General features: G+C 37.9%; 1 protein-coding gene, 1 long non-coding RNA gene and 5 other non-coding genes across 9 annotated transcripts; 6 read left to right on the top strand and 1 right to left on the bottom strand.

The window, feature by feature from the left end:
* Window positions 1–58,422: 58,422 nt before the first annotated feature.
* On the bottom strand, window positions 58,423–97,921 carry LOC127106356 (uncharacterized). Its single transcript, XR_007795343.1, has 2 exons — window positions 96,851–97,921; window positions 58,423–59,235 (listed from the first exon to the last, which is right to left on the bottom strand). It is a non-coding gene; the product is annotated as an uncharacterized LOC127106356 (long non-coding RNA).
* Window positions 97,922–104,364: 6,443 nt separating this feature from the next.
* Window positions 104,365–106,487, top strand: LOC127105151 (succinate dehydrogenase assembly factor 1, mitochondrial). Of its 3 annotated transcripts, none has more exons than XM_051042308.1 (2): window positions 104,365–104,557; window positions 106,074–106,487. In XM_051042308.1, the coding sequence occupies exon 2, from the start codon at window positions 106,089–106,091 to the stop codon at window positions 106,365–106,367; it is 279 nt and encodes a 92-aa protein (XP_050898265.1). In that variant the 5' UTR covers window positions 104,365–104,557; window positions 106,074–106,088; the 3' UTR covers window positions 106,368–106,487. The 3 variants fall into 3 exon arrangements, with proteins under 3 accessions (XP_050898265.1, XP_050898263.1, XP_050898264.1); XM_051042307.1 differs by having other exon boundaries at window positions 104,376–104,557; window positions 106,059–106,487; XM_051042306.1 differs by having other exon boundaries at window positions 104,366–106,487.
* On the top strand, window positions 104,618–104,714 carry LOC127109567 (small nucleolar RNA Z157/R69/R10). The gene has a single exon (XR_007796841.1). It is a non-coding gene; the product is annotated as a small nucleolar RNA Z157/R69/R10 (small nucleolar RNA).
* On the top strand, window positions 104,803–104,889 carry LOC127109576 (small nucleolar RNA R11/Z151). Its single transcript, XR_007796850.1, has one exon. It is a non-coding gene; the product is annotated as a small nucleolar RNA R11/Z151 (small nucleolar RNA).
* Window positions 104,983–105,080, top strand: LOC127109585 (small nucleolar RNA Z152/R70/R12). Its single transcript, XR_007796859.1, has one exon. It is a non-coding gene; the product is annotated as a small nucleolar RNA Z152/R70/R12 (small nucleolar RNA).
* On the top strand, window positions 105,129–105,253 carry LOC127109599 (small nucleolar RNA snoR80). The gene has a single exon (XR_007796872.1). It is a non-coding gene; the product is annotated as a small nucleolar RNA snoR80 (small nucleolar RNA).
* Window positions 106,488–106,651: 164 nt separating the features above from the next.
* Window positions 106,652–106,738, top strand: LOC127109582 (small nucleolar RNA R11/Z151). The gene has a single exon (XR_007796856.1). It is a non-coding gene; the product is annotated as a small nucleolar RNA R11/Z151 (small nucleolar RNA).
* The last annotated feature ends 37,441 nt before the right edge of the window (window positions 106,739–144,179 follow it).

Below are 144,179 nucleotides of genomic sequence, written 5' to 3'. Positions count from 1 at the left end.
TGTAAAACAGAACCAAATAATACAAAAACAGCAGGAATGGATTATGGCCTAGGAAGTGAAGTCTTATTAAAAAAAAAAAACAAAAACCAACAGCACTTGATTTTCAGGGGATGGCTCTCAGATCCTAAAAAACCCTGCTGTACATTTCAAAGGGCTGTCAAGGAGAACTCCCAAAAGGACAGAAAACCTGGCCATGCCTTGTACCACAGCATAGCAGTTTGTGCATTTTTATTTTCTGTCATGGGAAACACTACTGGCTACACATAACACAGAATCCACTCATGCTAAAATCCTGATTTTTTTTCTCATTTGGCATTGTGGGCAAAAATTGCAAAGGCTATCCAAAACAACAAGCAACAGATAACAGAAGAAAAAACATCATTTTCTGTCATAAAATGAACAAGGGCAGCAGCGGACCAGCAAGAAGAAACCCCTCTCACTTGCATTTTCCAAGACTCACCCTGAACCAAACCTAACCTGGCCTTGCTTGTGACTTCATCAAAACTCATTTTCTGTCAAAACATAACATAGCAGACCATCAAGACTTCATTTTTCTAAACATCATCTCATCTTGGCATTTGTCTAAAGTCTGTCCCAAAACCAAAAAAAAACTGAAGCATGGCATTTTGTTGTTTTCACATCTCTTCATCATGTTTAAACCAACAGCAGCCAACCTAACCAACAAGCACAAATCAACCTCATTCACTCAAAAAACTCATCTTGCTTTGCATTTCAAAACCTGTCAAAAGAAAACTCCAAAGTGGCAAGACATGGCCTAACCACAAAACAACATAACAGCAAATAGAAACACCATTTTCCTGTCATTAAACAAAAACCAGCTGAACATATCATTAGCAGACCCTAAACATATGATATTTAAGTCTCATTTTTCTGGTTTTACAACCCTAGTTTTTCACAGCCACACACCAAAAAAATACACTATTCTCTCATTTGCATTTTGGCTCGATTGAACTTTTCTGCCAAACCCTTCAAGACCCTCGAACAAGCCTTTGTTCCTCCATCATCCAAACATCATTTGGGGCCCTATTGCAGCATCACTTACCATCTGGAAGTTCCTTTTCAAGCTCTGTTTCTTCAAGGCATTTCCATGGCAGTTTGGATTTAGAGTGGAACCAAGCAAGTTTGAGCTGAAGTTTCTTCAAGTTTTCTTCATTCCAAAGCATAGTGGACTTCTATTTGAGCTTGCAGCCACCAAACCAACACTGCAGCTCGTTTTTCTTCCAAAACAAGTAAGTGCTCGACCCTCCCTTTTCATCAAACCATGCTATGCCATGTATAGTCCTTGCCATGATGAGTCTATTGCAACTTATATTATGCTAAATGGTTGATTCTGTTGAGAGAAAATTGAATTTCATTTTTTGGTGTTCATGGTAACTTTTGCTCGATTTGCCTTGCTGGAAGTGTTTTAATGAACTTTGATGATGCATTCTTGTTGTTTGATATGTGCTGATGCTATGGGCTTACTTGATTTGGATTTCTGCACATTTTGAAATTTCAAGTTACACATTGATGTTGAATCCTGCTATGGTTTAAACCTACTCTGCCCAGAAATCCATATGACTCATGTTCAGTTTGTTTGTATTATGTTGCTACATGAGCATTAAGGCCATGACATTGTGTGTTTGTGCTTGAAACTTGTTTGATGTTGATGAACCATAAACATGAAATTGATGCTGCTAATGCCCTGCTGTTATGCTTGAATCATGAATCTGTCCAGAATTTCTCCCATGATTATGCTTATGTTTGTTGTTGGTTAATGATGTTCTGATGTTGGTGTTTTTGAGTTAGTGCTCATTTTGACTGATAATGCTATGCTTTTGTTCTTGGTCGAATTTTGTTCTGATAACATGAACCTTGCTGCTGTTTTGAACCTCATGAATATGCCTATAAAAATCCATGTGAAATATGTGGTGTGCTGCTGTTTGGTTGTTGTTTGCACATTGAGGCCATGCCAATGCCTGCTGCTGTTTTAAATCATTTTAACCTGACCAGAAGTGCACTTGTTTAGTGATTGGTTTATTGTTGTGTGAATGGTGCACGAACATTGTTGTCCCATTACCTAGCTGTTCGCATAATGTTGCTTGAGATTGGTCTTTCCCTGATGACTGAATGTTGTTTGCCTAAACCCAGCTCTGTCCAGATTTCCCATGATCCATGTTTTGCTTTGTTTATTGGTTGGTGTTGCATGATGAAGTTCTTACCAGGCTGTTGTGATTGCTTGCTCGATTTTGTTTTATGATAATGATAACATGATGACAAATGAATCCTGCTGTTGTTAAACCCTGCCACGCCCAGAATTTCTATGATTTATGTTTGTTTGGTTGTTGGTTGATATTGCTTGAGATCCACTATGCCAATGCCATGTTAGTTGTATGTTGTTGGAATTTCGATTGCCATGACCTCAATGTTGATTACATGATGAACCATGCTGTTGAACCCAGAAACTTGCTTGGTCTTGCTGTTGTTGTCTGTTGAATGAACATTACCATTGCCATGTTAGTTGTTGGTTTGCTGGAATTTCAATTGATGATGATGTTGGTGAACCAAATGTTGAATACCATTGCTGCATTTGCCCTGCTGATTGAAAACTTTAAACTTGTTTATAAAATTCACATGCTGTTGTTTGCTGTATTTGGTCATGGATGCTGGTTTGTTGTTTGATCATTGCTACATGTTGCTGTTGGTTTTGATTGATTGATGAAGCTGAACATGATACCAATGCCATGCTGTTGTTTGTTTTGTTTCATGATGATGATAACATTGAGCAATGCCTTGGCCATGCTGTTAGAAACCCTAAGGGTTTATGTGAAAAACCAGAAATTTGAGCTGTTTAGCCGTGTGCACTGTTCCATTGGCTGAGAGCCAATAGGAACATTTCATTTCCTTCCCCAAAACTGTGTCGTTTGGATTAGTGAGGCGGGTAATTACACTTATGCCATCGGTTGACTTGGTTTGACCCCATTTGCCATGCATTTTGCCCATACTTCATCCAAATGTTCATCAACTTCCATAATTCATTTTAAATTCATTTTAACTCCAAAAATTATGAAATTTTTTGCATGATGATCACAAATGAGTCTAGTATTTTATTGTGAATTTTAATTAATTTTTCAGTGGCTGGATTTTAAATGATAATTGTTTTCCCAACATGTATGCCAAAATGACACCCTTTACCATTTCAATTGTGAAATACTCATGACATATCCATTGCCTTTGAAATTTTTTGTGATGAAACTAGACATGTTCACCTTCATTTTGATATAAAGTTTGTGGATTTCCCATTTGTGGTTTGCTGGATATGATTTTTTGAAGTTATGTGTCACATTTGGTGTCATACCATGATCATGCATTTTCCCTAATTTTGTTCACATGCTTCCTTGCATCCAATTGACCCCATTTTTTGCATGAATGATCCTTTGTATGTCTATTTCATGTATGAATTTTCTTGGAATTAATCTTGCTGTTTTCCATTTGATTGTGAATTTTCTTCCATGCTTGGTCATTTGTTGACTTTTTGTGCTATACATTGCCAAATCTTTTGGGAAATTCTCATAACATATCACATGATCATGCAATTTCATATGTGATAACTAGACATCTCAAGCTTTGCATTGGTGTTAATCTCATTCATTTCTCATCTGTTTTCAATTTGATATGATTTTTTGAAGTTGACACATGCTTGTTGACTTTCTTTGTACATGCTTGAACTTGGTTTGACTTCATGATTTTAGTTGACTGCCTTCCTCTCATCCAAATGCCATGAAATTTTACATGTCTACCATGTTAGATGTTAGGATTGAGTGTGATTTATTTGATGATTTTTGAGATTGTTTAGGTTGACTTTTGATGCAAGGCATTCTGTTGACTTTTGTATGCTTTCCTTTGCCTTACTTTGATTTCAAATGTTCATGAAATGATAATGATGCATGATATGATTGTGGGCCCAATTGTGATTGCTTTCTAATTGGTTGACTTTGACTTTGAGTTGACTTTTCCTTGCTGCCTTGACTTTTTCTTTCATCTTTGACCCTAGGCTAGCCCTAGTGGTCCTTTGGACTTATGTTGAGTTCATCTGTTTCAGGTTGAGCATAGTGCTTCCAAGATCATACCAATTTGATTGATGTTTGTTTGTCTATATTGTGCTAACCTTTTGTTTTGTAGGTGACTCATGTGTTTGAGTCTTACTTTGCACAGTTGACCTTCTGTGGTTGACTGTTTATCCATTCCTTTTGGTTTTAACTTTGAAACCGTTTAATGATTGGTTTGACTTTTTCAGGTACCTTAGTTGCTTAAGTTCTCTGAACTTGCTTTGCTTTGCTTTTTAGCAACTTGCTTGAGGTATAATCTCTTTTACTCCATGTAGTCTGGAAGACCTGGCCTGTTACTTGGCCAGGCAACTGTCTGAAGTCCTCCTTAAGAGGCAATGTTTGTGAATGTTTAACTTTGTCCTTGCATAGAGTCAAAGACCTCAATGAGGCAATTGGTGGAAGGTAGGGATATGCAATCTATCCCCCACTATTCAGTGTGTCATTTGCTTTGCTCACACCACTGTGTTGATGCATTGCAGATACAAACCCAAGATCTTGTGCAATTGTACAGTTGAGTCAGTTTTAAATGTGTAGAAGGGTTCCCACTTTCTGAACCCACACACTCTTGTCTTGAGCTCTCCCAGGCCAGGGATAAGAGCTGTGAGGTCTCATCCTCACTTCATCCTTTCATCTGCTTCACCTTAGCCCCTCAATGGCAAGGTTAAGAGCAACATTCACCCAGTTCCAGAGGTTTGTTTGTTGAGGTTGATATGACCCCTTGACTAAAACCTAACCCTTGTTTGAGCCACTTGTTTGTGTATAGCGTGTGCTATCTGTGCTTGTAGGATAGTTTGACTTGCTTCCTGTGCAAGTTAGGATAGTTTGACTTGCTTCCTGTGCAAGTTAGGATAGTTTGACTTGCTTCCTGTGCAAGTTAGGATAGTTTGACTTGCTTCCTGTGCAAGTTAGGATAGTTTGACTTGCTTCCTGTGCAAGTTAGGATTAGTTTAGACTTGCTTCCTGTGCAAGTTAGGTTTTGCTTGGCTTGCTTCCTGTGCAAGTTAAGTGTGTGTGTGGCTTGCTTCCTGTGTGAGCCATACTTAGGGTAGGTTGGCCCTTGTGCCATTTAGCTAGAAACCTTAACTTAGGGTTGGCTTTGCATGACAACATCTAGGCTCGAGTCGTAGTCTCCCTAGTGTTGTGTCTCCCTCTGTTATCTGGTTAGGCTAGGTCCTTTATCCCTGCGTAGGGGAACTACATCGCCCTGATCTTCACACCAGATGAAGTATGTAGGCAGGAGATTGAGCTGATCTCTCCGGGCGCCTTTTTCTCTTTTTTGTGTGTGTTGTTTGACAGTTGCTAGGCTCGAGTCTGTGACTCCTTAGCATTTGCTGTCTGTCTGTTTATGCGTGCTTGACAGTTATAGGCTGAGTCCCCGACTCCCTATCAACCTGTTATGTTGTTGTGTGCTTGGAAGCCGATGTAAGTCCATCGAGTGGCATTTGGGTTCCAGTGTGTGTGTGTTTTGGTTCGGATGCTGATGTAAGTCCAGCAATTGGCATTCAGGCTCCACGTTTGCCTCTTTGTGTGTTTTGGTTCGGATGCTGATGTAAGCCCAGCTATTGGCATTCAGGCTCCACGTTTGCCTCTTTGTGTGTTTTGGTTCGGATGCTGATATAAGTCCACTGATTGGCATTCAGGCTCCATGTTTGCCTTTGTCTAGTTTGTCTGTGTGCGTGTCAGCCGAGCTACGAATGCTCTGATTCTTCTCTCGTCCGAGAAGATACGTATGCATAGGATGCGACATCCTAGCGAGCATGTGTTGTTTCCCCAGTCCGAACTACTTTGACTCTGATGTCTATGCCTGATAGACTAAGTAGGCCCAGGATGCGACATCCTGCCGAGTCCAGTTTCAGTCAGTCTCTTTCGTTTCTTTCAGCCAGTGTGTGTGAATATTTGAGCAGTGTTTAGCAACCAATTTTCCTTTCTAGTGTGCGTGGATCCCGTAGAGTACTACGGATGCGTAGGGGTGCTAATACCTTCCCTCCGCATAACCGACTCCCGAACCCATACTCTTTGGTCGCGAGACCATGTTCTTTCCTAGGTTTACTCTGAGCGTTTCCTTTCCCTCTTTTGGGATAAATAACGCACGGTGGCGGCTCTGTTGTTCTTTCTTTTCCCGCCGGTTTTTCGCGTGATGCGACAAAACCCTCATACTCTGCCCAGAAATCCACATTGATTCATGTTCTGTTTGTTTGTGTTAGGATGCCACTTGAGTGTTAATGCCATGCTGTTGCTTGTTTTGTTTGGTTTGATGATGATGAACATTGAGTGATGAATGTTGCTGTTGTTGAAACCCCAGCTTACTTCCAGTTTTTGTTTTCCCAGAACTCATATGCATTTGGTTTGTTGTTGTTTTGCATGAACCGTATCAATGCCATGTTATTTGTGTGTTATGTTGGAAGCTTGATTGCCATGATTTTGCTTGAAAATGTTGAGAAACCATACTGCATAAACCCTAGGGTTCTTCTTAAACCCAGAAAATTCATCCATTGGCCGGGTTACTGTTTCATTGGCTGAGAGCCAATCAAAACATTTCATTTCGCAGGGCCAAAACGCATAGCTTCAATTAGTGAGGCGCAATATTACAAGTTTGCCATCGGTTGACCATTGTTTGACCATTGTTCCATGTTATTTGCTCATGTTGCTTCAATTATTTACTCAAGTTCACAAATTCATTTCTCTCTCAATTTTCATCCAAAAATCATGAAACTTTTTCCATCGTGTTCATGAATGTGTCTAGTATTTAATTATGATTTTTAATCATTTTTTGGTTGACTGGATTTTAATTGGCATGAACTTTCTTGACAAGTATGCATATTTGACACCCTTTGCCATTTCAATTGTGAAATACTCGTGTTGAATCCAATGAGCTTGAAACTTTTTGTGGTGAAACTAGACACATTGACCTTTGTTTCCATGTAGAGTTTATACATTTCTCATATGTGGTTTGTGAGTTACAAATTTTTGAAGTTATGTGTTACATTTGGTGCTACATGAATGACATGCAATTTCACAATTTTTGTTCACATGCTTCCTTACATCCAAATGACCTCAAATTTTGCATGAATCATCTATCACATGTCTAGTTTGTGTATGAATTTTCTGGGAATTAATTGTTCTGTTTCCAATTTATTTGAGAATTTTCTTCCATGCTTAGTCATTTGTTGACTTTTTGTGCTATACATTGCCATTTCCTTTGTGAAATCCTCATACTATATTGTATGACCATGAAATTTCATATGTGATAACTAGACATCTTGACCTTTGCATTGGTGTTAATCTCATTCATTTCTCATCTGTTTTCAATTTGATATGATTTTTTGAAGTTGACCCATGCTTGTTGACCTTCATTGTGCTTACTTGAAATTATGTTGACTTCATGATTTTAATTGACTGCCTTCCTCTCATCCAAATGCCATGAAATTTGACATGCTTGCCATGCTAGATGTTAGGATTGAATGTGATTTATTTGATAATTTTTGAGATTGTTTGGGTTGACTTTTGAATGAAGTCTTGCTGTTGACCTATTTGTATGCTTCCCTTGCCATGCATTGCCTTCCTATGTTCATGAAATGATAATAATGCATGATTTGAATGTGAATCCAATTGAGATAGCTTCTTAAATGTTTGAACATGAATTGGGTTGACCTTTCTTTGCTGTTTGACTTTTTTCTTTCATCTTTGACCCTAGGCTAGTCCTAGTGGTCTTTTGAGCTTACCATTGAGCTATTGTTTCAGGTTAAGCACCAATGCCTCAAAGATCATTCAAATTTGATTGAGTTGGATTATATATATTGTGCTAACCCTTGTTTTGTAGGTGTGACTCATATAAGTTTGGCTTTGTGCCTTGGCACCTCTGTTTATGGTTGACTGTTGTTTATCCATTTCTTTTGGTTTGAACTGTTGATTTGCTTACTAATAAGTTTGACTTTTTCAGGTACTTTAGTTGCTTTAGTTGCTTGCTTTGCTATTTAGCATTTTGCTTTGAGGTATAATTACTTCTTCTTCATGTAGTCTGGAGACCCGGTCTGTTATTTGACCGGGCAAACTGTCTGAAGTCCTCCTTAAGAGGCAATGCCTGTGCGTGTTTAAAATTGTCCCAAGCAGGAAAAGTCCTTCAAGTAAGGCAATTGGTGGAAGGTAGGGATAAGCAATCTATTCCCCACTATTCAGTGTGTCCTCTCTTTGCTCCCATTATATGGTTGAAGCATTGAGATAAAAACCCAAGATCTAATCGAGTCAATAAAGGGGAAAGAGTTCCATCTTTCTGAACTCCCCCACTTTCTATTATTTGATGCTCTCTCTGACCTGAGATAGAAGCAATGAGGCACACCCCTCATCTCCTATTCATCTGCTTCACCTTAGCCTCTCAATGGCAAGGTTAAGAGCGACCTTCACCTATTACAGTGGACTTTCAAAGTCAAACCCTCTTGTGTGAGCCCCCCATTGTTTGGCTATAGAGTGTGCTGTTTGTTATTCATTGATTAATTGATTGCTTCATATGCACTTGTTTGCCTGTATGCTATGCATTTATCATCATCAATTGCCATTAATGCATGATCATCTCATTTGCTTTTGTGATGCTATCATTGTTGTTTGCCCATTGAGGACAATTGTAAGTCCATCTCTTTTGGCCATTTGCTCCTATGATATGGAAGGATAGAGTGTAAGACCTCATTGGTCACTCATAGCTTCTGTTTTGTTTGTTTGATTGTGAGGAAGCAATTGTAAGTCCCTGCAAGTTGGCATTTGCTCTCCTGTGATCATGTTGCTTTGTTTGTTTGTATGTGAGGACACAACTGTAAGTCCCTGCAAGTTGGCATTTGTTTCCTAGGATCATACTGTGTATGTGAGAGTAAGCCCAGACAGATTGGCATCTAACATCCATGTTTTGCTTTTGTTTGTTTATGTGAGGATGCAATTGTAAGTCCCTGCAAGTTGGCATTTGCTTTCCTATGATCATATGTTGGATATTGGTATAAGTCCAGACAGATTGGCATCCGGTATCCAAGTTTCATTTTGTTTTAGGAGATTAGTATAAGTCCATTGAGTGGCCTCTGATATCCAGTTTTGTTTTAGGAGATTGGTGTAAATCCATCTAGTGGTATCCGGTATCCGCTTTTGTTTGTGAGATTGGAGTAAGACCATTGAATGGCATCCGGTATCATTTGTTTGCTTACATTATTATTATTCATTGCCTATTCCAAAGGACACACTTGAATCATCTTCTATATGATTTCAAGAGGTGAACCTTCTAAGAAGTTTTACGATCCATCTTCATCCATTCATCCCCATTATGTCCTAAACCTTTTCATACTTTGATTTCAAACTTAACATAGATATTGTGCAAACATCTTCATGTTTTCCAAACTAAAAACCTGGACCCAAGTCCTTGACCTTTTTCAAACTTCATTTCATAATACTCATTTGAATTAATCTTAATCATACTTTGACTCCATTTTCATAATCACAATCAATTAACTTCACCCATTCACTTGTTTTGGCTTTGTCCATTGTTAATCTTTTCACACATTAGCCATAGGTTTCAATTATCATTGTGGTTGATGTAAACCTTACCTTATCTTTAGTGAGTCGACTATAAGACTTCCGTACTGAAAACAGGGTTAACCCCTCTAGTGCGTCGAAGCTATCCTCACATGGTGGATGTTGGTCTTGGTCGAGTTTTCTCCCATTGATAATGAAAAGCCTCAGTGCTATTGTTTAAAATTGAATCCACCAACCTTTTGGAAATCTTTTAGCCGAACTACGGCGTTTTGATCCTTACCTTTGATGGAAGGTACGTAGGCAGCGGGTTCATTCGTTCAAACCCAATAACCCAATAATAAAATTGTATATTCTTTTCTCATCATCCCAATCATGTTTGCACAATACTTATGTCATAACAAATAACAATTTAGTACAACAAGTGTGAAAAGGGCTCCCTAGGAGTACCTAGGACGTAGTGGGTGCCTAACACCTTCCCATTGCGTAATTTACCCCTTACCCAGACTCTCTGATCCTTTTATTAGTTTTCTACGTGTAAAACTTCTTAGGCTTTTGTTCGCTTTTTAGCCAGTCCTTTGGATAAATAAAAGTGCGGTGGCGACTCGAAAATCATTGTATGCTTTGCTTATGGTTTAATCGATAAATCATATAGCGACGAATACACCGCTACAGGTACCATAATGCGCACAATGTATTCCAGAATCCTTGGTTTCTTGTCGAATAAGTAATGAAAACATAGTGAAAATGGTGGCCGATCACAATCCCAAACTTAACTCATTGCTTGTCCTCAAGTAATGTTCTAAACGACAGAGTGTGTCACTTCCTAAAACTGAAATTTTCTTACCACAATACTGTTGAGATCTTTCGCCACACGCCTTCACGCTCCCTTTCATAGTCCCTGCTTTTCCTCATTGATTTTTTGCCTCACTTCCGCATTGACGCACTGCTTCACCTGTAAGCTTATACCACACTCTCATTAATTCTCTCCGGGTTAAAGTGTTTACACTCACATTTCAGAATATGCAATATCGACTCATAAATTTGAATAGTTTCTCCTTTCGTATCAACTACATAAAACACACACTTTTTGAGGTTTTTCGGGTTGTAACGGGGCTCGTGTTACGGTGGGGTAAATACAAACAAAAGGGAAAATAAGTGGTTTGGGTTCAGAGCCAATGTCAATATTCATTTCACTGTGTTTGTTCTACATCTCATTTCTAATTCTTTTCTTTTTCAGTTTTTTGTTGTTCAGTTCTCTTTTTTCTTTGATTTTCTCTTCTCTTTTTTTTTCAACTGAGTGTTTCTCATTCGGTGAGTGCTTTCTTTTGTTTTCTTTTTTGTTTCGATCGTCATTTTTCTGCACTCACCTTACTTTCAACTACTTATGGGATTACCCCAAACTTAGAATTTAACACATCTTAAAGACATAACATTAACTCTGAACAGGGTAAGAAAGTATTCGGACCACGGGTTACATTCATGTGGTTATATAAACAAACAAAGGGTACAAGCTCAAACGGTGTTAACAAGGGATAATAGTAAAGGGATGGCTAGAAAGGCTCAGAGCTATTATTCAAACAATGTGCCTCAGTGTGTGTATATATGCAGTGATATTCCAAGAGAACTTACGCAAACTTAGAGTAATAAAGACATACCTGAATATCGCTCATGATGAAAAATATGTTTGGCTTTTTATGCACTCTCCATGTTAGGTAAAGCTTGACAGAATCCACAGTACTTCTAGTATGGTGCGACTTCTTACTCAGCTCGAAATGCACAAGGAACATACGTTAGTCGAGCTTTAGACAGTTGCGTCTGATCTTTTTCTTCGGCAGTATCAACTCTTTGGGAAGATCATTCACAACAAGCAACAATAAGTGGAGTGATCATTTCCTCCACTACAACTAATGGTCATACCTAATCCAACAATAACACTAAGAACCTGAAATACATGCAGCAAATGGTACCCAACAGTAAAAACAAACCAAATGTAAAATAGTAAACTAAATGGGAAATAATAAAATAAAAAAATAAAAATTATAATTAAACCTATCTCACACTTGAACTAAACATTGGCCTAAATGTTTTAGAACAAGATAGAATGAGGGTGACTTATAATGCCCTACTGAGGAGGTTGGGGCGGAAAGTGCCACATCATAATAAAGCTACAATTATCCTTGGGTTGCCTCCCAAGTTGCACTCTATTATCGTCATTAGCTTGACGCTTCATTCCCCTTGTTATGGGGGTTACTTTAACTTCCATACCTTGTTGCACTTCTTTTCCAAAACTAAGAAGCCATATTTTTCAGAGGTATAGATTCCTTTGTTCCACAAGTCCTTTCTAACCTCCATATCCTTACCTTGTTTTCGCTTTCTTTTCTTTCTCATGGATTTTGGAATGGAAATAGGAATTAGAGTTGCTAATAGAGGTGGTGATACTTAAGAAGGCCTTCTTGTATCTTTCTCTGATGTTGGTATGTTACTTTGCCTTCTCACCTCTTTTCTGATCAAGCCTACTTAATAGTGATATGCTTTTTCTACCTCTAGCTCCATGTTTCTAACAGTATTTAATGTTATTTCCTCATCATAAACTTTTAAAGTTAATGTTCCCTGGTCCATGTCGAGATTGCGTGGACTTGTCTGCATGAAAGATCGACCAAGAATGATGGGTGTCTCTTCATCTTCAGGTATGTCTAGGATCACAAAATCAATAGGAAAACTTAAGTTCTCTATTGTAACCGGTACATCTTATGTTATACCATAAACATCCTTTCTCGAGTGATCCGCAAACTTCAAATTTGTCTTTGTATCACTGACATTTTTAATGCCCAAGTTGTGATAGACTGATAATGGCATCAGACTTACACTATCTCTAGAATCAATTAGTACCTTTTTGAAAATTCTCTCTTTTATTGTGCATGATACTGTTACTGTTCCAGGATCCTTCTATTTGTTTGGAATTTTCTGATCCAGTGAATTTGCACTACACTTTTTGTTTAAGGCTACCGGTTCTTCTGCTGTTGGTTTCTTTTCGGCCATTATCTCTTCCATTAATTTTTTATACATGGGCATTCGCTCGAGTGCTTCAAAAAAAGACATAAGACTCTCTATCTTTTTGAACACTGTCATGAATTTCTCAAAGTCTGACTTTCTTGGATCCTTCTTTGTCACTCTCTAAGGGTATGGTAACTTAATCATCGGTTTAGTATCCTTTTTATTTTTCTCTTCAGTTGGCTTTCCAGGTGGTATAACTTTTTCATCTTTAGCGTCCCTCTTCCTTTTCATCGTGACAATATTAGCATTCTCATTATTTCTTGGATTTTGAATTGTTTCACTTGGTAAGGAACCTGGTGTTCGAGAACTTTCTATTTGTTGTGCTATCTGACCCAGCTGAACTTCAAGATTTTTTATAGAGGTGGTGGTGTTATTATGATTGTTTCTAGTCTCTTCTTGGAATTACATATTTTGAGCAGCCATATTTTTAATGGAAATCTCCTAGTCTACTTTCTTTGGAGCTTGTTGTTGTTGTTGTTGTTGATATTGAGCCTGATATTAACCTTGACCCTGTTGTGGAACATTCCCTCTCTGATCTTTCCAAGAGAAGTTTGGATGATTCTTCCAACCTGGATTGTAAGTGTTGGAGTAGGGGTTATTCTACTTCAAAAAATTTATCTCTTCAATTTGTTGAGGGGTGGTAAAGCAATACACAATATGGTGCGGTCCATTACAGATTTCACAAGTGATGGTCTGAGCAAGTTGAACTTGAGCTACCTGTTGGGTACCTATGTTCATAGCTTTCAAATTATTTTCCACTTCAGCAACTACTGTATCTTCCAACCGGATTTTATTAGTTTCCAACTTCAAATCAATAACTCCCTCAAGTTTGCTCGTACACCTATCATACAATTCCAGATGCTCATTGGCAATTATCGCTTTAATGATCTTTTTAATACCGGTGGCTGTTGAGAAATTTGTTGAGCCACCAGCTGTTGTATCAATCAACTATTTTGTCTTTATTTTCAGCCCATTAACAAACATCTGCATATATTCAGTCTAATCCATATTATGAGTTGGGCAAGCTACCAGGACCTTTTGAATCTTATGTAGGTATCTCCCAAAGACTCACCATCCTTCTATTTGAAGTTCAAGATTTCATATCTTTTTCTCATAAATACCGATACTGGAAAATACTCATTTAAGATCGCAGTTTCCATCTCTTCCCATGATGTAATACTGCCTGCTGGGAGAGAATATAACCATTCTTCTGCCTCTTTAGCTAAAGTGAATGGGAACATTCTTAACTTCTTTGCTTCGTCAGTATGAGCATCAATTTTCAAAGTAGTACTCATGGTCAGGAATCACTACAAATGCTTATTTGCATCCTCATTTACCCTTCCGGTGAAAGATTTTCTTTCAAGTTGATTGATTGTGCTAGGATACAGTTGAAAATTAGTCACATTCACCGGTTGGTTGACAATTGTTAACCTACCACCCGGTGCATTTGCGCCTCCATAATCACCAAGGAGTCTCTCTGGAGGTGGAGGTGGAATTGGAGGAACTTCAACCATAGTTTCTTTTTCTTTTTCTGAATCTGAGTGATCAGAGGGAACTTCTTCTTTGGAATTCAATCTAGCGTGTCTGAGTCTCCGGTGAAGGGTTCTCTCGATTTCTGCGTCAAAAAGAAATTCAGCTGAGGGCTTTCCTCGCATACACAAATTAGTGAATGAAATTATATAAATGACAGAAAAATAATTTTATTGTAGAGCAACAAATTTTTAATTGAACTAAAATTAAACTCTATATTTTGACAGTCACCGGCAACGGCGCCAAAAACTTGATTGGAAAAATAGCAAGTGTACTATTTTGCCTTTTGTAGTAATAAAGGGGAAATTCCCCGAATGTCGATCTCAAGGACTGCAAGTTAATATCGAGTTTAAATCATCATTCAATTAAACAAAAACTAGTGTTGGGTTTTTTGATTTCAAACTTGTAAGACCCCAATTTTGACCCTAAGATCCCTCATGGCATCATAACATTGCATTTGCATAGCCTCAAGGATCATGAGCATCTTGGTTCCCTTTGCCTTTGGGTGGGACTCCCTGTGATTGGTTTGAGATCACCAAGCATGCTTGAATTATACATCATTGTTTCTCTTACTTTTGTTTACCAAAAAAAAAAAAAAGAAGAAGAAAAACGAAAACAAATAAATAAATAAAATATACCAAAATTTTTTGGACTTGGGCCTCTCTCATTTGAGCCCACAGGTCCACAAAAACCAGGTTATAAATTCAGAGTTTCAGTGAAATAAAAAGAGATGCCATTCCTATTACCCTGGCAGGAAAAAGAAAGTGAGAGAAGAGCTGACAAGTTCAGAGCAACCTCCAGAGGCTGAAGGGAACTCATCGGCAAAGAACCAATTCCCTCTCATATAAACCCTCAGATTGCTCTGCAAACCCAACGGTGCAATTCAATTTCATTCGATCCCCCAATCAGGTATGCCCTATTTCCACTACTTTATACTTTCAACCTGAAATTTTTTGATACCCTTTTGATGCATGTGTTTGACAGGAGGTTTAGTCCTCCTACCCTTGGTTGCTTTTTGTGAGCTTTTTTTTTGTGAATTTTAATGGCATGATTCATGTGGTTACATTTTGATTTGGGGGCAACCCTTGATTACCCTATTTTTTTCTCTAACTTGTTTGTTGAGTTTTTTTGTGAGGGCTCACATGACTCTTGCAGAGATGGCCTGGTGTTCCACTTTATTTGTGGGGATACCCCCTGGAGGTTTATTCCGATTACCTGTGCTTAATGGCTTGAGATATTTGTGTGTGACTGCTTATTCCAAAGGATGGGAGCTACTTGGATCATCAATATGATCTCAAGAGGGGAACTCCTAATGTGGTTTTATTTTCTTTTCCCTTATCTCTTGTATGTTTAGGAATTTAACCCTTCTTTTTTTTCCCCATTCTAACCCAAGCCAAAACTTTTTGTGCAAACAATAACTTTTGTTTTCAACATTAGAAACCTAAGCCTTATGCTTTTGATTTTCAAACTTATTTTTCATAACACTTATTTTGAATTGAACCTTTTAATCCACTTTAACCATATTTTTGTAAATACTTTTAATTGGTAAATATAACCCATTCAAATACTTTTTGTGGTTTCAATGGCCACCTTCTTAATCAAACCTTTTTTTATATAACCATTAGCTATTAGGTTTGAGTTATCCTTGAGGTAGATATAATACTCACCTTTATCCTTAGTGATGGACAATGAGTCTTCCATGCTTATTATAGGGTTGACCCCTCACTAGCATGTTGAAGCTATCCTCACATGGTGGATTTGTGGTTTTAGGTTGAGTTTTCTCCCTTTGATAACAAAAGACCTTAAGGTTTTTGGACCAATCAATTCACCAACTTTTTTTTTAAAATTTTTTACCCCGAACTATGAGGTTTTGATCCTAATCTTTTTTTAAGATGGTACGTAGGCAATGGGTTCATCCATTCAAACACAAAATGTAAATAAATTTGTGTATTCTTTTCTCATCCCTTCAATCATGTTTGCACAAATAAATTTTCACAAAAAAAAAAACAACCTTACAACAAATGTGAAAAGGGCTCCCTAGGAGTACCTAGGATACTTTGGGTGCCTAACACCTTCCCATTGCATAACCAACCCCCTTACCCAGATCTCTGACATTTTTACTAGTTTTTTATTCGATAAAACTTTTAGGTTTTTGTTCGCCTTCTAACCATTCCTTTGGATAAATAGAAGTGCGGTGGCGACTCGACTTGTATGATTTACCTTGGATTTAGTCAATATCTCTAATGGTAACGAATACCCCGCTACAGAAAAATGGCGACTCTACTGGGGACAAATAATTTGCCTAGTGGGTTTTGCCTACTTTTCATATTTGTTGTATTGTATTGTATTTTTTTTGTGACATATTTTTGTGCAATTTGGGATTACTGTATTGTATGTAATGATTGAATTGTTTGAATATTAATTCCTTGTATGCTTGGTGATCTTCGTGAGATGAGTTCTATACCCGAACTCGAGTGCACTTAGGATAGGAGAATGGCATAGTCTTGTCGACTTGTGTGGAGTTATTCCTTAGCAAGTTGACTTGCAAGTCCATTCACTTGGTGGAGGTTATGTTGGGATCAATAATGTCACACAAGTAAGTTGTGGTTAGACATTACTTTTTCCAATATAGACCTTAGAAGCCAAGGACCTTAGTTTACCAAACCTATCTTGGCCTATTCTTAGGATGTAGTGCGAAAGTCGTTCAAGTGTAAGATTTGATACGATTGTTACGCGATACTACACTCATAAGAGTCTCTCTTGAGAATATTTTCGGAATACGAGTAGTCGTTTCTCCAATAATATCCGAAAGATGGGATGATGACTATGGGAACCTTTTGTAGAACATGTTTGGCAGGTTTAAACCTTAGTACACTCCCTTTTGGGTGGTTCTTAACCTAACTCCATGCTCGTGACTTACAACAAACCCTTGATTCATGGTTGATCCGTTCAGGTATCCTTAATATCAATGGAACTTAGGTGTTGATAAGGTGTAAACCATAATCCACCAAAATGGATGGTTGATATTAAGGATAACATGATCCATCCCATGACCTTTGTTTGGTGTGCTTTGCTTGATCCTTGAGTGTGATTGTTGCATTCATGCATTCATGCACACATTTGCATTCATATCATCAAAATAATAAGAAAATTTTCAAGGAACTTAAGGGGTTTATTTGCAAATTTTTCAGACATGGAAAGACAAAGAAGGAATACAAAGAAATACAGTTTCAGACAACCAGATTTGAAAGAGTTAAGGAATCTGACATCCTATGTATTAGATCCTTTGGGTTTCAAGGCTCGTTTTGGGAAGCTTCTTCTTCTTCTGACTACTCAGGTGGATGAAGGATTGATGAGTGTATTGGTGCAGTTTTATGATCCCTTGTACCGTTGCTTCACATTTTCGGATTTCCAGCTTTTGCCTACCCTTGAGGAGTATGCCTACCTTGTGGGTATACCTATTCTAGACCAGTTGTCGTGCAGTGGCTTGGAGAGTATTCCTACTTCACAAGAGATAGTTGACATGTTACACATAGATGAATCTCTGGTTGGTGCTCATATGACTACCAAAGGAGGAATTCAAGGTCTCCCTTCTGAGTTCCTCATTGCTCAAGCTACTATGTATGGGAAGGCCATGAGTGAGGACGCCTTTGAGGCCATATTTGTACTTCTCATCTATGGGCTAGTATTATTCCCCAACATCGACAAGTTTGTGGATGTGAACGCTATTAGGATTTTCTCTACTCTTAATCCCATTCCGACTCTGTTGGACGATACCTATTTCTCTTTGCATATGAGGAATGCAAAGGGTGGTGGCGCCATTGTGTGTTGTTTGCCTCTGTTGTATAAGTGGTTTATTTCTCACTTACCTCAGACGGTCGCTTTCAAGGAGAACAAGGAATGTCTACGGTGGTCCACGAGACTTATGTCTCTCACTAATGATGATATCTCTTGGTATAACCATGTGTATGATGGTGTTCAGATTATTGACTCTTGTGGCGAATTCTCTAATGTACCTCTTCTTGGTACATGTGGTGGGATTAACTACAATCCTGTTTTGGTACGTCGGCAGCTTGGGTTCCCCCTAAAGGATAAACCCAATAACATTCTGTTAGAGGGTGTATTCTTTCAGGATGGTAAAGATCCCCAAGGCTTGAAAGCTAGGATGGTCCGTGCTTGGCGCAAGATTCATAGGAAAGGAAGGAAAGAGTTGGGTCCTAAGAAATGCATCGCTTTAGAGCCTTACACTATTTGGGTTAGGAAGAGGGCGTCTGAGTATCTCATGCCTTACGAATATCCGAGACCTACACCTATGATTATGGTTGGGCCTTCAACCCTCCCTAATCAAGGAGCAGAGGAGTTGAGAGACGAAGACCGTTCACGTGCCTGGATCCGTGAACGTGAAGAGTTGCTTCGGCAGATTAAGGAGAAGGATGCGTTGATTGAGTTTCTTGAGCATCAGGTTATTGATGACCCTTATGATGTATGGACTTCTCTACTTCCTCAGTCTTCTAAGTTCTGGAAGAGGAAGTATGATCGACTCGCCAAAGAGAAGGCCGATATGAAGGCAGCCTACGAGAGGGAGGTGAAGAGGCTTCGCGCATCTTATCTTCATGTGTCCCGAGCTTTAGATGATTGTCTCTAGGGATCCATAAGATGATTATTTTCCTTTTCTCTTGTATAAGATTGACGATGATGCACTTCTTTTCCCTGATATTATTTGATGAGATATTTCCATATGTGATAAAATGCTTAATATTTCCAAAATTTGCAAATAAAACTCTAAAGTTCCTTTGAAATAAAAAAACAAATCATATGCACAAGCATTGCATGCATCATATGCATAAGCAGGTTCTGTTTCCGATCCTTTGCCCTGTGGTCTAACCCTGTGTCCTTCATTTATTTTGAAGACAAGTTGACTCACCGGTACTACACTAGAGCCAATATTTCAAGACCATGGATTCACGAAGCAGGCGCTGTGACATCCACCTTACACCAGAAATTGAAATTTGTGAAGAACAAGAAGCTGGTGGTGGTAGGGGGAGAAAAGGCTCTCCTGGTTAGCCATTTGTCTTCCTTCTCTTATATAGATGCAGAGGTTGAAATTGGAACTCCTTTCCAAGCTTTATCTATAGCTGAGCCTATTGAGAAGAGAACTCCTTCATTTGCTTCCTACAAAGATGCAAAGTTGGCCATTGAGCGTGGTGCAACCACTGGTTTAGGAAAAATGATTGAGTTAGAAGACAACGAATCCCGGGCTGGCATAGGTTTTTCTTCTGGTACTTTCAACAAGCAAGGTTTATTCAAGAGTGGAGGTTTTATCCACACTGGTCTAGATGAGGAGGATGCTGCCGTCTTAAAAGAAGATACAGAGGATTCTGGCAATTTCATCATCCCTGGAGGGGTCTGCAACAATTGGGTCGCTGTGGATATTCCAACAGTTGTCCATAAGTCAACGTAATGATCACTTTGTTTAAAAACCCTTCTCCCATGCCAAAAGGAGGAGTGATGACATTGTTGGCGCATAAACACAATGATATTTTCATTCAATAAATTCATGTTAAATGTTTGTTTTTCCAATTATTTTTCCTTTTTGCTTTTTGCATGAAATTGGTGATCACATAAAACCCTAAATAAGAATAAAATCAATCTTTTCATCTGCATAATGATTTGCCTTGTTTGAATTCTAAAGCTTTTCATATCCAAAAATCATTATGCAGGTTGATTTCTAGACCCATTGAACATAATGACCCAACACCATCTCCCAATTTTGAATTCCCTGTATTTGAGGCAGAGGAAGATGATGTTGAAGAGATTCCTGATGAGATCACCCGGCTACTTGAGCATGAAGAGAAGATCATTCAGCTGCATCTTGAGAATCTGGAAATAGTCAACTTGGGGTCTGAAGATTGTGTGCGAGAGGTAAAGATTGGGGCACTTCTGGAAGAATCTGTTAAGAAGGGGTTGATTAAGTTGCTACGAAAATATGTTGACATCTTTGCCTGGTCATATGAAGACATGCCTGGTCTAGATACTGATATTGTGCAACATTTCCTACCTCTAAAGCCTGAGTGCATGCATGTAAAGCAGAAGCTCAGAAGAACTCATCCTGATATGGCAGTGAAGATCAAAGAAGAAGTTCAGAAGCAAATTGATGTGGGGTTCCTGGTGACTTCTACATATCCTCAATGGGTGGCCAATATTGTGCCCGTGCCTAAGAAAGATGGAAAAGTCCGGATGTGTGTGGACTATAGAGACTTGAATAAAGCTAGTCCGAAAGATGATTTCCCTCTACCACACATTGATATGTTGGTAGACAATACATCTAAATTCAATGTCTTCTCGTTTATGGACGGATTTTCCGGATATAGTCAGATTAAGATGGCACCCGAGGATATGGAGAAGACAACATTCATCACACCTTGGGGAACATTCTGTTATCGAGTGATGCCCTTCGGTTTGAAGAACGCCGGAGCCACGTATCAACGAGCTATGACCACCTTGTTTCATGATATGATGCACAAGGAGATTGAGGTATATGTTGACGATATGATTGCTAAGTCAAGAACGGAAGTTGAACATGTAGAGCACCTGTTGAAGCTTTTTCAGCGTTTGAGGAAATATAAGCTTCGTCTGAACCCCAACAAGTGTACATTTGGAGTCCGTTCTGGCAAGTTATTGGGCTTTATCGTTAGTGAAAGAGGTATTGAGGTTGATCCTGCAAAGGTCAAAGCAACACAAGAGATGCCTGCGCCCAAAACTGAGAAGCAAGTCCGAGGTTTTCTTGGCCGCTTGAATTATATCTCCAGATTCATATCCCACATGACTGCCACATGTGCGCCTATATTCAAGCTCCTCCGGAAAGATCAGTCCCATGATTGGACCGAGGATTGCCAGAAAGCTTTCGACAGTATTAAAGAATATCTATCTGAGCCTTCGATTCTGTCTCCACCTGTAGAGGGAAGACCTTTGATCATGTATCTGACTGTTCTTGAAGACTCGATGGGTTGTGTCATTGGTCAGCAAGACGAATCAGGGAAGAAGGGGTATGATATTTACTACCTGAGTAAGAAGTTCACTGATTATGAGTCTCGATACTCAATGCTTGAAAAGACATGTTGTGCTTTGGCTTGGGCTCCTAAGCGCTTACGCCAGTATATGATAAATCATACGACTTGGTTGATATCCATAATGGATCCAATCAAGTACATCTTCGAGAAGCCTGCTTTAACAGGGAGAATTACCCGTTGGCAGATGTTGTTATCTGAGTATGATATTGAGTATCGAGCTCAGAAGGCTATTAAAGGTAGTATCTTGGCTGACCATTTGGCACATCATCCTATTGAAGATTATCAGTCAGTTCAGTATGACTTCCCGGATGAGGAGATTCTGTATTTGAAGATGAAAGATTGTGATGAGCCTACACTCGACGAAGGGCCAGAGCCTGGTTCCAGATGGAGTATGGTGTTTGATGGCGCTGTAAATTAGTATGGAAATGGTATTGGGGCCGTGATTATTACTCCTCAGGGCGCGCATATTCCTTTTACAGCAAGGTTAACTTTCAAATGCACGAATAATATGGTTGAGTATGAGGCTTGTATTATGGGATTGGAGGAATGTATTGATCTAAGGATCAAGCATCTTGATGTATATGGTGATTCGGCCCTCGTTGTTAATCAGATTAAGGGTGAATGGGAAACGAATCAGCCTGGCCTCATTCCATACAGAGATTATGCGAGGAGGATTTCAACGTTCTTTACTGAGGTTGACTTCCATCATATTTCTCGAGATGAGAATCGGATGGCAGATGCTCTTGCTACGCTAGCTTCAATGATTGTGGTTAAATATTGGAATGAAGTTCCCAATATCACCGTGATGCGCTTGGATAGACCAGCTCATGTATTTGCAGTAGAAGAAGTAAAAGATGATAAGCTGTGGTATTATGATATCAAATGTTTCCCTCAGAGCCAGATTTACCCGCCTGGGGCGTCTGTGAAAGATAGGAAGACTTTGAGGAGATTGTCAGGCAGTTTCTACCTCAATGGCGAAGTGCTTTACAAAAGAAATTTTGACATGGTTCTGCTCAGATGCGTGGATAGACACGAAGCAGACCTGTTGATGACTGGGGTACATGAGGGTTCATTTGGTACTCATTCCAATGGACATGCCATGGATAGAAAGATGTTGAGAGCAGGCTACTATTGGCTGACAATGGAGTCTGACTGCTGCAAATTTGTGAAGAAATGCCACAAGTGTCAGATTTATGCTGATAAGATTCATATTCCCCCAACACTTTTGAATGTGATCTCATCACCATGGCCTTTCTCCATGTGGGGAATTGACATGATTGGCATGATAGAGCCGAAAGCGTCCAATGGACACAGATTTATTCTCGTAGCAATTGATTACTTCACCAAGTGGGTTGAAGCGGCGTCGTATGCAAATGAGACCAGGCAGGTGGTCGTGAAGTTTATCAAGAATCAACTCATATGCCGATATGGTGTGCCAGATAAGATCATTACTGATAATGGATCTAACTTGAATAACAAGATGATGAAAGAGTTGTGTAGTGAATTCAAGATTGCACATTATAATTCTTCTCCGTACAGACCCAAGATGAATGGGGTTGTTGAAGCTGCTAACAAGAACATTAAGAAAATTATCCAGAAGATGGTTGTTACGTACAAAGATTGGAATGATGTTGCCATTCGCTTTAGATGGATATCGTACATCTGTCTGCACTTCAACAGGGGCAACCCCTTTCTCTCTTGTTTATGGCATGGAGGCGGTACTCCCAGTAGAGGTGGAGATCCCATCAATGAGAGTCTTGATGGAGGCCAAGTTGACTGATGCTGAATGGGTTCAGAGTCGTTATGACCAGCTGAACTTGATAGAAGAAAAGAGATTGACTGCCATGTGCCACGGTCAGTTATATCAGCAGAGGATGAAGAAAGCTTTTGATAAGAAGGTCAAGCCTCGTGTGTTACGAGAAGGTGACCTTGTGCTCAAGAAAGTCTTGTCTTTCGCGCCCGATTCCAGGGGCAAGTGGACTCCAAACTATGAAGGTCCATATGTTGTTAAGAGAGCCTTTTCAGGCGGTGCTTTGATACTTACAACTATGGATGGGGAGGATTTCACTCGTCCTGTGAATTCAGATGCAGTCAAGAAATACTTCGCCTAAAAAAATAAAAATTGAATAGCTCGCTAAGTTGAAAACCTGAAAGGGCGGCTTAGGCAAAAATGAGCGTCTCGGTGGGTTGAACACCCGAAAGGGTGATCCAGGCAAAAGTTAGAAATATATAATAATGATATATATATATATCCCGCTAGATTGAGTACCTCATCCTGGGGAAATCTAGGCAAAAATTAGGGATTTGGCAAGTAACTGCATCCTGACAAGACCTTGTTCTACAACTGTCGTTCGTCAGAGATCCTTGCTCATTATCAACCAAAGCTTCGAATACATCAGATTCAGAACTGGTGGAGAAATGGTCATGATGTTCAATGTAGCCCTTTTCCAATATATATCACCAATTTCAAATTTGAAAAGATCTATGGAGTCTTGCCATTCGCAGACTACCATTCTATCAAATAAATTTGAGCTTTTTATCCAATTATTGGCACTCTTATCTGTTTCTATTCAACAAATGTTTTGCATGTTTTGATTAAGATAATATCATTGTTTTAAACGATCAAATTTTTTATAATTTGTTTTTAAACAAAGTGAACATTCACAATGACGAAAGGATACTTAGGAGATCCTCGGTGCTCTCCCAAGGGTGGTACGATCCCCAACAGGGTAAGATTTGTGTCCATATTCCTGGCATGACTGTATCTCCTCCCTCCGGAACCCCTTGTAGTTTATCCGACCAAGTGGATTGCTTGTTGAGAGTCACCTCTCTTCCCTTCAGCAGAGTAACAATCTTTCTTCCTCAGCAGCTTGGATCTCTTTGGGCAAGAGCGGTATTTGGTGGTTGATCCCGATAAATCCTTTATTTCCTCGGATAGATTCCCTAGTAGAGTTGTTGGTATGGTGGACCTTGTCTGTGATAACTCTCGTCCCCAGCTGGAATGATTGATGATTCATCCCTTGTAGAGTTCTTTGCTTCCTGGTATCTCTGATCCCCAGCAGATTGGATACTCCCCGGTGAACTTGGCTTTCTCTCTTGAGATGTAGTATCGGGTGGTTAATTGAAGGAGAATTGCGGTCCAAAACGCAGCGGAAATTAAAATTTTCTCCTTTAGAGATCCTTACGAATGGTCATGATCAGTGATAGAATATTTACCTCTTGTGACGATTGAAACCTTTGGTGCAGATCTCTTGTGACGATCAAAACCTTTGATGCAGATCCACGAAGCGATCACGAACGTTGAACGATGACAACGTCTCTACTCAGTCCACACGAACGGGTTCCTTCAATCTCAGTGCTAGCTGGTATGAATGAAGGCTTTGAGTGAGAGAGAGGGAGAGAGAGAAAACGAAAATAATGCAACCGCAACGAATGCTTCTGCACAAGGGTTCTATTTATAGAACCACTTGTGTGGGCTTCAACCTAAAAGCCCACTTAAGTGTATTTTGGCCCATATCTTATAATATGCCCAAAATCACTTAAGCCCATGGTACCTTACCATATTTCGTATTCTACTCAAGTACACCGTACCTTACGATGTTCTATAATTCACTTAAGGGCACCGTACCTTACGGTATTCCTTAGTTACTCTATCTCTCATCAATCCGTCCTTTGTGTGTGACCCTGTAGGTTGTCGTGACGTTGGCAATTATATTAAATCACGCATTTAACATAATAAACAGTGAGCGGTATCTAGCAACACATCACTGCTACCCAAGACACGAAAATGTCAAGTGATCTGACAAAACCTTCTGTGATAATACTTATGTGTATAATTACCCTTTTGCCCTTATGTTTATATTGAACACAATGCATAAACCGTGTCATCCTTGTCCAGTTCAATATTGGGCCCATAGACATTTATCCTGTTATGCAGGATGGGAAAATTCCATCTAGGTCACTCATGTCCCTCAGCATGCTTCGTGGAGTACCCATCAACTGTCTTTATGGTTATCCAGTTACGGACAACGTTGGATCAGCAATAAAGCACTCGACTCTACATCTAGGATCCATAGTGGTTTCAGGTCGAAGAGTGGTATACACTATTATCACCATGAGAATAACTTATGACACTTTGCATAACTTTCTATATAGTATTCTCATAGCGGGTCAATCCGGTATAAATATTACTCCTAATATTCATACTTATGTTTAAGACTTGATAACTCTTTATCCATGATCCATGAGATGTGATCATCAGCCTACAAACATAATAGTCTTAATGCTTTAATGTTATCCCACTTCACACTAAAGCTCGACTACGGATACTTTAAGAATAGTGTCCTTATGTTTAATGTGTTCTCATGATTAAGTCACACTTAATACATTAAACGGACTATCTATTCCAGGGACTTTATTAATCAACCATAATAAAGAAAATGCCTTTTATTATTAATAAATAATTCGATACAAGTACCAAAAAGTATTGGCCTCTAGGGCTTACACCAATAATCTCCCACTAGCACTAGAGTCAATCAGGCATACCCCGTATGCCCATTGATCTAGTATGGCCATCATGCTTCTGCTGCGCAAGGGGCTTTGTCAGTGGGTCAGCTATATTGTCAAGTGTAGGTACTTTACATATTTTCACTTCTCCTCTATCTATTATCTCTCGAATGAGATGATAACGCCTAAGTATGTGTTTGGATCGACGGTAAGATCTAGGCTCCTTAGCTTATGCGATAGCACCATTGTTATCATAATAGAGACCAATGGGATCCACAATGCTAGGGACTATGCCAAGTTCACTAATGAACTTTTGATCCAAATAACTCTCTTTTCTGCATTTGAGGCAGCAATATACTCAGCCTCAGTTGTAGAATCAACAACCGTATCTTGCTTTGAACTTTTCAAGCTCACAGCGCCACCATTTCAGCAAAACATATAACCATTGGAATCATTCATATTAAAGCGTCTCAGCACCTTGTCTATGTACTCTGACTTAGACCAAGCATTTTATGATCTATCTCTATAGATTCTGATTCCTAATATATAGGCTGCTTCACCTAGGTCCTTCGTATAAAAGCATTTCCCCACCCAAGACTTTACTTGTTGCAGGGTAGGGATATCGTTTCCAATAAGTAATATGTCATCTACATATAATGCCAGGAATACGATCATGCTCCCACTAACCTTCTTGTAGACACAAGGCTCATATTCGTTCTTGATCCATGAGTGATACATCATCTTGATCAGTTATGAGATATCCTGCCTGACCTACGCTGGTCTTGTTCTACTTGAGCAGGTTACTCTTACACAACTACTTGTGTTTCCTGCTCTAATTCCTCCATAGGTGAATCAATGCTTTGTGATTCTTGAATTTCTTCAAGCTCTATTTTCCTCCCACTGGTTCCTTTGGAAATAAAAATCCTTTTCTAGGAAAACTCTAGTTCGAGCGACAAACACTTTGCCCTCAGAAGGATTGTAGAAGTAATACCCTCTTGTTTCTTTAGGATACCCCACCAATAAGCATTTGTCAGATTTGGGCTCAAGCTTAGTTGAAATTTGTCGTTTCACATAAACCTCGCAACCCCAAATCTTCATGTAAGACATTTGTGGTTTCTTACCACTCCATATCTCATATGGTGTCTTCTCAACCTTTTTGGATGGAACACGGTTAAGTGTGTAAGCTGTTGTCAATAGTGCATGTCCCCAAAAGGAGTTTGGAAGATCGGCGTGACTCATCATGGATCGGACCATGTCTAACAGGGTTCGATTTCTTCTCTCAGATACACCATTCCATTGGGGTGTTCCAGGAGGAGTAAGTTGGGATAGGATCCCACACTCTTTCAGATGGTCATAAAACTCTAGGCTTAAATACTCACCACCTCGATCTGATCGAAGAGTTTTAATATTCTTACCTAGTTGGTTTTAACTCGTTAGGTTTCACCCTTTTAGTATTAATGTTATTAATAGGCGTTTCGAGATCAAGGACATATAGTCCATTGCTCATTTGTGCAGTAGCATAGAATATATCATTCCAATAAATTGAGCAACAATTGTTCTTTATTATAAATGAAAAACCAAACTTGTCCAAACAAGAAATGGAAATAATATTCCTGCTGATTGCAGGTACATAATAACAGTTCTCTAACTGAATTATAAAACCACTAGGTAAAGTCAATACTTAAGATCCTACGGCTAAAGTAGCAACCTTTGCTCCATTGCCAACTCGTAGGTCAACTTCACCTTTTGCCAAATCTCTACTCCTTTTTAGCCCCTGCACATTTGTACAAATGTGAGAACCGCATCCAGTATCTAATACCCATGATGCAGAAGTAGATAAGTTAATAACAAAAATACCTGAAGTTGAAGTCTCTACTCCATTCTTCTTATCTTCCAGGTACTTTGGGCAGTTCCTCTTCTAGTGTCCGGTCTTACCGCAATGGAAGCAGGTGCCTTCTTTTGTTATGCCTCCACTAGGCTTTAAAGCAGCAACAGTGGGTCTGGGTTTGGCAACTTCCTTGCCTTTCCCATTATCACCCTGCTTGGTGGGCCTTTTGTTCTGTCTCTTTCCATTTCCGATCATCAGAATGGACTTCCCTTTTGTCTTCAGATTCTGCTCAGCTGTTCTTAACATGCCTAGCAGTTCAGGAAGAGATTTATCCATATCATTCATATTGAAATTTAGGATAAATTGACTGAATCTATCTGGCAACGATTGCAAGATCAAATCAGTCGCAAGTTCCTTTCCGAGGGGAAAACCCAACCTTTCAAGGTTTTCCACATACCCAATCATCTTGAGCACATGGGGACTTACAGGGGCTCCCTCAGCTAACTTGCTTTGAAAAATGGCTTTTGAAACTTCAAACCTCTCATGCCTTGCTTGCTCTTGATAGAGCATCTTCAAGTGTTCGATCATATCGAACGCCGCCATGTTCTCATGTTGCTTTTGCAATTCTGAGTTCATGGTAGCTAGCATGAGACAAGCAGTTTCATTGGCATCATCGACATGCTTCTTATAAGCATCTCTTTCTGCCTTAGGTGCAGAACTAGGAGGTTCCTCTTCAGGAACAGGTGTCTCCAAGACATACAGCTTTTTATCATGTTTGAGGACAATCCTCAGGTTTCGGTGCCAATCCAGAAAATTTGTCCCAGACAATTTTTCCTTGTCAAGGATTGATCGCAAGATGTTGTTAGAGGTGTTTGCTGTCATGGTTATCTACATAAGGATTAAGAAAATATAAGTATCATTGACATATTTAATTAGGCCTTTAATCAAATATGCTCCCACTATTTTACTCAAAACAAATGACCCTCATCATTTGATTCGGAAAATCCCGTTGGAAGATTTTCTAGTGGGTCGAGATCCATATTTCACTTCGTTCTAAGTCCGCGTAGGCGGATTACACAAAACTAGGTTATTTAGGTAGGAACTCCTTCCAGTTGTATCTCATACAACTCTCGAAAATTTCAGTTGGGTGAATAACTCCTTATTCCAATCCATCATATGGATTATTCCCAACTCTTGCTTCTAAACATATATAAGAAAATTATAACTAAGTTTGACTCATCGTTTTAGCAGTTGGATATTACAATTATCCCATCGCATCTTAACTAATACAAAACATGCACCTCGCGTAGGCGAAACCTACATTATTCGATACCAGTCTTGATGAGTGCTAAAACTTGGAAAGCAAACATATATAATGTTCTTATAATTTGTTTAGTTAAGTTTGACCCATTGTTTTAGCAGTTGGATATTACAATTATCCCATCGCACCTTACTAATATAGAACATGCACCTCGCGTAGGCGAAACCTACATTATCTGATACTAGTCTTGATGAGTGCTAAAAACTTGGAAAGCATAAACTTAATATTTAGTTTGAGGGAATTGCAATTGTTCTGATCTCACCGGCTTATTTATCATATAAATCGTCTCTCACATGCATCAACATACATTCACATGCATCAACATACATACACATGCATCAACATACATACACAATGAAACAGTTATGGCCCCTAGCGCAATTGTTCTCCCAAGCCAATGAGAGAACCTAAGCTAACCTAATAACGATCTAAGCTTCTCCAAGCAAGATCTTCAAGGTTGTCCTCCTTTAATATTGAATTCTTCTCTAAGCTTCTCCAAGCAAGATCTTCAAGGTTGTCCTCCTTTGATCTTCAAGGTTGTCCTCCTTTGATATTGAAATCTTCTCTTTCTTCATAACATTGTCTTCTTCTCTTTCTTCATAACATTACATTCCAGAAGAAACTCGTTTTACATACGAGGGTTTGAGATGAGAAAAGAAGTTACATTAAGAGATCAAAAGGAGAGGCACAACACGCAGGTCGTATTTAAAAACCCAAAACAAAATAAAGGACAACTAAGGCCATAACCGATCACCACAAGGCAATAATAACAAACACATTATTATTATTATTAATTTTAATTCCTTTAATTAATTAAAACCAAATTAAATTTTGGCGACCGATCACACTACGCAGAATTAATTCCTTTAATTCATTTGAAATGGACATTGTTTTGCATCAACACAACCCTTACGTAGTCACAAAACAGAAACCCCAAAATTCTGACCTTGTGAGTGTGACGACCGTCACAGGCATGTTACGACCGTCACAGGCCATGTGAGTGTGACGACCGTCACAAAACACGTTACGACCGTCACAGGCCATGTGAGTGTGACGACCGTCACAGGGCACGTTACGACCGTCACAGCCAGTTTGTTACGCTCGTCACAAGCTCGTGACGAACATCACACGGCCAAAATAACGGAACTTTGAAACAGTCTACAGACCTCTTCCAAAAGCCCTAAATTCACAACTCCTTGACGGCACAACCCTTGCGCCGTCACCAACCCTAATGCGCCAATTTCAGACCGTCAAACACACCTCGATTGTTGATTCAGTATGATTGATCAACAGGTCCTTGCTTCACCATACTAATGTCGGATTCCGAAGCAAATGACCATTGATCGCTCAAAGGAAAACAACCATTTAGTGTTTGAATGAACGAAACAGAAACAATATATCACATATACCGTACTTTGCATTAAGATTAATTATATCATATATAAGTTGATCGGTCTCAATTGCGTAACATATGGACGATTGATGTATCGTTGCTTCACCATACTAATGTCGGTACCAAAGCATAGTCAACATCAATCATCCAACTCGTACACTCATGATGCCAAATTTAATTACCCGTTTAATTAATTGATTCATTCTGTCTTTTAATCATATTAATACAGAAATTAAACACCTTTCCGATTCATGGTTTCGTAAGTGGCTCTGATACCACTGAAGGAGAATTGCGGTCCAAAACGCAGCGGAAATTAAAATTTTCTCCTTTAGAGATCCTTACGAATGGTCATGATCAGTGATAGAATATTTACCTCTTGTGACGATTGAAACCTTTGGTGCAGATCTCTTGTGACGATCAAAACCTTTGATGCAGATCCACGAAGCGATCACGAACGTTGAACGATGACAACGTCTCTACTCAGTCCACACGAACGGGTTCCTTCAATCTCAGTGTTAGCTGGTATGAATGAAGGCTTTGAGTGAGAGAGAGGGAGAGAGAGAAAACGAAAATAATGCAACCGCAATAAATGCTTCTGCACAAGGGTTCTATTTATAGAACCACTTGTGTGGGCTTCAAGCTAAAAGCCCACTTAAGTGTATTTTGGCCCATATCTTATAATATGCCCAAAATCACTTAAGCCCATGGTACCTTACCATATTTCGTATTCTACTCAAGTACACGGTACCTTACGATGTTCTATAATTCACTTAAGGGCACCGTACCTTACGGTATTCCTTAGTTATTCTATCTCTCATCAATCCGTCCTTTGTGTGTGACCCTGTAGGTTTTCGTGACGTTGGCAATTATATTAAATCACGCATTTAACATAATAAACAGTGAGCGGTATCTAGCAACACATCACTGCTACCCAAGACACGAAAATGTCAAGTGATCTGACAAAACCTTCTGTGATAATACTTATGTGTATAATTACCCTTTTGCCCTTATGTCTATATTGAACACAAGGCATAGACCGTGTCATCCTTGTCCAGTTCAATATTGGGCCCATAGACATTTATCCTGTTATGCAGGATGGGCAAATTCCATCTAGGTCACTCATGTCCCTCAGCATGCTTCGTGGAGTACCCATCAACTGTCTTTATGGTTATCCAGTTACGGACAACGTTGGATCAGCAATAAAGCACTCAACTCTACATCTAGGATCCATAGTGGTTTCAGGTCGAAGAGTGGTATACACTATTATCACCATGAGAATAACTTATGACACTTTGCATAACTTTCTATATAGTATTCTCATAGCGGGTCAATCCGGTATAAATATTACTCCTAATATTCATACCTATGTTTAAGACTTGATAACTCTTTATCCATGATCCATGAGATGTGATCATCAGTCTACAAACATAATAGTCTTAATGCTTTAATGTTATCCCACTTCACACTAAAGCTCGACTACGGATACTTTAAGAATAGTGTCCTTATGTTTAATGTGTTCTCATGATTAAGTCACACTTAATACATTAAACGGACTATCTATTCCAGGGACTTTATTAATCAACCATAATAAAGAAAATGCCTTTTATTATTAATAAATAATTTGATACAAGTATCAAAAAGTATTGGCCTCTAGGGCTTACACCAACATTAATTCCTGGACCTGGTTGTGTTAGATATGTCTGTCTGTCAGCATACATCATACATAAACCACGCATATTCATGCATAATTATAACATTCAGGTATTCATGTTGCATTCTTTGCCATATATCGTTGTTTGTTGTCTTCTGATATTTGGTGATATACTTCCCCAAGCAGACGTGTGTGTCTGATCTCTCCATATAGAGTCAGCTCCATAAGCAGAAAGTGTCTATCCTTTTTTCCATATTCCCCACAGGTTATATCCTCGTGGATGTTGATTGTTTTTGTTCCTTCCCAACACATATACTGGGATGGTTTTCCCCATTAAGTTATATCCTCACCGGGACAAGTCTTGATTTGGTGTGCCTATCTAGTTTATCCTAGATCGGTCTCTTGAGACTCTTTTCCTGTTTCCCCGTGGTAAATGAATAATCGCTCAATAATTAGTAATTATTATCCCGGCGGAGTCTGTGGTTCTCTACCCTCATACCGGTAGTTGTAAGTCATATTTATGTGGTCTACTACCCAGTAACCGGTAGTTGTAAACCCCATTTTGTCCCCGTGCAGAGTTAAACCTTGATTGTTGTTCATCCTAACCGATGACGGGTACTCTCTTTTATGGTTCTCTACCCTCATACCGGTAGATGTAATTCCCTCCTTGTTGGTTATCTTTATAAAAAATTAGATATTGACATTCCTTAATTTTTTAGTATACCACCCAGTAACCGGTGATATATCTCTTGGATAATTGCTCTAATTACGCAATTTATCCCCAGCGGGTCATCTCTCGTCTATCTTGTTGTTGTTAGTAACGATTGTTCCTCCCCTGAATTGGTAATCATTATATACCTAGTTTCGGTATCCCGATGCCTTTTCTTTTCGGTCGATTCATCCTTTATTAACCCAGTAACCGGTTGTGGATAATCGTCCATGCGAGTATATTATCTACGTTCTGACGGTAATAGATAGTATATCTCATGCACTCTTTGGTCGAAGCCTTTTGTTCTTCCCCAGTTGAGTAAGATTCGTACCCCCTTTTCGGAGTCGAATGTCCATCCCATGATCGAGTTTGCTTTTTGCCCTCTTTTTGGATGATGAGTGTTTTGGGAATATTCCCCAATTCACGCCTTGATTTGTCATCATTATATACCTAGTTTCGGTATCCCGATGCCTTTTCTTTTCGGTCGATTTATCCTTTATTAACCCAGTAACCGGTTGTGGATAATCGTCCATGCGAGTATATTATCTACGTTCTGACGGTAATAGATAGTATATCTCATGCACTCTTTGGTCGAAGCTTTTGTTCTTCCCCAGTCGAGTAAGATTCGTACCCCCTCTACAGAGTCGAATATCCATCCTATCATCGAGTTTGCTTTTAGCCCTCTTTTGGATGATGAGTGTTTTGGGAATATTCCCCAATTCACGCCTTAGTTGGTCACCTATTATATGCCTAGTAACCGGTATCCCTGGTGTTCCCTCCTCTTTGCTCCCTATTATGACTTTTTGTCCTCTGTGGAGTCAGATTTTCCTGAGTTGAGATATACCTTTTTAGATCTTCCTCAGATGATTTGGTTGATTGATATCTCTCACCCTTATACCGGTCTTAGATATTCATTCTTCCCGAGCATGTTGTATCTCACCCTCATACCGGCGATCAGATCACATGTCTCCTTGAGCTTATTACCCAGTAACCGGTAATACCTCGTCCTGCTGCTTCCCCAGGAGTGTCCTTTTGGGCATCCCCAGCGAAGTCCCTTAGTGGATTGTTTTCATCCGGATTTTTATCCGAAGTATCCGTTGTGGATAGTTTTTGCTGTATTGGCATATTCCCCAATACATGCACCTTTGAGTCAGCTCGGGTCTTTCCATTGGATATTTTCCCTTTGGAATTCTGTTCCCCAAGCGTTGAGTCGTGACCTGCTCACGCATTTTATTCCCTCTCATATTCCCATAAGAGTCCCCAGAGTCTCTGTCCCATTGAGTGTATTTCTCATATGGATTGTCAGTTTCTCCAGATGTCTTTTCTTCTGTGTGGACACATATCCCTACAGAGTTCGTACTATTTGCATACATACATCTGCATCATGAGGTCTCTTAGGGACCAAAATTTGTCTCTTTGTTATTATTTAAGCTCATTCTACCTCGTCGAACCGAAGATTTTAACCTTCAATTCTCTGGCTAGAATGACATTAAATAGGGGCATCTGTAAGACCCCAATTTTGACCCTAAGATCCCTCATGGCATCATAACATTGCATTTGCATAGCCTCAAGGATCATGAGCATCTTGGTTCCCTTTGCCTTTGGGTGGGACTCCCTGTGATTGGTTTGAGATCACCAAGCATGCTTGAATTATACATCATTGTTTCTCTTACTTTTGTTTACCAAAAAATATATATATATATATATATATATATAAAAATATAAAAATAAAAAAAATATATATATAAAAAAAACGAAAAATAAATAAATAAATAAAATATACCAAAAATTTTTGGACTTGGGCCTCTCTCATTTGAGCCCACAGGTCCACAAAAACCAGGTTATAAATTCAGAGTTTCAGTGAAACAAAAAGAGATGCCATTCCTATTACCCTGGCAGGAAAAATAAAGTGAGAGAAGAGCTGACAAGTTCAGAGCAACCTCCAGAGGCTGAAGGGAACTCATCGGCAAAGAACCAATTCCCTCTCATATAAACCCTCAGATTGCTCTGCAAACCCAACGGTGCAATTCAATTTCATTCGATCCCCCAATCAGGTATGCCCTATTTCCACTACTTTATACTTTCAACCTGAAATTTTTTGATACCCTTTTGATGCATGTATTTGACAGGAGGTTTAGGCCTCCTACCCTTGGTTGCTTTTTGTGAGCTTTTTTTTTGTGAATTTTAATGGCATGATTCATGTGGTTACATTTTGATTTGGGGGCAACCCTTGATTACCCTATTTTTTTCTCTAACCTGTTTGTTGAGTTTTTTTGTGAGGGCTCACATGACTCTTGCAGAGATGGCCTGGTGTTCCACTTTATTTGTGGGGATACCCCCTGGAGGTTTATTCCGATTACCTGTGCTTAATGGTTTGAGATATTTGTTTGTGACTTCTTATTCCAAAGGATGGGAGATACTTGGATCATCAATATGATCTCAAGAGGGGAACTCCTAATGTGGTTTTATTTTCTTTTCCCTTATCTCTTGTATGTTTAGGAATTTAACCCTTCTTTTTTTTCCCCATTCTAACCCAAGCCAAAACTTTTTGTGCAAACAATAACTTTTGTTTTCAACATTAGAAACCTAAGCCTTATGCTTTTGATTTTCAAACTTATTTTTCATAACACTTATTTTGAATTGAACCTTTTAATCCACTTTAACCATATTTTTGTAAATACTTTTAATTGGTAAATATAACCCATTCAAATACTTTTTGTGGTTTCAATGGCCACCTTCTTAATCAAACCTTTTTTTATATAACCATTAGCTATTAGGTTTGAGTTATCCTTGAGGTAGATATAATACTCACCTTTATCCTTAGTGATGGACAATGAGTCTTCCATGCTTATTATAGGGTTAACCCCTCACTAGCATGTTGAAGCTATCCTCACATGGTGGATTTGTGGTTTTAGGTTGAGTTTTCTCCCTTTGATAACAAAAGACCTTAAGGTTTTTGGACCAATCAATTCACCAACTTTTTTTTAAAAATTTTTTACCCCGAACTACGAGGTTTTGATCCTAATCTTTTTTTAAGATGGTACGTAGGCAATGGGTTCATCCATTCAAACACAAAATGTAAATAAATTTGTGTATTCTTTTCTCATCCCTTCAATCATGTTTGCACAAATAAATTTTCACAAAAAAAAAAAACAACCTTACAACAAATGTGAAAAGGGCTCCCTAGGAGTACCTAGGATACTTTGGGTGCCTAACACCTTCCCATTGCATAACCAACCCCCTTACCCAGATCTCTGACATTTTTACTAGTTTTTTATTCGATAAAACTTTTAGGTTTTTGTTCGCCTTCTAACCATTCCTTTGGATAAATAGAAGTGCGGTGGCGACTCGACTTGTATGATTTACCTTGGATTTAGTCAATATCTCTAATGATAATGAATACCCCGCTACAAAACTTATAAAAATAAAGGCAAATAAAATAATACTATAAAATAAGTGTCTGCAAGGGAAGAGGAACAATGCCATGGAAGGTGTGTAATTTGCCCATGTAATAACTCTGAGTCACTATTGCATCAACAAATATCAATTACTATCAGTTCTCAAGGGTGTTTTCTCCCAAATCCTTGGTGAGAAAATCTTTAATCATTCAACCCTAATTTTTATGTCCATAGGAAATTATCGGTGAAATTAAGCCTTATTATATCAACAATGCTCTGGTTCATACAAGGTATCCCTGGTCCTAGGTGATATCTACTGCAGAGTAATCTTATGAAAACCTTACGAATGGCGGTCCAGTCTAATTGATAACCATACAACAATCTCAATTGGTCCAAAAGAGAAATCATTAAACACATCAAAAGATTATCGTAATTATGAAAAATAATATTATCAATGCAAAAGTAAACTCATAGTCATTACAGATCTAAATCAAGGACACCCCCTAGCATTGGGGGGTTTAGCTACTCATATTATTCAAAATAGATTCAAGATAAAAAAAATACACATTACAAGTAATTGGATGACTTGGATCTTCAACGCTCTCTGAATTCCTTGATCTCTGAAATACTCGATCGTTTGACAATTCTATGTGTTCTTCTTATTCCAAGATGTCTTCTCCTCTCCTAGAAACTCTCCTAAAATAGTGAAAAATCCTTTGTCAAAGGTTGGAAATCCCCAAAAAGTCCTTGTAGCTCAAGCTCGGGTAAAAAGTCCAAAAATTGGAAAATTAGCGCTTAGGCTGACATGGTCGTGTCAGCTGACACGCGTGGCCGTCTCAGGCCCCTGCCTTGCCATTCTGTTCTCTTTTCACTCCCAGATGGGCTGACACGGCCCGTGTCAGCTGACACCGGTGGTCGTGTCAGGCCCCTGTCTTACCATCATCTCTTGTTTCCTCCCAGGTGGGCTGACACGGCTCGTGTCAGCAGATACGGGTGGTCGTGTCAGGCCCCTGTCTTAGCCATCTCTTGCAGTTTGTTTTGCCTTTATCCTGACACAGCCCATGTCGGGCCCCCTGTACTGAGAAATCTCCTTTCCTCAAATGCCAGAACCCTCGACTTTCTTGCGTTGAGTCTGTTGAATCTTCTACTTGGACCTGGAGGGAATAAAAATAGACAACCAAAGCATAAAATCCAAAAAATACGAAATAAAGCTAAAAATTAATAAAACGCTTAATTAACTTACAGAAATGAAAACTAACTTTAAAAGGTACCATAATTCACACAACATATTCAAGAATCCTTGGTTTCTTGTCAAATAAGTAATGAAAACACAGTGAATATTATGACCAATCAGAATCCATAGGTTGGCTTTTGGCTTCACATAGAGCATTGACTAGACTTTGTACTTTAGCTTCCAAAGCTTGGATACGGACCTCATATTCTTCTTTCACTTCTTTTTTAGTCTTGGTTGAATTCAGCCAGATATCCTTCCGTTCATCCCTTTGGATCCAGGCTCTATCTAATTCATTTTTATATCCTTTAAGGCTCGAGATAATAACCCTAAGGTCAACATAAGCTTGCTTGTTTTTATCCTCTTCCAATCTAGTAATTTCATCACCCCTCTTAAGTTGTTTTAGTGCTTGATTAAGGTCTTTGTTCAACTGATTTTTCTCACATGTAGTTCTGTAAAACTTATCTTCCAATTCCTCCTTTTGTCCCTTAGTTGAAGGATAGTGGTGTTGAGAGTGTTCCCCTCCTCCATAAAGACCGTGATTGGCACCAGAGCTCTTTGTTCAACTGGGCTATCTATAGCAAATGGTAACTTTATTTTACACACCCTTTCCCTCATCCATTGAGCATATGGTATGGTGGACTCCTCCCTGTGTATTTTTAGGATTCATTTTTCCCTTATTGAGTTACCCCAAGCATGAATAATCATTAGGATAATATGATTGTTTATAGTTGCCCCTTATAAAACAAAACCTTCCAACAATTTATCCTCAAGCTTATAAGCCAATGGATGTCCTAGTTTCCCTGTATCTAATATTGGATTGTAAGTTATGCATCCTCTCGATCTTATGAGGGGAATATTAGAAAAGTTCCCACAACTTAAGATTATGTCCTTGTGGTGAAGGATTTGTAGGAACCACTAAATGTCTTTATGGGAGAGTAAGACCAGGTATTGGGTCCATTTATGTCCACTCATTCTCTCAACAATAGTTATATCCCTTGCTAGATGAGAGATCAACCATTTGTAGAGTAAGAGAGCATAATGTAACATCATACCTCCCTTTTTTATATGTCTTTGATGGAGATTATGGTAGACGTCTGTAAGGAGAGCAAGTATAGGATCTTCATCCCCAACTTTTACAGCTAAAAACAGATTTATTGCTGCATAGTCCATAAAGTCTTCTTCAGTAGGAAATAGTATTAATCCAAAGATGAGATGGATCATGATATCATTAAAAGCATCCCACTTCAAGGAAGTTGCAAAGTTAGCAGCTTTTTCCTCTAGATAATCCCTTGGGAAGCCTTTGAAGTCCCCACGAACCCCTAGGTTGGCTTGCAAATCAGTGTCAAGGATGTTAAGGTGATAACTCATTTCTTCTACCGAAGGATTATACCCTATCATCTTGAAGAGACCTTTTATGGGTTTAAGAATCTCTAGGATCTTGTTAAACTCTTCAATAGTTGGAGCCAATTAGAAACCTTGAAATTCAAAGTACCTTAGTATAATGTCATAAAATTGTGCTAGATCAGTCAAGGCTTCTTGTTGTATAGGGACAATTAAGAGATCCAAGATTCTTCCATATTTGTAGTTTGGAGAGCTCCTCATATTTTTGCTTAACCCCATGGGATAGGTCCTCGAGTTTTCTGTTTTGGATTCTCTTACTTTAATTTGGAAGGTTTTCCTTTTACCGAACTCCATCTTACTCATAATGCTTGGCAATGGATGATTAAGATTCATGCGATGATTGAATGGAAAAAAATGATTTTAATGAGAATGGGGATATGAATATTTTAAGGTTTTAAGGATAGGAAAGGGTAATATGCAAGCATGACCTGGTCAAGGGAGTCTTCTTATGATAGGCTAGCTCTAGGTTTAGACTGCATAATCCCCTCTCTTGTAGGATCTAGAATTTAGGATAATAGCCCTAGAGTCATGGACCATACCCTTGTTTTACCATGAGAAAGAGCAAGTCTTCCTATGGTAATCCTTCTGGATAAGTCTCATCTAGGTAGGATCTTAGTAACAACCCTCGGGGGTTGATAACATAAGGTCACCATGAGTGGAATGGGTTCTAGGTAATGGTTCCCATAGTCATGGAACACATCCAAATCATCAACATAATGAGGGGCTAGCCCTATTATGAAGATACCTTTGGAAGGTCTATTCTGAGTGTAGCTTTCATGCCCCTTTAAGATGTGACACCCCACCAGTTAAAACTAGTTCTACTTCTTAACTTATATTTTTCCTCAAGCTTGGGTTTTAGCTTCACACATATGAAAATCCCAACCAATGACATGCAGGTATATATATAAAGTAAAACTAAAATAGGAAGAATAAAAATAGAATGGAAAAATAAAATAAATAAATAAATAAATAATAAAGAAACAAGAATAAATAAAAGCAAACAAACAAAGAAACACACAAAATCTTAGAGTTAGAGGTTAAGATTGACTCTCTTTAGGAAAAGTTGAGAACTCCTCAACATAGTCGCTAGTTGTCGCAATTGGAAAAATTATAGAGTCGCTATCATCCTTTATTCATTCATAAGGAACAAAGAAATAATGATAAAACCTAAAGTTAAGGTGAGACACTAGGGTTCGGGAGTCGGTTAAGAAAGAGGAAGGTGATAAGCATCCCTTACTTCCATTGTACTCAATGTGATCCTCCTCTAATTCTAGGGTAACTAGGTTTTCCTAAGGATGTTTTCTTATATACTTACTCTTGCATAGTTAGTTAATTATAGGGAACGATTTTTCTATTAAGAGAAAATGTTGAGTAAAAAAAACACATAAAATGTTTTTGGTTATTGTACTCGCTAGAGTGTTACAACTCTATACATACGTACCTTTAAGTTTTGAAGGATTAGAGCATCATAGTTCGTCTAAAAATGCTTGTTTGTTTGTTGGTTTTAGTTTAGAAAAATTCTCAACGCATTGGGGCAGAGAAAAAATTGATTTGAAAATGTCTCAGTGCACAAGGGCAGAGAACGTGATGTTTGGATATGTTGATATTGATTTTAAGTTGATTTGTTGATTGGTAAGAAGTAACTGTTATTGTAAGCCCTAGAGGCCAATACTTTTAGTACTTGTATCGAATTATTTATTAATAATAAAAGGCTTTTTCTTTATTATGTTTGTTTAATAAAGTCCCTAGAATAGCTAGTCCGTTTAATGTATCAAGTGTGACTTAATCATGAGATCACATTAAACATAAGGACACTATTCTTAAAGTATCCGTAGTCGAGCTTTATTGTGAAGTGGGATAACATTAAAGCATTAAGACTATTATATATATAGACTGGTGATCACATCTCATGGATCATGGATAAGGAGTTATCAAGTCTTAAACATATGTATGAATATTAAGAGTAATATTTATACTGGATTGACCCGCTATGAGAATACTATATAGAATGTTATGCAAAGTTTCATAAGTTATTCTCATGGTGATAATGGTATATACCACCCTTCGACCTGAAACCACTATGGACCCTAGATGTAGAGTCAGGTGCCTTATTGTTGATCAAACATTGTCCGTTACTGGATGACCATAAAGACAGTTGATGGGTACTCCACGAAGCATGCTAAGGGACATGAGTGACCTAGATGGAATTTGCCCATCCCGCGTAACAGGATAAATGTCTATGGGCCCAATATTGAACTGGACAAGGATGACACGGTCTATGCCTTGTGTTCAATATAGACATAAGGGCAAAAGGGTAATTGTACGCATAAGTATTATCACAAAAGGATTTGTCAGATCACATGACATTTTCGTGTCTTGGGTAGCAGTGATGTGTTGCTAGATACCGCTCACTGTTTATTATGTTAAATACGTGATTTAATATAATTGCCAATGCCGCAAAAACCTACAAGGTCACACACAAAAGGACGGATTGATGAGAGATAGAGTAACTAAGGAATACCGTAATGTACGGTGCCCTTAAGTGAATTGTAGAACATCGTAAGGTACGTTGTACTTAAGTAGAATACGAAATATGGTAAGGTACCACGCGCTTAAGTGATTTTGGCATATTATAAAATATGGGCCACATACACTTGAGTGAGCTTTTTAGCTTGCAGCCCACACAAGTGGTTCTATAAATAGAACCCTTGTGTAGAAGCATTTGAGCAGTTGCAATTTCGTTTCTCTCTCTCTCTCTCTCTCTCTCTCTCTCTCTCTCTCTCTCTCTCTCTCTCTCTCTCTCTCTCTCTCTCTCTCTCTCTCTCTCTCTCTCTCTCTCTCTCTCTCTCTCTCTCTCTCTCACTCACTCAAAGCCTTCATTCGTAGGAGCTAGCACTGAGATTGAAGGAATCCGTTCGTGTGGACTGAGTAGAGGCGTTGTCATCGTTCAACGTTCGTGATCGCTCTGTAGATCTGCATCAAAGGTTACAATCGCCACAAGAGGTAACGATTCTATCACTGATCATGCCCATTCGTAAGGATCACTAAAGGAGAAATTTTAAATTCCGCTGCATTTTGGACCGCTCTTCTCCTTCAGTGGTATCAGAGCCACTTATGAAACCATGCATCTGATAGCTGTTTATTTTCTGTATTTTCTGTATTAATACGATTAAAAGACAGAATGAATCAAAGAATAAACAAGTAATTAAATTTGGCATCATGTGTGTACGATTTGGATGATTGATGTTGACTATGCTTCGGAATCCGACATTAGTATGGTGAAGCAGCGATACATCGATCGTCCATAGGTTATGCAATTGAGATCGATCAAGTTATATATATGATATAAGTAATCCTTATGCAAAATACGGTATATATGATATACTATTTCTGTTTCGTTCATTCAAACACTTAATGGTTGTTTTCCTTTGAGTGATCAATGGTCGTTTGCTTCTTGATCCGACATTAGTATGGTGAAGCAATGACGTGTTGATCAATCATACTGAATCAACAATCGAGGTGTGTTTGACGGTCTAAAATTGGTGCATTAGGGTTAATGACGGTACAAGGGTTGTGTTGTCAAAGAGTTATGCGATTAGGGTTATGACTGCGCAAGAGTTGTGCTTTAAAGTATCAAGTGTTGATGCGAAAAACGACGTCGATTTCAAATGAATTGTTCATTAAAAATTTAGGCCAGGGGCGCTGCCCCCTTGACCCCCGTCCGCTGATCGGTCAGCAGAACCACCGTCCGCTGACCGGGCAACGAAACCACCCGTCCCGCTGACCGGGCAGCGGACCCCCGGCTAACTCTGCGTATTGTGATCGGTCGCCGAAATTTAATTTGGTTTTAATTAATTAAAAGAATTAAAATTAATAATAATAATAATAATAATAATGTGTTTATTATTATTGTCTTGTGGTGATCAGTTATGGCCTTAGTTTTCCTTTATTTTGTTTTGGGTTTTTAAAATACAACGTGCGTGTCGTGCCTCTCTTTTAATCTTTTAATGTAACTTCTTTTCTCATCTCACTCCCTCGTATGTAAAACGAGTTTCTTTTATGTAATGTAATGTTATGAAGAAAGAGAAGAATTCAATATCAAAGGAGGACAATCTTGAAGATCTTGCTTGGATAAGCTTAGATCGTTATTAGGTTAGCTTAGGTTCTCTCATTGGCTTGGGAGAACAATTGCGCTAGGGGCCATAATTGTTTCATTATGTATGTTTATGCATGTGAATGTATGTTGATGCATGTGAGAGACGATTTATATGATAAATAAGTCGGTGAGATCAGAATAATTGCAAATTCTCTCAAATTAAATATTAAGTTTATACTTTCCAAGTTTTAGCACTCATCAAGACTAGTATCGGATAATGTAGGTTTCGCATACGCGAGGTGCATGTTCTATATTAGTAAGGTGCGATGGGATAATTGTAATATCCAATTGCTAAACAATGGGTCAAACTTAACTAAACAAATTATAATAAGATTATAAATGTTTAGAAGCAAGAGTTGGAAATGATCCATGTGATGGATTGGAATAAGGAGTTATTCACCCAACTAAAATATTCGAGAGTTGTATTAGATACAATTGGAAGGAGTTCCTACCTAAATAATCTAGTTTTGTGTAATCCGCCTACGCCGACTTAAAACAAAGTGAAATGTGGATCTCGACCCACTGGAAAATCTTCCAACGGGATTTTCCGAATTAAATGGTGAGGGTAATTTTTTTTGAGTAAAATAGTGGAAGCATATATAATTAAAGGCCTAATTAAATATGTTATTGATACTTATATTTTCATTATTTTCATGTAGATTACCATGACAACAAACACCTCTAATAACATTTTACGATCAATCCTTGACAAAGAAAAATTGTCTGGGACAAATTTTTTGGATTGGCACCGAAATCTGAGGATTGTCCTCAAACATGATAAAAAGTTGTATGTCTTGGAGAAACCTGTTCCTGAAGAGGAACCTCCTAGTTTTGCACCTAAGGCAGAAATAGATGCTTATAAGAAGCATGTCGATGATGTCAATGAAACTGCTTGTCTCATGCTAGCTACCATGAACTCAGAGTTGCAAAAGCAACATGAGAACATGGCAGCGTTCGATATGATCGAACACCTGAAGATGCTCTATCAAGAGCAAGCAAGGCATGAAAGGTTTGAAGTTTCAAAAGCCCCTTTTCAAGGCAAGTTAGCTGAGGGAGCCCCTGTAGGTACCCATGTGCTCAAGATGATTGGGTATGTGGAAAACCTTGAGAGGTTGGGTTTTCCCCTCAGAAAGGAACTTGCGACTGATTTGATCTTGCAATCGTTGCCAGATAGATTCAGTCAATTTGTCCTAATTTTCAATATGAATGATATGGACAAATCTCTTCCTGAACTGCTAGCCATGTTAAGAACTACTGAGCAAAATCTGAAGTCAAAAGGGAAGTCCTTTTTGATGATCGGAAATGGAAAGAGACAGAACAAAAGACCCACCAAGCAGGGTGATAAAGGGAAAGGCAAGGAAGTTGCCAAACCCAAACCCACCATTGCTGCTTTGAAGCCTAGTGGAGGCATAGCAAAGGAAGGCACATGCTTCCATTACGGTAAGACCGGACACTGGAAGAGAAACTGCCCAAAGTACCTGGAAGATAAGAAGAATGGAGTAGAGACTTCAACTTCAGGTATTTTTGTTATTGAAATTAATTAATCTACTTCTGCATCATGGGTATTAGATACTGGATGCGGTTCTCACATTTGTACCAATGTGTAGGGGCTAAAAAGGAGTAGAGATTTGGCAAAAGGTGAAGTTGACCTACGAGTTGGGAATGGAGCAAAGGTTGTTGCTTTAGCCGTAGAAACTTATGTATTGACTTTACCTAGTGGTTTAATAATTCAGTTAGAGAACTGTTATTATGTACCTACAATTAGCAGGAATATTATTTCGGTTTCTTGTTTGGACAAGTTTGGTTTTTCATTTATAATAAAGAACAATTGTTGCTCAATTTATTTGAATGATATATTCTATGCTACTGCACAAATGAACAATGAACTATATGTCCTTGATCTTGAAATGCCTATTTATAACATTAATACTAAAAGGATGAAACCTAATGAGTTAAATCCAACTTACCTTTGGCATTGTCGATTAGGCCACATAAATGAGAAACGCATTTCTAAACTCCATAAAGATGGACTCTTTGACTCTTTTGATTATGAATCATATGAGACATGCAGATCTTGTTTAATTAGAAAGATGACAAAGTCTCCATTCACAGGAAAAGGTGAAAGAGCTAATGATCTTTTGGCCCTCATACATACTGATGTATGTGGACCACTGAACATATCGGCCAGAGGAGGTTTTCAGTACTTCATCACATTTACTGATGATTTCAGTAGATATGGTTATGTGTATTTAATGAAACATAAATCAGTCCTTTGAAAAGTTCAAGGAATTCAAGAATGAAGTACAAAACCAACTAGGTAAGAATATTAAAACTCTTCGATCAGATCGAGTTGGTGAGTATTTAAGCCTAGAGTTTGATGACCATCTGAAAAAGTGTGGGATCATATCCCAACTTACTCCTCCTGGAACACCCCAATAGAATGGTGTATCTGAGAGAAGAAATCGAACCTTGTTAGACATGGTCCGATCGATGATGAGTCACGTCGATCTTCCAAACTCCTTTTGGGGACATGCACTATTGACAGCAGCTTACACACTTAACTGTGTTCCATCCAAAAAGGTTGAGAAGACACCATATGAGATATGGAGTGGTAAGAAACCACATATGTCTTACATGAAGATTTGGGGTTGCGAAGTTTATGTGAAACGACAAATTTCAACTAAGCTTGAGCCCAAATCTGACAAATGCTTATTTGTGGGGTATCCTAAAGAAACAAGAGGGCATTACTTCTACAATCCTTCTGAGGGCAAAGTGTTTGTCGCTCGAATTGGAGTTTTCCTAGAAAAGGATTTTATTTCCAAAGGAATCAATGGGAGGAAAGTATAGCTTGAAGAAATTCAAGAATCACAAAGCATTGATACACCTATGGAGGAATTAAAGCAGGAAACACAAGTAGTTGTGGAAGAGCAACTTGCTCAAGTAGAACAAGACCAGCGTAGGTCAAGGAGGATACGTCACCTACCTGAGAGATATGGATATCTCATAACTGATCAAGGTGATGTATTACTCATGGATCAAGATGAGCCTGTGACCTACCAAGAGGCCATAATTGGTCCCAAGTCTGAGAAGTGGCTAGAAGCCATGAAATCTGAAATGGATTCCATGTACACAAACCAAGTTTGGACCTTGGTAGAGCCTCCTGTAGGAGTTAACCCTATAGGATGCAAGTGGGACTTCAAAAAGAAGACTGGCATGGATGGTAAGGTACATACCTATAAGGCAAGACTGGTTGCAAAAGGATATAAACAAATTCATGGGGTTGACTATGATGAAACCTTTTCACCAGTTGCAATGCTTAAATCTGTTCGGATTTTACTTGTTATCGCTGCATATCATGATTATGAAATATGGCAGATGGATGTCAAAACTGCTTTCCTTAATGGGAATCTTCTTGAGGATGTGTGCATGACACAGCCTGAAGGATTTGACATACCAGAAGAAGCCCAAAAGACATGTAAGTTACAAACATCAATCTATGGATTGAAGCAAGCTTCCAGAAGCTGGAATCTTCGTTTTGATGAAACAATAAAACAATATGGATTCATCAAGAACGAAGATGAGCCTTGTGTCTACAAGAAGGTTAGTGGGAGCATGATCGTTTTCCTGGTATTATATGTAGATGACATATTACTCATTGGAAACGATGTCCCTACCCTGCAACAAGTAAAGTCTTGGTTGGGGAAATGCTTTTTTATGAAGGACCTAGGTGAAGCAGCCTATATATTAGGAATCAGAATCTATAGAGATAGATCACAAAAACTGCTTGGCCTAAGTCAGAGTATGTACATAGATAAAGTGTTGAGACGCTTTAATATGCATGATTCCAAGAAAGGATTCATACATATGCAACATGACATGTGTCTATCAAAAACACAATCCCCTTCAACTAAGGAAGAAAGGGATCGCATGAATAAGATTCCATATGCCTCTGCAATAGGATCTATCATGTATGCCATGTTATGTACTCGACCAAATGTCTCGTATGCTTTAAGTGCAACGAGTAGGTACCAATCTGATCCTGGTGATGCTCATTGGGTAGCTGTCAAGAATATCCTTAAGTATTTGAGAAGGACTAAGGACTCATTCTTGATATATGGAGGTCAGAAAGAGTTGGCTGTAATTGGATACACCGATGCTAGCTTCTATAAAATAAGGATGACTTTAGATCGCAATCTGGTAATGTGATTTGCTTAAATGGTGGCGCTATGAGCTGGAAAAGTTCAAAGCAAGATACAGTTGTTGATTCTACAACCGAGGTCGAGTATATTGCTGCCTCAAGTTCAACAAAGGAAGCTGTTTAGATCAAAAAGTTCATTAGTGAACTTGGCATAATTCATAGCATTGTGGATCCCATTGGTCTCTATTGTGATAACAATGGTGCTATCGCACAAGCTAAGGAGCATAGATCTCACCAACGATCCAAACATATACTTAGGCGTTATCACCTCATTCAAGAGATAATAGATAGAGGAGATGTGAAAATATGCAGAGTACCTACACTTCACAATATTGTTGACCCACTGATAAAGCCTTTTGCACAGCAGAAGCATGATGGCCATACTAGATCTATGGGCATTAGGGGTATGCCTGATTGACTCTAGTGCTAGTGGGAGATTGTTGGTGTAAGCCCTAGAGGCCAATACTTTTTGTACTTGTATCGAATTATTTATTAATAATAAAAGGCTTTTTCTTTATTATGTTTGTTTAATAAAGTCCCTAGAATAGCTAGTCCATTTAATGTATCAAGTGTGACTTAATCATGAGATCACATTAAACATAAGGACACTATTCTTAAAGTATTCGTAGTCGAGCTTTATTGTGAAGTGGGATAACATTAAAGCATTAAGACTATTATGTATATAGACTGATGATCGCATCTCATGGATCATGGATAAGGAGTTATCAAGTCTTAAACATAGGTATGAATATTAAGAGTAATATTTATACTGGATTGACCCGCTATGAGAATACTATATAGAATATTATGCAAAGTTTCATAAGTTATTCTCATGGTGATAATGGTATATACCACCCTTCGACTTGAAACCACTATGGACCCTAGATGTAGAGTCAGGTGCCTTATTGTTGATCAAACATTGTCCGTAACTGGATGACCATAAAGACAGTTGATGGGTACTCCACGAAGCATGCTAAGGGACATGAGTGACCTAGATGGAATTTGCCCATCCTGCGTAACAGGATAAATGTCTATGGGCCCAATATTGAACTGGACAAGGATGACACGGTCTATGCCTTGTGTTCAATATAGACATAAGGGCAAAAGGGTAATTGTACGCATAAGTATTATCACAAAAGGATTTGTCAGATCACATGACATTTTCATGTCTTGGGTAGCTATGATGTGTTGCTAGATACCGCTCACTGTTTATTATGTTAAATACGTGATTTAATATTATTGTCAATGCCGCGAAAACCTACAGGGTCACACACAAAAGGACGGATTGAGGAGAGATAAAGTAACTAAGGAATACCATAATGTATAGTTCCCTTAAGTGAATTGTAGAACATCGTAATGTACGGTGTACTTAAGTAGAATACAAAATATGGTAAGGTACCACGCGCTTAAGTGATTTTGGCATATTATAAGATATGGGCCACATACACTTGAGTGGGCTTTTTAGCTTGCAGCCCACACAAGTGGTTCTATAAATAGAACCCTTGTGTAGAAGCATTTAAGCAGTTGCAATTTCGTTTCTCTCTCTCTCTCTCTCACTCAAAGCCTTCATTCGTAGCAGCTAACACTGAGATTGAAGGAATCCGTTCGTGTGGACTGAGTAGAGGCGTTGTCATCGTTCAACGTTCGTGATCGCTCCGTAGATCTGCATCAAAGGTTACAATCGCCACAAGAGGTAACGATTCTATCACTGATCATGCTCATTCGTAAGGATCGCTAAAGGAGAAATTTTAAATTTTGCTGCGTTTTGGATCGCTCTTCTCCTTCGGTAACACCAGCCAATCAACTTGATTTGCAAAAATGTTCTTAACTAGATTTCGAAAATAAGCAGGGATATAACCTTGGCGAAATATAAAATGTAAGGTTATCGATTATATTTTTGTTTAAGACTTATTTACTTATTAATCCTGACTAATTAATTCTTAATTATCCTAATAAAAATTACCCTACCACTATCCTAATTAATCAAAAAACATGAAATAATAATTATTTATTTATTTTTGGGATTTTTTTATATTAAATGTAAAAGAAATGTTTTTTTATTATAAACTATCCTAATTATGCTAATTAAGTTCACTTAATTTCTAATTATCCTAATTATTCTAATAAAGCATTAAAATTAACCTAAACCCAATCCTAAATAAAACAATTAAAAAGAAGTAAAATAAACAAAAAATATATAATAAACATGGGGTTGAAAATCTAGTTGTGATTGTAATGGGCTGGTAGAAAGGAGTGCAGAAAGTAAATGGCCCATGCCTATGAGCTCAGAACCCAAGGTGTTGGTCAGAGCCCACGTGAGGGAGAGTCAAAGGTTTACTTTCCCTTAGACATTAGATCAGCTGACTAGGCAATCAACTTGATCATATGAGGAGCATTGGATATGCCTACTAGTCAAAGTAATGGAAACAAATGACTTAGATCAAAAGTCAACATGGCGTGTACAGTGTGCGCGTGTGCAAGTGGAGGGTCAGGGTACACGGTTTCATTGGCTGAGAGAGACTCACATGTCTCTCATTAGGCAGCGACCGGGAGGAATATAAAATCCCATTCCTCCATTTTCCATTTCATTTTCTCCCATTTCTTCTCTCTCTACTCCCTTGCTCTCTCTCAAGCCCTCTCTTTTGACCTTGTCTCCGGACGCCCTCAAAACCCAAAGTTACCACCAAAACCACCCTGACCCCCAGGTTTCGGGTTGAACTTCAACTAGAACTTTTAACCCTAACCCATAAACATATGATCTTCATCGTCCCCCCTTATAACCCTAGGAACCCAGAAGAACCCTAACCTGCAATTTAAGAACCATAACCCTAATCTTAAGAACCCTAACCATAACACGAACCCAAGAAAAAACCCTAACCTATAGCCTTCATAACTTACCCAGATTCTTCATTATGTTCATCATGAACATGATGAATCTTCATCATCAACCTTTAACCCTAACCCTAATTTTTTCCCTATAAATCCCCAAAATCAAACTCAATCATGATACAAACAACAATGAACCACAAACTTTAACCTTTCAGCCCCCAATAAAACATCATAAACAATATATTTAAACAAAAATTCAAAAATCCTAAATTCAACAAACCCAAACCCTAGCATAAATCAAATACAAACAACAATATTAAACGCAAGCAGTCAACAAAATACAAGAGTAAAGGTCAAATCTACCAACCTTCAGAGATGAGAGTCTCTCTAGTAAGATAAAAATATCTTCAATTTTAAATTATTTTTTGTTTGTGCTTTCTCTGACTCCCTCTTCCTCTTCTTCGTTCTAATTTTTTTGTTCTTTGTCTTTTGTGCATGCGAGGTACGGTGGTGGCTAAGCTCAAATGATTTAAGGTTTCAATGTGAAAACCCTAAGCAGCAAAAATTTAGTGGAGCTTTATGTGAGGGTTTATGGATCGCAGCAACAACTTTAGGGTTCTTAATTTTTTACCCCCTACATTCTGATTTAGACTTAGGTATTTATAGATTAGAAATTAGGTTTATGTAATTAATTTGATTCATTGTTTTAGGAAGTTTTATAGTTGATTATTATTGTAATTTGATTCAATTGGATTGTAATATGATTTAGGGTTTTTAGGATTTGCTTATATCTGGTCCAATTTTGATTTGTAAATTCATATTTGTGTAATGTATTTAGGAAGTTTTGATTGCAATGATATTCACTATTTTTATCAAAATTTCTCTGCATATGCGCGCGTTTTTCTTTTGGACTCGGGTTTTAAAGTTTGACTTAATCTGGTCAACATTTTGACCAGACTTAAACAATAATCATTTTAATAATATTCATATAATATTTGAAAAGATAATCTTTTGACCTAGCACGACTAATTAACAATGAAATTACTAAAACCACTAATATAATAGTTTAAGAATTAATTTTGACTAATAATAAAATATTAACCTAATCATAATTATTAATAATCTAAATTAATCAATACCTAACTAATTTAATTGATAATATTAATCTATAATTAAATTCAATAATAAATACCCCTTAAACTATAATATTATTATTTTTTAACTAAATAAAATCTAACAAATTTCTACCTAAGCCAATGATAACTGAACACCATTTCCTACTAATAAAATAATTACACTTTTAATGACTAATCTTTAATCAAAGGTAATAGCCACTAAATAATGTAAATTAATAGTAATGACCTATAAATAATTTTCAATTATATTATCCTACAATGTTATATTATACCCTAGAAAGTCCTAAAATAACAGTTAACTATGATGAGATTATAGACTCCTAAAAAGTCAAATGGTCCCCCTTTGACTTTTAGGTCATTGGGATTGACCAGATAGCTTGTCCGGGCTCTGGGTATATTAGTGATCTAAATCCTAAGTTAGCGGAAAATGAAAATAAATGAGGTCAAAATTTGGGGTACGACAGTTTGTTTTTCATAGACTATGGGTGTAATAAAGAATGAAGGATGTTCGCGTGAGTAAAAGGCTATGAGCCTTAGCTTGGTGGCCTAAGAGTTTGACTCAGAAGGGAAAAGGAGAAACTCCCCATCACTCATAATTCATGCCTTTGGCATCCCAATATTTCCTCTCCCGCAATCAACCTCATTGGAAATCGCTCTACCGCGTCAGAAATTGCCTCTGACGACGGTGGAGCCTAGAACTTGGCCGAAATACCACCAACAAACTCGTCTCCCTCTCATCCACCTTCATCCAACCTCCATCTCCTATAATTATCAACAAAAACTCTTGTTGTTCCCAACTCCAAAAAAACCCTAAAACTCCAAACATAAATTAAATTTCATATGTCCAGGAAATCATAGTGCGGCCTTAGGGTTTTGGTTCAGGTTATATACTTCTAGAACATGGTAACAATTGAAGGAGAAGAGCGATCCAAAATGCAGCAGAATTTAAAAATTTTCTCCTTTAGTGATCCTTATGAATGGGCATGATCATTGATAGAATCATTACCTCTTGTGGCGATTGAAACCTTTGATGCAGATCTATGGAGCGATCACGAACGTTGAATGGTGACAACGCCTCTAACCAGTCCACACGAACGGATTCCTTCAATCTCAATGTTAGCTGCTACGAATGAAGGTTTTGAGTGAGAGGGAGAGAGAGAGAGAGAGAGAGAGAGAGAGAGAGAGAGAAACGAAATTATAACGGCACAAATGATTCTGCACAAGGGTTCTATTTATAGAACCACTTGTGTGGGTTGCAAGCTAAAAATCCCACTTAAGTGTATGTGGCCCATATCTTATGATATGCCAAAATCACTTAAGCGTGTGGTACCTTACCATATTTCGTATTCTACTTAAGTACACCTTACCTTACGATATTCTATAATTCACTTAAGTGCGTCGTACATTATAGTGTTCCTTAGTTACTCTATCTCTCATCAATCCGTCCTTTTATGTGTGACCCTGTAGGTTTTCATGACCTTAGCAATTATATTAAATCACATATTTAACATAATAAACAGTAAGCAGTATCTAGCAACACATCACTGCTACACAAGACACGAAAATGTCATGTGATCTGAAAAATCCTTTTGTGATAATACTTATGTGTATAATTACCCTTTTGCCCTTATGTCTATATTGAACACAAGGCATAAACTGTGTCATCCTTGTCCAGTTCAATATTAGGCTCGTAGACATTTATCCTATTACGCAAGATAGGCAAATTCCATCTAGGTCACTCATGTCCCTCGGCATGCTTCGTGGAGTACCCATCAACTATCTTTATGGTCATCTAGTTACGAACAATCTTTGATCACCAATAAGGCACTCGACTCTACATCTAAGGTACATAGTGGTTTCAGATCAAAGGGTGCTATACATCATTATCAGCATGAGAATAACTTATGACACTTAGCATAACATTTTATATAGTATTCTCGAAGCGGGTCAATCCAGTATAAATATTACTCTTAATATTCATACTTTTGTTTAAGACTTGATAACTCCTTATACAAGATCCATGAGACGTGATTATCAGTCTATATACATAATAGTCTTAATGCTTTAATGGTATCCCACTTCACAACAAAGCTCGACTATGAATACTTTAAGAATAGTGTCGTTATGTTTAATGGGATCTCATGATTAAGTCACACTTGATACATTAAATGGACTAGCTATTTTAGGGACTTTATTAAACAGACATAATAAATAAAAAGCCTTTTATTATTAATAAATAATTCGATACAAGTACCAAAAGTATTGACCTCTAGGGCTTACACCAACAATCTCCCACTAGCACTAGAGCCAATCAGGCATACCCCTAATGCCCATAGATCTAGTATGCCCATCATGCTTCCGCTGTGCAAGAGGCTTTATCAGTGGGTCAACAATATTGTCAAGTGTAGGTACTCTGCATATTTTCATATCTCCTCTATCTATTATCTCTCGAATGAGGTGATAACGCCTAAGTATGTGTTGTTAGACGGTATGGCTAGTGATCGAGAGGGGGGGTGAATAGATCACCTCTTTAAAATTTAACGGATTTAAAGTTTTATCATAGTTTTTAAAGTTGGCGGAAAATATCAGTCCCGAATCGACTTCCGTCTATTCTGAACCGCTACTAGAAAACCGGACACACGAGTTTAATGCTGGATTTGAATAAGAATGACAGAAACACTCAACACCAGAATTTTAGCTAATTGAATGCACTTATCATTAAAGTCTATTTCCAATGAATAAAATCTAGCTAACAATTTTGTCAAACAGTTGGTGTGTATGTGATCAATGATGAACAGCAGTAGAGTTTAATTAAAAAAGATTTCTTGCCCCTGCTGTCTTGCAAAAGGAACAATCATAACACACTAACTGAAATTGCGAAAACTGTTTTAAACGTAAAGAGGAGTAAGGTAAGAATACGATACGCAGAGATTTGGTAAGGAAGTTCCCCACGTCGTCCTCGCGTGTGGGTATGTCTCCCTCTCAATTTCAAATGAAATTGAGAACTTTGATTATCAATTATTGCCGAATTCGTTGATACAAGGTTATGATACAAAGACAGAATTCTAACTTCCAAGAACTTCTTCTTGTATGAACCTTCACTTGATCTGAGCACGATCAAGAATTTCCTGCACGAAATTGCAAACAATTCACCGGTTCCACGACCTGCTTGCGAAATCCCCCGATCTCCAAACGCAACGCTGTGGCTGAATCTGTTCTGCAAACGTGACTCACAAACCTTCAAGAACACTCCAGTTCTTGAAGGATAAACCAGTAGGTTTTTCCTCGAAACCCCCTTCAATCTTCAACTCAGCTAGATCCTCGATCGTTCCACTGAAAACCACAGCTAGATCCTTGATCGTACCACTGAACGTTATCTCGATAAATCTTTAATTCAGAGAACAAGAATGGTTATGTGTTGATGTTCTTGAAGAAAAGTGATTGAGAAGATGAAGAAGATGAAGTCTCTTTCAGGTTTCTATGTGCTCTCCAACAATTGCTACAACACTGCTTTTTGATCTTGTGTTCAATTGTTTTTCCCTCAAAGAATACGTATCTTTTCACTACTGTCACAACACCTCTTATATATGCTGAAAACAGAAACTGTTAGAACAAAAACCAACTTATGCATTGATACATGAGGGTATGCATCGATGCATACTGTAAGTTAAGTGAGTTTTTGGTGAAATGAATTAAGCATGTATCGATGCATAATTCGTATGTATTGATGCATATGACCTTTCCACTAACATGTATCGATGCCTAATACGTATGCATTGATACATAGGCTGTTTCAACTGATCATGCATCGATGCAAGGATCGTATGGATCGATCCATAGAGCCTTTTGCCTTTCATGTGTCGATACATGACTCGTGTGCATCGATGCATACTGAACAAAAAGGGTTTTGTGATATACCACATGCTGTATGGATCGATGCATAGGCTTATGTGTTGATGCATACTGATACAAAATGGATTTTATGTGTTATTTTAAGAGATGTATCAATGTAGGTCTTTACGTACGGTTATGCAACAATAGAATGGGATAAAAACACAATAAAAACACAAATGTATCATGTGATGTAATGCACAGCCAACATTTGGATGATGATCACACAATTTGCTATCATTCAAAATTAATTCAAAGTAAAGAATTTTCTCACATGTGTTTGGATCGTTCGTGAGATCTAGGCTCCTTAGCTTGTGCGATAGCACCATTGTTATCACAATAGAGATCAATGGGATCCACAATGCTAGGAACTATGCCAAGTTCACTAATGAACTTTTTGATCCAAACAACTTCCTTTGTTGCACTTGAGACAGCAATATACTAGGCCTCGGTTGTAGAATCAACAATTGTATCTTGCTTTGAACTTTTCCAGCTCACAGCGCCACCGTTTAAGCAAAACACATAACCAGATTGCGATCTAAAGTCATCCTTATCTGTCTGGAAGCTAGCATCGGTGTATCTAATTACATCAAGCTCTTCCTAACCTCCATATATCAAGAATGAGTCCTTAGTCCTTCTCAAATACTTAAGGATATTCTTGATAACTACCCAATGAGCATCATCAGGATCAGATTGGTACCTACTCGTTGCACTTAAATCATACGAGACATCTGGTCAAGTACATAACATGACATACATGAAGATCCTATTGCATGTGCATATGGAATCTTATTCATGCAATCCCTTTCTTCCTTAGTTGAAGGGGATTGTGTTTTTGATAGACACGTGCTATGTTGCATAGGTATGAATCCTTTCTTGGAACATGCATATTAAAGCGTCTCAACACTTTGTCTATGTATGTACTTTGACTTAGGCCAAGCAGTTTATGTGATCTATCTCTATAGATCCTGATTCCTAATATATAGGCTGCTTCACCTAGGTCTTTCATAGAAAAGCATTTCCCCAACCAAGACTTTACTTGTTGTAGGGTAGGGACATCACTTCCAATGAGTAATATATCATCTACATATAATACCAGGAAGATGATCATGCTCATCTTCATTCTTGATGAATCCATATTGTTTTACTGTTTCATCAAAAGAAAGATTCCAGCTTCTGGAAGCTTGCTTCAATCCATAGATTGATATTTGTAACTTACATATCTTTTGAGCTTCTTTTGGTATGTCAAATCCTTCAGGTTGTGTCATGTACACATCCTTAAGAAGATTCCCATTAAGGAAAGCAGTTTTGACATCCATATGCCATATTTCATAATCATGATATGCATCGATAGCAAGTAAAATCCGAATAGATTTAAGCATTGCAACTGGTGAAAAGGTTTCATCATAGTCAACCCCATGAATTTGTTTATATCCTTTTGTAATCAGTCTTGCCTTATAGGTATGTACCTTACCATCCATGTCAAACTTCTTTTTGAAGACCCACTTGCATCCTATAGGGTTAACTCCTACATGAGGCTCTACCAAGGTCCAAACCTGGTTTGTGTACATGGAATCCATTTCAGATTTCATGGCTTTTAGCCACTTCTCAGACTCGGGACCAGTTATGGCCTCTTGGTAGGTCACAGGCTCATCTTGATCCATGAGTAATACATCACCTTGATCAGTTATGAGATATCCATATCTCTCAAGTAGGTGACGTATCCTGCTTGACCTACGTCGGTCTTGTTCTACTTGAGCAGGTTGCTCTTCCACAACTACTTGTGTTTCCTGCTCTAATTCCTCCATAGGTGTATCAATTCTTTGTGATTCTTGAATTTCTTCAAGCTCTACTTTCCTCCCACTGATTCCTTTGGAAATAAAATCCTTTTCTAGGAAAACTCCAGTTCGAGCGGCAAACACTTTGCCCTCAGAAGGATTGTAGAAGTAATACCCTCTTGTTTCATTAGGATACCCCAGGTTTATATAAAATGAGTGAAGATTAAAATTGGGAGGGAAATTAAGTTAGAAATTGGTTAGGACTGATTGATCTTATCCCTTAGATTGTGATCTTAAGTTATGGTTTATCAAGGGTGGAGGGTCATTGTTTAATTAGTTAGGTTTATGTGTTAGTTAGAGTGAAGATATTTGAGGGAAATGTGTTAGTTTTACACTGATTTCAGTTGAAAGTTAGATGAAAAAGTGTGTTTGTTTAGAGATTAGAAGTTAGTTAGGATTTTAAAAGTTGGTTAGAAAGGTTTGGAGGGAAATTTGAACTTAGGGGTAATTTGGTAATTATCCTTGCACACATGGCAGTTGACAACTGGTCAGTAGATTTATCAATTAGAAGTTGGTTATTGATCACGACAATTATGGAGTTAGGTTTTAAGATGTGAGATAGTTTGTAACTAACTTGAAGTGTAAGTTAACAAGGTTAGTAACTGAATTAAATGGGTTAGTTTTAGGGTTTGTAACTGACTTTGTCACTTAGTTGATGGCTAAGGTTAGTTTAATTATTAGTTACTAACTGTTACAAGTTAGTTAATTGATTGGTTAGGGTTTAATAACAAGTTAGGGGTTAGTTAGATTGGTTAGTAGTGAAGTTGAATGATTGTATATATGGCATGTGTGCTTGTGTATGTGTTTGAAATGTATTGAGTCATGTATGTGTGTGTTATGGTGTTGTTGTAACATGTGGGATGTTGATTTGTATGCTTTGATGTATCATGGTTTGGATATTGTCATACCCCAAAATTCGCCCTATCCTTCACAATGATCATCTAGGTCACTAAACCCAGACATTTACATATCATCTTCATCCATACATTTCATTAGAATAAGCATGGTTTAACACAAGGAGACATGTGACCGGAATTCATGTGTTTCTGGTGCATGAGTGGCTCGATTTTCATTCATTTGATTATGGTTCAATTCGATTTACAAGTCGCGTCAATTGGATTCATCAATTCGTTGCATATGCATTCATCATTTTATCATAGCGTCATAATCATTATCCAAATTGATTTTAATTTCAAATTAATTTTAACTCCAAATTAGTTCTAAAGTTTAATCGATTTTTGAAGTCCACGTTGATTTCAATTCAAAGGTGATTTTGGAGGTTAAAGTTAATTTTCGAAGTTCAAATTAATTTTGGACATCATTTTGATAGTATTTGCCAACTTGTTTGTTAGAAGTCGTTATTTTATTTTTAGTTGGTTTGTGACAAGTCGAACTAACTTTTAGGTTTAAATCGTTTTAATCTTCTTTTTTCCTATGGGCCATGATTGTTAATTAGTTAAGCCTATTCATCCTTTTTTATGTTAAAAAATCCTTTTTTTTGGTAGGCCCAATTGCAAGCCCATGATCCGCTTTGGTTATCCAATAACTATCCATGTACAAACCAAATATCCACTTGGCCAATTTCATATCCCATTATCCAAATCCATGTCCATATCACTCTAAGCATTATCCATTCAATAAGCAAAAAAATCATTTTTACAATTTCTAAATCAAAAATCCAATGTTAATACATAATCCTTCTTTCCTTTAATCCATTAAACCGTTTTAAAAGCCAATATCCATGTATCCATAATTAATTTACTAATCTAGTTTTGTCATGTTTCCACTTCTAACTGGTATCCTGCAGCAAACATGATCCAGGAGGCCAAAAGCTACATTCCAAATGCAGCTAAAAAGCTGCAAAACGCAAAGTACAAAGCTGCGCAAGCAACTACCAACAAGCCAATACGGCAACGAAAGCCAACACAATGTAAGAAAAGGAAACACGCCAAAACTTAAGCCAACATAGTGTAAGCAATTGAAACGCCAAACACAGCTCAGAGCTAAGCCGCAAGCTAAATCCAAAACCAACTGCAATGCAGCACAACAAGCCACCAAGCTGCTATCCACAAGCGGAAAGATTGAAAAGTCCACACGTCAAAAGCCAACGTCCAAGCGCCGAAACGGCAACGAGCCACCAACTGCTAAAATACCTGCATAAACTGAAAACGACATCATGAGAACAATCCGTGCACAACTACAAAGAGCCACCGACATTAAGCCGAGCCACACGTGAACGTCGGGCAAATGTGAGCCTGTATAAAACGCGTAACAAGATGCACGTACAAAGGCAACAACAACAAAACGGCAACTGAAAAGCAAAAATGCAAAAACTCATCCAAATCCATTGCAACATAACTCTATAAAGTCCATTGGATTGGCCTTGAAGCGGGGGTCGTCGCTCTCAATTCTGCAGCATATAACAAATTCTCATACACAATGAATCTTGGATATTCTTCTACAATCATCAACAACCTCTAACTGAATCCTCCACCATTCTCTACCCCTCACGCACCAATGCACTTCTCCACTTCTCATTTAGAAAACCAGAAAAACTCCCTCCAGTTTTTACACACCTTGGTCAGCAGAGAGGCTTTCGGTGTACACTTTTGCTCAACCGGAGGAAGGAACCGCAAAATCGGAAACCGCCAACGTGAATTCCACCGAACGATCACGGATCATAATAACAGCAAGAAGAAGGTCAAATAGGCGAGATATCAAGGTACCTAAGTGGAGTTCAACGTCGTCGACGATTCCCTCGCTGCCTTCATCGCAGGTAAGCTATTTTCTTCCCTGAGTATTGACTGTTTCTTGCACTATGGTGAGACTTGAGAGTTGTGGTGTGGATCGCGGTTGAGGCGTTCCTCTCTTTGAATCGAAGTTTGTTTCGCTCTATCAAAAAGCCGAGTCGCATTAGATTTAGGAAGAGCTTGCATTTAGCTTTAGGTAGGAGAAGTAGAAGAAGAATGGCTCGAGGTGAAGGCAAGTAGTGCCTTGTCACGATTCACGGAGAGAGGAACTCGAGTAGATCTTGAGTTCACCACCGTCGTCTTTCTTCAGTTCGCCGTGAATTCATTGAAGCTTTGTCGCTGAACGCGACGTGTGGTGAGGACTTGAGGAGGTTAGTGGAGGATTCAGGTGGAAGTGGTCAGAGCGGGTAGTTTGGTAGGGAGATTGTGGTGGTTCGCTCGCCGCCGGAAGGGAGCACCGGCGCGGCGGAGCTGTTACGGCTCCGGCGATGTGAATTTTGAGCAGGGAAGCATGCGTGAGAGCTTGAGATGTATGCTGAGGTTAATCCCTTCATGTTGTTTTCTCATTACCTTGGGCTCCTAGGCCCACTCACTTTTCTCTTGGCACCACCCAAGCAAATTCATTATGGAACTCCCTTATCCCATTGAACACCCCACGCGTTTGGGCCTATCTCCTAAGGCCCATTCTGTTGTGTTGTTTATTAGCCTATTTCTTTGGTTTTGGTGGTTAATTATTAGATTAATAACAATTAGGACAATTGTTTAGGATTAATTGTGTTAACTGTGTAGAATGGATTTTGTTTAGAATTTAATTAGAATTGATTTTGATTAGAAGTTTAAGAGGATTAATTGTGTTGACTGTTTAGAATTTAATTAGGATAATTTTGTTTAGAATTAAATTCTTGATAATTGGTGATAAGTGTTTGAATTTTAGAATTTCATTTGATAATTGTTTTGATTTTAGAATTTTATTTGATAGTTGTGTTTTCTTGAATATTTTCTACTTTGATCTAAATTCTAACAATTAACTTCTAACATCTAACATTAACATCTAACCTTTAATTTCCGCTACTAACATTTAATTTTTGCCATTTACCTTATGCAATTTTATTTTTGCTACATCATTGTACATTCTTCATTCATCTCATTCTAAAAATGACTAAAAAAGGGATAAGACTTGAAAAATACAAAAAAAAACAAGATAACTCCCTTAGCATGTAATGGACTTTGGATAATGGACTTAGAGACTCATTAGGATCCTTTTCAAAAATCCTTGGACAATCATTCAACCCAAACATGGAAAGGAGCATTCAAGATTCAAGACAAATTGTAATCTTTTACTTGCTTTCTAGTTTAGGACACAATTTCACACACAAGGCTTTCTCTTGGGCTACCTGACAATGAGATCTTTTATTTCCTGCACTCCCTTGTACTTTACATGTACCCCCTCCCCTTTATCGTGTACGCATTTACTCGCTTTCTTTTATTGCTTGATTAGACACTCCTTAGGCATTAGGAACGTTCACCTTTTCGAAATCAAGAATCAAACCCTTGATCCAACGTCAAGCGGTCTCTTTTCAAATCAAACCAATAAACAAACCCTTGATCCAACGTCAAGCGGTCTCTTTCTCAAATCAAACTCAAAAACACAATAAATGGCGATTAGGATTGTACGTCACGAGCCTTAAGCGATAAAGAAGGGATGAGACTAGAGCTTTCCTACACTCATTCTGAATGCTTCGAACACAAGACGTTTGGCTTGACCGTTTGAGGTATTCACCTTTATCCATAGTCTTTAGTGCAATCCGAAATCAATAACACTTTCTCAAAACCTAAAAACAATCCAACTCATTCAAACCTTTTGTTTGAGCCTTAGGGCAACATGATCGCAAACCCTTCTTCAAGGTAATAAAATCAACAAAACAAACACAAACAATTTCAAAACCACGAACTAAGAAGGCTCTGATTTCTCACTTTAACAAGTGGGCATACGTAGGCACGAGGATTCATTCCTTGGCGAGCACACTAATTTAAAATCTACCTCCACTCCGCAAACCTTTGGCAATCAAACATTCGATAAACAATACACACGTAAGCGTAAACATCCTAGATGGTTCCCATGGAGTACCATGGATGTGAGGGGTGCTAATACCTTCCCTTTGCATAACCGACTTCCGAACCTGTTCGTGGTTGCGACGACCACACTTTGGGGTTTTCTCGATATTTTCCCTTTCCTTTGGAATAAATAAAAACCGATGGCGACTCTATGATTTTCGCGTAGCGACAGTTGGCGACTCTGCTGGGGACACCTCCCTAAGCAAGTCAAGCCTAATCTAGGTTACTTCCTCGCGTGTGTGTGCTTATCCTTTTGATTGGCTTACCTTATTTATTGCCTTTTGCTTTAAATTTTGTAATTTATTATGCGGTTCCACGATTCAATGGTAGTGATGGGTACTGCTTTGATTGCAAGTAACCTTGTGGAAAAGATTCTCTACCCAAGTCTAGAGTGTAAACTTGAGATAGGAGAGGTTGAGTAGTATGGGCCACCGAGAAGCTTTTCTCGTAAGGGTCGATACGAGAACCTCGCTTAGAGTAGATTCTTTTGGAGACGTTGACGACCGTCAAGCTTTTGGCGTAAGCGATCAATGTCTTCATTAGGATCCATGACTCTAAGGACCTTTGTAGAACATTAAACCTATGGCCCATTAAGGTTGATGGTCGCGTAGTACGGGTCCCCGAGAAGCTTTTCTCGTGTGGGTCGGTACGAAGATCTCACTCAAAGTAGATCTTCTTGATGGAGTTGGCGACCGGCAAGCTTTTGCCGTAAGCGGCAAACAGTCAAAGAGGTTCGTGACTTTGAGACCCTTGTCTAAAACCCGTTGTCAATGGTCGCGTAGTGCGGGCCCCCGAGAAGCTTTTCTCGTGTGGGTCGATACAAAGATCTCACCCAGAAGAGGCTCATTTGAGGGAGTTGACGATCTGCAAGCTTTTGCCGTAAGCGGCAAACAGCCAAATGAATCGATGACTCTGGGGTCCCTATCTAACCCTAGACTTCGACCGGTGAGATCCCCCATTGTGAGTAAGCAATCAGAGCTATCCTCCATCCGTATCTCGAACTTGTGATACCATGTCAACTTGTGTGTTCGACTCATGGGAACCATGCTTGTGTATCATTCATTCACTCACTCATGCATTCATGCATCATAAAAGAATATTCAAATACAATATTCATGCATCATTCTGCATATCATCATACAAAAGCCAGAAAACTTACCATTTGGCCCTTCTATCCAGAATCATCCACAGTCAAGTTGACTTCCCGATATTCATACTACACGCACAGTAATCAGAAATTGCTCATGGATCAGTTGGAGCAGAATCAAGTTGCTATGAGGGAGGATATGACCACTATGAAGGCTCAGATGGGTCAGCTCGTTGAAGCCCTACAAGCTCTGGCTAGGGGACAAGAGGAAATGCGCCAGGCTAATTTGAGAGCCTCTACTACCAACCCTGCTGTTGTGACTATACCAGTGAATCCACTAGGAGGAGCTGGTACGCCCGTTGTAGCTCAACCACCTCCCGAAAGAGGTCCGGTGTATCAAAATGCTGCTCATACGTTCAATATCCCCGCCAATGGGAGATTCCAACCTGAGATTGACGATCAGTAGGACGTTTTCTTCACTACAAAGGCTGACTCAGTTTATGAAGCTTTTAGTCCTTCTCCTGCTGACATCGAAAGGAGATTTCAAATGATGGAGGAGAGATTCAAGGTGATGCAAGGTTCTGATACCTTTGGGTTGGATCCGGCCGACATGTGCTTAGTGCCAGACGTGAAAATTCCTCCCAAGTTCAAAGTCCCGAGCTTTGAAAAGTATCAAGGGGTCACTTGTCCAAAGACCCACATCCGAGCTTTCTGCAGAAAGATGGCCGCTCATTCTAATGACGAGAAACTCTTAATGCACTTTTTCCAGGACAGTCTTAGTGGAGCTTCTCTGGAATGGTATATACAGCTCGAGCGCACGCATATACGAACCTGGAGGGAACTTGTTGAAGCCTTTTTGAAGCATTATCAGTATAACTCAGACATGGCCCCCAATCGAACTCAGCTCCAAAGCCTTTCTCAGAAGCCGGATGAATCGTTCAAAGAGTACGCTCAACGATGGAGAGACCTGGCTGCCAGGGTTCAACCCCCTCTTCTTGAAAGAGAGTTGATAAACATGTTCGTGGATACCTATAGCGGGGTTTTCGTTACCTTTAGGTTTATTAACTAAACCAAAAGTAAACATACAATTTGAGTCGCCACCGCACTTTTATTTGTCCAAAGGAAAGGCTAAAAAGCGAACAAAAGCCAAGGTAAGAAGTTTTTCAAATCAAAAACTAATAAAAATGTCAGAGATCTAGGTAAGGGGGTTGGTTATGAAATGGGGAGGTTTAACGCACCCAGAACATCCTTAGTACTCTAAGGGAACCCTTTTTGCAAATATGTGTTGTAGGTTGGTATTTGTGAAAAGATTTGAGCAAAAGATTGGAGGGATGAGAAGAGAATAGATTATATTTAAAAATTTTGTTGTTTGAATGGATGAACTCATTGCCTACATACCATCACAAAGGTAGGATCAAAACCTCGTAGTTCGGGGTAAAAATCACAAAGATTGGTGAATTGATTTGATCAAAAGCCTTAAGGTCTTTTGTTATCTAAGGGAGAAAACTCAACCTAAACCAACAATCCACCATGTGAGGAAAGCTTCAACATACTAGTGAGGGGTTAACCATATAATAAGTATGGAAGACTTATAATCCAATCACTAAGGATAAGGTGAGATTTATATCAACCACTATGATAACTTAAACCTATGACTAATGTTTATGAAAAGGTTTTAACAAAGGTGGCCATTGGAACCACAAAATCAACTTAAAGTGATTTACAAGTTAGATTTATTTATAAAATGAGGTCAAAGTTGGACTAATGTTTATTCACAATGAGTATTTATGAAAAGAGTTTGAAAAGTCAAAGGCATAAGGCCTAGGTTTCTAATTTAAAACAAAGTCAAAGTTTTGAAGAAAAGATTTTTGGCTTGGGTTAGAGTGGGGAGAAGAATAGAAGGGCTAGTCCTAAAGCATACAAAGATAAGAAAGAAAAGATAAACCCTTGGAGTTCCTTTTCTTGAAATCATAGAGATGATTCAAGATGCTCATTTCCTTTGGACTTAGTACACAATCAAGCAATCAAACAATTTGGATTCAAGCTCCTAGGATCTCCATTTGGCTTATCTCTCTTAACTTGGCTACTCATGACAATGGTCCTCTTTTCACTATCTCGAGATGGAATCCCTATCACGCAAGAACAAAGATCAAAAAGTTCACCACACAATAAGAGGAATGGACAAAGAATAGGCTTGGATGAGAAGTACTTTAAGATCAATCTTTGAAATTAGCATTCTAAAGACATGAGGCCTAGTTACTCTTCAACAAATTTAGCATTCTAAAGGCATGAGGCCTAGTTGCTCTTGAACTCCTTTAAGCATAGGTATGTCCTAATTCTAAGTCCTTTCTCCTTTTTGTATTAGGTTCACACAAAATAAAGACAAAGCAATCACAAGACAACAATATATTTATATACAATAGTGAACTCAAATGAGCAAAAGAAAAATGACATAAACATAAAATATGTGCTCAAATGAGCAAAATGAAAAACAATATGAATAGATGAGCAAGAAATAAATGGCATTAAAAGTAAAGGGCAAGAAATTAAATGTTCAAATTAAAGTTAGTAATTAGTGAAGTTATGTTAGTTTGTCATAAGACAATGTAGCGCTATGTTAATCAATCGTAAGTGAACTAATGTAGTAGTCACACCTATCTGAGGCCGGTCAATAAAACTATAGGCCAATAAACACAAGTTAGAGATCATGACTAGTAAGCCAAGCTCCACAAACTTGCTATGCCAAAACAAGAGGGGAATGACCTTGTATGGACTTTAGGTTATTTGCTTGATCAAGAAGCAACCTATCTTAGACACAAAACAACTCACTTGATCATGGATCAAGTTGAGTTTGGTTTGGATCAAAGAAGGTTAAACCTCTCATTTGTCAAGACCAACCATAAGACATTAACTCATTGGCCATTAATGAAATAATGGGATGAAGATGAAAGGGAGGGAAAAGGAAGACAAGTATCAAATTCAATTGATCAAATGTGAACCAAGTCATCATCAATCAATGGCAAACAGAAAAGGAATGAAGATTACAAGTCAGCAAGTCAACCATAATTTTTTGGTATTTTTGAATTAAAATAAAATGCAAAATAAAAATAATCAAAATAAGGTCAAACCTCAAATTTAATTCAAATCAACTTCAACAAGTCCAATTAAATTCTCATAGGTCTAACATGGTCAAATAAACTTTGACAAATTTTCTCAACAATTTTGGAAATCATAAATTATTTTAAAACAATTAAAAAATAACACAATATGAATTAAAATCTCAAATAAATCTCAAATCAAATAAGAAATTGATGAGACTATTTTTCATTGACTTATCATGATCCATAGGTGTTAGGAAAATATTTTTGGATTTTTCAAATATCATAAAGTATTTTAAAATGAATTAAAACTATTAAAAACCAAATAATTCACAAAAAATATTAAATGAAATCACAAAAATATTTAAAAAATCAAAATATGAAACTAGATTTTTCAAGAAAATTTTTGGAGTTGGTCTCATATTTTTGTGACTTCAAATAAATTTTTTATGAATTTTTAAAAATAAAAGGAATTAACTGAAATTAAAATGAAAATAGAAAAGATGAAAAATCCAACGCCACAGGATCAACCTCATTAATTGACGTGGCACAGATCAAGGGCTCAGAGGTGAGGACGCATGGTAGACATAAGTCAAGCGCGCGGCATGTTGAATTAAAATAAGTAAACATAAGGAGTGGTCAAGATTATAACGTGGCATGGCAATCCAAGGGCTGGGAAGGCAACCACATGGTGATGGTGGTGGAAACCACCATCTTCTCCGGTGAGATACCTGATTCCGGCCACCACTTGCAGAGAAAAATTTTGTAACGAAAATGAAAAACAAGGACATCAAAATGAAGCTCAAGTGATGTACATCACCACTGTATCCATGGATCTTTCTCACTCTTCCTATTTTGAGAGAAATGTGAGATTGAAGATCATGGTATGTCAACTGCAAATGCACGAAATGAAGAATTGAGACCACCACTGGCCTGCCTCAAGTGTGAGGACTTCAGAAAACCACACAAACCAAAGAAAACTACATTGAATTGCAAGATCTAGATCCAAAACGTTTGAAGTTCTACCTATGAAATGGAGCTCTTAAGGCCACGAATTCTTCAAGATCTTGATCCCTTGCTACTCTGGAGATGTAATGGAGATGATAGGCTAAGGAATTGAGCTTTGAAAATCAATTAATGATGTTGAATTTCAAGCTTGAAAAAGAGAGAAAAATCTGAAAATTCCTTTGGTATTGGTTGGGATTTCAGTGCTGCAGTATTTCAGGTCTCCACAAGGTTGCCAAATGAATGAGATTGAGTGCTTATTTATAGCTGAAGAGGGTTGAGTTCATGATTCCCTCGTGTGCATGGAAAATTTGAACTTTGGTGCATGGGCCTGTACAGGCGCATGTGAGGCCCAATGATGGGTGCTAAACCATGCTGAGATTAACTGAAATGGAATTGGACGTGCAATTGTGATGTAATCAGCTTGCACATTAAGTTTCAACATGAAATGCAAAAATGAACATAGAGAGAGAACTATTCGAAACTCACCAATGGAAAGTCCAAAAAAGTAATGCGAGTAATGGTTGGAAATCTCTTGAAATAAGGAACAAAAGTCATGTTGGGCAAAAATTTATTTGGCATTTTGAAATTAGTGAAAAATGGCTGTGAACGTTTGCGCACAAAACATGTCTAGGTCATCCTTTGAAAATTTTCACCAAAAGCAAGCCTCTTCAAGCCCCTCTTTTTGCATGATGCAAGCCTCAAATGGAAAAACCTTAAACTTAAAACTTGTATATATTTTCAAGATTATTAATTTAGACTCAAATTTTGCATCATTTGGATTTTCCATAAAAACGTTATGGGCACTTGAAGTTAGGTACTTTTTCAAATTCAATGACTTGGGTCCAAGGTGACCTATAATATTTTGTATATCACATGTATTTCTTTTAAGATTATGAAATTTTTTCCAACATAACATTTTAAGTAGACATCTTAATATTTCCAATTAATTTTGTCTTACCTCAAAATCATAAAAATTAAGGAAGTTAGGTCCTTGGGAAGTTGACCCAAAATTAGGGTTTTAGTCAAAATGACCTATAATGTTTTGAAATGATTGATGACTTTACAAGCTTCAAATGGATTTTTGATGAACATGAAAGTTGTTAATATGGTTGTTAATAACATTGTTTATCTTAGGGTCATCTTCATTTCACAAACATATCAAAAGTTATATCTTAGTGGACCTCAGTTTAGTCAGATGACTTGACTGGTCAACTTTCCAAGGCCAAACTTCCAATCTTGATGAATGAATGATTGAGAATCCTCAAATAGGCTCACATATGCATAAAATAATGAATGAAAGAACTTCCCTTGATTAAATTTGATCATAGGCTGAGGTTGCTTCATGGACAAGGCACAATCAAAGCACAATTGAAATTAGGGTTTCCTTGGGAAACAATCATCAAGCCCTTTGGTTTATCTTGATCAAATTGGCAAATTGAGATACTTGGGAGACATATATGATGATTAGGAACTTTGTGGACCATTGTCATGCTTTTTCTCATCTTCATCTAGCCATATCATTGAGCTTAGGAGCCTCCTAGGAGCATGGGAGCACATGATCACTTGAGCTTCAAAACAAAAAGAGTTAGTGACATATTTTTGTGCTTTTGGTTAGTAATCAAAATAAGAAAAGAAATAATATATAATACAAGCATGCTTGGTAGTCTCAAACCACTCACACAAGTCTCAACCCTAGGGTTAAGGAGCCAAACATGCTATGATCCTTGAGGCAATGCACTGAGCAATGATATGATGCCATGAGGGATCTTATGGTCAAAATTAGGGTCTTACAGATGCCCCTATTTAAGGTCATTCTAGCTGGAGATATGAAGGTTAAAATCTTCGTCTCAACGAGGTAGAATGGGCTTAAATAATAACAAAGAGACGAATTTTGGTCCCTAAGAGACCTCATGATGCAAATGTATGTATGCAAAAATAAATCTTCATGGTGAACAATTGCCATGAAGGAAAAGAAATCAGGAGAAATTGAAGATCCATAGGAGTAACACACTCACTAGAGAGATAGAGATTCTGGGGAAATAAAGGTAAAAATGTGTGAGCAGGCCACGACTTGAAAACTTGTTGGGAGACGCGAAGGGATTCCACGAAAATAAATTGATGGAAAGACTCGAGCCGACGCAAAGATGCATGTATTGGGGAATATGCCAATACAACAAAACTATCCACAAAGGATACATCGGATAAAAATCCGGACTCAGACGGAGAAATCCACAAAGGACTCAGTTGAGGAAGAAAAAATGGGATATTACCCGTTACTGGGTAATAAACTCAAAATGAGACATGTTATCAAAACACCGGTTACTGGGTGAGAGAACAACACGCTCAAGGAGAAAGAATATCTAAGACTGATATAAGGGTGAGAGATATCAATCATTAGAAACATCTGAGGAGGACCCAAAAGGCACATCTCAACTCAAGAAAAATCTGACTCCACAAGGGACAAAAAGTCATAATAGGGAGTAGAAGGAAGGAACACCAGGGATACCGGTTACTGGGCGTATAATAGGTGACCAACCAGACGTGAATTGGGAACATATCCAAGACACTCATCATCCGAAAGGGGGGCTGAAAAAGCAAACTCGACTTACAGGATGGACATTCGATTTCACTAGGAAATACGAACCTTACTCGACTGGGGAAGAACAAAGACTTCGACTGAAGAGCGCATGAGATATATTATCTATTACCGTCATAATATAGATAACATACTCGCATGGAAAATTATCCACAACCGGTTACTGAGTTAATGAAGGATAAATCAACCGAAAAGAAAGGACATCGGGGTACGGGCTACTGAGTATAAAATGATGACCAATCAGAAGGAGAAACAAACATTACCAAATACGGGTAAACGAAAGATGACTCGCAAGGGATAAATTGCCTGACAAAAACAATTATCCAAGAGATATATCACCGGTTACTGGGTGGTATACTCAAAGACGAAGGAATATCAATATTGGTTATTAGGTAAAGATAACCATCAAAGAGGGGATTACATCTACCGATCACTGGGTAGAAAACCACAGAAGTAGGACTTACAACTACCGGCTACTAGGTAGAAGGACACAAGATCCGCTGGGGAAAGAATGAACAATTACTGGTTACTGAGCAATTGAACGACTAAACCACGGGGAACTGTAGGGGATAATAAGAAAGGGGAGTCAATCTAGGAACAAACTAGAAAGACACAATCAAACAAGACTCAACCCAATGAGGATATATCTCAGGGGAGTAATTCCATCCCGGTACATAACCGGAAAGGAAGTTGAAACAATAATCATCCACAAGGACATAACTCAGTGGGGAATAAAGAAGGAAAGGTAGACACTTTCTGCCTATGAGGCTGACTCTAAATGGAGAGATTAGACACAAACATCTGCTTGGGGAAGAGCATTTCACCGACAGCAGGAGATAACACACAAAGATATATGACAAAGAATGCAACATGAATATCTGAATGATATGATTATGCGTGTGTATGCATGATCTGTATATGATAAATGCTAACAGACAGACATATCTAACATAAACAGGTCCAAGAATTCGTGAACGGACACCCGGCATAACATCTCAACAAGAAGGGGCAAAACCTACTAGAGAGCTTCGCTTGGGGATAGGCAAAGTCAATAGCTTCCAACCGCCGGAGGCCTTCCATCAAGTCTCTCGGGGACAAGCTGCTGAATATTGTTAAGATCCGCCGTAGAAGAAACTCTACTGGGGAACATACCAAGGGATGATGTGAAATTCCGTGGGGAACAGACACCAACCAGATACACATCAATCAAAACATTCCCTTCTATCTGCTGGAGAGAAAACTCTGCTAAGGGGAGAAAGAATAAATTGCTCCACTAGGGAAGGAAACAACACATCTTCCACATCATCTCTCAATACTAGAAGAAATCTTCAGACTCAGAGGGGATACAAATCATCAAACTCGGATCAGGCAACCCTACTGGGGATAAACTACAAGTATTCTCAAAGGAACTGTCTTGGCTGAGGGAATCGGAAACGGGTCCTTCGTCAACACGTGACAGGCTAGGGACGAAAAGGGAAACAAACCCGTCATCGATTGCTCTTAGGCAACTTCCCACTGAGGAGACAACTGTCTGGAAGATAGCTCTGCAGGGAACACATACCTACTCCGCTGAGAGCTTCTATTCATGCTGGGGAAATACCAAGTCTTCGTGAGTAGAATAACATATCAACTTTTATCAATCTATAAGGGATTTTAAGTCAGCCCCCCACAAGGGGTGACAACCATATAATTGATAAAAACACAAATGCTAGTGCCTGATATAGAGGGATACACGTCTCTAAAAGATCAAGGCAAAAACTGGTACAAAAGGGATCATCCACAGATCAACCAACCATGGATTGCTAAGACTCCGCAGGGGAAACAAGCATGTGCATAAACAAACTATCTGGGAACTGTCAAATGAAGATCCACAGATTCTGCTAGGAGAAAGCAATCCAAAAAGATAGAACAAATTTGCTGCCATCAGAGAAGACTTCTCATACCAGAGTCTCTGGGAAGCTGGTGACTTTTTCAGAGCTCGACAGGGAGACAACTGAAAGTTGATGAAGAGGATATAAACATGCCAGAATATGAACAAATGTCTTACCCTTTGGTGATCATACTATCTTTGGGAAAGTACTGAGGACATTCTATTTATCTTTTCAGTCATTGTGAATGTTCATTTTGTTTAAAACAGTTTATAAAAACTTTATTTGTTTAAAACAATGATATTCATCAACTAAAACATGCAAACATTTGTTAGACATAAACAAGTAAGAGTGCAAGGAATTGGATAAAGGCCCAAATTTATTTAATAGAATGGTAGTCCACAAATGGCGAGACTCCATGGACCTTTACAAATTTGAAATTGGTGATATACATGGAAAAAGGACTACATTGAACATAATGATCGTTTCTCCACCAACTCTGAATCCACTGTATTCGAAGCTTCAGTTGATAAATGACTGAGCGAGAATCTTTGATAGACGATAGTTGTAGAACAAAGTCTTGTCAGGATGCAGTTACTTGCCAAATCCCTAATTTTTGCCTAGATTGCCCCAGGGTGAGGTACTCAATCTAGCGGGATATATATTCATTATTCTTTTTCATGTCTCTAACTTTTGCCTGGTCCTCCCTTTCAGGTTTTCCATCCACCGAGACGCTCATTTTTGCCTAAGCCGCCCTTTCGAGTTTTCAACTTAGCGAGCTATTCTGTTTTTATTTTAGGCGAAGTATTTCTTGACAGCATCTGAATTCACAGAACGAGTGAAATCCTCCCCATCCATAGTTGTAAGCAACAAAGCACCGCCTGAAAAGGCTTTCTTAACAACATATGGACCTTCATAGTTTGGAGTCCACTTGCCCTTGGAATCGGGCGTGAAAGACAAGACTTTCTTGAGCACGAGGTCACCTTCTCGGAACACACGAGGCTTGACCTTCTTATCAAAGGCTTTCTTCATCCTCTACTGATATAACTGACCATGGCACATGGCAGTTAATCTCTTCTCTTCAATCAAATTCAGTTGGTCATAACGAATCTGAACCCATTCAGCCTCAGTCAGCTTGGCTTCCATCAAGACTCTCATTGATGGAATCTCAACCTCTACGGGGAGCACAGCCTCCATGCCATATACAAGGGAGAAAGGGGTTGCCCCTATTGAAGTGCGGACAGATGTATGATAGCCATGCAAAGTAAATGGCAGCATCCCATGCCAATCTTTGTATGTAACAACCATCTTCTGAATAATCTTCTTGATGTTCTTGTTAGCAGCTTCAACAACCCCATTCATCTTGGGTCTATAGGGAGAAGAATTATGATGTGCAATCTTGAACTCGCTACACAGCTCTTTCATCATCTTGTTGTTCAAGTTAGATCCATTATCAGTAATGATCTTATCTGGCACACCATATCAGCATATGGGTTGGTTCTTGATAAACCTCACGACCACCTGCCTGGTCACATTTGCATACGATGCCGCTTCAATCCACTTGGTGAAGTAACCAATAGATACGAGAATAAAACGGTGATCGTTCGACGCCTTTGGTTCAATCGTGCTGATCATGTCAATTCCCCACATGGAGAAAGGCCATGGTGAGGAAATAACATTCAGAAGTGTCGGGGGAACATGAATCTTATCCGCATAAATCTGACACTTGTGGCATTTCTTCACATACTTGCAACAGTCAAACTCCATTGTCAGCGAATAGTAGCCTGGTCTCAACATCTTCTTCGCCATAGCATGTCCATTGGAATGAGTACCAAATGAACCCTCATGCACTTCAGTCATTAACAAGTTTGCTTCGTGTTTATCCACGCATCTAAGTAGAACCATGTCAAAATTCCTCTTGTAAAGCACATCACCATTAAGGTAGAAACTGCCAGATAACCTCCTCAAAGTCTTCTTGTATTTAATAGATGCCCCAGGCGGGTAAATCTGACTTTGAAGAAAACACTTGATATCATAATACCAGGGCTTATCGTCTTTTGCTTCTTCAACTGTAAACACATGAGCTGGTCTATCCAAGCGCATCACAGTAATGTTGGGGACTTTATTCCAATACTTCACTACAATCATTGAAGCAAGCGTAGCGAGGGCATCTGCCATCCGATTCTCGTCTCGAGGAATATGATGGAAGTCAACCTTAGTAAAGAAAGTTGAAATCCTCCTCGCGTAATCTCTGTATGGGATGAGGCCAGGATGATTCGTCTCCCACTCACCCTTAATCTGATTAACAACAAGGGCCAAATCGCCATAAACATCAAGATGTTTGATCCTAAGATCAATACATTCTTCCAAACCCATAATACAAGCCTCATACGCCACCATATTATTCGTGCATTTGAAATTTAGCCTTGCTGTAAAAGGAAAATGTGTGTCTTGAGGAGTAATAATCACTGTCCCAATACCATTTCCATACTGATTAACAGCACCATCGAACATCATACCCCATTGAGAACCAGGCTCTGGCCCTTCATCGAGCGTAGGCTTATCACAATCTTTCATCTTCAAATACATAATCTCATCATCAGGGAAGTCATATTGCACGGATTGATAATCTTCAATTGGTTGATGCGCCAAATGGTCAGCCAAGATACTACCTTTAATGGTTTTTTGAGCTCGATACTCAATATCATACTCAGACAACAACATCTGCCATCAGGCAATCCTCCTAGTTAAAGCAAGCTTCTCAAAGATATACTTTATTGGATCCATTTTGGATATCAACCAAGTCGTATGACTCAACATATACTGGCATAAGCGCTTAGCAGCCCAAGCCAAAGCACAACATGTCTTCTCAAGCATGGAGTACCAAGACTCACAATCAGTAAACTTCTTACTCAAGTAGTATATTGCATATTCTTTCTTTCCTGATTCATCTTGCTAACCCAGGATACAACCCATGGAATCATCAAGCACAATCAAGTACATAATCAGTGGTCTCCCTTTAACAGGCGGAGACAGAATCGGAGGCTCAGACAGATACTTTTTGATACTGTCAAAGGCCTTCTAGCAATCCTCGGTCCAATCATGACACTGATCTTTCTGGAGGAGCTTGAATATAGGCGCACATGTGGCAGTCATGTGGGATATAAATCTCGAAATGTAATTCAAGCGGCCAAGAAAACCTCGGACTTGCTTCTCAATTTTGGGCGCGGACATCTCTTGTATTGCTTTGACCTTGGCAGGATCAACTTCAATACCTCTCTCGCTGACAATAAAACCTAATAACTTGCCGGAACGGACTCCAAATGTACACTTGTTCGGATTCAAGCGGAGTTTGTACTTCCTCAAACGCTGGAAAATCTTCAACAAGTGTTCTACATGTTCAACTTCCGTTTTTTAATTTGCAATCATATCATCAATAGACACCTCGATCTCTTTGTGCATCATATCATGAAACAAGGTAGTCATAGCACGTTGATACGTGGCTCCGACGTTCTTCAAACCGAAGGGCATCACTCGATAACAGAATGTTCCCCAAGGTGTGATGAATGTGTCTTCTCCATATCCTCGGGTGCCATTTTAATCTGATTATAATTGGAAAATCCATCCATAAACAAAAAGACATTGAATTTAGTTGTATTGTCTACCAACATATCAATGTGTGGTAGAGGAAAATCATCTTTTGGACTAGCCTTATTCAAGTCACGGTAATCCACACACATTCAGACTTTTCCATCTTTCTTAGGCACAGGCACAATATTGGCCACCCATTGAGGATATGTAGAAGTCACCAGAAACCTCGCATCAATTTGCTTTTGAACTTCTTCTTTAATCTTTACTACCATATCAGGATGAGTTCTTCTGAGTTTCTGCTTTACAAGCACACACCCAGGCTTCAACGGCAAGAAATGTTGCACGATATCAGTATCTAGACAAGGCATGTCTTCATACGACCAGGGAAAGACGTTGACATATTCTCGTAGCAACTCAATCAACCCCTTCTTAACAGACTCTTCAAGGAGTGCCCCAATCTTCACTTCACAAATGCAGTATTCAGACCCCAAGTTGACTGTTTCTAGATTCTTAAGATGTGGCTGAATGATCTTCTCCTCGTGCTCAAGCAGACGGGTAATCTCGTCAGGAATCTCTTCAACATCATCTTCTTCTGCCTCAAATACAGGGAATTCAAAGTTGGGAGATGGTGTTGGATCATTATGTTCAATGGGTTTGATTAACCTGCATAATGATTTTGAGTATAAAAGAGATTTCAGAATTCAAACAAGGCAAATCATTATACAAATGAAAAATTGATTTTACTCTTTTTTTTAGAGTTTTATGGTGATCACCAATTTCATGCAAAAAGCAAAAATGAAAAATAATTTGGAAAACAAACATTTAACATGCAATTATTGAATGAATATCATCGTATTAATCAATTATGCCAAAAATGTCTTCATTTCTCCTTTTGGCATGGGAGAAGGGTTTTTAAACAAAATAAACTCATTACGTTGACTTATGGATAACTGTTGGAACATCAACGGCGACCCAATTATTGCAGATTCCTCTAGGTATGACAAAGTTGCCAAGGTCTTCCTCTTCATCTCCTTCAACGATGGCATCATCTTCCTGATCTTCAACAGTGTGGATGAAACCTCCACTCTGAAACAGCCTAAGATCATTGGAAACACCAGAACAATACCCTATTCCAGCCCGAGACTTGTTATCTTCCAACTTGATAATTTTCCCCAAACTAGTAGTTGCACCATGCTCAATGACCAACTTCGCATCATTATAGGAGACAAATGAAGAAAGTCCTTTCCTAGAAGGCTCAGCAATAAATAAGGCTTCGAACGGAGTTCCAACCTCATCCTCAGCATCAATGTAGGAAAAGGAAGATAAATGGCTGACCAAGAGAGCCTTCTCTCCCCCTATCACCACCAACTTTTTATTCTTGATGAACTTCAACTTTTGGTGTAGAGTGGATGTCACAGCGCCTGCCTCGTGAATCCATGGTCTGCCAAGCAAACAATTATAAGACGGATGAATATCCATGACCTGGAAGGTGATTTGGAAATCACTAGATCCAATCTTGATTGGGAGTTCTAATTCGCTAATCATAGTTTTATGCGATCCATCGAAAGCCTTCACTACCACTCCACGCTGCCTCATGGGAGGCCCCTGATATGAAAGTTTAGCAAGAGTAGATTTTGGCAATACATTGAGTGATGACCCTGTGTCCACCAACACATTGGACAGGGCATCATGTTTACAATTCATAGATATATGTAAAGCCAAATTGTGGTATTTTCCCTCCTCGGGAAGATCAGCATCACAGAAGCTCAAATTGTTGCAGGCAGTTATATTTGCAACAATGCTATCAAACTGCTCAATTGTGACATCATGGTCTATGTATGCCACGTCCAACACCCTCTGCAAAGCTTCGCGGTGTGGCTCGGAATTCAGCAAAAAAGATAAGACAAATATCTTTAATGGAGTTTGTAGCAGCTGATCAACAACATTATATTCACTCCTTTTGATGAGCCTCAGCATCTCATCACCATCCTCTTTCAAAATACCAGACTGGCCAACCAGGATAGGAGTGTTATTGATTTTCACAACAACAGGGTCAACACCCTTCACAACAGGAACATAATTATTCAAAGAAGAAGTCCCCACGGGACTGGCAGGATTATCAACAGTTCTCTTCATGACGTCTTCATGGGATTTCGGCTGAGCCGAGAAAACACGACCACTACGGGTCACTCCACTGACATCTGAAATGCTCACCACAGAAGTTGAGGGCAACGGTGTAACACCCCTTTTTCTATCCCAAAATACTTTAAATATAATCAGAGTAAATAAGCACGCATATAAACAAAAGGGTGTCACATCGACATTTTCAAAAACTAAGAGCTTTCAAAAACCAACATCATTCATCATCAATATACAATACACATGGTCATTTAAAATAACACATCTCACTTATCATGAATATTCAAGCATATGCGTTCGCAGCGGAAAATAATGAATACTCATGTATTTCATAAAATGATCCATGTCCCATACCATGATCATCTCTCAATAACCTCTTCAATTAAACATGTTCACAAGTAATACCATAAAACGTATCCAAATAAGACATGAGTTCAATACTACCAATCTACCCAGTGTTACATGACCAGAGCATTGACTCACTACTTAGTCTCTAAACGAAGTACCGCAGCTCTCCAGCTAATCTCGAGTGAGCTACCGTCCACTTACTTCAGCGATACTACTCCTGAGTATCTGCGCGATACCCATGTAAAGGTAACATTCAAACAGAAAGGGTGAGAATTCAAATCATTATGAAGAAGTATTAATCAAGCACAATGATTAAATCGACAATTAAAGGAATTCATCACACTTTATATAACCATGTAAATAATATTAACCAACATTTATTTCACATGTTTCAAGCACACATAAAAACTCAAGGAGTATAATATTCAAATCCAATATTATATTCTCAAATATACACATAACTACAATTATCACATAATCACATATTTAGTCAAGTTATGTATCCAAACGTCATCAAATTCAATTACCATATCTCATACACACATCATAATCACATCAATGCAAACATTCAATTATCACATAACTTCAAACATCATCAAATTCAATTACCATATCTCATACACACATCATAATCACATCAATGCAAACATTCAATTATCACATAACTCTAGTGTGACTCAATGCATGACATGTGACTCTATGCATGTGGTACCATAATGTGAACCCAATGTTTCACCGCTTGCCGATTCAATATCTAAAATTCAAGCCACCACGTCTATTTCCAATTAAGGATCAACGTCTGTTATGCCTATTTCCAATTAAGGATCAACGTCTATTTACCACGCCTATTTCCAATTAAGGATCAACATCTGCTACGCCTATTTCCAATTAAGGATCAACGTCTATTTACCACGCCTATTTCCAATTAAGGATCAACGTCTGCTATGCCTATTTCCAATTAAGGATCAACGTCTATATGGACCCAACGTTCCACCGTTTTCCGATTCAATATCTAGAATCTAAGCCACTACGTCTATTTCCAATTAAGGATCAACATCTGCTACGCCTATTTCCATTCAAGGATCAACGTCTAATACCATGTGAACCCATAGTTTCACCGCTTCCACAATGAAGTCGACCATGCCATGAATGAATGTACAAATACCAATACATATGCAATTAAGATCATCTCTACCATCTTAATATTCCACATATCACCATAATTCAACTCTATGAATCATACACCAATGGTACATATACACATTCATAACAATATATCATTCACAATCCACCAATGATACATATACACATTCATAACAATATATCATTCACAATCCACCAATGGTACATATACACATTCATAACAATATATCATTCACAATCCACCAATGGTACATATAAACATTCATAACAATATATCATTCACAATCCAACAATGGTACATATACACATTCATAACAGTATATCATTCACAAATATAGGCTAATTATCAACTACACACACTTAGATTGCATTTCAAAATAAATACAACATTTAAATCTCAATTTTTCACTTTTCAAACAGTGTTAACCGGTTAACGCATATGGTTAATCGGTTAACGCTACACAGAATGCACTTCCTGGAAATTTCAACCGTGTTAACCGGTTAACGCAAGACAGAATACAATTTAACAGAGTTTCAACAGTGTTAACCAGTTAACGCCTTTGGTTAACCGGTTAACGCAAAACATGATTGTTATTCCTGCGTTAACACAAAACAGAATGCAGAATTTTATGCGTTTTTCATCGTTGGAGGACTTTCGGACCTCCGATTTCGATTCCGTAAAAAGCCACACGTTCAGAAAATTATAACTCACACAATACTCTAAATATATAATGTTAATTTGCAGTTTTAACACAATCAATCACCATAATCGAGCATACTCATCAAAACCTAACAATTCCAAACAACCATACAAAATTAGGGATTTTAACCTAAACATACATCTACCCATTGACCCAATCATACTAACCCATAATAATAAGGATTCCCCCCTTACCTCTTCAATTTTCTGGAAACCCTAGCTCTTCTCTTTACTTTTCCTCTCCTCTTTCTCTATTGCCTTCAATGATCAAATGAATCCTAATTCTCACTCTCCTCACCTCTTACTATTTATATTAGTATTCTATTTGGGCTTAAGTCATTATACTTCTAATTTAATTAATAGGCCCAATAATACCTAATATTTAAATATCTCTATTTAATTCAAATAAATTAAACTAACACCATATATCCACCAAGTTAATTAATTCAATTATTCATGATATCTCCTATCAACTAAATAATTAATTAACACTTCACAAAAGTAATAATAGTATAATAAATAAATACTAAAAATTGGGTTGTTACAAACGGCACCTCCTTTCCATCCTCCAGCATAACAACGTTATATCGGTAAGGAACAACTTTGTCTGATACATACGGGACAGGACCCGCTGGCTTGATCACAAGTGTTGGCGATACTTTCTTCTTGTTGCCATCATACTTGATAACAACAGGCTCAGGAATCTTAAACACGGGAGTGATAACATCGACTTCGTCCTCATTACGATTCTGAAGTATCTCAATCATCCCTTGATCCAACATCTCTTGGATGTCCTTTCTCACTTGACGACATCCTCTCTCATTGATAGTGCACACCTGGCACCTATCATGATCATGCTCATAATGGTTGTGTTCACACAACAACTTATGCATCTCAACTAAGGATTGCCTTATGTCATTCACATAAAGGACTTTGTATTTTCCAGGGCACCCCTGAACCATATTAATAGATGCTTTCCCATGCTCGGGCAATGGGTTCTTCTTTACATTCAGGCCTACGTCCTCGAAGAATAGTATCCCACTCCTCACAAGGTCCTACACCTTGGTCTTCAATGGATAGCAATTCTCAACATCATGTCCTAGAGCACCAGAATGATATACACAATGGAGTTCAGGCTTGTACCACCATTGAGGATTGGCTGGAACATCAGGAGGATCACGAGGAGTTATCAGCTTCCTATCGATCAAGGAAGGATAAAGCTCGATATAAGTCATCGGAATCGGGTCAAAAGTCACCCTCTTCCTCTCATAGTTGATGGTGTTGGTGTTGTTAGTGTTGCGGGGCTGGTAAGCCTCTTGTTGTTAACGATGTTATTGTTGTTGTGGTTGTTGTTGATGAACTTCTCTGAAAGCAGGTGCTATATGAGCCACCTGGTGTTGGTTGACAGTTGGACGTACATCCTTCCTCCTCATAGAGGGCCTTCTTTTAACATGAGAGGACACAACATGAGTCTCTCCCTCTTTCTTCCTAGCAAAGCCTCTATGCTTCTTTATTGAGGAACCATCATCTCGAGATAAACGTCCTTCACGGACCCCTTTCTCTAGTCTCATTCCCATATTCACCATTTCGGTGAAGTCTGAGGGAGCACTAGCAATCATTCTCTCATAATAGAAAGATCCCAAAGTCTTCAGGAAGATCTTTGTCATCTCCTTCTCTTCCAGGGGTGGCACTATCTGAGCTACCAGTTCTTGCCATCTCTGGGCGTATTCCTTGAATGTCTCCTTATCCTTCTGGGACATTGCCCTCAATTGGTCCCTGTCTGGAGCCATATCCATATTATATTTATACTGCTTTACAAAGGCCTCGCCTAAATCATTGAAAATGCGGATGCTTGCACTCTTCAGCCCCATATACCACCGGAGCGCAACACCTGTCAGGCTATCTTGAAAGTAGTGAATCAGCAGTTGGTCGTTGTCAGTTTGTGTTGATATCTTGCGAGCATACATCACAAGATGGCTGAGTGGACATGTATTTCCCTTATACTTCTCAAAGTCAGGCACTTTGGATTTAATAGGGATCTTCACGTTGGGCACCAGGCACAACTCAGCAACACTTTTCCCAAAGAGGTCCTTACCCCTCAAAGTCTTCAGTTCCTTGCGTAGCTCAAAGAATTGATCTTTCATTTCATCCATCTTCTCATATACGTCTGGGCCCTCAGATGGCTCGGAATGATAAATGGTATCTTCTACACGGGGAAGAGTGTGCACAACAGGAGGTGGCACAGACAGGACTGAGCTAGATGTCGGCATAGAAGCAAGGGTAGGAGCAAAACCCTCTGGTATGAAGTTGGATGGCATTCCCCAAGGGAATCCAACTGGTATAGTAGAAGCGAAATGGGCTGTTGCAGCAGGCACTGTTGAAGTAGTTACCTCAGAAATGACCGTCCTCGCGGGAGGAGTTGCAGGAGTTGGTGAAGCTTGACTTTGCGCGGCCAGAACTGACTCCATCATTGCAGTCAGCCTAGCGATCTCTTCCTTCAGGTCCCTGTTCTCTTGCTCGAGATATTCCATTATCTTCAGATGATTTGCTCTGGTATTATACCGATGCGTCAGCTTGTCTTCAAAATAAATGAAAAGCAAAGAGTTAGACCACTGATCAAGAGCTCGGAACAAAACCTGCTTATGCATATGATGCATGCAATACTTGTGCATATGACTTGTTTTTAAATCCGAGGAACTTTTTAGAGATCTATTTGCAAATATTTGGAAAATATTGATCTTTTAAGACATATACGGAATACTCATAGCAATAATATTTGGAAACTTTTTACACCAAAGAAGTAGTACAATTTTGGTAACCAAATACAATACAAGAGGAAAGGAGAATAAACATCCTATGGAGCCCTAGAAGCAATCATCCAAAGCCTTCGAGATCGGAAGATAAGTTGCACGAAGCCTCTTCACCTCTCTCTCATAAGTTGCTTCCATATCGGTTTTCCCTTTGGCAAACTGATCATACTTCCTCTTCCAAAATCTGGACGAGTGAGGAAGAAGAGAAGTAACCACATCATCAGGCTCATCAATAACCTGATGCTCTAGAAACTCTATCACTGCATCCTTATCTCTGAGTTGTTGAAGAAGTTCCTCATGCTCACGAACCCATGCACGCGAACGGTCTTCGTCTCTCAACTCCTCTACTCCTTGATTAGGGAGGGTTGAAGGCCCAACCATAACCATAAGAGTAGGTCTCGGATATTCATAAGGCATATGATACTCAAGATCTTTCCTCCTCACCCAAGCGGTGTAAGGTTCCAAAGCGACACAATTCTTCGGACCAAGCTCAACCCTCCCTTTCCTATGAACTTTGCGCCAGGCGCGGACCATCCTATCCTTCAAGTTTTGGGGATCTTTACCCTCTTGAAAGAACAATCCTTCCAACAAAATGTTGTTAGGTTTATCCTTTAAGGGGAACCCAAGCTGACGGCGAGCCAAAGCAGGGTTGTAGTTAATTCCACCATATGTACCAAGAAGAGGTACATTGGAGAACTCACCACAAGAGTCAATAATCTGAACACCATCATAAACACGGTTATACCAAGAGATATCATCATTAGTGAGAGACATAAGTCTCGTGGACCATCGTAGACATCCCTTGTTCTTCTTGAAGGCAAGCGTCTGAGGCAAGTGCGAAATAAACCACTTGTACAATAGAGGCAGACAACACACAATGGAACCACCACCCTTTGCATTCCTCATATGCAAAGAGAAATAAGTGTCACCCAACAGAGTCGGAACGGGATTAAGAGAAGAGAAAATCCTAATAGCGTTCAGATCCACGAAGTTGTCGATGTTAGGAAATAACACTAGCCCATAGATGAGGAGTACAAATATGGCTTCAAAAGCTTCCTTACTCATGGCCTTCCCAAACAAGGTAGCTTTGGCAATTAGAAAATCAGATGGGAGACATTGAATTCCACCTTTGGTAGTCATATTAGCAACAATATCAGATACATCCATATGAAGCATGTCAGCAATATCTTGGGAAGATGAAATCTTCTCTAAACCACTGAACGGCAACTGGTCAAGAATAGGTATACCCACATGATAAGCATACTCCTCAAGTGTAGGCACAAGCTGGAAATCCGGAAAAGTGAAGCACCGATATAGAGGATCGTAGAACTGCACCAACACACTCATCAGACCCTCATCCACCTTGGAAGAAAGAATAGATAGAAGCTTCCCATGGCGAGCTTTGAACTCCAAGGGCTATAATAAATAAGATGCCAAACTCCTTAACTCTTTCAAGTTGGGTTGTCTGAAACTGTACTTCTTTGTATTCCTTCTTTGCTTATCCATGTCTGAAAATTTGCAAATAGACCTCTTAAGTTCCTTGAAAATCTTTATTGTGGATGACATGAATGCGAATGAATGCATGAATGCATGGATGCAACAATCACACTCAAGGATCAAGCAAGTCACACCACACAAAGGTCACGGGATGGCTCAAGTTATCGTTAATATCAATCATCCATTTTGGTGGATTATGGTTTACACCTTATCAACACCCAAGTTCCATTGATATTAAGGATATACAAGAATGTATCAACCGCGAATCAAGGGTTTATTGAGAGTCACGAGCATGAAGTCTTGGTTAAGAACCACCCAAACAGGAGTGTACTATGGTTAAACCTGACAATCATGTTCTAAAAAGGTCCTCATAGTCATCATCTCATCTTTCAGATATTATCGGATAAAACAACTACTCGTATTCCAAAAATATTCTCAAGAGAGACTCTTATGAGTCTAGTATCGCATAATAATCGTATCAAATCTTACACTTGAACGACCTTCGCACTACATCCTAAAATAGGCCAAGATGGGCTAGGTATCTAAGGTCCTTGGCTTCTAAGGTTTATATTGGAAAGAGTAATGCCTAACCACGACTACTCGTGTGACATTATTGATCCCAACAAGACCTCCACCAAGTGAATGAACTTGCAAGTTAACTTGTTAAGGAATAACTCCACACAAGTCAACAAGACTATGCCATTCTCCTATCATAAGTGCACTCGAGTTCGGGTATAGAACTCATCTCACAAGAAACCACCAAGCATACAAGCAATTAATATATCAAGCAATTCATACATTACAAACAATACAGTCATCCCAAATTTGCACAAAAATATGTCACCAATAAATATAAACCTATAACACACATAAGTTAAAAGTAGGCTAAACCCACTAGAGAGTTGTCTCCCCAGCAGAGTCGCCACTTTTCTGTAGCGGGGTTTTTGTTACCTTTAGGTTTATTGACTAAACCAAAAGTAAACATACAATTCGAGTCGCCACCGCACCTTTATTTGTCCAAAGGAAAGGCTAAAAAGCGAACAAATGCCAAGGTAAGAAGTTTTTCAAATCAAAAACTAATAAAAATGTCAGAGATCTAGGTAAGGGGGTTGGTTATGAAATGGGAAGGTTTTACGCACCCAAAACATCCTTAGTACTCTAAGGGAACCCTTTTTGCAAATATGTGTTGTAGGTTGGTATTTGTGAAAAGATTTGAGCAAACGATTGGAGCGATGAGAAGAGAATAGATTATATTTACAAATTTTGTTGTTTGAATGGATGAACCCATTGCCTACGTACCATCACAAAGGTAGGATCAAAACCTCGTAGTTCAGGGTAAAAATCACAAAGATTGGTGAATTGGTTTGATCAAAAGCCTTAAGGTCTTTTGTTATCTAAGGGAGAAAACTCAACCTAAACCAACAATCCACCATGTGAGGAAAGCTTCAACATACTAGTGAGGGGTTAACCCTATAATAAGTATGGAAGACTTATAATCCAATCACTAAGGATAAGGTGAGATTTACATCAACCACTATGATAACTCAAACCTATGACTAATGTTTATGAAAAGGTTTTAACAAAGGTGGCCATTGGAACCACAAAATCAACTTGAAGTGATTTACAAGTTAGATTTATTTACAAAATAAGGTCAAAGTTGGATTAATGTTTATTCACAACGAGTATTTATGAAAAGAGTTTGAAAAGTCAAAGGCATAAGGCCTAGGTTTCTAATTTAAAACAAAGTCAAAGTTTTGAAGAAAAGATTTTTGGCTTGGGTTAGAGTGGGGAGAAGAAGAGAAGGGCTAGTCCTAAAGCATACAAAGATAAGAAAGAAAAGATAAACCCTTGGAGTTCCTTTTCTTGAAATCATAGAGATGATTCAAGATTCTCTTTTCCTTTGGACTTAGCACACAATCAAGCAATCAAACAATTTGGATTCAAGCTCCTAGGATCTCCATTTGACTTGTCTCTCTAAACTTGGCTACTCATGACAATGGTCATCTTTTCACTATCTCAAGATGGAATCCCTATCACGCAAGAACAAAGATCAAAAAGTTCACCACACAATAAGAGGAATGGACAAAGAATAGGCTTGGATGAGAAGTACTTTAAGATCAATCTTTGAAATTAGCATTCTAAAGACATGAGGCCTAGTTACTCTTCAACAAATTTAGCATTCTAAAGGCATGAGGCCTAGTTGCTCTTGAACTCCTTTAAGCATAGGTATGTCCTAATTCTAAGTCCTTTCTCCTTTTTGTATTAGGTTCACACAAAATAAAGACAAAGCAATCACAAGACAACAATATATTTATATACAATAATGAACTCAAATGAGCAAAAGAAAAATGACATAGACATAAAATATGTGCTCAAATGAGCAAAACGAAAAGCAATATGAATAGATGAGCAAGAAATAAATGGCATTAAAAGTAAAGGGCAAGAAATTAAATGTTCAAATTAAAGTTAGTAATTAGTGAAGTTATGTTAGTTTGTCATAAGACAATGTAGCGCTATGTTAAGCAATCGTAAGTGGACTAATGTAGTAGTCACACCTATCTGAGGCCGGTCAATAAAACTATAGGCCAATAAACACAAGTTAGAGATCATGACTAGTAAGCCAAGCTCCACAAACTTGCCATGCCAAAACAAGAGGGGAAGGGTCTTGTATGGACTTTAGGTTATTTGCTTGACCAAGAAGCAACCTATCTTAGACACAAAACAACTCACTTGATCATGGATCAAGTTGAGTTTGGTTTGGATCAAAGAAGGTTAAACCTCTCATTTGTCAAGACCAACCATAAGACATTAACTCATTGGTTATTAATGAAAGAATGGGATGAAGATGAAAGGGAGGGAAAAGGAGGACAAGTATCAAATTCAATTGATCAAATGTGAACCAAGTCATCATCACTCAATGGCAAACAGAAAAGAAATGAAGGTTACAAGTCAACAAGTCAACCATAATTTTTTGGTATTTTTGAGTTAAAATAAAATACAAAATAAAAATAATCAAAATAAGGTCAAACCTCAAATTTAATTCAAATCAACTTCAACAAGTCCAATTAAATTCTCATAGGTCTAACATGGTCAAATAAACTTTGACAAATTTTCTCAACAATTTTGGAAATCAAAAACTATTTTAAAACAATTAAAAACAATAAAAAATAACACAGTATGAATTAAAATCTCAAATCAAATCAGAAATTGATGAGACTATTATTCATTGACTTAACATGGTCCATAGGTGTTAGGAACATATTTTTGGATTTTTCAAATATCATAAAGTATTTTAAAATGAATTAAAACTATTAAAAACCAAATAATTCACAAAAAATCTTAAATGAAATCACAAAAATATTTAAAAATCAAAATATGAAACTAGATTTTTCAAGAAATTTTTTGGAGTTGGTCTCATATTTTTGTGACTTCAAATAATTTTTTTATGAATTTTTAAAAATAAAAGGAATTAACTGAAATTAAAATGAAAATAGAAAAGATGAAAAATCCAGTGCAACAGGATCAACCTTATTAATTGACATGGCACAGATCAAGGGCTCAGAGGTGAGGACGCATGGTAGACATAATTCAAGCGCGCAGCATGTTGAATTAAAATAAGTAAACATAAGGAGTGGTCAAGATTATAACGTTGCATGGCAATCCAAGGGCTCGGAAGGCAACCACGTGGTGATGGTGGTGTAAACCACCATCTTCTCTGGTGAGATACCAGATTTCGACCACCACTTGCAGAGAAATTTTTTGTAACGAAAATGAAAAACAAGGACATCAAAATGAAGCTCAGGTGATGTACATCACCACTATATCCATGGATCTTTCCCACTCTTCCTATTTTGAGAGAAATGTGAGATGAAAGATCATGGTATATCAACTGCAAATGCACGAAATGAAGAATTGAGACCACCTCTGGCCTGCCTCAAGTGTGAGGACTTCAGAAAACCACACAAACCAAAGAAAACTACATTGAATTGCAAGATCTAGATCCAAAAAGTTTGAAGTTCTACCTATGAAATAGAGCTCTTAAAGCCACGAATTCTTCAAGATCTTGATCCCTTGCTACTCTGGAGATGTAATGGAGATGATAGGCTAAGGAATTGAGCTTTGAAAATCAATTAATGATGTTGAATTTAAAGCTTGGAAAAGAGAGAAAAATCTGAAAATTCCTTTGGTATTGGTTGGGATTTCAGTGCTGCAGTATTTCAGGTCTCCACAAGGTTACCAAATGAATGAGATTGAGTGCTTATTTATAGCTGAAGAGGGTTGAGTTCATGATTCCCTCGTGTGCATGGCAAATTTGAACTTTGGTGCATGGGCCTTTACAGGCGCATGTTAGGCCCAATGATGGGTGCTAAACCATGCTGAGATCAACTAAAATGGAATTGGACATGCAATTGTGATGTAATCAGCTTGCACATTAAGTTTCAACATGAAATGCAAAAATGAACATAGAGAAAGAACTATTCGAAACTCACCAATGGAAAGTCCAAAAAAGTAATGCGAGTAATGGTTGGAAAGATCTTGAAATAAGGAACAAAAGTCATGTTGGGAAAAAATTCATTTGGAATTTGAAAATTAATGAAAACTGGCTGTGAAAGTTTGGGCACAAAACATGTCTAGGTCATCCTTTGAAAATTTTCACCAAAAGCAAGCCTCTTCAAGCCCCTCTGTTTGCATGATGAAAGCCTCAAATGAAAAAACCTCCAACATAAAAGTTGTATGTATTTTCAAGATGATCAATTTAGACTCAAACTTTGCATCATTTGGATTTTCCATGAAAAAGTTATGGGCACTTGAAGTTAGGTACTTTTTCAAATTCAATGACTTGGGTCCAAGGTGACCTATAATGTTTTTTATTATCACATGTATTTATTTTAAGATTATGAAATTTTATACAACATAAAATTTTAAGTAGACATCTTAATATTTCCAATTCATTTTGTCTTACCTCAAAATCATAAAAATTAAGGAAGTTAGGTCCTTGGGAAGTTGACCAAAAATTAGGGTTTCAATCAAAATGACCTATAATGTTTTGAAATGATTGATGACTTTAAAAGATTAAAATGGATTTTTGATGAACATTAAAGTTGTTCATATGGTTATTAAGAATAGTTATTCTCTTGGGGTCATCTTCATTTGACAAACACATCAAAAGTTATATCTTAGTGGACCTCAGTTTAGTCAGATGACTTGACTGGTCAACTTTCCAAGGCCAAACTTCCAATCTTGATGAATGAATGATTGAGAATCCTCAAATAGACTCACATATGCATAAAATAATGAATGAAAGAACTTCCCTTGATTAAATTTTATCATAGGTTGAGGTTGCTTCATGGGCAAGGCACTGTCAAAGCACAATTCAAATTAGGGTTTCCTTGGGAAACAATCCTCAAGCCCTTTGGTTTATCTTGATCAAATTGGCAAATTGAGATACTTGGGAGACAGATATGATGATTAGGAACTTTGTGGACCATTGTCATGCTTTTTATCATCTTCATCTAGCCATATCATTGAGCTTAGGAGCCTCCTAGGAGCATGGGAGCACATGATCACTTGAGCTTCAAAACAAAAAGAGTTAGTGACATATTTTTGTGCTTTTGGTTAGTAAACAAAATAAGAAAAACAATAATATATAATACAAGCATGCTTGGTAGTCTCAAACCACTCACACAAGTCTCATACTTAGGGTTAAGGAGCCAAGCATGCTATGATCCTTGAGGCAATGCACTGAGCAATGATATGATGCCATGAGGGATCTTAGGGTCAAAATTAGGGTCTTACAATACCCTTCAAGGGTCATATTTTGAAAAAATGATTTGGGAGTACCACCTCGGGATTCTCAGACTTGGTCATTGCCGGCGAGCGAATTGAGAATGACTTGAAGATCGACAAGATACAAGACACAACAGTTGCGGCTAGTGGAGCGAAGAAGCCTCATTCCGGATTCTCAAAGAAGAAGGAAGGATAGACCAGCGCAATCACTAAAGGGGGAGATGGAGGTTACCAAATGCCATACGATCCGGTGGCAGCAGTAACACCTAACCCATATCCGCAACCAGCGTATGTCATTCCAACTGGTCCTCCAGCGATGCAATATTAGCAGCCCTACGCTCCTCAGCAACTGGTTGCTCCGCAACAACAGAACTACTATCAGCAGGGTAGACAAGGACCAAGAAGGCCTCCCATAAGGTTTGATCCAGTTCCCATGCCGTATGGTCTCCTGCTAGCTCATTTGCTCAAAGATTCGCAGGTCCAACTGAGAGAAGCTAAGGCTCCTCCTGTACCTCTTCCTCCTGGGTATGACATGAACGTCAGTTGCGAGTATCACTCTGGGACGCGGGGGCACTCGATCGAGAATTGCAATGTCTTCAAGCACAAAGTACAAGACTTGATTTACTCAAAAGCAATATCATTCAAGCCAGTTGTTCCAAACAACCCCGTGCATGCAAGTACATCTACAGCGTCGTAGTCAGAGCAACAGTAGATTTAAAGGATTGGTATCTGTGGAATTGTCTCGTCGGCTCTTTCCAAAATCAAGACCTCAAGCAGTGGGAGAATAAAGCAGATCATTTCAGCAATTTCTGGTTCAATCATGTTCATGTGTGATTTTCTCGATTGTCATTTGTAACATTCATTTGTAATAAACTCGTTTGTTTTTGAATAATAATGACATTGAAATGAATATGCATGTTTTGAATAGACCCATTCGTGTCCACTCATACTTTATCTTATCAATATTTGAATATTGGTTTTTGAGGAGGATGATGAAATTAAAAACACGAATTCACTGCTCGTACGCTTTTGAATAAAACCTTGCTGATGATGTAAGGCATTGTTTCAAATCCCAAACACCGGAGATATAAGGAAGATAATCCCTAGTCAACCCCTTCGAGCCAAGGAGTGGGAGTTTCTTTCTTAAATATAAAACCCTTAATCTCAAACCGGGGCAGGGTAGCCGTCAGTCAGTTTGACCAAGTGTTCAAACTTCAAAAGAGGAGTGTCCTATCTGAGGATCAACCATATCTTATCCCTTATAAGAGGTCGGAAACCACCAAATTCCAAATGGTTGTCCCTCACCCACAGAGGCACGAGGCGGTCACAACCCATTCAAATCAATGGACAGACGTCACACGATTTGTTTCAGCAAAAGGAAACAAAGAAAGAACGAGAAAACAAAAACAAAAAGAAAGAAAGCCCGCTAAGTCGAAAGCTCGAAAACGAGTGACTTAGGCCAAATTTAGGGCATCCATGTGGATTGTAAATCTGAACCGATCCAGCAAAAGTAGGAAAATCAAAAAATCTGCATAAGAGGAATCAAAAGAAAATCCTCAGCAAGAGCAAAGTCGTGTGGCTACCAAACCAAATAGAAGGTGCATGACTGCCACACCAAGAACCTCTGGGGTTCATTAACTTTCACTCCCAAGTCCCTTTTGGAAGAAGAGCGTTTGTTTCAAACTAGTTAAACGTAAGACTAGAGAACATCACGAAGAGCGGGTGGGTTAGGTTAGGTTAGGTTCGAGCCTTATATCCTTTCTTTCAAAAACCGTGAACCAGACCATGTTACAACCCTCAAAAGACCTAATTAAAGCAAAGGTTTATTTCGAAGGCGTAATATAGTCAGAACGATTGTGTTAAAACTGACTCCTCATCAATTTACTCATATGTGTTGATATTGATATGTGACATTCGTTATCAATGATACATTCATTAAATGTCAGAATTTCAGTGAGCATGTTTGGATTTCAAAACTGCACAAAAATGACATTGCATTATCATTTCAAGAATGGACTTGTCTTACTCGTGAGTAAGCACCTGACATCAAGAGATCTGCCACAATGAAAGAACTTGATGGTTCTAAACGCCTGAGACCTCCGTTGAGCAGGGGAAAGCCACTTCTCTTTTGATCACATCAATCAGAATGTCTGAAGACTCTGCCGAGCAGAAAGACAAACTGCTTCGAGATCTCGTCGATCAGAGGCAGTCACGTCGAGAAATCTCTACAAGATTCAGTCAATTTGAAGTAGTCGGGGCGAGATTCAATCAATCTCTCTGAAGATCAGTGAATCAGGGGCATTCCCTCAAAAATCAGCCAACCAGAGGCAAAGTTACTTCAAGGCTCGTACTTGGGCAGGCCACCCCAAGAGCACAAGAAGTCAATCTCCCTAAGATGGTTAATCAGAGGAATGTGGTTCCCATACACTAGGGCAGATCTGATGGTGACAATCCATGACGAAGTTGCTTCTTAACCTGCGATTAGGGCAATCCTTGCAGATACCCAACAACTTGGGGCAAGACGATCCAAAGAGAGAAAGGTTCTCTCCCTACCTGAGAAGGCATTTCCGGATCTATCCCGGGGCATCCGCATGTCTACGTCAGGTCCATTCTCCAGCAACAGTAGAAGTCAGATGTCGGTAAGTCATGCGAGACGGAACCCACCCTCCATAAATTAGAATCCTTGTAACCCAAAAAAACATCCTCAACATTTATTGCACCGTACCCAAGATTGGGGCATTCGTAGATCCTCATATCATTGCATCAATCTGTCATGCATAATTCATATCATTTCATTCATACATATTATCCAACATTTCACACATCTCTCTAACAAGGAAGAATCAAGCCCAAAGCTCTCTTGGCGTTGTTCAACTGCCCATTTTCGTTAGCATCTTTCCATAATCCACTCCGTTGGCATTACATAATAGAAAACAAATGACCTTTTTTGACCCTTGTAAAGCTCCTAGTCGGCAACCCCGACAGGATTGTTCGAAGTTGTTCCTTTTTTGCTTACCTGCTGTAAGCCTATTGCCTCCTTCATGGAGATGATTTCATTGAGATAACTCTCCTTTCGTGAGTTTATTTTGTTGCTTGGTGCACGAAATCACGTCTCCCCCTCGTTGCCTTTTGCACGAGAAGGGTTGTCTCTATCAAGACTTTGCCTTTTGATTTGTTTCAAAATACCCAATGTAGGTTTGGTGAGTCCCGAGAAGGGTAACCATATTTCGAAAACTTCATCCCCGTCGTTGTGCCTGTGGGACCCTTTGAGGTTTTCGTATCTACAGCAAAGTGCCCAATTGACATAGCCTGCCAAAGCCCATACCTTGTTTGGCAAACATCTTGCAAAGTCCAATTCTCATTGGCAAGACCCTTATCTCTCAAATTAGAAAGACCAATCAAGCAACAATCGTCGGTGTCTATCACTTTTTCAATACCCGTCAGTATGGATCTCCCTTCGCTCGTCAGCGTCTATCACCTTTTTTTTCGGTACCCTTCGGTATTGATATCTCTCTTCCCCAACCGCAGAGTTATAGATAATCACCCTTTACTCAGTTTTAGATTCCATTACCTCTGACCCCAGAGTTGAGAGACTATCCTATACCCAATCTTAGAGTTGATGTCAGTTTCCACTCCAACCTACGAGTTGTTGCTTCTTCCTTCTTTCCAGCCTCGAAGTTGTTGTCTATTTCTCTTATTCCCGACCTCAAAGTTGTTGTCTACTCCTTTCATATCTGACCTCAGAGTTATGTGTTTCCCCTTTCCAACCTCAGAGTTGTATGTTTCCTCTTTTCCAACCTCAGTGTTATCGCCCTTTTGCAGCCTCAGTGTTGTTATCCCCTTTCCAACCTCAGAGTTGTATGTTTCCTCTTTTCCAACCTCAGTGTTGTCGCCCTTTTGCAGCCTCAGTGTTGTTATCATTTTCCAGCCTCAAAGTTGTTGTCACTTTTCTCATTAACCAACCTCAGAGTTGTTGTCACTTTTCTCATTAACCAACCTCAGATTTATATGTTCACCTTTCCTTATCCCAGCCCCAGAGTTGATGGTAACCTTTCTTATTTACAGCCTCAGAGTTGTTTCTCATTTTTCCAACCGTAGTGTTGTCGTCCCTTTTTCAACCGCAGTGTTGTAGTCTCTTTTTCCAACCATAGTGTTGTCGTCCCTTTTTCCAACCGCAGTGTTGCAGTCCCTTTTTCCAACCGCAATATTGTCGCCCCTTTTTCAACCCCAATGTTGTCGTTCCCTTTTTCCAACCGTAGTGTTGTCAACCGCGGTGTTGCAGTCCCTTTTTCCAACCGCAGTGTTGTCGCCCCTTTTCCAACCCCAGTGTTGTCGTCCCCTTTTTCCAACCACAATGTTGTCGTCCCTTTTTCCAATCGCAGTGTTGTCGCCCCTTTTCCAACCACAGTGTTGTCGTCCCTTTTTCCAACCGTAGTGTTGCCAACTGCAGTGTTGCAATCCCTTTTTCCAACCGTAATGTTGTAGCCCTTTTTCCAACCGCAGTGTTATAGCCCCTTTTCCAACCACAATGTTGTAGCCCTTTTTCCAACCGCGGTGTTGTCGTCCCTTTTTCCAACAGCAGTGTTGTCATCCCTTTTTCCAACCGCAATGTTGCTATCCCTTTTCCAACCACAGTGTTGTAGCCCCCTTTTCAACCTCAGAGTTGTCGTTGCTTATCATATTACCCTAACCTCAGAGTTGTATGTTGCCTTTCCTTATCCCGAACTCAGAGTTGTTGTTCCTTTTCCAACCTCAGAGTTGTTGTTAGAGTTATTCTTTACCGTGTATTCTCCCAACCTCGGAGTTGAGTATCTGCTTGTTTCCAACCTCGAAGTTGACGTTTACCATTTTTTGCTCCCGACCTCAGAATTGGGCAGTTACATTTTTTCAACTTCGGAGTAGGGGTCTCTCTTTCTAGCCTCAGAGCTTAGGACCTAATTGTTTCCAACCTTAGGGTTGACGATCACCTTTTTTCGACCCCAGAGTTGAGTACCTACCTTTTTACACTTCAGAGTGAAAGTACCGTGTTACACCCCAACCTCAGAGTTGTATGTCTATCTTTCCCCGACTTCAGAGCTGAATAGTTATCTTTCTTCAGCCTCAGAGTTGAACGACTGCCTTTTTCCAATCTTAGAGTTGACGACTACCTTTTATCCCTAGCCTCAGAGCGGAATGGCTACCTTTTTCCCAACTTTCGATCTGTTGTATCATTTTCTTATTCTCCAATCTCAGAGTTGATGACTACAAACCCAACCTCCGAGTTGACACCTACTACCTTTGTTCCCGACCTTAGGGTCGATGTCCATCATTATACCCAACCTCAGAGTTGATGCCTACCCTGTCTCCAGTCTCAGAACCGATGTTGATCACCATTTGTTTCCAACCACAGAGTTGAGAAGGTCTAGCTTTACCCCAGTCACAGTATGGAGGTCGGAATGTTTCGATCCACAGCAATCAGTGTTGTTTTTGCTTCTGTCCCCAACCTCAGAGTTGACAACCCACTACTTACTTCCTAATTCGCCTACTGTCGTCTCAGTAAGGTCGTCCGTAATCCTGAATCCTGGGATTCACCTGGCAAACCATCCAAAAAGAGAACAATTACCAAGAAGATATCTCCCAGCGGAAAGTTCTTTCTCGATCCCTTCAAAACAAAACAAAACTTATTAGTAGAGATAAAATAAAAAATAATCAATCATACTACATTAGCATATTGCATATGTCATGCATATCTAACCCCTCACATATCCATTTACCAAATGACACTCCTATTCCCAGCAACTGCCCTGCGCAAAGACATGTTTGTTCTCCCATATATCTCAGTGAAGAAGACTTCCTTGTGACCTATCTTCACAATGCTTTCCATTTGTTCATGACGGGAAAATTTCCTGTTATTCAAGTATTTAATCATCTCCTACCTTGATTGCTTGGAAGTCATTGCTATCCATACATTCAGGTCCGAGAAGATTAAATAGGGGCAGCTGTCATACCCAAAAATTCGCCTTACCCCTCACAATGATCATTTAGGTCACTAAACCCAGACATTTACATATCATCTTCATCCATACATTTCATTTGAATAAGCATGGTTCAACACAAGGAGACACGTGGCCTGAATTCATGTGTTTCTGGTGCATGAGTGACTCGATTTTCATTCATTTGATTATGGTTCAATTCGATTTACAAGTCGCGTCAATTGGATTCATCAATCCGTTGCATATGCATTCATCATTTTATCATAGCATCATAATCATTATCCAAATTGATTTTAATTTCAAATTAATTTTAACTCCAAATTAGTTCTAAAGTTCAATCGATTTTTGAAGTCCATGTTGATTTCAATTCAAAGGTGATTTTGGAGGTTAAAGTTAATTTTCGAAGTTCAAATTAATTTTGGATATCATTTTGATAGTATTTGCCAACTTGTTTGTTAGAAGTTGTTATTTTATTTTTAGTTGGTTTGTGACAAGTCGAACTAACTTTTAGGTTTATATCGTTTTAATCTTCTTTTTTCCTATGGGCCATGATTGTTAATTAGTTAAGCCCATTCATCCTTTTTTATGTTAAAAAATCCATTTTTTGGTAGGCCCAATTGCAAGGCCATGATCCGCTTTGGTTATCCAATAACTATCCATGTACAAACCAAATATCCACTTGGCCAATTTCATATCCCATTATCCAAATCCATGTCCATATCACTCTAAGCATTATCCATTCAATAAGCAAAAAAATCATTTTTACAATTTCTAAATAAAAAATCCAATGTTAATACATAATCCTTCTTTCCTTTAATCCATTAAACCGTTTTAAAAGCCAATATCCATGTATCCATAATTAATTTACTAATCTAGTTTTGTCATGTTTCCACTTCTAACTGGTATCCTGCAGCAAACATAATCCAGGAGGCCAAAAGCTACATTCCAAATGCAGCTAAAAAGCTGCAAAATGCAAAGTACAAAGTTGCACAAACAGCTACCAACAAGTCAATACGGCAACGAAAGCCAACACAGTGTAAGAAAAGGAAACACGCCAAAACTTAAGCCAACATAGTGTAAGAAATTTAAACGCCAAATGCAGCTCAGAGCTAAGCCGCAAGCTAAATCCAAAACCAACTACAATGCAGCACAACAAGCCACCAAGCTGCTATCCACAAGCGAAAAGGTTGAAAAGTCCACACGTCAAAAGCCAACGTCGAAGCGCCGAAACGATAACGAGCCACCAACTGCTAAAATACCTGCATAAACTAAAAACGACATCATGAGAACAATCCACGCACAACTACAAAGAGCCACCGACATTAAGCCAAGCCACAGATGAACGTCGGGCAAATGTGAGCCTGCATAAAACGCGTAACAAGCAACACATACAAAGGCAACAACACCAAAACGGCAACTAAAAAGCAAAAACGTAGAAACTCATCCAAATCCATTGCAACATAACTCTATAAAGTCCATTGGATTGGCCTTGAAGCGGGGGTCGTCGCTCTCAATTCTGCAGTATATAACAAATTCTCATACACAATGAATCTTGGACATTCTTCTGTAATCATCAACAACCTCTAACCGAATCCTCCACCATTCTCTACCCCTCACGCACCAACCCACTTCGCCACTTCTCATTCAGAAAACCAGAAAAACTCCCTCTAGTTTCTACACACCTTGGTCAACAGAGAGGCTTTCGGTGTACACTTTTGCTCAACCGGAGGAAGGAACCGCAAAATCGGAAACCGCCGACGTGAATTCCACCGAACGATCATGGATCATAATAACATCAAAAAGAAGGTCAAATAGGCGAGATATCAAGGTACCAAAGTGTAGTTCAACGTCGTCAACGATTCCCTCGCTGCTGCCGTCGTAGGTAAGCTATTTTCTTCCCTGCGTATTGATTGTTTCTTGCACTGTGGTGAGACTTGAGAGTTGTGGTGTGGACCGCGGTTGAGGCGTTCCTCTCTTTGAATCGAAGTTTGTTTCGCTCTATCAAAAAGCCGAGTCACATTAGATTTAGGAAGAGCTTGCGTTTAGCTTTAGGTAGGAGAAGTAGAATAAGAATGGCTCGAGGTGAAGGCAAGTGGTGCCTTGTCACGATTCACGGAGAGAGGAACTCAAGTAGATCTTGAGTTCACCACCGTCGTCTTTCTTCAGTTCGTTGTGAATTCATTGCAGCTTTGTCGCTGAGCGCGATGTGTGGTGAGGACTTAAGGAGGTTAGTGGAGGATTCAGGTGGAGGTGGTCAGAGCGGGTAGTTTGGTAGGGAGATCGTGGTGGTTCGCTTGCCGCCGGCAGAGAGCACCAGCGCGGCGGAGCTGTTACGACTCCGGCGATGTGAATTTTGAGCAGGGAAGCGTGAGTGAGAGCTTGAGATGTATGTTGAGGTTAATCCCTCCGTGTTGTTTTCTCATTACCTTGGGCTCCTAGGTCCACTCACTTTTCTCTTGGCACCACCCAAGCAAATTCATTATGGAACTCCCTTATCCCATTGAACACCCCATGCGTTTGGGCCTATCTCCTAAGGCCCATTATGTTGTGTTGTTTATTAGCCCATTTCTTTGTTTTTGGTGGTTAACTATTAGATTAATAACAATTAGGATAATTGTTTAGGATTAATTGTGTTAACTGTGTAGAACGGATTTTGTTTAGAATTTAATTAGAATTGATTTTGATTAGAAGTTTAATAAGATTAATTGTGTTGACTGTTTAGAATTTAATTAGGATAATTTTGTTTAGAATTAAATTCTTGATAATTGGTGATAAGTGTTTGAATTTTAGAATTTCATTTGATAATTGTTTTAATTTTAGAAATTTATTTGATAGTTGTGTTTTCTTGAATATTTTCTACTTTGATCTAATTTCTAACAATTAACTTCTAACATCTAACCTTTAATTTCCGCATTTTAATTTCCGCTCATAACATTTAATTTTTGCCATTTACCTTATGCAATTTTATTTTTGCTACATCATTGTACATTCTTCATTCATCTCATTCTAAAAATGACTAAAAAAGGGATAAGACTTGAAAAATACAAAAAAAACAAGATAACTCCCTTAGCATGTAATAGACTTTGGATAATGGACTTAGAGACTCATTAGGATCCTTTGCAAAAAGCCTTGGACAATCATTCAACCCAAACATGGAAAGGAGCATTCAAGATTTAAGACAAATTGTAATCCTTTACTTGCTTTCTAGTTTTGGACACAATTGCACGCACAAGGCTTTCTCTCGGGCTACCTGACAATGAGATATTTTATTTCCTGCACTCCCTTGTACCTTACATGTACCCCCTTCCCCTTTATCGTGTACACATTTACTCGCTTTCTTTTATTGCTTGATTATATACTCCTTAGGCATTAGGAACGTTCACTTTTTCGAAATCAAGAATCAAACGCTTGATCCAACGTCAAGCGGTCTCTTTTCAAATCAAACCAATAAACAAACCCTTGATCCAACTTCAAGCGGTCTCTTTCTCAAATCAAACTCAAAAACACAATAAATGGCGATTAGGATTGTACGTCACGAGCCTTAAGTGATAAAGAAGGGATGAGACTGGAGCTTTCCTACACTAATTCTGAATGCTTCGAACACAAGACGTTTGGCTTGACCGTTTGAGGTATTCACCTTTATCCATAGTCTTTAGTGCAATCCGAAATCAATAACACTTTCTCAAAACCTAAAAACAATCCAACTCAGTCAAACCTTTTGTTTGAGCCTTAGGGCAACATGACCGCAAACCCTTCTTCAAGGTAATAAAATCAACAAAACAAACACAAACAATTTCAAAACCACGAACTACGAAGGCTCTGATTTCTTACTTTAACAAGTGGGCATACGTATGCACGAGGATCCATTCCTTGGCGAGCACACTAATTTAAAATCTACCTCCACTCCGGAAACCTTTGGTAAGCAAACATTCAATAAACAATACACATGTAAGCGCAAACATCCTAGATGGTTCCCATGGAATACCATGGATGTGAGAGGTGCTAATACATTCCCATTGCATAACCGACTTCCGAACCTGTTCGTGGTTGCGACGACCACACTTTGGGGTTTTCTCGATATTTTTCCTTTCCTTTGGAATAAATAAAAACCGATGGCGACTCTGTGTTTTTCGCGTAGCGATAGATATGCATGTCATAAGCATGACCTTGTATGGTTTTGATGATTTGGTTTTTATGTAGGCCTGTTATGTAGTATGTAGTAGCAATTTTTATTCAAATTTTGCTTGCTATGATATGTTATGTTGCATTGATGTATGCTTGGATTTCGCTTGAGGTTTTATGGCATTATATGTGTTTATGAATTTCATGTCATGGCTTGGATCTATAATAGGTTAGAAAGGCTATGCTTAGGCTTTGATGTATGACTGTTGTGTCTAGGTGATGGTGCATTTGAACTGTTATTCAGTTATGTATCATGAAAATGCAGTTTGTGTGGTTACATCGTGTTTATGTGTTTCTCAAGGATCCACGGTCATTGTGTATTGTTTGGATGAACTCACATTGTACTTGAATGACCATGGATTATTTTATTTTATGAATTTTCATGGCTTGGCTAATGTATATTCATGATGCATATTGGTTTTTGGATGGAAATATGACTTACTTTATGGTTGATGTGCATGGTTTATGTATGCATTAGTTTTGGAACCATTTATATTTCTGCAATATGATTATGAGGTATTGAAGTATGTAGGTTTTGATGAAGGCGATGGTTGATGCAACACGTATAAGTTTGGGTCATTAGACGAGGCTTGGTCAGGGTCATGGAGTATGCATTATGGACATGAAGCATATTTGGTTGTACTTGAAGGTAAACAAGAATCATTGATCATGATTATTGGTGAAGTGGAGGGTCATGACGAAGATGAAGAAGGACATGTATAGGGAAAGTCAAACTTTGGTCAACTGTTTGACAAAAAAATCAACAAGTGACCAAAAGTCAACTATAGGTCAAACATAGGCTTTTCCATGTAACTTCAATTATGAGTTCTGTAAAGTATTTGGGGCATTTTTAATATGAACTTTGGCCTTGTATGGTTGATGTTTTACCTTGTAACTTATTCTTCAAGTAATGAAACTTTTCCCTCCACTTTGTAAATTTTGAATTTGAAACTTCCTTTTGAATGCTTTGAACATCAAGATCAAATATCCAATTGAAATCTAAATATATTTCAATGAAAGCAATAATGAACAAATTAATATGACTTGGTCAACAAAAAGTCAACCTTCCATGGTTGACTTTGTTGACCAAGTCAACTCTTGTATGAATGTGTTCCATTTCTCCTTCTTTTCTTTTCCAAAGATGTACCAAAATGTATCATGATCCATCTTGAATAAGAAGTCCCAGATGAATGAAGTCACAAGTCAATCTTCAAATTTTGAATTTGACCAACCAGTCAACTTCAACACTATAGTCCACAAGTTTGTTTCGCAAATACACACAACAAGAAATCTACTCCATGAAGATTAATAACATCTTTTTGCATGATTCAACATCTTATACCAAATGGAGAATCAATAAGTCATCTGATCAAATTATCCATATCCAAGTATTGAGACACCAAAATAATACGAATCCTTTGAACCAATAATGTTACATGTAAGTGCGAGTGCAAATGAATGATTCTAAAAAATGAATGATTGGGGTAAATGTATGCAGAGATGAATTGGAGGCCATGAGTCAGATAAAATTAAAAAAAAAGGTATGGAAAATTTTGGGATATGACACCTATACTAACAAGATGCATCTTCTTTTTGGTAGCCTAACAAATACGAACTCCATAGTTAAACATGCTTTACTTGGAGTAATATTTGGATGAGTGGCCTTTTAGGAAGTTTTTAGGAAAGTATGCGGGTAAGGATAAAGTATGATAAAAAGACACGTGTTAGTTTGTGGGATCAATCGGTAATCCTGGAAGTAGTCTGGGGTGTTACAAGGGGGTTGTTGAATAGACAATTAAAAATCCCTTCTTGTTGACTTTTAAAATCAGATTAAGCGAGCGAAAACAAATATGGTGAAAACTTTGTTTTTAAGTTTTTAAGCTATTGGAAAAAGATTTTTATAATACACACATAAATGATGGTTGAACTTCAAACGAGTTGTTTGCCGCACTTAATAATGAATCAAATAAAGCAATTCTAATTACAATTCTTGCAGAATCATCAATAAAATTTTATTATTTAGAAAGTCAATACTAATCAAACCTAAAATAATACAAATTAAGACTATGAATATGATAAACCTAAGAAGAGTGCAATTATAGAGTAAACCACAATTCTAATAGCTAACACAATCATATAAGAAATCTAAAGGATAGAAAGATAAGGTGATAATACACTAGGATTTATAATGGTTCGATGATATCGTCATCGCAGACACCTAATCCAGTTTTTGACAGTAAACCGTCAAAAAATTGTATCTTTCATTATGATGATTGATTTAGGTTCATGTTACAACAATTCAATGAAACAAAAGATAAACCTTCCTAATCCAAGTTATCCTTTTCCTTGCTTATTGGTTGAACTTGTGTTCAACTAGTTACCACCACTATTATGTTTGGTCTTCACCTGAATCTTAATCTCCAATCTTTGATGAACTTTAATCTTGACAATTTATCGATCTTCACTAAATCTCGAATTCCAAGCCTTGGATCCTATTCTTCAACAAATTGATAAATACACAGGAAAAACTCCACAACAATGGAAAATAGTTCATCAAATTGATTCACACTTTCCTTGAATCAATTCAAGTGAGTCAACTACTTTGAATCAAATCACAAATATGGTTGAATCGATTTAAATACATTTTTCACTTTGAATTGAGTCACACATGCCTTAAATTGAGTTATAAAGGGTTAACTTTTGTCAACACTTCAAAATTGCATGGAAAACCTATTTTGAGTGAATATGGAACATTATTTATATCATCTATATTTCCCTTGCCTACCTTAATACTAAGGACATAGTCGTTGAATCTTTTGAGTGAAAAAATTAGTTTGTTCAACTTGTTCCGTTATGCATTGACTTATCCCCTAAAGACCAATGGATGTCATTTGGGGTGAACTTTGTCTGACCTCAATCAACATTAGACGATTGTTATGTCGTTGAATAAACTATAATTGCCTATAAAGTACCATCATGAGATTTATAAGGATATCATTGGTTTCTTGGTTGATGGGTGAGATCTCGGGGATCTCCACACCTTGATGAGAAACCCCTATTAACCATCCTTAGGTGAGAATTTGTAAGAGGAGGAAAAAATGACCACACCGTCCTGTTATGACTAGGGTTTCCTTACGACTTCACTAGCCAAAGTGTGTTACAATCAAAGGTTTCTAGCGATTTCAGCCTCAACTCGTTTTTTTTCTTCCTATGTTCACTATCACATCAGAGACAGTGGAAACATTGAGCACGATTCCCACTGACATAGCCAAATGATCTAAATGGTTCTAAAAAATTTGAGTGACAATGATGAACGTCTTGACGACATGCATTGTTTGTTATTCCAATTCGTTGGGGTGTTCCTATAAACACTTAGATGATCAAATTAGTAGAAGTCATGAGTAAAAAGTTTAAGGCATAAAGTAATATTTATTTGAGTATGAGTTGTTAGTTAAATTTTATGGTAGGAGTATAAAATTTAGAAGTCATAGAACCTTCTTATGGACAACTTTCTATAATGATATATTTCAAAAGATCTTGTGAATCTTATCATTTAATACTCTCGAGATTCCAATCATTCGTGATCGAGTGCGCCCTTAGGGCGTGTCTGTTCTCTAATCTATTTTACTTTGTTTAGACTTAAGTGACCCGATTTCGTGCAGACCGGGCTTTAGCCCATTTCAGAACCATTATGTTTATCTTTTTTTCCCCGCCAAAAATGAATTATTTTTTAGATTATATTTAAAATACAAAGTTGTTATTTTTTTCAATGTGCTGATGATTCTAAGTTAGGCAGGGGATACACTAGTAGAATTTTGTACATTATTTTTAACTAACTAGAACACTATGAAGTACTCAACAATTCATATGCTTTAAAGTGGATAAAAAATCCATAATGTATTATTACGTTGTCAATTCATATAAATAAATAGAATTTCTTATCCCACTATATGGGATGGAAAAATACCCTATAAAAATAAAAAATATCCCTTAAATTCCGGAGATACATCTCTAGACGCACCCTGCAACACTTTTATGACCCACCAAACAAGTGCCACCCAAGATTAACACAAAATATTATTTCAGAGATGCACTTTCGGGTACTTGCAACAAATATATTGATAGTTGAGCAATCTAGTGAATTTTTTGGAAATGCATCTATGGAGGTTTGAGGTGGAATATTAAAATTCCAATGGTCTTTGCATGTCTGATATTTCTGGAGATGCATCTCCGAAATAAATTGATAAAACACTCATCTATATGATCACACAACAATACTTGTTTTATACTCCAAACCCTTACCAAAAACCCTTCCATTCTCAATCCATATTTTCACTCCAAATCTTCTGTTTCATCACATCAAATAGAGCAAAAGAAATTGGAATTACATGTAAAGATCATTTATTTTAAGCCTCATTGTTATGTGGAATACATTTTTCCATTTCAAAATAAAAGTTCTGATCGAGTTGGAATCAACGATTTCAAGATCGATTGACGATATTGTGAAGATGTTAAAACGTCCATCTGAATATTGAAACGCAATATTTCATTTTACGTTGACATCGTCTATGTAATGCTGATTTTATGTTATGATGCTAAATTTAGTTTTTCAGAATACGACTTTCTAATTTTCTACTTCTGTTTTTGATTCATAATTTTACGGAAATGGATCTACAAACATATTTTAAAGATGCATCTACGGATTAACAAAATACCTCTCCTAAAACATTGTTCAAAATTGATAAATGTTGCGTGTGCTTGAAGGTGTTAGAAGATAAATATCTAAAATATAGAGATATTTTAGTATTTTCACAATAGTAATATATGAATTAAGAAATTTCCTAAATAAATGATATTACTGATGCGGGCCTCCGATTTGAACTTAAGGTCCAGCCCACACTAAAATACGCAAAACTTGCTGTTCCGCCCACACTCTTTCACAAAACCCTAATTTGTGGATCGCCATTTCACTTCACTGCTTATATATTCGAACCTATAGCCTCCATCCTTAACCAGTCTCTTCTCCTTCACTTTCAAATTACAAATTGAAAATTAAAGTCATTATTAGGGTTCGTTAGGATTTCTGATTTCCGGATCTTAATTTCTGTAAGATTTCCCCTTGATTTTTTTTCCTTCTGTTTTTCTGTTTGTGTATTTGATGTTGAATATTGTGCGGTGATGATACTATTGTGGACTAGAGTTTCTGATTTGGGAATCTTCACCCATAATTTGATTACAAACCCTTGGCTGTCTGAGCACACTTAGTTGACTTTGTCTCTGTTCTTATTTTCAATTAATTTTTAATCAATGTTTTTTCATTTTCTTCTGTTTTATCGCTTTGAAAATTAATTAGGCTTATGATGATAATATAATTTAATCTTAGCGGATTTCAGTGAGATTTTTAATCAAGGATCTGATTGTTACACACACTGAGGCCTTTTTTCAATACTATTGTGGTTATTATTTTCTCTATATTTATTTGTGTTGTTGATCATGTACTCTTACTGGAACAATTAATCTCTATATTTATCGGTGCTATGATGAGATAAAAACACCAAGGAAGTGTTTTATGGGCAGTGGTTTCGCCGTGAGCCTTATTTCAAAACGACTTCTCCTTCCACTGAGCACTTTCTATAGTTTCTTGTTTTTTTAGTGATTAATTAAATGGCGTCCATTTACCAATTCTGAAGGATAAATTGTTCCTTTCAGTGTAATGGCTCGGACGCCAGATCGATTTTGTGGTGATCCTGATTCATGGTTTTTATTCAATGCCATTGGGTCTTGGAAACGCCTCATACATATTTTTTATTAAAATATTTTCAGATTCGTAAGGATTACTGTTTTTCTTAATATGTATGTACGTTTTGATCGGTTTTTCTAAAATTTAGCTAACCCATGTTTTTGTGATGCACTTGTCCACAAGAGTAAATGTAGGATCTTGAATATGTTGATTATTACTTAGTCGTCTCCCAAAGTATTAATTCCTTTTTATCTCTCCTTTTGTCATGCAAGAAATAAATAAAAACGTAAATTAGCTTTAATGTTCTTCTATGTTTGATTTAAATATTGGTGCTCTATTTTTACACATTAATGTTTCAAATTGTAGATAAGTGGTTTAAACCTAGAGATCCTCGAGTAATCCTTTCTGTAAAATCATACTGATTTGAATGTAGTTTATTTATTAAATCCTACCAATTCCTTTTTTTCAATTGATATCTGCTACACCAGATTTAGACTATTTTACATGATAAAATAATGAATATCATTAACAAAATTTACTAATTTATATTTATGAAAACAATAAATTATTAATTATAGTAGTTGTTCTATATAAGCAATTTCTTCAAAGTCCTACATTTGAGTAAAAAATTTAGCACACAAGCAAGCTCAATTATTATTCTGTCTTTTGAGCCATGTGCTAATTTGTTGTTATGATCCCTCGTGTATTGCTTTTCAAAGCAACTTCATCCATATGGCCTGTGTTAATTTCTAAAAATCTCTTACAATTCATAATTATGGCCCGTGTTAATTTCTATTAATCTACTACAATTGTATTTTCTGCTTTGCGATAACAAATCCAATTCCTAATGTTGAGCAAACTATGAAGTGTATCTTGTCGCAGAGAAAAGGAAAGGAAATGGGAGGAACCAGAGGGCAAAAGCTTTCTGGAATGCAAAAGCAAGTACTTAGTTTATATAGAGGATTTCTACGTGCAGCACGTTCCAAATCTGTGGAGAAATGCTGCAAGATAGAATCTGTAGTATGTCTAGAGTTTTGTCGCAATTCCAAGGAAGTGGATCGGAAGAATTTTCAATACATTGAATATTTACTTCGCCGAGGTCATAAACAGCTTGATCAACTTCGGAACTCTGGTACCACTGGCTTATCTTCTTTGCAACTTGATTTTTCAAAGTGAAACTTTAATACATTTTTTACAAAGATCTTGTCAATTTGATATTCATAAATAACTTTGTATTGAGATGTTTGCCTTTTATACAGAAAAATAAATAATCTAGATGATGTGTTCTTTCCTTTTGATTATGTTGTTTATGGTTTATTTATTTTTAAAATAATGTTTTACTTGTTATTGCTGCTAAGCTAATTCGTCATCGCTCTGAGCCATTAGCCAGTATTCATGTGCTCTATCGTATATTTAAAATTTATGTTGCCAAGTTTATTAAATTTTATCAAATATTAATTAGGCTTATGGTGATATTATATGTTAATCTTAGCGGATTTCGGTGAGATTTTTAATCGAGAATCTTATTGTTACACACATTGAGGCCTTTTTTCAATGCCATTATTGTTATGATTTTGATTATAATCTCTACTCAATTTCATTTGTGATGATGACTATTTATTCTAACCAAACCAGTTGATAATCTTTATCGGTGCAACAATGAGATAAAAACACCAAGGAATAGTTTATTTGATAATCATCCATATGGCCTGTGTTAATTTCTATTAATCTCCTACGATTCATCAACATGGCCTGTGTTAATTTCTAATAATCTCCTACAATTGAATTCGCCATGTCGTAGCTTGACATGGAGTTTACTGTATCTTAATTTCTACAGATGTCTCCATTACTAATTTTCAACCTGTTTTAAGTCTCTTATCAGCATATTCAACCATATTCAAAATTATTATAAAATCATTCTAAGTATTTAACGTCTATTTAAATAATAAATATAAACTCATGTTAAAAATTTATTTATTTATTGTCGCTGAAAGCCACAGATGTTTGGGAAACAGAATTAATGAAGGATAACAAAACTAAAATTAAGTAATTAAAGAAATATTCCTTTTTAAGTGTATTTTTTAATATTTTATGCATATTTATTTATAATACTTTTGACTATTTAATATATTTATTTTGACTATTTAATATATTTATTTTGTTTTTTCTCGAAATACAAGTAATATTGTATTGAAGTTTTAAGTGAAATGCTCATGTGAAGACAACATTCAAACAAAATGGGTGAGAAATCCGAAACAATAATACATAGTGCTCTACACAATTTTATTCACACCATATCTCATCATAGTCTCATAGTCAAATTCATCAATCAATCATAACTTAGTACTTATGCATATATCCGTCTCTCTCTCTCTCTCTCTCTCTCTCTGGAATCAGATCCCTTTTGAACCCATGAGCCCCTTCTTGCATTATTCGTCTCTCTCTCTCTCTCTCTCTCTCTCTCTTGCTCGCTCAGTCAAAGCCTTCATTTGTAGCAGCTAGCATTGAGATTGAAGGAATCCGTTCGTGTGGACTGAGTAGAGACATTGTCACCATTCAACGTTTGTGATCACTCTTTAGATTTTGCATCCTAACTCGCGTAATCCTCTATCTGGATTACATCACACCAGAATCACAAAATGCACATTATCAAGTGTCGACCACAATGGTATCGACATCTACAGCAGGAGCCTCTGGAGTGAGCGCTTTATGGTGCCTCTTTTTCTTGGCTTCGCCACTCCTAAAGGGAGAGTCATACTTCTTCCTTTTGTGGCCATGATGTCTTTTTGATTTGTGTTGAGAAGATGGCTGGGAAGTTGGCTGAAGATACGAAGAGAGGTTATAAGCAGATATTCTAGTCAGAAGATCAAACAAGCTGACAAGAAATACCTCAGAGCCTGTGGTGGTAGAGTGTTTGTGTTTTTTGGATTTTTTGGAGTGAGAGGAGACAGTGGGGTCTATCGAACGTGGTTGACCCTACACATAAGTGAGAAATTAGAGACCACATAGTGTTTCCCTTAAAAATCACAAGAGTAAATAAGACTGCTTCATATAGGTGCATACCGAAGAACTGCGATTTTTCAAGACTTGAGCAATATGGCGCTCATCATCATTAGAGGATTTCTCAGGAGCAGCCTGCAAAAAGGGAGATGATGGCTAAGAATAAAAAACAAATAGCTAAAGGAAACGACAACTCAACCAAAGTTGAACCTGAGCCTCTTGTGTCGAAGGAGTAGGTTCTTTAGCAGGAGCAGGACCCACAAGGCCTAGAGGGGTCGCTGCAAATAAATAGAAGAAACACAAGTTAGCGACGAAATCCAACTAAAATGGAGTTTAACTTTCCAGAAAGGTGTTACCAAGTTGTGTGGATTCAAACACGCTAACATATTGAGGATCAATATGAAGTGGCCATGAGTAATCAAGCAGATAATGCTTCGTCAGGACCACTCTATCGGTCTTCTTCTTATAGGCATTTCGTACGTGCGAAATAGGACAATAAAACCACTCCGGGACCAAATGGCCAAAGGCCAGAGCCAAGGGGCTAGATGGCAAAGGAGGGAACTTGAGGTTTCCAAAATGAAGGGCGTAAAGATACTTGTCTCTTGCGTAACCAGGGATTTTAAGTTTTGGGAGCCTGTCGGTTACTTTCTCCTTTAGTTCGACCGCGACCTCCCAGATGGTCCGACGAAGATTATCTGGTCGATACACAACTTGGAAATAGTTCTGAAAAGCGCGAATTTGTTTGACATGGAGAGCCTTACACTTGTTCGACTTCGCCTGCAAGTAAACAAAAGCTTGAGTTAGTTCAGATAGTTTGGCCTCAGGAGCGCCAACATAAATAGCAAAATACGACTGCCACCAATCATGGAATTCTTTGGTGTAGAAGTAGGCTGGTCGAAAGGGAATGGAGTGGAGCCGTGGTCGGTTTTCCCAGATGGTTTCAAGATCCTCCTGGATCTCACTCCAAGGTTGACCATAAAGGATATTGGTGAGTAATTCTTGAGAAGAGAACATGGACTTGGGAATGAATTGGCAAAGGCCAAATTGCCTGGCCACCAAGTTAGGCTGATAAGCCACTAAGCCAGGATTGCTACTAGAGGTTTCAGCCGACAGGAATCGAGGGACCAAAAGACGCCTCCAAATGAGGAAGGTTTCATCTCTATGCTCATCTTTAGTAGGAGGAAAAGGCATGGTGAGCCATGCAGGACCCTCAGTTCGACGACTGAAAGGGGCCATAGAAGGTAGAAAATTGGCACGGGTTAGCATGATGTTGAACAAAAGACGAAACACTTGGAGGTCAAGGAAGTTTTTGTCGATGGGCGTCAGAGGGATCAACCGTTTCCAAATAAGGTGTCGTTCCTCTAGGGGACACGCAACCCTCCTCATCCCGTAGGGGGCTATATCTTTAGAGAAAGTGGCATTGAGCCATAGTTGCAAGAACCAAAAAGGTCCATTGACCAATACATTTTTCTTTCTGGAATTCTCAGGGTCAAAAAGTCTAATTTGGCAGACGACCTCAGATAGAGACTCATAGAGAGAAGCTAAAATCAATTGGCCCAGGGCGATGTCACGCTCTTGGTGCATTTGAGTTGCCAGGAGAGCAAAGTGCTTGGCTATATGCATAGATATGGAGCAGAAAACAAAGCTAGATAGCCAGAGGGTCAGGAAAGCCACAAGTTCCTTGTCGGTCACAGGGCCTGAAGAGGTGGCATGGTGATCAATGAAATTATTGTACGTTGGCTTGCGAGAGTCACCAACGTCGAACCGCAGGGAGATTGGCGCTACAACTTCATAGTCGAAGACTTCGCCAGTCGGTTTTAAGCCAGTGAGGGCAGCGATGTCCAGGAGTGTCGGCGTGATCATGCCACACTTGGTATGGAAAGAGTTGGTCGAACTCTCCCAAAATTGGAGGGCAGCTAATAACATGCCACAAGCCTGGGAGGGCCACAACGGGTAATCTGTAGAAGGGTGTAGATGCCTATCTTTTTCCAATGGTCGATTTTCTCTGATTCTAACCGATCCATCCAGGCACAAAACTTAGGACAATTTTTGGGAGGAGCAGTCCTGAAGTTCCTGTCGACGTAGCGAAAAGAAAAGGGTTTTTAAGCAGAAACCAAGGGTTCAGAGATATGACTGGAGGGGAAAAGGGAAGAATCTGTTCTAGTAATCTCTGGGTGTTAGTTTTCTAGAAGAGGACCAAAGAACGCTAAAGGTTCGTCAGCCAAAGAAAGAGGGATCAATACTTGAGAACGCCAGATTTTTGCCTTCTCTTGTGCAAACGGAGGCTCAGGAACATATTACTTACCATCAATGGTGAGAGGATGTGTGAGTTTAGCAGCGGAGGGTTTGTTGGAGCTAGCCATGGAGAAAATGGAAGTTTTTTGGAGAAGAAGAGTTTTTTACACAGAGTGCAGGAGATGATTGTATGCTGAAGCAAAAGGGCGAAAAAAGGGAAGAAGAAGAAAGAACGAGGATTTTATAGGGGTTAAACCCTGAGCAGAGAAGAGTGAGCGTTTGATCTTCCATCTTCGACACGTATGCCCACGTTCCCACGTTTGCAGACACGTGGAGGAGAGAAGGCAAGCGTGATAGCAAACACGTTTCAGTCATAAAGACGTGAAGTGATGGGGACGTGATTTTGTGCGTCTCGAGGGAAAAAGGAAACGTTCGTCATGATTATATGACGTCATCGACGTGGGGCAAACAGATATCCCACTAAGTAGAAGTGAAAGCAGTAAGGGGTAAGTCGACATCTCAAATATGCCATCATCTCACCAACATCGACAATAAAAAATGGCATCTCTGGGGGGCATTTTGTTACCACGAGAAATCTCTAAGGCATGCTGAAAGCATAATTGGTGATAGAGTCCTGTGAATTTGGGGGTTATACCCCATCAAAGGATGAATATGTGCTTGAGACGAGCAAGAGTGGAAAAAACACAAGTCTAGGGATGAAGCCGACAGGAGAAGCATGCTTGGTCGACAAGCCATTCCGTCGACTAAAATGAAGTTTGGGACTTAAAGAATTTTCTTTCATGCCAAATGCTTAAAAGACAGCGTCGCCCTAAACGTCTGGGTGGGAGAAATTTGAAATTGAAAAATGACCAGCAGTTACAAGAAGAATAAAAGCGCCAGAATCTGGAGCAGTTTGCAAGACGTGGGTAGAACGGTTTGCAGATCGTGTGGCACGACATCTGCTAGTTTTTAGGAGTTTTTAGCCTGTGGGCAGTTTCTTTAGTTTAGTATAAATAGAATATCCCACGAGGGGCTCGAGGTGTGCACCTTGTACTAAAAAACCACTTGTAAGAAACTTCTCATTCCCAGCGCGAGGAAGAAAGAGTTTTGAGAGTGCTATGTACGTGAATCACCACATTTATTTCAATGCAACTTCCTTACTTTTCAATTGTTCCCGTTGAACATTTTATTTTAATTTCGTTTACTTTTGAGTTATCACTTTACGTTGTCGTTTAAGTTGTCGACACAGATTCTATTACGATAATAGAGTTCACCAAAAGCGTGTTCGCCGTGTACGTCTTTTGAATGCTGTAGCGCTGTCGGTCACGAGTCACCCATAGGCTATAACATTGTTCAAACCGTTTGTGTGGAAAAACCTGCGCTTGTTCAATACTTTGTCAGGAGCCGTTCCTCACAAAGTTATTCCGTCGAATTGGATAAGCCTCACTTGCACTAGCACATGTCCTAGGATCAACTGGTCGATCCTGCAAGTAACCCTTAGTCTTAAGGCCTAGGGAGGACCATCGGTTGTTTACCAATTTTCACAGTAAACAAATATTAAGTCATATTCTACTAGATATATCACCTTTGGAGATGGATCAAAAGGAGAAGTAAAGGGTGTTGGAAAGCTGGATTATCCAGGACTGCCTAGTCTTGATGATATACTGTTTGTTTAAAGGCTAACTGCTAATTTGATAAGTATTACTCAACTATGTGACCAAGGTCTCAAAGTTAACTTTAGTAAATCTGAATGTATATAACAAATGAGAAGAATGAAGTTACCATGAAGGGAGCCAAATCAAAAGATAACTGCTATTTATGGACTCCTTAAGAAACAAATTGTTTCTCCACATGCTTAATGTCAAAAGATGATGAGACTAAGCTATGGCATCAAAAGATTGGTCACTTACATCTAAAAGGTATGAAGAAAGTTTTGTCAAAGGAAGCAGTCAGAGGAATTCCCAAACTGAAAATTGATGAAGGAAGAATCTGTGGTGAATGTCAAATAAGGAAGCAAACAAAGATGTCACATAAGAAGCTCCAACATCTGACCAACTCAAAAGTTATGGAGCTACTTCATATGGACTTGATAAGACCTATGTAGGTTGAAAGTCTTGGAGGAAAGAGGTATGCCTATGTTGTTGTTGATGACTTCTCAAGGTTCACCTGGGTGAACTTCATTAAAGACAAGTCAAAAGTGTTTGAAGTTTTTTAAAGAACTTTGTCAAAAGATTCAAAGAGAGAAGGATAATGGCATTGTTAGAATTGGAAGTGACCATGGGAAGGAATTTGAAAACAGCAAGTTTGAGGAATTCTACACCTTTGAAGGGATTAGTCATGATTCCTCTTCACCCATCACCCCTCAACAAAATGGTATGGTTGAGTGCAAGAATGGGACTATTCAAGAATGTGCCAGGGTCATGCTTTATGCTAAGAAACTACCATATCATTTTTGGACTGAAGCCATGAACACCACCTGCTATATCCTTAATAGAGCGACTATCATATCTGGCATATCAGCTACACTTTATGAACTATGGAAAGGAAGAAAGCCAACTGTGAAATATTTCCATGTACTTGGAAGTAGATGTTATATTCTGGAAGATCGTGAACAGAGGAGAAAAATGGATCCTAAAAGTGATGTGGGATTTTTTTGGGGTACTCTACAAACAGTAGAGCATACAAAGTATTCAACTCCAGAATCAAGGTAATGATGGAATCCATAAAGATTGTTGTGGATTACTCAACTAACGAAGCTGATGTCATAAATGATGTTGAAACATCAATGAATGATGTACCAGAAGATATTGCAGACTCAAGTGCTACTACTAAACCTATTGAGACTAAGTCAACTAACAACGAGCCTTCCATCAGAATTCAGAAAGATCATCCTAAGGAGCTTATTATAGGAAATCTAAATGTAGGGATAATTACCAAATCAAAGGAAGTTTTGTCAAATGCCTATTTTGTTTCTAAATTTGAACCCAAGAATATCAAGGAGGCCTTGACTGATGATGACTTCTGGATTAATGCTATGCAAGATGAACTTGGCTAATTAAAAAGAAATGAGGTGTGGGCTTTGGTTCCGAGACCCGAAGGAACAAATGTTATTGGCACTAGGTGGTTGTATAAGAACAAGTCAGATGAATAAGGGGTTGTTACCAGAAACAAAGCCAAACTTTTTGCTCAAGGATACACTCAAATGGAAGGAGTGGACTTTGATGAAACCTTTGCTCCAATGGCTCGCCTGGAGTCTATCAGATTGTTACTTGGAATGTCATGCCTTTTAAAGTTTAAATTGTTCCAAATGGATGTTAAAAGCGCCTTTCTAAATGGCTATTTAAATAAAGATGTGTATGTTGAACAACCAAAAGGATTTGTTGATCCCACATTCCTAAATCACGTGTTCAAACTAAAGAAGGCATTGTATGGCTTAAAATAAGCTCTAAGAGCTTGGTATGAAAGGTTGCCTGAGTTTCTTATCAACCATGGATATAGAAAAGGTGGAATTTATAAGACTCTCTTTGTCAAAGAGAAGGATGGAAAACTTATGATAGCTCAGATCTATGTGGATGATATTGTTTTTGGAGGGATGTTAGATGGGATGGTCCAACATTTTGTCAAGCAAATGCAATCTGAGTTTGAAATGAGTTTGGTAGGTGAACTAACGTGCTTTCTTGGACTCCAAGTCAAATAGATGAAAGACTCCATTTTTCTGTGTCAAAGCAAATATGCAAAGAGTATTGTGAAGAAATTTGGATTGGAGAATGCTAGTCACAAAAGAACTCCTGCACCTATTCACTTGAAGTTATCTATAGATGAAAAGGGCATAAGTGTTGATCAGAGTTTATATAGAAACATGATATAACTTTTGATGTTGGAGTTTGTGCTAGATATCAAGCAGAACCCAAAGTGAGTCACATCAATCAGGTAAAAAAGATTTTGAAGTATGTGAATGGCACATGTGATTATGGAATGTTGTATTTTCATGATTCAAATTCCATGTTAGTGGGGTATTGTGATGCTGATTGGGCAGGTAGTGCTAATGATCAGAAGAGTACCTATTGAGGATGTTTCTTTTTGGGAAATAATTTAATTTCATGGTTCAGCAAGAAACATAATTGTGGATCCCTATCTTTTGCTGAAGTTGAGTACATAGCAGCAGGCATCAACTGCTCTCAACTAATGTGGATGAAACAAATGTTGACCGAATACAATGTCAGACAAGATGTCATGACATTATTCTATGACAATTTGAGTGCTATTAATATCTCTAAAAATCCTATTCAACACAGTAGGACTAAACACATTGACACCAGACATCATTTTATTAGAGAACTTGTTGAAGATAAAGTCATAACACTTGAGAATGTTAGCATCGAAAATCAGCTTGCATACATTTTTACCAAAGCCTTGGATGCAGTTCAATTTGAAAAATTAAGAGGAAAACTTGGGATTTGTGTTAATGAGCATTTATAACAATTACAACTATTTAAATGTGTCAGACAAGATTTTAACTCTCATCTTACACTAGACACGCTTACCTAAACCCTTTACCTCATTGTGTATCCTTTTGGACAAAAATACGCTACCTATTCCATTCAAACACTTCATTCCTCTCCAGATATTTGTGCTCACCCTCTCTCAAGTGTTTTTCCCAATTCCATATGTATCATGTGTTACCTAAAATGTTGAAACAATCTTCACCTAAGCACATGCATGTCCCAACTGAAACCAGTGGATCATATTCCCCAGCTGTTAGGGCAAATGAACCATTCCAAATGATCGACCTGGATGATCTGGTCTTGGATGTTGCTCCCTTATCCGCGATTCATCCACCCCCTCAAAAGAAAGCTACGCCATTTGTGTCAAAGAATGTCAAGACTTCTGGTAAGTCTACTGAACCTATAATCCCTAGTGAAGATAAAACTATTATTGAAGAAGGCTCTAGGTCTAAAGGGTCTGAGATGAGAAACCCTACTATGCTTGCTGGAGGCACTGAGAATCAAACGGAAGCGGAAATGAGTGCCATTGATAAGGAACTTAGGAAGTTTGTTACATCTGTTTTGAAGGAAGTGAACTCATATGTTTTTTCAGATGTTCAAACATAGTTGGCAAAAGAAACTAGCCCTGACAATAATTCCAGTGAAAAAGCAGTGTTCCTGAACATGCTGCTCTTGAAAGAAGGAGTAAGAAGAAGGCTGATGATTGTATCCCTAAGCATGATGATCACGAGAGAAGAAGTAAAAAGAAAGCCGATCATGTTGTCAATGTTGATGAGCTAACTTCTGATGAGGAACCTCTTACCAATATTGTGACTCCTGGTATAGCCAAGAGACATTAGAGATGAAAAGGAAAGGCAGTGGTGTTTGGAGATTCTCCCTCCAAGGAGATAAAAAGAAAGTCCGGTGGTTTAAAAAGTACTCCCTCTAGAAGCTCCATAGGAAAATATCCTGCTGGTCCTACTAGATCATGGAGTAAAGTTGTTACCCCTACTAGGAAGAGGAAAGCTGTCTCTTCTAGTGATTATGAGTTTGATGCCGAATAGGATGTCCATGACATCACGCATGTAAAAAAGATCTGCTACCAAGAAGCCTCATGCTGCCGTGCTCGAGGCTCCACTGGATAATGTTTATTTACATTATGTGAAAAATGCTGAAAGATGGAAGTATGTTATTCAAAGGAGGGTAGCTCTAGAGAGGGAATTGGGTAAGGATGCCCTAAAATGTAAGGAGGTTGTAGAGCGTATAGAAGCTGTCAGGTTGATGAAGACTGTCACAAAATTTGGCCCTTGCTATGAATGTCTAGTCAAGGAGTTTGTGGTGACTATTCTTGATGGGTGTGATGATGTGAAAAATGCTGACTATAGGAAGGTGTATGTTAGAGGAAATATTGTGACATTTTCTCCATCTGTGACCAACAAATTTCTAGGAAAAATAGAAGAACCTCAGGCAGAGCTAGAGGTTATAGATGACCAAGTGTGGAAGGAGATAACTGCCAAGGAGGTAAGACACTGGTCAAACAAAGGGAAGTTTTCAGCTAGAAAGCTGAGTGTCAAATATGTTTATCCTTCATAGGATTGGGACTGCCAACTGGGTTCCCAGTAATCACACCTCAACCATCTCTACTAGTCTTGGGAAGTTTTTTTATGCTATTGGGACAAGAAGAGCGTTTGACTTTAGGAAGTACATCTTTGAATAAGTTTTGAAACAAGCATTCTCTATTGTTATGAAAATGCCTATCTGCTTTCCATCTCTCATCTGTAGGATAATCCTGAACCAACATCCTGGTATTTTACTGCCTATTGATAGTGTGAAGAAAAAGGATTCTCCTTTATCACTCCACTACAAACTTTTTGCTGGAACACATGTCCTAGATATTGTCATGACATCTTATCAGGTACCTAGCCCTGCCACCTCCAAGAAAGAGTGTTATTGCACAGCTGAAGGATACTTGTGAAGAGTTGGAGGATTCCATCAGGTCTAGCACTGCTACAAAGATCAAACTTGAGAAATTGATGAAGGATTTGATGGAAGAAGAGAATAAGGAAGTTAAACAGGGTGGTGATGACAATGAAGGAACTGATGTTGAGGACTCTGCTGGTGGGGATGATGCTGGAACTGATGAAGGGAAAGAAGCTGAAGGAGAAGAGGATGCAACTGCCGACTCAGATAGTCAGGAAGATATCTGATTGCAGTTTTGTTTTGTTTATTATTTGGTTGTGTTTTGTGGTCTCTGACTAGGATTTTATGCACCCTTAGGTGCTCAATTGTGTGTGATAATTAACTTTATGAATGTGGTTTCTCTGTTTTGGTTATATACTTACCTTTGTCATATTATGGCTAAAAAGGGGGATATTGTCAAATGTGTTCTAACCACTAACCATTAATCACTTACTACATGGCTGTGTTTAAGGAGGAGTTCCTATTCTGGAACTTTCTGGGCTGCTGTGATGTGATTGTCTGGTGTGATTGCTTGATTACCTCTATGACGTGTGTGTTTGATTTGTTTTCGGACTATGTAGTTCTGATTGTAACCTGGACTGTGGTGCTTGTGTGCAAGGGGTATTTGGTTGTTTTAGCCAAAATTTTCCAAAGGGGGAGATTGTTAATTCTTTGTATTTATGATTAGCAGTAATTTTGGTAAAACTAACTTAGCTGCAAACATGTTGAACAAGATGTCCTAACATGTGGATTCAACATCTTGTCTGAAACAAGTTTTACTCTTGGTAACAGTTGATTGATTAACTAATTACAGAATATTCTAGGAATATTAAGGAATCCCATGTGGCGTCCAACAGTGAGGAATCAGAGATTCTAATTGATTTTAAACTTATTATGTTTTCTAAATATTGAAACATTTTAGGAAACTTTTGATTATTAACCTAACATTGTGCAGCTGTTTCAATGCGTGTATAAGGCCCAAATCCAAATTAATCAGTGGCTATATATAGAATGCCTCAAACCTAATTGAAGGACGAAGAAAAGATGTTAGTGTGGTGTTAGGGTTTGAGTGTACTTGTTAATTGCGAGCCTCAATAATATCATCTTTATGTATGAATAGGATGTATCTATTGAATTGTAAGGTTTGTCAAACACTCATAAGCTTTTAAGATTGAGTGATTGTGTGTCTGTGAAGTGTGACTTCAGAATGTTTTGTAATTGTTTGAATTATCACTGTTATGATTGAAAGGGAAGTAAGAAGGGTCTCATACCTAGGAGTGGCTTAGGTAGGAGTTAAGCATGGGTAGTGATTAGGGAGTAGATTGTAAATTGGAGATAATTTGTAGAAGGTCTACAAACTGATACTATTTAGTGGATTTCCTTCATCGTTTGGTAGCCCCCAGATGTAGGTGTTATTGTACATCGAATTGGGTTAACAACTCTGTGTGTTCAATTTTTTTATGTACTCCTATCTGTAAGTTATCTTGTTATTATGTTTTAATCAGATATTAGTGTGTCGACATCTCTTAGGACATCTGATATCTGCATACCAAAATTTCAATTTTTTTCCAGAAAATTCAACTATCAAATTTTGAGTTTCAATTTGTTTCAATCCAATTTTTGATTCCATTAGCATCTTTGGCATCCTCTGAAACTTTTGCAACAATTCCCAAGCTCTGAGACCTTATGAAGTGCTCTAACCAGATCGAGCTTCATCAACTTCTGATCACCATCTGGACAAGATAGTTCTGAGCATCATTTGAACTCAAATAAGTTACCATAATGTAGTATTTCACTCTCTGATGTTTCCCCCTAACTTATCTAGTGTTGATTGATTGTGTTCATCAATTAATTTTATTTTTCGTGGCTTGCTTGCTTTTGAAACTTCTCTAAAATTCCCTTTGCCCAATTTATATAAATGAATTTGTAGCATAAGGTTGAATTCGGGATGAGAAGAGGATCACAATGATGGTGGTCTCGTGTTCTGAATTTACCAAACGATGAAGCTCCAGTGAGAGCTCACTGGAGAATATGACCAGAGTGTTCCAGGCCGTCTGAGTTTGGCTAGACACGGACATTTGAAATGTTATGATTGGTAGGATTTGAATTGGATTCTATGTGTTGCTTGCAGCATATTCCATCATGGTCTCTAACCTGAGGAGTGTTGAATCTGCCACGTCAATTAATGAGGCTTGATCCAACACTCCGTGTTTTTTCTGATTTTAATTATTTTTATTTTATTATTTTTAATTTTTTCTTTTAAAATTCATAGTAATTTCATTTTTTATCCAAAAAATCCCGAAATAATTTCTAAAATTCTCTTTTACTTTTCTTCATACGATTTTTATTTTTTCACATTTTATTTCATTAATTTTCTATTTTCATGAATTTTCTCTTTTCTCCTTTGTTTTAATTGGTTTAAAAATACTTTTCTGCATTTTTAAATTCTAAAATAACTATTACATGCTTCTTATTTTATTACCAACCTTCCATAATTTTCTTGGCCATTTATTTGGTATTTTGAAGGATTTTATGGATTTTTCATTTTATTTCTATTTTAAAATTCATTTAAAAATACTTTTGGTGCATTTTTATTTCATTTAATTACATTTTATATTTGTGTGACCTTTGTGAACTTCTGTTGGCCTTGGATCATGATGGTTTGGATCATGAGTCTGATCAAACTCAATGTATCTTGGATGTTGATGGGATGGAAACCCTAATCCACCAAAATGGATGATTGATTTGATGATGACTTGATCAAACTTTTGGTCCAATTTGGGTGTGACTTCTCTTGTCTCATTCTTCTTCATCTCCTTTCTTTTCCCTTTGATCAATTGGATGACTTGTGTCCATCTTGTTCATGATGTGTGGATTGATACTTGTTGAACTTTCATCATTTCAAATCTACCTCCTAATTGATCATGGATCATTTAAGGTACTTTGTCTTGATGCATAAGTTTGTACTAAATATCATGAAGTGTGGATTGAAGTAATGGGCCATCCTCCTAGCCTTTGTGCTTGATAATTCCCTATTTTCTTTTTTGTGTGACATGACTTTAGGAGAATGATTTACATATCATTTCTCTAGCATGTATTAACACAAATATTATTATTGGCCGACCTCAGATAGTTGTGACTTCTATATAAGTCCAATTACGATTACTTAACATAGCGCTAAATTTGTCCCAAAAGCAAAATCATTTTCATAAGTGAGATTGTAAGTCTCCTACTCCTCATGGTATTGTGTGAAAATATTACTCCCTTTCCATTTGTGAGAGCTAGTGGCATACTTTTTGATTTTATCCAAGTTGGAGCCCTTCTCATAAATGATGTATATGCTCATATTTTCATGATTGTGAGTGAATAGTTGAGTGTTCTCCAAAAACTGACCAAACCATTCTGTTTTTTATTACTAATATTTTACTTGTATTAACTTTTACTTCAAAGTCATTTACTTTATGCTCTTTTACTTTATGCCATTTAATTTATACTTTATGTTTAGCATCTCATATCATATTATTTGTGATTTTGTCATTTGTTCTTTGTCCATTTGGACTTTTTCTTTTATGTCCTTGTAAAGAAAACACTAATAAGAAAAACCTAAAAAATAACTTGTTTCTCCCGAGTCATGAACTTGTGGTTACTATCCTTAGCAAATTTATGGAGTTATGGACTTAGAATTAGGATCTTGACCTTTTCTCTGAGACTTGTGATTTGAGACCTTGGGATTCATCTGGTACCTTTGACTTTGGACTTCTCTTTGAAGACATGGCTTGGTTACTTTGGTTCCATCTGATGCATGATTATTCTTTGTTTATTTGACTTGCTTGAGGCTTAATCCAAAGGAGGGAATTATTTCTTGACTTATGTCACAAAGCTTGCTATCTCTTGGTTAGATCTTTCCTCCATAGCTTTTACTTTATGCTATAGGATAGTCTCTTCTTCTCCTCCCCTTCTTTAATTTTCAAAATCTTCTCTCTTTTTCAAAACCTTCTTGATATCTAACTTGAACCACTTTCTCAATAAACCTTGACTTTTGTCAAGTAATTTTTAAAACCATTTTCTTAATAAATGCTAATCTATCTTAAGCATACTCAAACCAATTTAAAAAGACTTAAAAAATGCCTAATTCACTCAAATCATTTTGTGCCATTTGAGCACTTTACCTTTTAAAACTTTTTTCAAAGTATGAGACATAAGTCATTTACATAGTTGAGATATAATTATCATATCCCCATAGTATTGATGATAATTATTTTCAATCTAAGAGAGCTAGTGGCATACTTGTTGATCTTTATCGATGTTGGAACCCTTCTCATGATGATGCAAAGTTCTCATACTTGTGGGTGACTAGTTGAGTATTCTCCTTAAAATGCCAAGATATATTTCCATTAAAATTGAATCAAAACAAGCATCTTTGTTATTTTTACCATGAACTATGAGGTTTTGATCCTCCATTGCACTTTGTTGGTACGTAGGCATGAGACTTCAAAAGGTCTTGGAAAACACAAAAAATCATAAAAAAAAATTCTTTTCCCATCTCTCCGATCTTTTGCAAACAATACCCATTTTTCAAACCAAAAGACACATTTTCAAAGAGGTTCCCATGGAGTACCATGGATGTTTAGGATGCTAATACCTTCCATTTGCATCAATAACCCTCGGACCCTTATCTCTTTTATTAGTTTTGTTTTAAAACTTCTTCGTGTTTTGTTCGAACTTTTTCCCTTTCCCTTTGGAAACAATAAAAGCACGGCGGTGACTCTTGCTTTGTGAGTTAAATTAATCGATAGCTTAATCTCAAAATTTTTACCGCTACACACATGCATATGCATAGAGTTGCATAGACGAGTTACATTGTATAACGAGTCATATGTGCATTTGTTGAGATATATTTATTGAGTTGTGATTAATTTGGTGAGTTTGGTGTGGGAATGTAATTAATATACCATGATTGAGATTGTGTAGATTATGCTATGTGTTGATATCCTACCTTACAGTATATGTCTGTTATTATTGAACGTGATTTCTCACCCTTTTTGTTTGAATGTTGCCTTTACATGGGCATCGTGTAGATACTCAAGAGTAGAGTCAACACTGTAAGTGGAAGCTAGCTACTGGAGCTATTTATTTTAGTTTCTTTAATATAGCTTTGGTTATGTTCTGATATGTAACACTGGGGAACGTTTTCTCTGTTTTAGGTTGCGATTTTGGAGATACAATGTATATTCTTGTATTTTATGTTTTGGTGTGATAAGCATTTGGAGAAGACTTACTAGTAAATGCTTTTTAATTATAATATGATATTTAAATTGGTGTGTTTTAATTGAGTATTTCCGCTGCAATGATACTCTAAGTGAAGGTGAACATACGATGGAAGGTGTTACATATTTATTTAAATTAAGTGTTACATGGTCAGCAAATGTGTGTTTCGAGATGTGTAAGATCCTATGTGTGAATGTTGTGAAAAATATATGATTTAATTATATTATGTGTTGGGTAAATAGGATGCTAAATTAGTGGTATCAGAGCAGGTCGGTACGTCCGACTAGGTTTTTATATGTTGTTCGTTCCTTAGTACACGACATATATGTGAAACACTATTGGTGCTTTCTTGTATTTCTAACCACTTAGGAGCGAGATTGAAACAAGTGGGGGAGAAGCTTCTGCTTCTCTATGGTGTTTCAGGTGTGGAGAGTTGGTTCAGTGAGCCATTGATTACAAGAGTTCAGGCGATAACGAAACAGTGTTGTTCCTGAAATTGAAGAGGCTGTGGATTTGAGATTCATGTATGCCAGTCAAGTTGGGATGTCTGTGAGAGAGAGCAATGAGACATTGTTGAGGATTGCTTTTTAGAGAGTGAAAATTAATATGACAACTAGTGATGTGTCAGTGGCGTGTAATTCCTGATGTTTTTCCTAAGGATATATGCGATTTTCCTTTAGAGTGTGTATCTGAGTTCGATGGAGGTGAATAGTTGATGTTTATATCTGCTAAGCAAGTAAGAGAGTCCTTAAAGAATGGTGTGCAAGTGTTGGTGATGTTAGCCTCGTTAGAAGCCAAAGAAAAATGAGTAGTTTGTGATCTTCTAGTTGTTTGTGATTTCCCAGAAGTGTTTCCTGAAGACATCAATGATTTTCCACCGGAGTGCGAAGTCGAGTTTGCTATAGACTTTGTATCAGGTATAAGTTTGATGTCAATGGATCCTTACCGAATGTCTGCTTTAGAGTTGAATGATCCGAAGAAGAAATTAGAGGATTTACTTAAGAATCAGTTTGTTCATCCGAGTGTTTTGTCGTGGGGTGTGTTGATGTTGTTAGTCAAGAAGAAAGATGGTAGCATGAGACTGTGTGTTGACTATGGACAATTGAATGAGGTGACTATCAAGAACAAGTATCCACTTCTGAAGAGTGATGATTTGATGGACTAGCTGGTGGAAGCATAACTTGAGAGTGGGAGAGCCAGTTGAGAGAGTCGTATCCGACTATGTTTCCTTCAAATTATTTTTGATGGCAATTTTTTTTAAGTGGGGAGTACTGTAACACCCATATTTTAATAAATTATTTTATTTTAATTTAATTATACTTTTTGTGTATTTATTTTATTATTGTGTGTGAGTGGATAAATGAATGTGGGTGTGAGAGATAGGGTGAGTGACCTTGTAGTAGGGTGTGAAGAGTAATTAGAGAAAGATAGAATAACTTAGAATTATTTTATTAATTAAAATAATATTTTGATCTTATTATTTAAATAATAATATTTTAATTAATAAATAAAATAATATGGGTAGTAGCATTTTTAGTGAATTTAATTATTTTGTTATTAGAGATAAAATTATAAGAATAGAATAGTTAAATATAGAAAAATAAAAGAGGAATGATATTAATGAGTTTTTGTGAGTAAGTGAGAACAAAAATGTAAATCTAAAATTTAGGAGTTTTGTTATTATAAAAAGAAAGTTAGAGAGTTAGAGAATTTTTGACCGTATGTGAATTAAAAAGAGGAAAATAAGGCTAGGCAAGAAAAAGAGTAAGAGAAGGCATAAGGAGCATCCATTGATAGAGATTGGAATAATTTTGCTGGAAAAATCTAAGGTAAGGGAGGAGCATCACTTTCAATAGGGCTTATGTATGAAAGGTAGGGTAGATGCGTCCTTAACCTTCAACAGAGCATTGAGTTTTGATTTAATTATGTAAATTGGTATTGATTTTATGATATGTACTGTAATTGTTGATGAAATCTGTGTACTATAATTAACAATAATTTCTATTTTGATGTGTTAATATGTTTTCACCATTGTTGAGATTTTGTAGCTTTGTGGATAAATGTGAAAGTATGAAAATACTTGATTTTGTCTATGATAAATTATGAATTTGTTTTTTAATCATTATATAATTTTAGTACGTCGAATTCTTAGATCAATTGTTTTTACGGAATTGAAATTGGAGGTCCGAAAGGGTTTCTATGGTGGAAAATGCAGAAAAGTAAATTATGGGTATTTACCCCCGGATTATGAGAGTTAGCGGAAAACTGTCTGTGGGAAAAAACCAGCTCTGGGTGACGCTCGTCAAGCCTCATGACTTCCACTACGCCTAATAAAAAATATCATAACTTGAGATCCGTGATTCCTTTTGGGACGCAGTTCAGAGTGTTGGAAAGCTAACACATAGTACTATATCCCGGTGATGCCTTAAGAGGCTGAATATGAACTTAATGACGTGAATATACTATTTTACTTTAGGTGTAATGCCGGTGACTGTGTTTCTAGCTGTTGAGTTGAATTTTATGTGTTGTGTTGTCGTGCAATTCATGTTAATTGTTGCTGGGTATGTTTTGGGTGACTTAAATTAATTAATTGCATAATTACATTGGGTTGTTGAGTGTTAATAATTAATTTAGAAAAATTATTTAATTTTATAATTAAATCGATAACGCTATTTGGTATTGTTATGTGGTTAACAAGATGATGTTTTATATGCATAAATTTGGTCGTATATGGTGTATGAATATTTGAGTTGTGTGATGTTTGTATGTGAATATGTATAATTGTTGTTGTGGTGGTGGTAGTTTGAAGGGAGAACTACGTTGTTGTATGCTATTTATGTTTTGATTGTTGTGATCATTATGTTTGTACAATGAGTTGATTAAATTGATGTGCTATTTGGAATATAATTATGTTGAGATGAATTATTAGCATGCTTGTGTTATGTTGTTGATTAATAGTGTGCATTTTGTGATTTTGGTGTGATGTAATTGTAAGACCCCAATTTTGACCCTAAGATCCCTCATGCTATCTCATTATATGAATTGGGATCACAACCTGACATCCTCCTCACCCCTCATTCATTAGGTTTGTATTGGGAGAGATCACCAAACACTTTTGATTGTATCATACTTCATTTTTCTTTATTTCACTAACCAAAAAACCAAAAATATGTCAATGTATAATTTATTGTTTTTGTAGGTAGTGTACATGCTCACCTATGCTCTATCAAGCTCATACATAGGGTTTAAGACCCTCAATGCGAGGAGCTCAATCAAGAAATTGTTTACTATGACTCTATGTATCATATATGTATCCCCATGATCTTATTATGTTATTTTGATCAAGAAACCATCAAAAGTTTGGAGTTTGTTTGCCTTGGCAACCTTAATTCATCTGGGTATCTTGTGTAACTTCTTCAACAAGTTTCTTCAAAAATTGATCAAATATTTTAAGGTACACTTCACATTATATCACCTTACACATATGTGATACTCCATGAGTCCCAAAAGTCAATAGAATGCCAAGCTAGCATGATGGTTCACGGTGGTTGACCAGAGGAAATCAACAGGTCAAAACTAGGGTTCCCTAGACTCTATCTCCCACAATATTTGTCATATGAAAATAAGTCCAAGAGAAAAGTTACTATAAATGACATTACAAACAACTTTCATGTTGAGGTATAGAGCTAATTTTGCTTGGAAAGTCATTTTTTATGGTGAAAGATTATAGGTCATTTTGTCTAAACCCTAGTTTGGAGGTCAACTTACCAAGACCATAACTTGCTCATTTTTTATGATATGAAATACATTAAAATTGCATGACTAAATTAAAGATGTGTAATTCAACTTTGATGTTTGGAGTAAGTGAAAATTCAACTTGAAATTCATGTGCCAAGTGAAAACATTATAGGTCATTTTGGGCCAATACCATTGAACACGTGATTTTTCTCAACTTCTAAAATGCATAACTCCTTCATGCCAAATCCAAATGAGGTTAAATTTGTGACCAAATTTAAGAGGCTTGAAAGAGATACAACTTTGAAGAAGGAACGTTTCTCATTTAAAGTTCATAGAAAAAGCTATTCAAGGTGGAAGAAGTGAACATTTGATTTGGGACTTAGAAAATTTTCAAATATGTTTGATTTCCCAAACTTCCACCTCAAATTCATCATGATCCAAGCTTCAAATGAAAAAGTGTTCAACATGAAAGTTGTTCCCCTTGATTTCACCTTTCCAAAACATCCAAGATCATCTCATTTGGATCAAAATTGAGGGACTTTCACATGGCTTCATAATGGGAAGTGTTTTGGCAAGATTTGATTTCAAATGATCAAATTCTTTTGCATGCTTACACATGATGCATTCAGTACTCTTTACACACGAATGGGAAGTGGATTGCATCATTCTCAAGGTCCAACCATTTCCCATGCACCCATGCAATAAGGTTTCTAAATTTGTCCAATTTTCAAGTGGTGCAAATATCAAGTGCATTGCATATTTAAACAAGCTTAAGGCTTCAAATTCATAATCAACACCTTGCCCAAACTTTGTTAGACCAACTCAAACCCTCACTGCCATATAATTTTATAATATTTCTCATGAAATCGAGCTTGAACTTGATCTTCTGTTTAGAAGTTCAAACTCCAGAAATTCACTTCCCTTTGCATCTCTTTTGGTTTCTGCAAGCAAGAGGAGGAGAAAGCAATCGTATCCAGATCAAGATCAAGTGGAATTAGATCAACTCGAAGGTGATTTTTCAGAACCTTCTTCTCTTCGATTCTCTCTTAATTCTCCACTATTCTTGTTGATTTTTGGTTTGGTGAAGTCCTACAAATGTAGGCAACAAGCTTGAGTTGCTTTGAGGTCAAATCGAAGCAACTCAGTTCATGATCCTCAAAATTTAAATCCTTTTATCTTTTTATATACTTGGAATTGGATAAAATTGAGGCCAGATTCGAGCTTCTGAGCATTTTTTATTTGAATCCATGCCTTGCTTTTTCGTTTTGGTGATGGTTGAAGGTGGACCGGTCCAGTGAGGTCCACCGGAGAAGAACACCGGAGCTCTGGCTCCGGCGATATGTTGGAAGCATCTCAACCATATGATCCTTTTAAAATGTTTTAATCTTGGGCGTTGATTGTGATTACCACGCGTGTGTCTCATTTGACCGCAGCGCATGTGGAAAGCGCGCTGATCACCATTTGATCTGCCACCTCAATTAATGAGGGAGATCAGATGGTCCACGTTTTTTTGAATTTTTGAATTTTCCTTTTATTTGCTTATTTTTCATTCATTCATATTAATTTCATTATTGATCCAAAAAATATGGGACTTTCACCAAAACTTTTCAAATATTTTTCTCTTTCATTTTCTGAATTAAAATTATTTTTTGGATCAATATTGATATTTTTTATGATTTAATTGTTTTTGTACATATTTTTAATTGTTTAAAAATACTTATGACTTTTCAAAAATAATGAAATTTTTCTCCAAGGTCCTTTGACCTTGTTTGACCTATGATTAATCTCTTGGCCATTTATTTGGTGTTTTGAAGAGATTTTAGGTTTTTGATCAAACATAATTTAAATTAATGCATTTTTAATTTGATTTTTAATTGTTTAATTGTGTTAAAAATTATGTTGATCCATTTTTATTGACTTATGAAGTTTGACTATGTGTTTGGGCCTTGGTTAGGGTTGATTTAACTTTTGTTGGATTAAAATCATTGGATTTAGGGGATTGATGAAATGTATATTTCATCTCCCAAAATGAATGAATGATTTTAATTTGATAAAATTCCCCCCATGACCAATTTGTGTTTGTCTCATTTTCCCTCCCTCTTCATCTTCAATTCCATTCTATCCCATCCCTTTCATTGGCCAATGACATCTCAATATCCTAAGGCTAATTGGTTCATCAACAACTTTGTGTTAGATGAACCAATACAAGTACGGATGAGATTAGGTCCATCCTTTGATCATTTTCTTTTTGTGTGTGGTATGTTTTAGGAGTATGGTTCATTATACCATATCTCTAATATGTATTAACACCAAAATTTTTATTGCCCGACCTCAAATAGTTATGACTTCTACAAAAGTCCAATTACGATTGCTTAACATAGCGCTAAATTTTGAAACAAAGACATATCATTCTAGTAAGTGAGATTGTAAGTCTCCCCCCTTTCATGGTGTGGAAACTTGGCCTTTTTTATTTCTTTTGGAAGATGTCTTGGTTCAAGGATCCATGCTTGTGAATATGAAAATAAGTGTTCTACAAAGAATGACTCAAACAATTGAAAAGTAAAACTCCACTAACATCTAATCAACTAACATTTGACTAACTTTTAATTTCAAGTCATTTACTTTATGCACTTTAAACTCAAGCCATTTATCATTTGCCATTATACATATCATTTAACTTGTTTATTTTAATGTCATTTTCCCTTTGCTCACTTGAGACATATATTGTGGTTGTATATATCTGTTTGTATATTTTGTTTGTGCTTGTGGTCTTAGGAGCTTAAAATATTTAATAAACAACAAAAACCCCAAAAAAATATTTGTGTGGACTATTGGATTTGATCTGAGCTTTGGACTTAGAATTAGGCAACATTCCCTATGCAAAAGGACTTGTCCAATGCCAACAATTTTTTGAAACCAAGTTCTTGTGATTTGAGCTTTCATCTAATGAAAGTATTGATATCCATTTGAGTTCATCTTCTACATGGTCCTGATGCAAATGTTATTTTGAACCTGTGTCTAATGCCTTATTCTGAGCCATTTAAGGAGTATGTCATCTGATACATTGGGAAGATTAAGAAGAAGACTATGAAGTTGCTAGCTTGGATGTGTCTATCTTTATTTGATGCCTTGCTCTTTATTGTGCTACTTGCTTATTGATATTGCTTGATTTAAAGTTCAAAGAAAAAGTAGATTTCTATATGACATTCTTGTCTATTGGATTGCATCCCATTGGTCAGATCTTTTCAACTCTCAACTTGTAAATATTTGCTTAGGATTAGTCTCTTCATTTCCTCCTATTTCTTAAATTTCAAATCTCTCCCCCTTTTCAAAACCTTCTTTGCTTGTAATTTCTAACTTAGACTCTTTATTGCAAATTAGAAACCTTGGCCTTATGCCATTGCATTTTACACTATTTTCTTAATCAACTTGTAAATGAACTTAACCATATTGACTTAAAATTTCAAAATAAAAAAAGAACTAACACCCATTTAAACTCTTTTAGGCCTTTTGTGCCTCTTTCAAACTTAAATTTTTGTTAAAAGCAATTCACTCACTTTGAAATTGATACCACGAACTACGAGGTTTTGATCCCTCATTTTTATGTTGGTACGCAGACACAAGTCCGAAGGTCTTGTCAAACACAAAAAATATAATTAACGAATTCTTTTCTGATCCTCACACTCTATTTATTGCAAACATTATTTTATACCAAAAACACATACAAACATAAAAAGGGCTCCCTAGGAGTACCTATGAAACTTTGGATGCCAACACCTTCCCTCTGTGTAACCAACCCCCTTATCTGTAATCTCTAGCATTTTATTAGTTTTGATTTGAAAACTTCTTATCTTTGGGTTTTGTTCATACTTTTCCCTTTTCCTTTGGAAACAATAAAAGCACGGTGATGACTCTGGTTTTATTGACGTTAAGTTTATCCATAGCTTAATGGTCATGAATTTACCGCTATAGAAATTAAGTGGCGACTCTGCTGAGGAGTAGTCCTCAGTGGGTTTAGCCTACTTTTTTATGTGTATATAGTTTGTATATTTTTTTGTGTGATATAATATGTTTGTTGTGCTTGGTGATCTCTGAGTGGTGAGATAAGTTCTAACCCGAACTTGAGTGCAATTAAGATAAGAGGATGGTATAGTCATGTTCGACTTGTGAGGAGTAGTCCTTAACAAGTTGGATTGAGACCCATCTACTTAGTGGAGACCCTTTTGGAGTCATGAATGTCACACAAGTTATTTATGGTTAGGCATTACTTTCTCTAATTTGGAGTCCGAGAAGCTGAGAACCGTAGAACATTTAACCCAACTTGTCCTATTTAGGATGTATTGCGGAGACTGTTCAAGTGTATACTTAATAACAGTTGTTACGCGATACTACACTCAGACGAGTTTCTCTTGAGAATATTATGGGTCGATGAGTCAGTCATCCTAACCTATAATATCCGATAGATGGAATTAAGACTCTGGGAACTTTTTAGAGCATGATCTATAGGTTTTATCCTCAGTACACTCCTTTAGGATGGTTCTTAACTTGACACCATGCTCGTGACTCACAACAAACCCTTGATTCTTGGTTGATCCAATTAAGTCTTATCAATATCAATGGAACTTGGGTGTTGATAAGGTGAAAACCATAATCCACCAAAATGGATGATTGATATTGACAATGACTTGATTCATCCCTTGACCTTTGTTTTCCTTGTGTGTGATCCCTTATTTGTGATTGTTGTATTCATGCATTCATGTGCATAATAACATTCATCACACGAAAAATAGCTTCAAGGAACTGAGGTTTTATTTGCAAATATTTTCAGACCATGGATTGTGGATGAAGGAACACTAAGAAGTACAGTTTCAGATGTCCGGATTTGAAAGAGCTAAGGAAGTTGTCATCTTTTGCATTAGATCCCTTGGACTTCAAGCAACGTCATGGGAAGCTCTTGTCTGTATTATCCATTGATGTGGTTGAAGGACTCTTGAACGTGTTGGTTCAGTTTTATGATCCTCTATACTGTTGCTTCACTTTTCCTGATTATCAGCTTATGCCTACGTTAGAGGAGTATGTGAAGGAGAATTGCGGTCCAAAACGCATCGGAAATTAAAATTTCTCCTTTAGAGATCCTTACGAATGGTCATGATCAGTGATAGAATATTTACCTCTTGTGACGGTTGAAACCTTTGGTGCAGATCTCTTGTGACGATCAAAACCTTTGATGCAGATCCACGGAGCGATCACAAACGTTGAACGATGACAACGTCTCTACTCAGTCCACACGAACGGATTCCTTCAATCTCAGTGCTAGCTGGTACGAATGAAGGCTTTGAGTGAGAAAACAAAATTAATGCAACCGCTATGAATGCTTCTGCACAAGGGTTCTATTTATAGAACCACTTGTGTGGGCTTCAAGCTAAAAGGCCCACTTAAGTGTATTTTGGCCCATATCTTATAATATGCCCAAAATCACTTAAGCCCATGGTACCTTACCATATTTCGTATTCTACTCAAGTACACCGTACCTTACGATGTTCTATAATTCACTTAAGGACACTGTACCTTACGGTATTCCTTAGTTACTCTATCTCTCATCAATCCGTCCTTTGTGTGTGACCCTGTAGGTTTTCGTGACGTTGGCAATTATATTAAATCACGCATTTAACATAATAAACAGTGAGCGGTATCTAGCAACACATCACTGCTACCCAAGACACGAAAATGTCATGTGATATGACAAAACCTTCTGTGATAATACTTATGTGTATAATTACCCTTTTGCCCTTATGTCTATATTGAACACAAGGCATAGACCGTGTCATCCTTGTCTAGTTCAATATTGGGCCCATAGACATTTATCCTGTTATGCAGGATGGGCAAATTCCATCTAGGTCACTCATGTCCCTCAGCATGCTTTGTGGAGTACCCATCAACTGTCTTTATGGTTATCCAGTTATGGACAATGTTGGATCAGCAATAAAGCACTCGACTCTACATCTAGGATCCGTAGTGGTTTCAGGTCGAAGAGTGGTATACACTATTATCACCATGAGAATAACTTATGACACTTTGCATAACTTTCTATATAGTATTCTCATAGCGGGTCAATCCGGTATAAATATTACTCCTAATATTCATACCTATGTTTAAGACTTGATAACTCTTTATCCATGATCCATGAGATGTGATCATCAGTCTACAAACATAATAGTCTCAATGCTTTAATGTTATCCCACTTCGCACTAAAGCTCGACTACGGATACTTTAAGAATAGTGTCCTTATGTTTAATGTGTTCTCATGATTAAGTCACACTTAATACATTAAACGGACTATCTGTTCTAGGGACATTATTAATCAACCATAATAAAGAAAATGCCTTTTATTATTAATAAATAATTCGATACAAGTATCAAAAAGTATTGGCCTCTAGGGCTTACACCAACAATCTCCCACTAGCACTAGAGCCAATCAGGCATACCCCGTATGCCCATTGATCTAGTATGGCCATCATGCTTCTGCTGCGCAAGAGGCTTTGTCAGTGGGTCAGCAATATTGTCAAGTGTAGGTACTCTGCATATTTTCACATCTCCTCTATCTATTATCTCTCGAATGAGATGATAACGCCTAAGTATGTGTTTGGATCGTTAATGAGATCTAGGCTCCTTGGCTTGTGCGATAGCACCATTGTTATCACAGTAGAGACCAATGGGATCCACAATGCTAGGGACTATGCCAAGTTCACTAATGAACCTTTTGATCTGAACAACTTCCTTTGCTGCACTTGAGGCAGCAATATACTCGGCCTCGGTTGTAGAATCAGCAACTGTATCTTGCTTTGAATTTTTCAAGCTCACAGCGCCACCATTTCAGCAAAACACATAACCAGATTGCAATCTAAAGTCATCCTTATCTGTCTGGAAGCTAGCATCGGTGTATCCAATTACAACCAACTCTTCCTGACCTCCATATATCAAGAATGAGTCCTTAGTCCTTCTCAAATACTTAAGGATATTCTTGACAGCCACCCAGTGAGCATCACCAGGATCAGATTGGTACCTACTCGTTGCACTTAAAGCATACGAGACATCTGGTCGAGTACATAACATGGCATACATGATAGATCCTATTGCAGATGCATATGGAATCTTATTCATGCGATCCCTTTCTTCCTTAGTTAAAGGGGATTGTGTTTTTGATAGACACAGGCCATGTTGCATAGGTATGAATCCTTTCTTGGAATCATGCATATTAAAGCGTCTCAACACTTTGTCTATGTATGTACTCTGACTTAGGCCAAGCAGTTTTGTGATCTATCTCTATAGATTCTGATTCCTAATATATAGGCTGCTTCACCTAGGTCCTTTATAGAAAAGAATTTCCCCAACCAAGACTTTACTTGTTGTAGAGTAGGGATATCGTTTCCAATGAGTAATATGTCATCTACATATAATACCAGGAAAACGATCATGCTCCCACTAACCTTCTTGTAGACACAAGGCTCATCTTCGTTCTTGATGAATCCATATTGTTTTACTGTTTCATCAAAACGAAGATTCCAGCTTCTGGAAGCTTGCTTCAATCCATAGATTGATCTTTGTAACTTACATATCTTTTGGGCTTCCTCTGATATGTCAAATCCTTCAGGCTGGGTCATGTACACATCCTCGAGAAGATTTCCATTAAGGAAAGCAGTTTTGACGTCCATCTGCCATATTTCATAATCATGATATGCAGCGATAACAAGTAAAATCCGAACAGACTTAAGTATTGCAACTGGTGAAAAGGTTTCATCATAGTCAATCCCATGAATTTGTTTATATCCTTTTGCAACCAGTCTTGCCTTATAGGTATGTACCTTACCATCCATGTCAGTCTTCTTTTTGAAGACCCACTTGCATCCTATAGGGTTAACTCCTACAGGAGGCTCTACCAAGGTCCAAACTTAGTTTGTGTACATGGAATCCATTTCAGATTTCATGGCTTCTAGCCACTTCTCAGACTCGGGACCAGTTATGGCCTCTTGGTAGGTCACAGGCTCATCTTGATCCATGAGTAATACATCACCTTGATCAGTTATGAGATATCCATATCTCTCAGGTAGTTGACGTATCCTGCTTGACCTACGCTGGTCTTGTTCTACTTGAGCAGGTTGCTCTTCCACAACTTCTTGTGTTTCCTGCTCTAATTCCTCCATAGGTGTATCTATGCTTTGTGATTCTTGAATTTCTTCAAGCTCTACTTTCCTCCCACTGGTTCCTTTGGAAATAAAATCCTTTTCTAGGAAAACTCCAGTTCGAGCGACAAACACTTTGCCCTCAGAAGGATTGTAGAAGTAATACCCTCTTGTTTCTTTAGGATACCCCACAAATAAGCATTTGTCAGATTTGGGCTCAAGCTTAGTTGAAATTTGTCGTTTCACATAAACCTCGCAACCCCAAATCTTTATGTAAGACATATGTGGTTTCTTACCACTTCATATCTCATATGGTGTCTTCTCAACCTTTTTGGATGGAACACGGTTAAGTGTGTAAGTTGCTGTCAATAGTGCATGTCCCCAAAAGGAGTTTGGAAGATCGGCGTGACTCATCATGGATCGGACCATGTCTAACATGGTTCGATTTCTTCTCTCAGATACACCATTCCATTGGGGTGTTCTAGGAGGAGTGAGTTGGGATAGGATCCCACACTCTTTCAGATGGTCGTCAAACTCTAGGCTTAAATACTCACCACCTCGATCTGATCGAAGAGTTTTAATATTCTTACCTAGTTGGTTTTGTACTTCATTCTTGAATTCCTTGAACTTTTCAAAGGACTCTGATTTGTGTTTCATTAAATACACATAACCATATCTACTGAAATCATCAGTGAATGTGATGAAGTATTGAAAACCTCCTCTGGCTGGTATGTTCAGTGGTCCACATACATCAGTATGTATGAGGGCCAAAGGATCATCAGCTCTTTCACCTTCTCCTGTGAATAGAGATTTTGTCATCTTCCAAGTACTTTGGGAAGTTTCTCTTCCAGTGTCCGGTCTTACCGCAATGGAAGCAGGTGCCTGCCTTTGCTATGCCTCCACTAGGCTTCAAAGCAGCAACAGTGGGTCTGGGTTTGACAACTTCCTTGTCTTTCCCTTAATCACCCGGCTTGGTGGGCCTTTTGTTCTGTCTCTTTCCATTTCCGATCATCAGAATGGACTTCCCTTTTGACTTCAAATTCTGCTCGGCAGTTCTTAACATGGCGAGCAGTTCAGGAAGAGATTTGTCCATATCAATCATATTGAGATTTAGGACGAATTGACTGAAACTATCTGGCAACGATTGCAAGATCAAATCAGTCGCAAGTTCCTTTTCGAGGGGAAAACCCAATCTCTCAAGGTTTTCCATATACCCAATCATCTTGAGTACATGGGGACCTATAGGGGCTCCCTCAGCTAACTTGCTTTGAAAAAGGGCTTTTGAAACTTCAAGCCTTTCATGCCTTGCTTGCTCTTGATAGAGCATCTTCATGTGTTCGATCATATCGAACGCTGTCATGTTCTCATGTTGCTTTTGCAACTCTGAGTTCATGACATCCAGCATGAGACAAGCAGTTTCATTGGCATCATCGACATGCTTCTTATAAGCATCTCTTTCTGCCTTAGGTGCAGAACTAGGAGGTTCCTCTTCAGGAACAGGTGTCTCCAAGACATACAACTTTCTATTATGTTTGAGGACAATCCTCAGGTTTCGGTGCCAATCCAGAAAATTTGTCCCAGACAATTTTTCCTTGTCAAGGATTGATCGCAAGATGTTGTTAGAGGTGTTTGCTGTCATGGTTATCTACCTAAGGATTAAGAAAATATAAGTATCATTGACATATTTAATTAGGCCTTTAATCAAATATGCTCCCACTATTTTACTCAAAACAAATGACCCTCATCATTTGATTCGGAAAATCCCGTTGGAAGATTTTCTAGTGGGTCGAGATCCATATTTCACTTCGTTCTAAGTCCGCGTAGGCGGATTACACAAAACTAGGTTATTTAGGTAGGAACTCCTTCCAGTTGTATCTCATACAACTCTCGAAAATTTCAGTTGGGTGAATAACTCCTTATTCCAATCCATCATATGGATTTTTCCCAACTCTTGCCTCTAAACATATATAAGAAAATTATAATTAAGTTTGACTCATCGTTTTAGCAGTTGGATATTACAATTATCCCATCGCATCTTAACTAATACAAAACATGCACCTCGCGTAGGCGAAACCTACATTATTCGATACCAGTCTTGATGAGTGCTAAAACTTGGAAAGCAAACATTTATAATATTCTCATAATTTGTTTAGTTAAGTTTGACCCATCGTTTTAACAGTTGGATATTACACTTATCCCATCGCACCTTACTAATATAGAACATGCACCTCGCGTAGGCGAAACCTACATTATCCGATACTAGTCTTGATGAGTGCTAAAACTTGGAAAGCATAAACTTAATATTTAATTTGAGGGAATTGTAATTGTCATGATCTCACCGGCTTATTTATCATACAAATCGTCTCTCACATGCATCAACATACATTCACATGCATCAACATACATACACATGCATCAACATACATACACAATGAAACAGTTATGGCCCTAGCGCAATTGTTCTCCCAAGCCAATGAGAGAACCTAAGCTAACCTAATAACGATCTAAGCTTCTCCAAGCAAGATCTTCAAGGTTGTCCTCCTTTAATATTGAATTCTTCTCTAAGTTTCTCCAAGCAAGATCTTCAAGGTTGTCCTCCTTTGGTATTGAAATCTTCTCTTTCTTCATAACATTGTCTTCTTCTCTTTCTTCATAACATTACATTCCAGAAGAAACTCGTTTTACATACGAGGGTTTGAGATGAGAAAAGAAGTTACATTAAGAGATCAAAAGGAGAGGCACGACACGCAGGTCGTATTTAAAAACCCAAAACAAAATGAAGGAAGACTAAGGCCATAACTGATCACAACAGGGCAATAATAACAAACACATTATTATTATTATTAATTTTTAATTCCTTTAATTAATTAAAATCAAATTAAATTTCGGCGACCGATCACACTACGCAGAGTTAGCCGGGGGTTCCGCTGCCCGGTCACAAAGCAGAAACCCCAAAATTTTGACCTTGTGAGTGTGAGACCGTCACAGGCATGTTACGGCCGTCACAGGCCATGTGAGTGTGACGACCGTCACAAAGCACGTTACGACCGTCACATGCCATGTGAGTGTGACGACCGTCACAGGGCACGTTACGACCGTCACAGCCAGTTTGTTACGCTCGTCACAAGCTCGTGACGAACGTCACACGGCCAAAATAACGGAACTTTGAAACAGTCTATAGACCTCTTCCAAAAAGCCCTAAATTCACAACTCCTTGACGGCACAACCCTTGCGCCGTCACCAACCCTAATTCGCCAATTTCAGACCGTCAAACACACCTCAATTGTTGATTCAGTATGATTGATCAACAGGTCATTGCTTCACCATACTAATGTCGGATTCCGAAGCAAATGACCATTGATCGTTCAAAGGAAAACAACCACTTAGTGTTTGAATGAACGAAACAGAAACAGTATATCACATATACCGTACTTTGCATTAGGATTACTTATATCATATATAAGTTGACCGGTCTCAATTGCGTAACCTATGGACGATCGATGTATCGCTGCTTCACCATACTAATGTCGGTTCCAAAGCATAGTCAACATCAATCATCCAACTCGTACACTCATGATGCCAAATTTAATTACTCGTTTAATCAATTGATTCTTTCTGACTTTTAATCATATTAATACAGAAATTAAACAGCTATCCGAGTCATGGTTTCGTAAGTGGCTCTGATACCACTGAAGGAGAATTGCGGTCCAAAATGCAGCGGAAATTAAAATTTCTCCTTTAGAGATCCTTACGAATGGTCATGATCAGTGATAGAATATTTACCTCTTGTGACGGTTGAAACCTTTGGTGCAGATCTCTTGTGACGATCAAAACCTTTGATGCAGATCCACGGAGCGATCACGAACGTTGAACAATGACAACGTCTCTACTCAGTCCACACGAACGGATTCCTTCAATCTCAGTGCTAGCTGGTACGAATGAAGGCTTTGAGTGAGAGAGAGAGAGAGTGAGAAAACGAAATTAATGCAACCGCTATGAATGCTTCTGCACAAGGGTTCTATTTATAGAACCACTTGTGTGGGCTTCAAGCTAAAAGGCCCACTTAAGTGTATTTTGGCCCATATCTTATAATATGCCCAAAATCACTTAAGCCCATGGTACCTTACCATATTTCGTATTCTACTCAAGTACACCGTACCTTACGATGTTCTATAATTCACTTAAGGACACTGTACCTTACGGTATTCCTTAGTTACTCTATCTCTCATCAATCCGTCCTTTGTGTGTGACCCTGTAGGTTTTCGTGACGTTGGCAATTATATTAAATCACGCATTTAACATAATAAACAGTGAGCGGTATCTAGCAACACATCACTGCTACCCAAGACACGAAAATGTCATGTGATATGACAAAACCTTCTGTGATAATACTTATGTGTATAATTACCCTTTTGCCCTTATGTCTATATTGAACACAAGGCATAGACCGTGTCATCCTTGTCTAGTTCAATATTGGGCCCATAGACATTTATCCTGTTATGCAGGATGGGCAAATTCCATCTAGGTCACTCATGTCCCTCAGCATGCTTTGTGGAGTACCCATCAACTGTCTTTATGGTTATCCAGTTACGGACAATGTTGGATCAGCAATAAAGCACTCGACTCTACATCTAGGATCCATAGTGGTTTCAGGTCGAAGAGTGGTATACACTATTATCACCATGAGAATAACTTATGACACTTTGCATAACTTTCTATATAGTATTCTCATAGCGGGTCAATCCGGTATAAATATTACTCCTAATATTCATACCTATGTTTAAGACTTGATAACTCTTTATCCATGATCCATGAGATGTGATCATCAGTCTACAAACATAATAGTCTCAATGCTTTAATGTTATCCCACTTCACACTAAAGCTCGACTACGGATACTTTAAGAATAGTGTCCTTATGTTTAATGTGTTCTCATGATTAAGTCACACTTAATATATTAAACGGACTATCTGTTCTAGGGACTTTATTAATCAACCATAATAAAGAAAATGCCTTTTATTATTAATAAATAATTCGATACAAGTACCAAAAAGTATTGGCCTCTAGGGCTTACACCAATAGTATGACCATCTCTTGGGAATACATGTTTCTGACAAAGTGCCTTTTAGTGGATTGAAGGAGATTCCCAGTTCTCATCTTATAGCTGAAGCTCTTCATCTGAAGCAGTCTGAGATTAAGGCTCATTGGGTGAAGAAAGGAGAAATGTTTGGATTGAATTCTGAGTTCCTTTTAGGGAGAGCTGCTTCCTTCTCTCAAGCCGGTAGTATGGATGCTTTTGAAGCCATCTTTGTGTTGCTCATCTATGGTTTGGCTTTGTTCCCTAACATTGACGGTTTTGTTGATGTTAATGCCATTATAATCTTCTTGATTGGGAATCCTGTGCCTACTTTCTTAGGTGATATGTACTTCTCTTTGCATTTGAGGAATTCTAAAGGTGGTGGTGTAAGACCCCAATTTTGACCCTGAGACCCCTCATGCAAATTCATCATAAGCATTAGCATTGGGATCATGCCTTGGCATCCTCCTTACCCCTCCTTCACTGGGTTTGCTTTGGGAGAGATCACCAAGCACTTTGTGATTATATGATACTTATATTATCATTTTTACTAACTAAAATACCAAAAATATGTCTTTTCATTTATCTAACTCTTTTGTAGGAAGGGCATGATCTCCTTGATTCATCAAATTCACATCTAGGGTTTAAGACCCTCATGAACAAAGAGCACAACCAAGAATTGATTCAAGAATGGTTATGAATATCATATATGAGTCCCAATGATATCTACATGATATATTGATCAAGTTTTCTTCAAGAGTTTGAGGGTGATTTGCCTTGGAAACCCTAGTTTGACTGGGTATCTTGAGTAACTTCTCCAACAAGCTATCTCACCAATTGATCAAATTTCTCAAGGGACACTTCAAATTTCATCATATTATGCATATATGATCTACCATGAGCCAAGAAAGTCAAGAAATTGGAAATTAGCAAGTTGGTTGGCCAGATGGATTCATCTGATCAAAACTGGGTCTCCCTAGACTCTATCTCCTACAATTTTCACCATATGAAAATTATTCAAAGAGAAAACTTACTCTAAATGACATTCCAAATAACGTTCATGTTGAGACCTAGAGCTAGTTTTGCTTGGAAAATCATTTTCTATGTTGAAACATTATAGGTCATTTTGTCTAAACCCTAATTTGAAAGTCAACTTCCCAAGGCCATAACTTGCTCATTTTTTATGAGATGAAAGATTTCCAAGTTGCACAATCAAATTCAATGTGTCTACTTAAACCTTTATGTTTGGAATGGGAGCTAATTCAAATTTTTTGAGCATGTGATATGAGGCTACATTATAGGTCACTTTTGACCTATACCATTGATCAAGTGATTTTTCCAAACTTCAAAAATGCATAACTCTATCATTTCAAATCCAAATTACATGAAATTGGTGATCAGTTTGAAGGTATTTGAGAGATCTACAACTTTGATGAAGACACTTTTCTCATTTGAAGCTCCCATAAGAAGTTAAGCAAGGTGGAATATTGAGACATATGGCTTGACACTTAGAAAATTTTTTAATGTCAAAAATTTCCAAACTTCCACCTCAAATTTCTGCAAGTTCCAAGCTCCAAATGAAAAAGTGTTGAACATGAAAGTTATTCCTCTTGATCTCACATTTCCAAAGAGCTGAAATTCATTAATTTTGGACAAGAAATGCATAGGCTACACATGGCTTAAACAAGGTGATATCACTTGGCATGGATCAAACTTCAAACATCAATGTACATTTGCCTTACAATCCAAGCTTACTTCAGAGCATCTGATGTTCATTTTTGGACCTCTATCAATCATTTCATGGGCTTATGCGCTCCCATGCACCGTTACATCACCATTTGCCAAAATTGGAAAGAGAAAGAGAGTGTGCAATTATCAACCATTCCAGCTATAAATAGAGCTCCAATTACTCAGAAATGAAGACACAATCGCGCCTGCTTTGATCCCCCACTTCAAACCCTCAATTCTCAAAGGATAAGCCTGAAAAATTCTCTTGAATTTGAGCTTGAATCTCCACTGTTTTGGAATTCAATTCTCCAGGAATCCATAGCTTTTTAACCATTCAATCCTCTTCCTGCAAGCAATTGGAGTGAGATCAAGCACAAGCAAGAGCAAGATCAACTGAATTCAGACCTTCATTGAAGGTATTTTCCAGAAATTTTAAACTCTTCGATTCTCTCAAATTCTTGCTCAATTCTATTGATTCTTTGGTTGTCTGGAGTCCTACCAATGTAGGCAAGAAGATTGAGTTGCTTTGAGGTCAAATCGAAGCAACTTAGTTCATGTACCTCAAATTTCAATTCCATGTATCTCTCAATATATTAGGAATTAGAATGAATGGAGGTCAGATTCGAGCTCAGTGCCATTCTTTCTTCAAGATCATGTCCTTGTTTTTCATTATGGTGATGGTTCATGGTGGACCAGTTCGGTGAGGTCCACCGAAGAAGATGACCGGAGCTCTGGCTCCGGCGATGACTTGGCTAGCATTTGAACCACATGATCCGTCCCTCACGTTCTAATCCTGAGCGTTGGTGTTGATTACCACATTTGCCACGCGCTGACTAAGGTCCATGGTGGATAGCGCGCTAGGGACCACCTGATCTGCCATCTCAATTAATGAGGGAGATCTGATGGTCCACGTAATTTAGATTTTCTGAATTTTTATTTTAATTGCATTTTCTTCAATAATTCATATTAAATTCAATATTGATCCAAAAAATATGAGACTTTCACCAAAAAATTTCAAATGTTTTTCTCTTTCATATTCTGAATTAAAATTATTTTTTGGATAATTATTAACATTTTTTATGAATTAATTGATTTTGCATTTGTTTTAATTGTTAAAAAATATTTTTAAATGTCCAAAAGTTATGAAATTTTTTCTCCAAGGTCCTTTGACCTTGTTTGACCTATGATAAATCTAATGGCCATTTCTTTGGTGTTTTGATGAGATTTTAGGAATTGGACAAACCATATTTGATTTAAATGCATTATTTTAGTATTTTTAATTGAATAAATGCCAATTAAATTTTGTTGACCATTTGTATTGACTTGTATGAGTTTGCTTATTGTTATTGGGCCTTGGTCAAGGTTGATTTGACTTTGTCAAGTTAATATCATTGGACTTAGGGGATTGATGGAATGTACATTCCATCTCCCAAAATGGATGAATGATATTAATTTGGTAAAAGTCCTCCTTTGACCAATTTGTGATCTCATTCATCCCCTTCCCACTTTATCTCATTCCTCTTCTTAATTCATTCATTCCATTTGGTCCATGACATCTCAAAGTCATAATGCTAGTTGATTGAAAAATTGACATGAGTATGGATGAGATTAGGCCACACCTTTTGCATATTCTTTTTGGTGTGTGGTATGTTTTATGAGCATAGTCCATTATACTATGTCTCTAACATGCATTAACACCAAAATTCTATTGCCCGACCTCAAATAGTTGTGACTTCTACATAAGTCCAATTACGATTGCTTAATATAGCGCTAAATTTTTGACATAAAAGGCATAAGCATTCTAGTTAATGAGATTGTAAGTCTCCCCTCTTTCATGGTATTGTATGGAAACTTGGCCTTCTTTCCTTCCTTTGGAAGATGTTTTGGTTCAAAGATCCATGCTTGTGATAAGTGGGTTGAGTGTTCTCCAAAGAATGTCTTGAAAAGCAAAACAAAACAAAACTAACCTCTAACCTACTAACTATTGACTCTTAATTTCAAGCTTTTACTTTGATGCAATTTACTTTTTGCACTTTATTTCATTTGCCATTATACATATCATTCTAATTTTTATGTTAATGCAATTTTCACTTTGTCCATTTGGACCATATTGTGTGATATATTTTGTTTGTATATACTTTGCTTGTTTGTGTTGTCTTTGACCATTAATGTACATAATAATCACAAAAACCATAAAAAGAATTTGAGTGGACTGTTGGCTTGATCTTGGAGAAATGGACTTAGAATCTAGGCAACCTCCCTAAGCTAAAGAACTTGGCCAATGCCAATTTGTTGAGAACCAAGTGCTTGCAATTTGAAATTCATCTGATACATCTTTGAAGACCTCTCTAGGATTCATCTGCAACATGATCATTGTGAAGCTGTTATTTTGAACCTGTGATTTATGGAATTCATCTGTTACATGGGCTATTTTTGAAGAAGATCATGGAATGGATAAGCTTGGATGAGGCCATCTTTATTTGATTCCTTTTCTATTTAAGATAATATAATTGTGCATTTGTGTGTTGCTTGATTCTAAAAGTCCAAGGGAATTCTGGGTTTCTATTGATATTTTTCTCCCCATTTCTTTAATTTCAAAATCTCTCCCTCAATTTTTTCAAAATCTTCTTTGTGTGAACTATTTTTGTTCTAAACTTTGACCACTTTTGCAAAAGATAGAAACTTTGGCCTTATGCCATTGCAATTTCAAACTTCTTTTCTTAAATTAAATTTATAAATAGACTTAACTATACTTGACTTAAAATTTCAAAAAGCCAAAAAGAACTAACTCATTCAAACCATTTTAGGCCTTTGTGCCTTTCAAACTTAAATTTTGTTAAAAGCAATGCACTCATTTTGAAATTTGTATCACGAACTACGAGGTTTTGATCCCTCATTTTTATGTTGGTACGTAGGCACAAGACCGAAGGTCTTGTCAAACACAAAAATATAATTAATGAATTCTTTTCTCATCCCTCCATTCTATTTGTTTGTAAACATCACTTTGTACAAAATACATATGCACACAAAAAAGGGCTCCATAGGAGTACCTAGGACACTTTGGGTGCTAACACCTTCCCTCTGTGTAACCAACCCCCTTACATGCGATCTCTGATTTTTATTAGTTTTTATTTGAAAACTTCTTACTTATTGGGTTTTGTTCTCACTTTTCCCTTGGAAACAATAAAAGTGCGCTGACGACTCTTGTTAATTGATCTCTAGCTTGTCAATAGCTTGATGATCATGAATTTCCCGCTACAGAAATTAAGTGGCGACTCTGCTGGGGAGTAGTCTCCAGTGGGTTTTGCCTACTTTTTTGTG

This window comes from Lathyrus oleraceus, chromosome 7 (assembly GCF_024323335.1).
Source record: "Lathyrus oleraceus cultivar Zhongwan6 chromosome 7, CAAS_Psat_ZW6_1.0, whole genome shotgun sequence".
Taxonomy (NCBI): Eukaryota; Viridiplantae; Streptophyta; class Magnoliopsida; order Fabales; family Fabaceae; genus Lathyrus; species Lathyrus oleraceus.
The sequence above is the reverse complement of the archived record's forward strand: the minus strand, read 5'-3'. Positions and strand labels throughout refer to the sequence as shown.

Excerpts from the sequence above, each read along its gene's own strand:
- LOC127105151 (XM_051042306.1), top strand. The coding sequence starts at position 106,053 with ATGAAGTGTATCTTGTCGCAGAGAAAAGGAAAGGAAATGGGAGGAACC.